The 144179-nt window shown below is 42.9% G+C and overlaps 3 protein-coding genes across 3 annotated transcripts; all 3 read left to right on the top strand.

Annotated features, from left to right (window-relative positions):
• Window positions 1–37863: 37863 nt before the first annotated feature.
• LOC117365488 (pneumococcal serine-rich repeat protein-like) lies at window positions 37864–79948 on the top strand. Its single transcript, XM_033955964.1, has 5 exons — window positions 37864–37972; window positions 48760–66940; window positions 66987–68047; window positions 69170–77689; window positions 79875–79948. The coding sequence occupies exons 1-5, from the start codon at window positions 37864–37866 to the stop codon at window positions 79946–79948; spliced, it is 27945 nt and encodes a 9314-aa protein (XP_033811855.1).
• A 1649-nt stretch (window positions 79949–81597) lies between these two features.
• Window positions 81598–108398, top strand: LOC117365487 (uncharacterized threonine-rich GPI-anchored glycoprotein PJ4664.02-like). Its single transcript, XM_033955962.1, has 3 exons — window positions 81598–81697; window positions 85944–108142; window positions 108360–108398. The coding sequence occupies exons 1-3, from the start codon at window positions 81598–81600 to the stop codon at window positions 108396–108398; spliced, it is 22338 nt and encodes a 7445-aa protein (XP_033811853.1).
• Window positions 108399–108439: 41 nt separating this feature from the next.
• LOC117365486 (uncharacterized threonine-rich GPI-anchored glycoprotein PJ4664.02-like) lies at window positions 108440–143520 on the top strand. Its single transcript, XM_033955961.1, has 18 exons — window positions 108440–110723; window positions 114294–114422; window positions 114708–117164; window positions 118388–118516; window positions 118802–121258; window positions 122474–122602; window positions 122887–124847; window positions 125156–125345; window positions 126568–126696; window positions 126982–129438; window positions 130664–130792; window positions 131077–133533; window positions 134037–134165; window positions 134450–134692; window positions 136520–136648; window positions 139857–141293; window positions 141752–141880; window positions 142325–143520. Exons 1-18 carry the CDS (start codon window positions 108440–108442, stop codon window positions 143518–143520), a joined length of 18171 nt encoding a protein of 6056 aa, XP_033811852.1.
• The last annotated feature ends 659 nt before the right edge of the window (window positions 143521–144179 follow it).

Here is a 144179-nt window from a genome sequence, read left to right as displayed (position 1 = left end):
CTTTTATTATGCTTCTATGCTAAAATGATATCATAGTAACTCCCTCGATTACATGTCTAATGATTGGTGGATACAAAGGTACATGCTTTTACATCATGATCACCCTCCCTTTACCTCGTGATCACCCTCTAACTCAGCACTTAGGCAATACCTGTGTTTTTGCACGTTCTCAATGCCTGTCAACTGATATCCTTTCCAAATATGGACTGCTTAAATAAGATAAGGGTTAATATATGACAGGGGTCTTGTGACAAGACGGGAGGGGGAATGCCTCAGCATTCTGTCACAAGGTGCTAACATTTTCCCTTGCTTTAGAATGGCTACCTGGCAAGAGGGGAGAGGGAATGGTAATGATTCATAATTCTTTCACAGGGCCTCATAATATCAGTGTGCTGATATTATCCCTGTTTCAGAACATTACTAAGGGATGGGTGGGTGGGTGGGTGGGGGGGGGGGGGCGGAGGGTTGTTAGTTTTGGAAACCACCCTGCTGCCACTGGACTAAGGTTGGTATAATAAGTCCATAACAATCATATTCATAAGTATCGATCTGGTAAGGTGTGTTGGTGTCTGCAATTGCCAGAGGACAAGTTCTGGGTTTCCAACTAACAAAGACCCTGACCCAATGAGAAGCTAGGCATATCTTAATTATCTCATAAAAATAGATGATATCTGACATGACATGACATGAGGTCAGTAAAATAATATGGAGCATTAGCAGTGACCAGAATTTGTCATCTTAGTGAATAAGACTCTTTTCACTTTCTCCTATATTTGATCAATTGCGGCGTGACCCTGTGTTCACACGTGCAAAAAACTGGAAGTGCAAATGGCAAAACTCAATATTCTAAATAAAAAGGAGGAAGAGACCTCGGATGTCCTGAGCCATTTATCCCGATCTCAAGAGTTTCAAAATTTAAAGCTTTTGGGGCTAGAATTGATCATAGGTAAAAAAAATCTCCGAATGTTTTTATAGTAACTTTGCTTTTTCAATTCAAAAATAAATCCAACTTGTAGAAATACAGGGGTTTCACTTACCTTTAACAGGAAATTCTAATGGAAACCTGTTTCACTAGGGCTTCATCAAGGGAATCTTTGGTTTGCCTGAATTGATATAGAGGTGCTAACCCAATGTGCAGTCCATTTGCAATTCACCAAATGGTTGCACGTGTGACCACTTGATAGGTGAATTTTTCTGGGTTTTGACAATGTGTTGCCAGGATTGTCCTATATCGAAGATATAGCAGAATTAAGAATGGTACAGAGAATGTTTCTCAGACAATTTCTGAAAAAGAATTATTAGTGATCGAGGACAAAGCTGAATAGAAATTACGATTTTTTTTGCCTTTTTGTTTGAGGTGAGGAGGAGCAACGAAATGTTTCTTAATTAGCAGTATGTTTTGTTATTTTAAAGCAGTCCCAATAATGTTGGCTAGATTTAATACAATATTGTTTAGATTATTTGTTCTGTATATGATTTACTTTTTATTCCTGTAATTTTATTATGTTATGTAATAAATGAATAATTACAAAAAAAAAGAGTGGTGCAGAAAAGGACAACCATATTGAGAAAGGAGAAGGAATGACTTCCGGAAAGACTACAGAAGTTAGGGCTCTTCATCTCTGAGAAGAGATGGCTGAGGGCCAGATTCTCTAATATCGCTGGTAGATTCGACGGGTCGCTTGTAGCAGCCATAAATGTGATGATTCAAAAAAGACGAGTCATTTTTGAAGAACTGCGCATGCAAATGAGGTTAACAGAGATTCGTGGAAGGTCGCCAAATTTACTTTAGATCAGCCGCTGGTAATAGCAATCGGCACAAATGCAGAATAGTCCATGGAAAGAGGCATGGGTGAATAAGATGTGCAGAGAATTTCCAGCAACGCTACATCATTCTGTCAATCTTAGGAGGGGGGGGGGGGGGAAGCTTACAGGGCTTAAAATAGCCCCAAAAATTTAAATGTTTTTTTTTGTTGTTTTAAAATCACGAATAACCGAATCCGCGGATGCTGAAACCATGGATTCAGAGGGGGAAATTTGTTAGTCAGCATCTTTTATTGAATTGTGTTATTTCCTTTTATAAGACATTGTTATTTGGGTCTGTATTTTAATTACTTGATGTAATTACTATTGTGTAAACCACCAAGAACTGATGGTTTGGCTGTATATAAAAATAAACTATTATTATTATTATTATTATTTATAGCCAATTGTGAAAATCCACACCACTGTAGAACTTGAAAAAGAAAAGGCCACTCTATCTTGTCGAAAGCCTTTTTAGCATCCAGAGCCAATGCAATATAATCACCTGTATTTTCAGCATATTGTATTACTTCAAGAAAGAGCCTTGAATTGTCCATAGAGGTTCTCCAATTAAAAAAAACATTTTGATCGATAGAGATAATTTTTGGTAATAATTTTTGCAATTTTGAGGCTAATATTTTTGCGTAGATTTTTGTATCAGCATTTATCATGGAAAGAGGCCTGTAGTTCTGAACCAGAGTTGGATCTTTCTCACCCTTAGGTAACACAATAATTGTTGCTTCCGTGAATGTGCCTTCTATTTTCTGAGATCTTATGAAATGTTGAAACACAGATGTAAGTTTTGGTAATAAGTGACTTAAATGCCAAATAAAATTCCACAGTCAAACCATCAGGACCAGGTGTTTTGTTTTTGGCCATAATATGTAGCGCATTAAACACATCTGTTTCTTTAATATTTTTACAAAAAAAAAAAAATCATTATCCTGCTCCGTTATTGAATAATGGTCAATATCCTTAAGGAAGTCATAATTGTCATTTATGACAGAAGAAGTATATAATTCCTTATGGTAACTATGAAAACAATTCAAAATGTCCTCATCACTAGTCATTAGTGAGTTATTTGAGTCTTTAACTGCCGAAATATAGGATTTTTCTTTCTTACCCTTCAGATAATTAGCCAATAAACTGACAACTTTATTCTGATCAGAGAAATATTTAGCAGAGTTCATGAAAGTGGCCAGCCCAGCTCTATTACTCAATTTTGTATTATATTGAAATATGTGTTTCTTCAATGCCTCTAATACAACCATATCTCCAGTATCAGCTTGATGTTGACGTTTTCAATAAGTTTCTAGGGAGGAGTTCTCTTAAACAGAAAAATATATGTGGAGAGATAGTTACTCATAATAATACACATACAGGGAAACTGACACAGCACACATTTGATTTTTGTAAACAGGATGTGTATCCTCAATTGTCAAGGCTTCCACCTTAGTTAAGAACATAAGAGTTTCTATACTGGGACAGATCGAAGATCTATTGCTTCAAATAGTGGCCAACCAGGTCACATGTACTTGGCAAAATCCCAAGGAGTAAAACAGATTACAGGTTACAGGAGGTATATTCAATTTTCACTTTGCCTTAGTCTTTTAAAATGTACAGTTCATTTTACGGTTAGACTCTATACCTAATTTTCTCAGACTAATATTGGATTGGACACACGGAGCAGGGTTGCAATTGAATCACATATGCTTAAATTCCTCTTTTACTAAGCATGAGTGTTACAGTCTTTGTGATCTCTTCTTAGCTCAACTTTATGGGACTGATGTATAAAGGCTTTATTCCTCATAGACATCAGAAAGAGAATAAAACCTTATATAAATCAGGCCCAGTGTAGAACCTGCATTAGTGCAATATGACCAGCAGGGGGAAGTATGTCAACACAAATAGCAAGATTTTATTTTATATTTGTTATTTATGTAGGAACACTTATTTCACTGATTCTAAGAAATCTTGCTCTTAGTAGATCACAACAGATTTACAGGGTACATTTTCAAAACCTTAGTTGGAACTATGGGTAGAGTTACTCTCTCATACCAGTGTTAACATAAAGTTAATACAACCCTGATGTGGAACCATTCAACACATGGGTTTGTAGTTCTGGTTTTCCTGTTGAGTTCCTTAAGAAAATCAGAACTCCGTCTCCATGCTTGCAGTGGGGGCAAATCCAGGACTGGGTCAGCTTGCTCAAGTGATTTATTTAATTAAATTAGGTATTTAATTTACTTTATGTGCTTTTAATACAGATCTAACTGTAGGCGTCTTTGGGCACACCAAAACAAATCATCTTGATATCCATTTTGCACTTGGAAGTCCGTTTAAACACGCCCATGACACACCCACATCTCAGGAGTCTTTCACTGGGCATCCAGCACTCCTGGATGTCTTTTTAAAAATGTTTGATTATGCGATTTGGGTGTTCCCTGCTTGCCTGGACATCTAGATCGCTTTGTGCCAGTTTTTGGACGTCTTTGTGTTTTGAAAATGAGCCTCATTGCGTTCAGAATATTTTAGTGTGTTCCTGCTGTCTTTCCCCAATTGCAGCAATGTCATATCTATGGATGATGTATCTGTGAGCATATAAGGCACGCTAGTTCTAGGTTATAGTATTTATTTATTTATTCAATTTTTTATACCGTCCTCTCAGGGGATCTCAGAATGGTTTACATGCATTTATTCAGGTACTCAAGCAGTTTTCCCTGCCTGTTCCGGTGGGCTCACAATCTATCTAATGTACCTGGGGCAATGGGGGGATTAAGTGACTTGCCCAGGGTCACAAGGAGCAGCGTGGGTTTGAACCCATAAACTCAGGGTGTTGAGGCTGTAGCGTTAACCACTGCGCCACAGTCTTAGGGTTGCCAGATTTTCCAATTGGAAAATCTGGACCCCTAGACCCGCCCAGTTCTGCTCATCCGACCTGTAATTCCCTAATCCCCCCCTAGCCCCCCCCGCTGCCTGCTTTTGTCAGGCAGGGAGGAAGTCCGTGCTTGCCCGGACTTACTTGCTGTCTGCCGCGATTTTGAGGAAGCTTTTCAAAACCCAGTTAAAAGGAGGACATGTCCGGGGAGATCCGGACGTCTGATAAACCTAAGTAGTCTTTTATAATGGATTCTGGGTGACCAGGTGGCATTCTAGAACAGGCTCTACCGTGTGGCATTGGAATGCCTAAATGCAGGCAGCAGTTTATAGAATTGACCCCTGTGTGCCTAGTTTGGTGGAATGCACTTATGTGGATTTTTTGTCACCTAAAGCTATGCACATCAAATCATAGTGTGTATAACACTTGTATCTTTAGAGATTGGGCACATGTTAGTATACATATGAGGAGGCTGAAAGAGTACCACTTTGAAGCTGTTAAGCAGGGTGTGTAGTTCCAATGGCCAAGGTTTCAACCTTAGTTACTAGAGGTATCTTCAAGTATTCTGAAATAGATAAAGCTAGGTGCAGATATTGGAGGAGAGTGTGGTGCAGTGGTTAGAGCTACAGCCTCAGCACCCTGAGGTTGCAGATTCAAACCCTGCATTGCTCCTTGTGACCCTGGGCATGTCACTTAATCCCCCACTGCCCCAGGTACATTAGATAGATTGTGAGCCCCTGGGACGGCTAAGGAAAATGCTTGAAGTACCTGTCTATAAACTGCTTTGAGTGTGGTTGTATAACTACAAAAAAGGCAGTATATAAATCCCAGTCCCTTAATTTTCCTTAGTATTTCACTACATATAAGGGTGAAACAAAAATTAAAGACGATTGGTAAATTATATGATAACCAGAACAGAGCTAGCAAAATGGAACATATGCACTCATACATTGCCTGTTGGACCGTTTGTCCATGCACAGTGCAGCACTCGGCCTGTAGTCATGTGGCAGCCACAAGATTGCACCATCAGAGAACAATGTGCAGTAGTGCTCTTTCTTTGGGCAGAGGGCATGAAACCTGTGGAAATTCACCATCTGATAGTGACTCAGTATGGACGTAGCACCATGAATCAACGAAAGGTTTATGAGTGGGTAAAAAGGTTTAAAGTGGGGTACAAGTTACTAGGTGAATACTCAACTAAAAAACATAAGACAGGCCTGCGAGACAGTTGGAGCTTAGAGGCACAGTGTAATATCTCATTAAAACAATGACCCCAGCTTTGGAACTCCCGAGTGCACAATCTATCGGCTGCATCGATGAAACAAACTTTATATTTTTTTATTGTATAGAGTTTATTGGACGCCGGCGAGATCACGCAAAGTAAATAATGCAAATTCAAATAAATGCTGGCACTGTAATCTAGAGGTGGGAACTCTAGGTCACCTTTCGTTTCAATACCCTTTAATATTAATTTTTGGGGAAATCCATATGGAGCAAGATAAATCTTATTCTTGAAGTTCCCATTTCATTAACATATGGAATAATTATGTTTGGAACTTCTATAATAAATAAGAACCTTTTTCTAAAACATAAAGACAAACTCTTTTTGATAATGATGGGTGTGGCTCTACAAATGATAATTAGAAACTGGAAGCAATGTGATAGGTTAAATTTTCCATTTTGGTGGGAAACGCTAAGTACGTACTATAGATTTGAAAACATTCTAGCAGAACATAAGGGCGTTACCTGGAAATTTAAAGAAATCTGGGGTCCCTTAGATGATTTTGTAATACACGTTCGAGGTAACTGAAGTTGTCATAAATTAATCTATTTTATCAGATCTGATATTACAAGTTAAATACACTTCCAGTAAAGGGAGGGATTATAAAATAGAGGGTTTATTCTAATATATATTTGTTATATATAAGTGCTTTAATGAGATTAGTTTATTGTATTTGATTGCACTGTCTGTATGTTTTTCAAAATCAATCAATAAAATAAAAAAATAAAAAGTGGGAAGAAAAGGTATAACCAATGAAGGTCGTTCTTGTCGCCCATCAACATCGTGCACACACATGAGCACATTGACAGGGCAGATGCCTTGATTAGAGAAGACCAACAGATAACGGTGTCTCAAATTTGGATACCAGCTATGGATCTGCATTTGCTATAATGCATGATGACTTGGGATACAGGAAAGTCTGTGCATGATGGGCTCCCAAACAGCTTCTTGATCTGCACAAGCAACAGCGAGTGGAGGTTGCAAGTTGCAACCCAGTTCCTGAGACGGTATGTGGAAGATCCGAGTATTCTGGAGAGAATTGTCACCGGCGATGAGACACAGGCGCATCACTGTGACCCGGAGAGCAAAAGACAAAGCATGATGAAGTAAAGGACATGGTGCTCAAATGGCTTTGGGACAAGCCAAACAGCATCTTCACTGCTGGAATGGAGAGGCTAGTTGCATCATCGTGCATGGGGACTGTGTGGAAAAGTGATATGTTCAATTGCTCACAGTTACTTCTATTAAAGCTGTTAAATGTATTTTGTCTTTACTTTTTGATTTACCCTTGTAATAACCCATAAAGTACAGTGGTACCTCGGTTTACGAGTGCACCGGTTTGCGAGTGTTTTGCAAGACGAGCAAAACATTCGCAAAATTGGCGCATCGGAAACTGAGCAAGGCTCGATTTACGAGCGCCCCCCCCGCTATCCGGCACCACCCCGCCACGATTGGGCATCCCCCCGCCGCTGCTTACTGTCATCTGGACACCGGCACCGGCATGTCCTGTGCGTTGGTGCCGGTGCCCGAAGATCGACCTTCTCTTCTTGCTGGGCCTTGAGCATCTGCCGGTGCCCAGGTGACAGTAAGCAGCAGCGGGGGTGGGGTGGGGTGCCCAATCGTGGTGGGGGGTGCCCAATCATGGCGGGAGGGTGCCAGATTGCGGGGGGTGGAGGGTACCAGATCACAGGGGGGGGCCTTCGGGGGGAGCAACGCCGGTTCTCGTGGGGGAGGGATAGAGCAGCGCCGCTGGCCTCGGGGGGGGGGGGGAACATATCAAAGCGAGTTTCCATTATTTCCTATGGGGAAACTCGCTTTGATAAACGAGCATTTTGGATTATGAGCATGCTCCTGTATAAGGGTCAATATTTAAACTAGTTTTTCTTTTGAACACCAGCCATGGAGTTTAAACATATACCCGGAAGGCAGACAACATGAAGATTTGCAACAGAGTGGACACAGTAGTATAGTAACGGGGCGGCAGGGGGGCTGTCTGCCCGGGGTGCCATCTTGGTGAGGGCGCAGACACCCATCCTCCTCTCTGCTCCCTGCTCCTTCTCTACTCCCACTGCCTCACGTGTGCGCTGCTTCCCTTTCCCTTACCTCTGTAACGTTCCTGGTGTGAGCAGCAACCCCCAATCTGCTGTCAAGCCAGCGTCGGCTCTTCCTCTGATGTCACTTCCTGGACCCGCACCTAGGAAGTGGCACCAGAGGAAGAGAGGGGCGGAGAAGAAGCGTGTGGAGGTGGGGGACAGAGAAGAGGGCGGGGGAGGGGCACCACCGCCCTGGGCGCCTCTCACGCTCTAGAGGAAGTAGACAACACGAGAAGGGATCTGAAGAGATTAGAATGGTCTACTATTTATCAGTTAAAATTTAATGCAAGTACAGAGTGATGCACAAGGGGTATAGAAACCCCAAAGAGTTGCATTTGTTAGGGGGTGAGAGGCTGATAAGCAAAGACCAGGAGAATGACCTTGAGGTGATAGTGTCAGAGGATCTTAAGGCAGCAAAACAATTTGGCAAGGTGGTAGATATAGCTAGAAGGATGCTAGGCTGCATAGAGAGAGACATATCCAATAGAACAGTATCCTGCAAACTTTCTCAATCCGCGGCACACTAAACGTAGTGTGCGCAGCTCGAGACACCCGGAAGTGCGCATATGTCACCATGATGACGCCATGAGGATGTGTGACATCATCACGTCAACATCTGTGCATGCGCAAAGACCCTTCAGACGGGCCCTGCAGCAAGGAAAAGGGCCGGAGAGAAGTAGAGGCGCTGGCTGATTGCCTACAGGATGTGTCTCTCGCCATGAGATGCACATCCTGTAGGCAGTCAGCCAGCACTGGCACCTCTCCTCCCCCCCAGTGTATCGCGGCACAACTGAAATCTCAGGAGGCACACAATTTGCGATACACTGCAATAGAAAAAAGGAAGCGTTAATGCCCTGTTTAAGTCATTGGTGAGGCCCCATTTGGAATACCGTGTTAAATTTTGGAGGCCATATCTCACGAAAGACATCAAAAGTCTTGAGGTGGTTTTATGTCATCTGGGGATAATTATGCCTGTGTTTATGTTCCACCTTGGAATAAGGAGGTTTATAAATTTCTGTAAATAAAATGAAATTGATATGGGGCTTGTGGCAAAAGATGTATGAGAAGAGATTTGAAGACCTGAGCATGTATACCCTGAAGGGATAGGGGAATACAATACAGATGTTTAAATACTTGAAAGGTATTAATATGCAAGCTAATCTTTTTCAGAGATGAGGAAGTGGTAGAAATTAGAAGCTAGGAGTTGAGATTGCTGGGAGTTGAGATTGAAGAACATAAGAACATAAGAAGTTGCCTCCGCTGAGGCAGACCAGAGGTCCATCTCGCCCAGCGGTCCGCTCCCGCGGCGGCCCATCAGGCCCACTGCCTGAACAGTGGTCTCTGACTAATTTTATAAATTACCTCTAATCCTATCCCTATAACCTTACCTCTACTCCTATCTGTACCCCTCAATCCCTTTGTCCTCCAGGTACCTGTCCAGACCTTCTTTGAAGCCCTGTAGCTTGCTTCTGCTTATCACATCCTGTCCATGCTGCCTGAGCAGTAACTAAGTCGGCAGCATGATTCTGTCTCCAGTGCTGATACTCCTATGCATTCTCAGTCAGACAGCACGTGGGGACTTTGGCAGCATCCTTCTTCAGCTTATATCACTTGGGCATCCCCTCCAGCCATCAAACCAGTGCTGCAATTTCGGAGAAGGAGCCTAGGCCCCTGATACACTCCTCCACTGTGTTTTACGCCCCTGCCTGCATTCAACTGGGTAAACCAGGACTGGCTCAATTTATCCCTTCTGACCTGGAGCCATTTAGTAACCTTAAGATTTAAGTAGTGTCCACCTGGCTCCAGATCGTAAGTGTATGACAGATTTCTATCCGCCAAATCCAGCAGTAACTGAAGCATTCTTATGTGAAAAATTCTTCCAATTGGAATTGAAAAGTGAAGACTGGCCCCTGATGGTTTACCTAATTAACTTGTACTTTATACATTGTTAATATTGCCCTCTACGTGCTATAAAGATTTTCCCATAAACAAAACATATTTTACAGACAGAAAAAGCCTTTTATAAAATTGTCTAGTCGTATACACAAATATAAATCCATGCACTGAGAAATAGTGCATTCTTATCCTCGTGCTATGTTTTGGCATTCCAGGTCATAGTTTATGGAGACCTGGAGTAAAGTTGCAATGTACATGTGTATTTTATAAAACATTTGAGTACACATATAGAATACATGTACACATTTACATCTGTCTTGAAGCAGGTATATATGTGTGTGTATTGGCATTTGTACACCTTAGGGGTTCTTAGTGCCTACGAGGGGCTGCTCAAAAGTCCTCAGCCCGACCAAGAAGAGAATGATGTGGAGCCATGAAACTTACAAGTTATTCTACACTTTTCTTGACACTTTTCGTTTCATTTCATATCACTGAAATGAAAAATGTCAAGAAAAGTGTGGAATAACTTGTAAGGTTCATGGCTCCACATCATTCTTTTCTTGGTCGGGTTGAGAACTTTACTGCGGCCCCTCGTGTGTCTATAAAACAAACTTCAGTTTGGACTTCTCTCATAGTTGTCCTGTTATAAAATCAGAAAAGGCTGTACAGTCTTCTGCCTTTTATGATTGAATGAGTGCTGTGACTGAAATATTTTAAAAAACAAAATGAATTCCAGAAATATATAATAATGTGAGATTTGGTGCATTATCACCCCACTTCAGACTAAGTACAAGACAGTGAGAAGCAGATTAAACGATCGTGGAGGCTTCTTGTTTTTATTTTGTTCTGTAGCTATAACAAGGTAACTAAGTAAACTTGTCTATGAGTAAACGGACAATGGCTGTTAGTACAAGTAGCTTCTTCAGAGCGGGACGTTGTCATTGACATGTTTCAACAGAAAGAGCTCCCCATCCCCCCCTTCATTTCCTTAGGAAGATCATGTAACAGAGTTAAAAATATACCTTCTAGCAAAAGCAGTATTTCAACACCGTTTACCCAAGGGGTGGTTGAAGTGGAAATGCCTGCATGATGACTAGATACTTTCCAGTGCGTATGACAAAGCACTGCTTTACACCCACCATGAAGCTCTTTAGGACAGGCACCTGTTTGCTAGCATAGCTGTGTATTGTAGCACTATAGATTAGCAGCCCATCACTGGGGAAACAGAGTTTCGCTATAAACAAAGGGAATTGAGGAAGGAGAAGCCTAGTGTTTTAGGAAGAGGTTGGAATTGGGGTTCATGTCCTGCTTCCCTCACTGGCAAGGCTTGCGGAACTTGAGCAAATCACTTTATTTCCCCACTTATCCTCTATTTCTGTAACAGGACACTTAAATTTAAGCACTTGGGCCTGGATTCTCTAAACCGCACACCAGTAGGCGCCCAAACTTAGGGCTCCTTTTACTAAGGTGCGCTAGCGTTTTCAGCGCGCGCTGAAGACTAGCGCACGCAAACCACGCGCTAAGCCCAAAAAATACTAACGCAAGCGCTATGGAGGCGTTAGTGTTTAGTGCACGCGACATTGTAGCGCACGCTAAAACCGCTAGCGCACCTTAGTAAAAGAGCCCTTAGTTTTTGGAAAAAAAGTAATTTAAATGACGTTTTTAACTGAGTTTCAAGCCACCTAGCAGCACCTAAAAAAAAATGGTGCCGGAATCGCGCCCACATAGCTAACGTCACCAAAACCTGGTGTAAATCCTAGCATACAAGTTGAGCGCATAAGCCCGGTATTCTATAACCCTGACCTGCCTATGACCCTCCCATGGCCATGCCTCCATCTGAGTTCTGTGCAAGACAACTTAAGTGTGATATCTGTCCCTGATTCCGACCACAATGAAAAAAGCTAAGTACTAGCAATAATTTATTAAAATTTATGAAATTTACTAGTACGTTTAAATATACAAAAGTAACACTTAATGAAATATTGAATAAAAATAAATATATTATGATCCCATGACGACAGAACACATAAAGCTCTGTGTAGTGAAAATTTGTTGAACACAGAGTGGTGTTTCTGAGGTTCAAAGGATTCTGGAAAGGTGATACTGTTGGGGGGATATTTGAATTTAATGTCCTCTTTATGATATAACTGAAGAGTTTAACACCTTAAACGTTTATCGCGAAAGCGCAGTTGTACTGACGTTATAGAACAGTGCACAGCCATGCACAAATCCTAATTACTGCCAATTAACATCAATACTTGAGGGCTAAAGGCTAGTTGCCTAACTAGTTTGCATGCGGATCGGAGAACCGGGGCCAAAGTTGGGTGACCTTTAAAGAATCCAGGGGTAATTGTGCACATAAATTTAGAAAATACTGCCATCCATGCAGTAAGGGTTTGATTCTGGAAACGGTGCCTGCAAAACGGGCGCCTACTGCGTGTCAATCACCGGTAGGCATCACATCCTGAATTGCATCTAATTTCTTCTACAGATGTTTTTAACGTAGGCCAGCATTATACAGGCCTGTATTTAAGGCGTCTGATTCACGCCTACAAGAAGCGTCTAGGCACATCTACGGATGGATGCCTAAAGCCATTTCTTACATATATTATATTAAATTTACGAACGTGGAGATGATGCGGTATACAAACCTAAGGATTAGATTAGATTAGATTAGATTAAATTTGTCTGAAACGTCCAATGATCAATACCATTAAATTCAAAGCAACTTTAAATTGCTCCCACACTTCTGTTATGCATCATCACATCTAGAGTAGCTTCATGGATCCTCAGAATACCACTCGATGTGGTTTCCTTATCGATCCTGATACTTTTCTTATTAACATTCATTGTATTGTTTCTTCACTATTCATTGCTGTTCTTCTGTAATATATTAGTACATTTAAACAAAAGATAAGAATAATGTGAAATTTTGTAACTTAACTTTGTGTTCAATCGTCCCCTCACTGACACGTTTCCTTATTCTTCCTCAGGGTCGGGGAAATACACATTAACTTAGCTATTCTGACTTTTCAAAACTACCGCTGCAAACTTGAGTTGCCGAGTTGATTAGCAATTCTATTCTAACTACTTTACTCTCACCGTTGTTACAATTACCCATACATAGCTTAAAGAACGCTAAACAAATAACTCTCAAATTTAATTTTTTGTTGGCTTTGCAATTTTACAATTTCAGCTATAATATGCCTTGAAAAACATTTCCTCCGTTTAATGTACCGGAGCTAAAAAAAACTTGGAGAGACACTGATCTAAACCCAGGTAATGCAGTCATAATCATTGGCCAGCGACCACAGTCTGTGTCCTGAGCTGATATCATTGTGCATCCTGGGAGTGTAGATCAAAACCATTCCTCAGAGAGGTGAACAAAATGTAGGCAGGCAGGCCAGGGATCATTTGAAGTCTTAACACACTCTTACAAATGGTAATTATTTACCTGTGCCCATTGTTGGCTTGCATTGTATCTTTTTTTTCTTTCTTAAGTAATTTTTTATTAGCATTTTATTTGCATCATGTTAAATTCAATAAAAGATTTGAGCTTAAAAAGCAAAATGACCAAAAGAGGCAGTGGTATGAGCATTCCCAGACATGTTTAAAGTTTGGTTTGCCAGGGCTTTGGTCAGCTAGAGTTACCCAGTGAACTTTGGTTGGCCAAGTGGCAAACCTAATTTTATCCAGAAAGCTTTGGTTAGCTTGAGACCAGATGTTACTATTATTATTGTCATTTGTTTTTCTGTGGTATTAGGTGTGCACCGCACTTTACAGATGATCAGATTAGTCCCTTCTTTTTAAAGCTTTTAATCTAATCACGACAGATTGATTATTCTGCCTGATCTTATACTGGTTGAATATCTGAACAAAGTTCACCAGACACAAAAGGTCAGCTCCATACTGGCCATATAAGTGATTATTTTATCTACCAGTGCTCTAGTCACAGGTTCTGCGCTGCTACATCTTGATGTGGTGGGCATGGTCATCTGGGATGGTGTGATGGAAATTTAGTGGTGTAAGCTCTTCTGAGCAGGGACCGTCTATTAAATGTCAAATGTACTGTGCTGCATACGCCTTTCAGCACTACGGAAGTGATAAATAGTAGTAGTAGTAGTAATAGGTGCCAAATTACATAGGGCTCCTTTTACAAAGGTGCGTTAGGGCTTTAACGCATGGAATAGCGCGCACGCTTGACCTTAACACCAGCATTGAGCTGGCGTTACTTCTAGAAGCGTAGCACGGGTTTAGCGTGCGCTAAAATCCTGCGTGCGCTAAAAACTCTAGCGCACCTTAGTATAAGGAGCCCTTAGTTTAAGGAGGACATTTTTGGCCTGTCCTGGATTTGAACTTATAGCCCAAAGCAGTTTGGAATCTAGGTATTCACTGATGCTGACTATCCTGGTACAATGGGAGGTGCCAGGAGCTATAGTAATAGTGATAATGCAGTACTGTTATCTGGATTCTGGGGCTAAATGTCATCAATTTCTGGGTAACTCCCGGATCTACTCTGGACCATTCTGATGCCACCCAGGTAGCGCCAGGTGATCTGTAGAAATTTTTAGCAGCATTGATCACCTCCCCCCAATGGCTCAAAGTCTGACCTCCCCAGGTTCACAGTCCAACCCTCCAAAGGCAAAAACCCTACCCTACTCTCTCCCCCCCCACTCGAGTCCAAAACCCACTGAGTGGGGAAGTTATCACCATGGGCTACTCTCAAAACATGTTGCTTAACTGTTAAAACCTGTTATCAGTAATTAGGAGAGTGTGGCACAGTGGCTAAAGCTACAACCTCAGCCTCCTGGGGTTGTGGGTTCAAAACCACGCTGTTCCTTGTGACCTGGGCAAGTCACTTAATCCCCCCATTGCCCCAGGTACATTAGATAGATTGTGAGCCCTCTGGGACAGACAGGGAAAAATGCTTGACGTACCTGAATAAAATCCATGTAAACTGTTCTGAACTCCCCTGGGAGAACGGGATAGAAAATTGAATAAGTAACTTGCATAAAATAGACCCTGTGCTAAAAAAAAAAAAAAGCATAAGTTAATGGTAACATAACATGTCTTATCAGTATCCCACATTGATAACTAACTCTTGGGTAATGGCGGTATAGAAGAATAAATTTATTATTATTATTATTATTATTATCCCTTAATCTGGTAGGAACCATTTCTGCCCAGACAATTGCCACTGAGTATCGGGCCCTGTGTTTCTGTAGTTCCATGATCCAATTTCAAGGTAAACCAGCAAACTGAATAGGCCCAAACAGCCTAATATTAGTCTAAACAAGACTATGGTGTCAAGAATGTAAGGCCAAGGACCTTAAACACCGAACTACCTGAGTCTTTCTGGGTGGTCATGGATATTTCAAGGTAGCCACAGCCTGTCTTGTCCAGCCCCATCATCTTAATACTGTAGCGAAGCTGGTGTAAGCCCCTCCCTGTGGAGAGGACCCAATGGTCTCCAGCCATGTAACATTCCCATGCAGTAGTTACAGATCTCTATGGTTTCTGAAGAGGTGGTAAATAAACCTTTTTTCACAACCAGCACAAAAGTTCTTTTCAAATACGTCACTGCCTCATATTCTGGCCCCTATTCACCGGGCTAGTCCTTGTATTTGTTTCCTTATATTGAAGGCTTGGTTAGTCAATGCAGCAAAGTCACATTTTGGGCTGAGCCCTGCAGCTTGAGATTTCTGATGTACCGGGGAAAGCAGAAATACCTTGACATTTAAAATAGCAAGAAAAAAAACAAAAGAGGGAGCACTCCTTTGCTATAAGGCACGACAAAGGTGTGTCACATGTGAACTGAACAAAGTGTATGACTTGGGCAAGTTCTTCCACCTCAGCCACTTGTTAAGTTTGTCCCCAGAGTCACTGGTTCAAGAAAAGAGCACAGGGCTTCTGTAAGGAGGGTAAGAACTGCATCATCCAAAATGCATTGGAAGACTCACATAGTCCAGCTTGGCTTATGGAATTTCTTTGTATTTTTGACAGCTTGCTCAGTTTTAGGTAAGTACTGTTTATTGCTGCTATTCTTATTTTGGCATTTTGATGTAAGACATTAATTGCAAATCATTTGCTAAATGATTGTCCTGCCTTAACACAAATGCTTCAGGCAATTTGCAACTGAAATATCCATAATAAACCAATAAGCAGAAAACTATTGAGAGATGCTAACTGTTCATAGCGTAGATTCTGGCATAAAATATATCAGGGCAAAGGAAAATTACCAACAAGGTATACAAATGGAGTGTGAAAATATTCAGTGTATATGACAAAACACACTACCTGCAAAATATAATAGAAATCTATAAATAACAGCTTTACATATGATAGGATAGCTCAGACACATGGAAGGGCATCACAGAGAGAAAAAACCCTCCAACCACCTCACCACCCAATCATTGCTTGATCCTTCATACTTATAAGCCGGTTTTTAAGATATTTCAAAAATTATTTATGGTGAATCTCTCAAACTTAGCTAGAAACTTGTTTTTTTGGTTTCGAAATGGCACATTTCGTTACTCTGCATCAGGAAACCAAATAGCTCTGTAATCAACTGTTCTTGCTAAAGAAACAGCAATGGATGGTATATATCTCTCAAAAATGGGATTCACTCTTCAAAGACACTCTCAGGCTTAGTCGAAACCAAGAAACGTAGAACCAGTGGCGTACCTAGGGTATGTGGCACCCGGGGCCCATCATTTTTTGACACCCCCCCCCCCCCTCATGTAAAATTTTTATTTTTTTTTTTTTTGCAATAACCATGAAATGGAATAAATGGTCAGAATAGAAACAGGCAGTGAAAATTTTCTTTTTTTTTTTTTTTTTTTTTCCAAAGTATTTTTATTGAGAATGGCAAAAGGTCCAGACAAGCAACCATGGTCTGTACAGAAACTTATACATTATCAAAAAGAACACAGAATGAGAGTAACAGCAACAACAAGCATGAACAAGCCTCTCCCAAGAGAAAATTGCCAATGAGAGGCATAGCAATACACAACAAAAGGCCAAAACTTGGGGCAAGCAAACAAATCCCACCCCAGAACCCACAAGAATAATAAGCCGGACTAGACCCTCAGCCATATTTTATAATGAAAAAAACCCCCACAAGCAACAACACCCAGACCGCTCACCAGACACACCAATCCGCACAACAAGCACCCAAGAAACACCCAGCCACCACCCAGACAAAACTACCAGACACACCTACCCCACCAAGCCCAGACCCAACCCCCCCCCCCCCGAGAGTGCAAGCGCAAAGTGGACCGTGAAAAGGGCAGCTGCAGAAGTGGAAAGCCCCAGATAAGTAGGTTAGCTAAAGAAAGCCCACAGATAGAAGAAATCAGGATAACAGAAGTTCCAACAAATGCTCCCACAGAAAATTTTCTTTTATTGAACCTCATTTATGTAACCATTATTCCAAACATAACATAACATAAATTATGTCTGAATTGTCATGACATCAGAAGTACATATGGAGTAGTTGCAGGTGATGCTTGGGACAGTTCTGATTATGTTAGTTTGGTTTTATGTGTTTTTTTAATAGAAGGGTTTTTATTTCTTTTTTTAAGGTTTTGTAGTTTGTGGTCGAGGTCAATAGGTTGTAGAGTTGGGGGTCAAGTGTTGCAGCTCGAATGGCTAGGAGGTTGTCGAACAGTTTTTTTCTTTTGACGTTTTTGGTTGGAGGGTGTGTGAATGGTGCGTGAGTTCTCCTATGTCTGTTTGAAGTGGATTGAATTATTTAGCTGAAGAAATTAGTTACCCCCCCCATTCCACACACATTAATTCTCTTCCATTTTTGTTCCCATTATAAAAAAAACACTGATAAGTTCCCAGGAAAAAAATACATTAAAATAAGAAGTGAAAACAAAGGCCCCTACAGATGAGAACATAACATAAGAATAGCCTAACTGGGTCACACCAATGGTCCATCATGCCCAGTAGCCCATTCTCATGGTAGCCAATAGTGCTGCCCGATTCAGAGAAAAATATTTCATTCGATCCGATTCACCCTGTTGAATCGATTTTTCGATTAGATTCACTGTTAATGACACCGCTTTTTAAGTTTAAACAAAGTATAACAATAAATTTCACAACAACAATAAATTTCACAAAGTACTTAAAAAAAAAAAAAATCACATTTTTCCATTAAAGCAGTTCTGGAGACATTTGCTTGAACAGTCTTTTTTCCCAGTCCATAAGCAAGCAATATGAAAAAGATTTCCTTAATTATCTACTCAAACATTTTTGCTATTTACTTTCATTGTACCTATACTATTATTCAGTAGAAAAAATGGACTTAACTGTGCAGGAAATGAATCTCCTCATACACCCACCATATAGTGCAAAAATGTGCAAAGGTCTGTTTTTTTCTTTCGATCACTACATAGCCTAATGCCACACAAGCAGCGCTGTTACAAACATATTCTGAAGGTCAATGCTAAGGTTGACAAAGTTTCCTTCCTTGGACCAGAAGGAGATACTGACAAACCACTGGAAGAGATTCTAAAACAACTACCCAGAAATAACACCCAAAGACCCACTCAGTGTGTGAACCAGTTGAGTGGAGTGGACTAACTGGGGGTGGAAATGGGCCCAGAGTTTGCTCAGCAGAATTTCCCAGACTACCTCTTCCTCTCAACACACTGACATGCTACCACCACCACCAACACTAGGAACACCTCACCGAGTATGCCAGCAATGCTTATAAACTTTATAAAACACATTATTATATTTTCTTATAAAGCATATATTTTAACTGAACTCAGCCTTGCCATTCACAAAAATAGAAAAGTTCCCATTTCAAGCTGTCTCATGTACACTTTTCAAATCTAACATATTGTAATCACAAAACAGAAAATAAAATTATTTTTTCTACCTTTTGTTCTCTGATCAATATTCAAATCTTGTTGGTCCCAGGCTCTTGTTGTCTTGCTTGCCAGGGTCTCCTTTCTCCGTGCTAACCATCCGTCTGCCATCTCTGTTCTCCCCTTCCGTTTCCCTTCCCTCTCCCGGAGATCTGGCATCTTTCCTTTTTTTTGTCTCCATCCACAGATTCACCTTTTCTCAACTCCCCACCACCCCAGGATCCACCATCTCTCCCTTTCTGTTCCCAACTATCCTCCTATCCAGTATCTCTCTCCCCCCTCCACACCATCCCCTGTTTCCAAGTTCTCTCCCTTTCTGTTCCTTCCCTCCCTAAATCCCATTATGCACCATCTCTCTCCCACTCCTCTGTTTTTAGACCCATTATTTCTAACCCCCAAAGTCTGGCATATGCATGTATCTTTGAACCCCCCCTTCCCTCTCTCCCTCTGTGTACTTTTACACCAGGACCCCCCCCCCCCCGAAGGTCTGTCCCCCCTCCGAAGGGCTACACCCCACCCCTGAAGACCTGCACCCCCCGAAGGACTTTACCTCCCACCCGAAGGTCTGTCCCCCTCTGAAGGCCTAAACCCCACCCCTGAAGGACTGCACCCCCCCCGAAGGCCTGCACTCCCTTGAAGGTCTGCACCCCCCCGAAGGCCTGTCCCCCCCTTGAAGGCCTGTCCCACCCCCTTGTAGGCCTGTCCCCCCTTTAAGGCCTGCCTGCCTGCCTTTCCCCCCCTTGAAGGCCTGTCCCCCCCTTGAAGGCCTGCACCCCCCTTGAAGGCCTGCCCCCCCCCTTGAAGGCCTGTCCCCCCCCTTGTAGGCCTGTCCCCCCCCTTGTAGGCCTGTCCCCCCCCTTGTAGGCCTGTCCCCCCCTTGAAGGCCTGCCTGCCTTTCCCCCCTTGAAGGTCTGCACCCCCCCGAAGGCCTGTCCCCCCCTTGAAGGCCTGTCCCACCCCCTTGTAGGCCTGTCCCCCCTTTAAGGCCTGCCTGCCTGCCTTTCCCCCCCTTGAAGGCCTGTCTCCCCCTTGAAGGCCTGCACCCCCCTTGAAGGCCTGCACCCCCCCTTGAAGGCCTGCACCCCCCCCTTGTAGGCCTGTCCCCCCCCTTGTAGGCCTGTCCCCCCCCTTGTAGGCCTGTCCCCCCCTTGAAGGCCTGCCTGCCTTTCCCCCCTTGAAGGCCTGCACCCCCTTGAAGGTCTGCACCCCCCCAAAGGCCTACACCCCCCCCCCCGAAGGTCTGCACCCCCCTGAAGGCCTGCCTGCCCCCCTTGAAGGCCTGCACCCCTTGAATGTCTGCACCCCCCCCCCGAAGGCCTGTCCCCCCTTGAAGGCCTGCCTGCCTGCCTGTCACCCCCTCCCCCTTGAAAGCCTGCTTGCCTGCCCGCCCGCCCCACCCTGAAGGCCTGATGCCCCGACCCACCCCGAAGGACCGCTCGCCCCCCTGGCCTCCCCGCACCACCTATGAACAGCCGCAGCAGGATCGCGAAGTCAGCGTCGGGTACCAGCCCTAAGGGGGTGTTCCCGGCCTTGCCGTTCAGTCCCCCGCCACCCCCGAAGGACCGCTCGCCCCCCTGGCCTCCCCGCACCACCTATGAACAGCCGCAACAGAATCGCGAAGTCAGCGTCAGCGATCCCTGCTGCTTCCTGCGCCACGGTCCCGCCCCTCCTCTGACGTCAGAGGAGGGGCGGGATCGCGTCGTAGGAAGCAGCGCAGGGATGCTGACGCTGACTTCGCGATCCTGCTGCGGCTGTTCATAGGTGGTGCGGGGAGGCCAGGGGGGCGAGCGGTCCTTCGGGGGTGGCGGGGGACTGAACGGCAAGGCCGGGAACACCCCCTTAGGGCTGGTACCCGGGGCGGCCCGCCCCCCCCGCCCCCCCCTAGGTACGCCACTGCGTAGAACGAAATCTTTTCCAGAGAAAGGAAAATGGTAAAACCTGAGGACATAATTTGAGGTTGAGGGGTGGTAGACTCAAGAGCAATGTAAGGAAATTCTTTACGGAGAGGGTGGTGGATGCCTGGAATGTGCTCCCGAGAGAGGTGGTGGAGATGAAAACGATGACGGAGTTCAAAGAAGCATGGGATGAACACAGAGGATCTAGAATCAGAAAATAGTAAATATTAAAGAACTAAGGCCAGTACTGGGCAGGCTTGCATGGTCTGTGTCTGTCTGTATATGGCCATGTGGGGGAGGATGGGCTGGGGAGGGCTTCAATGGCTGGAAGGGTGTGGATGGATTGGAGTCAGTTTTGACGGAGATTTTGGCAGTTGGAACCCAAGCACAGTACTGGATAGAGCTTTGGATTCTTGCCCAGAAATAGCTAAGAAGGAAAAATTTTAAAAATTTAAATTGAATCAAGTTGGGCAGACAGGATGGACCATTTGGGTCTTTATCTGCCGTTATCTACTATGTTACTATGTTTCTAGCAAAATTATCTTTTTGCACATATTTGAAAAGTTTGAGAGATTCACCATAAATAATTTTTGAAATACTGTATCTTAAAAACCGGCTTAAAAGTATGAAGGATCAAGTAATGATTGGGTGATGAGGTGGTTGGAGAGTTTTTTCTCTCAGCAATGCCCCTCCATGTCTCTTAGATTTTGGCATAACATATACTATTTTATTTATTTATGTAAAGAATATATTATCCTCTTATATTCTAAGCAGCTTACAAGTAAACATACACAGTAGAGATCAAATTTTTACCATACATTAAAAAACAATCGGCTTTGTTTACATTGTTCAGCAAAAAATTGTAGTCATTCTCAAACATTTTTTTGTTTTAATACATATATGAGGAATTTTAAAAAGTTACAATGACCATGTTTGTACAGTAGAGTTCTGCTAATTCACTATTTAAAAGGAGCAGGGGATTTTCTGATGGATTTTTATTTAAAATGTGGGAACAAAGTCTAAGGCAATGCTTCTCAATCTTTTTTTTGTGTCTAACTCCTTGATTGTGGACAAATAAAGGAGTCTTTTTATTAAGGTGCACTAACCGTTACATTCCTATGGGCCTCTTAGGATTTATACGTGCTAAATCAGTTAGCGCACCTTAATAAAAGGTCCCCAAAACTGTGACCCCCCTAGAGGCGCAGAATAATGGGTGTCAGGTCAAAAGCGCGCCGGGACAAAGGCGCACGCAGACAATTGAGCGCAGCGTGGAGGCGTTAATTACTGTTTTTATGGCTCCGACAGGGGGGAACACCCCCACTTTACTTAATAGAGATCGCGCCGCGTTGTGGGGGCGTTGTGGGGTGTGTGGGGGGTTGTAACACCCCACATTTTACTGAAAACTTCACTTTTTCCCTGTTTTTAGGGAAAAAGTTAAGTTTACAGTAAAATGTGGAGGGTTACAACCCCCCAAACCCCCACAACGCCGGCACGATCTCTATTAAGTAAACTGGGGGAGCTCCCCAACAAAACCCCCTGTCGGAGCCCCTAAAAACTGTAATTTTCTTTGGCGTGCGCCTCCGTCTTGCGCTCAGTTGTTGGCGTGCGCCTTTGTCTTTCGCTGACTTGTCTATGAACCGAATAATGATGTACCTATGAAGATGCCACCTAGGTTATGACCCCAAAGGCAGTGTTTGTAACCTCATTTGGGGTTCCAAACCACAGTTTTGAAAGCTGTATCCTAAGGAGACGCTTTGCAACAATGTTTCAGAGTGCATGTACGCCAGTACTGAAGAGTTTGCATTGGTTACCAATTCAATTGAGGGTTGAATACAAAATTTTGACAATTGTTCATCGGGTAATTTATGGGGAGACTCCTTTATACCCAAGGCAGCTTTTGAAACATTATATATTTTGTAGAAATTTGAGATCACAATCTGCAATAAAGCTATCGATTGATGCACTAGGCCAGGGGTAGGCAATTCCAGTCCTCGAGAGCCGGAGCCAGACCAGGTTTTTAGGATATCCACAATAAATATGCATGAGATAGATTTGCATCTCAAGGAGGCAGTGCATGCAAATCCATCTCGTACATATTCATTGTGAATATCCTGAAAATCGGACCTGACCTGCCTCTGGCTCTTTAATCACCTCACTCGTCGTACCAATGTCCAGATCATTTATAAAGATTTTGAAGAGCACAGGTCCAAGCACTGAGTCCTGCAACACCCCACTGGTTCTTAGAAGATGAACATTTCTATTAGCATTATGCTAGTTTTAGCGATTATATTTGGAAGAATAGGATAAGATGCATATATTATAATATGTTTGAGTATGTCCTGAATATGCATGCTCTCTACTGTAACCCACTTAGATAAGTGGGGAAGAAATTTTTTAAATAAATAAATAGATAAATACATATGATTAAAAATAATATATATGTGAGTGGTTTGAAAAGATTAGTAAAAAAAAGCAAGTTAAACAGTCTCCATTGAGGGCTATACACTTAGGGGTCCTTTCATCAAGCTGCGGTAGGAGTTTAACACGCGTAATACCGCCTGCCGCGCTGAGCATTGAGCAGGCGTTAGTTTTTTAGCCGGCCGTGGGGGTTAGTGTGTGATGAAATGTCTGACGTGCTAACCCCGCTAGTACGGCTTGATAAAAGGACCCCCTAGGCTCAGATTCTATAAACGGTGCCTTAAGTTAGGCACCAGTAGGCAAAGTTGTTTAAAAAGGATTTGTGGATCATCCCGTACGTTATGAAGTCAACTCAAGACCGAAGAAAATGATTTCTAGATATGAGGGAAGAACTAAAAAAAAAAAAAAAAAGGGAGCTACATTCCTGTTAAGTTATCCATACAAATGCCTTATTAGATACACCGGGACCAAATATGTATTTTTTGCACCCAAGCAACTTCATAGCTTTTTGGACACAAAGAAAATTATACACTTCCCCCTCCGCATTCACGGTGATAGTGGAAAAGCATAGCAGCGAATACTGAAAAATTGTGAATAACTAAAAAGATTAAAAACCGCGAATAACCTAACCTGATTTGCTCCGGGAGCAGCGATTTTCCTCCGTACAACGCTGGGAGAAGCAATTTCCTCTGTTCAATGCCAGGAGCAGTGATTTCCTGTGATGCAAATTTGGGGGCGGAGCCAAAGAATGAAAAACCGCAAATAATCATAACCGCAGTTAATGAAACCGCGAATACCGAGGGGGAAGTGTATAGCTTGTCTAAGGCTGCTTTAAAGAAAATGAGCCAGAATTATTATCATGTTAAGCATTTCTTATTAGTTTAATAATATTTAATCATTTAGAGCTCCTTATCTTTTTCTTCTTTGATTCTCAAATCTTTTGAGGTCTAATAAGAGTTTAAAAATGTTAATTTAATTATCTAACTCAAGATGTATACTGATTTAATTTTGGCATTTTTGAGTGATTTTTGTTAGACATCATCTTTGAGTTAGGGATCTTCAATCTATAAGTAGATATTAATACTCTGATTTTCTGTAACAAGAGGATTTCTTGTGTATTTGTTTAGAAAAATGAATAAATTAAAAAAAAAAAAAAAAAGATTTCAAAATAGTTTAAAAAAATGTTGGGGCCAAAAGGTACCTACATAACCAGGGCCTAGATCAGGGGTGTCCAACCTTTTGGCTTCCCTGGGCCGTATTGGTCGAAAGGCCACACAAACGTGCAAATGCTGCAGCAAGACAGAGGAGGAAGCCGGCAAGACGGTAAACACCTGGGGGCAGCAGCGGTAAACACTGCATCGCCCTCGACCGGGGCCGCACAAAATACTTCACTGGGCCGCAGGTTGGACACCCCTTGCCTAGATCATGTTTATGGGGGTGCCTTAGAATGCCTAAGATCAAAGTAGGCATGGCTAATGCCAGAAATGACCCTGGGCGTCCTTAGGCGCCTCTGTAGATGTGATTCACGTCAAACATAAGGCGCCCAAAATGTAGGCCTCGAAAACTCTGGCCTACATTTCTGATATCTATATTTGAGGTAGCCACGATTTTACACACGGTGCTGTTATGCAATTGACACTCGATCGGGGGCCATTGTTTAGGTGGCTGCCGAAACTGGCGCCGAATGTAGAATCTGGCCCTTAGTCCAGCGAGTGTCTAGTTTTTTCATATCGTAGGAAGAATAGTTTACTAAAAAACCGGAAACTCGCAGGACTAAGGGCTCCTTTTACTAAGGTGCACTGGCAATTTTAGCGCATGCAGAATATTACCACGCGCTACCATGCGCGGCTAGAGCTAATGCCAGCTCAATGTTGGCATTAAGGTATAGCGTGCGCAGCAATTCAGCGTGTTAATGCCCTAACGCACCTTAGTAAAAAGGAGCCCTAAGTGTTTAGTCTTTGATATTGACACTAGACTTCCCCCTCTGTATTCGTGGTTTTGATGTTCGCGGCCTCGGTTATTTGCGGTTTTTCATGCGCAAGTTCCACCCCCAAATTTACATCACAAGAAGTCACTGCTCCCAGCGATGGACAGAGAGAATTGATCCTCTCAACGTTGTACTGAGAAAATCACGGCACTTTCTTCACAGGAACAGGTAAGGTTATTCGCGTTTTTGTATCTTTTTTCGGGCTTTTTACAGAAAACCCGTGAATAACATACTTAAAGTTATTCACATTTTTTCTATATTCATGGCCATGCTGATCCCCTATCTCCGCGAATAGTGTACGTTGTTTAACTTACTTTTTTACTAAACCTTTCAAACCACCCTCGTATAGCATAACAGACATTGGTGTCCCTTCAATCTTCCATGTTGCGTTTTATAAAAATAAGTGCTAAATGGTTGTGGCTGGGTGGTTGCATTCCATATACAGGTTTGATTCAGTTTGCATTGATCTAGTTACCAGACCTTAACTCAAAAGCTGATCTTAAATGAACTAATCAACCTCCCCCCCCTTTTTACTAAACCACAATAGCAGTTATTAATACAGGAAGCCACGCAGAATGCTCCGTGCTGATTCCGAGGCTGTCCTGCCCGACAAGAGCGGGGCTGGGGCGGGGTTGGAGGCAGGGCTGGAGCAGGACCAGGGTGGGATTAGAGGTGAGACCAGGGTGGGGATGGGTGGGACTGGGCGGTGCCTGGGGGCAGGTCTAGGGGTCCGGATTTTCCAGATGGAAAATCTGGTAACCCTAACTTGTGGGACCCAATATTCAGACTGGCTACCTCCCATGGTCCATAATGATCCCATATATTCAATGCCAAGGCCATATCTGACTACCAGTATTGAATATCTGGGTCAGAATTCACTGCTTTAGATTTAACTGGCCAAACCGATATTCAGCAGCTGGTTGGCTAAGGCAAAGTGGTGAGTGATAGACCTGCTTTTTAGGTGGGTCTGTCTAGTCGCTAACTTTAGCTGGCTAGCAGTTGAATATCGGCAGTGACCAGCTATTCTGAGAGACATGGCCAGTCATGGGCATCGAAATGGTGGAGGCCACAGGGGCTATGGCCTCCCCAAAGATTGGTGGTCACTGGTCGGTACCTTCCTACCCATCCCCCTCCCGGTGTTGTACTTTTAAATCTTCGGGCAGCTACTGCACAGCTTAAATAAGTAGGCCCACCCTAAAACCTTTCATTCTACTTCTGAGGCAGGCCTGCGCGTAGATGCTGCACGGCTCCTGCCCAAAGTTTTAAAAATACAGGGCCGCATGCTGCAAATGATGGGGATTCTCCCTCCCAGTGCATCTTGGGATGCAGTGGAAGGGGCCAAAGGCCCTGATTGGCTCAAAATCGCTCATTTTCAAAAAATAAAAGATAAGATGTCTGGCAGTTTTGAAAATGGACATTTTTTCTACTGGGTTTGTGGACGTCTTGCACAAAACGTCCAACTTCAGACTTAGACACACTTTCGATTATACTCCTCCATGTCTTTACTTTAGCTGGTTTCATTCTATGCAAATCAGCTTGATAGAAACTTGGTTTTCAAAGTTAATGTGCGTATGTTGACTTTGGTTTCCTGCAGTCAAATTTATCTTTCGACCACTGTAAACTAACCTGAATTAGTCAGATCTGGCTTTTATACTTTGCCTATTGAATAAGTGTCAAAAGATTTATCTGCATGAATACCTGTTGCTGTCAAAAAAATTCAGTTGTAATCACTCTGTATGCTTCCTGCAGTACTGGCGTGCCCAAACTTGCCTGGCAGTTACTTTGTAGTGCATAGCTCAGTATGCATTTTCATATAATGTAGTTTCTAATCAGTACAGTATATATAAAAACAACAGAATATTGCCAAACAGAAAGGCTTTACAAAAGGAATCGGGAAAAAAGAATGTTCAAGAGCCTCAGATTGATTTTGAAAATGTGTCTTTACTTTTTGAACAAATTTTAACAGCTGACAAGGAGAGAGCTACTCTTTTGGTGTCTTTCGTTTTTGAACAGGACACTAATATGATCTTGAAATTATATTTCAAAAATTCCCAGAAACTATTTGGAGGCCTGAAAATATGGTTATATCCCGATGTTTCTAAAACTACTCAGGAACGAAGAAAGGATTTTCTTTCCTTACGTCAAGAGTCAATTAAGTTAGGAGCTACATTTCTTCTTGCGTATCTCTGTAAGTGCCTTGTTAGGTACTTGGGTGTCAAATACACATTTTATTCTCCAGAACACTTGAAGCAGTTTCTAGATATTAAGAAAATCGTTAAGGAATGATTGGAAAGGGGGACTGTTTAGAATAATTTAGTCGTTGATTCAAGCTAAGCCTTTTCCGTAAATGATTATGTGTTTTATTTCTACTTGTTATATACGTTGACTACCCTTATCATTATTGTGGTCTAAGAAAGGGGATAAGATTTGGATATATTATAAGAATTTTCTTTTTGAATAATTTTCCTTCCCTGTTTCATGCAGCAAGATGTATTCTTGTGAATTTTATTTGAAAGTTATAAATAAATAATAATAATTAAAATAAACAAAACAGAATATATATTTTGTTGTCCAAATTACTTAAGAGGGTGAGGTGTAATTAGGGTTAACGGACGTCCGAGAAAACCCGTACATGTCCTCTTTTTATAGGACTGTCCAGGCTTCTGAATGGACTTTCCAAAACCCGGCATTTTGGAAAGTCCCGATGAGCTCTGGCCGCATCTGGAGGGCTTCTGAGCATGTGCGGATGACATCATACACATCCACGCATGCTCATGGCCCTCCATGTTGGGGAAGAGAGTAGGCTGGGTGGGGGCAGAGCTGGGGCAGAATGAGGTGGGGCTGGAGGATGAGCTAGGCTGGGCTGGGCTGGAGGTGGGCCTAGGTTGGGCTAGGGTAGAACAGGGCGGGGCTGGAGGCAGAATGGAGTGGGGGTCATGTGTCTGAGGTTTTGCGGAAGAAAATCTGATAAACCTAGGTGTAATCAGTAGCAGATTTAGAAGCAAATGCACTAAAATGTGCAGAATCTACTTGGACTTAGAAGCTCGGTTGCAAAATATCATGCGCTTTTTAGCTACCAACTTTTACAGAAAAATTTTACTGATGAAATTGTAATTTCCTCCTCCTTCCTTAGTTCTGAAGTCATATTCTTCTTTCATCTCTCCGCTACTATTTTAGATTGTGTGACACTCAGACATTTACTTGATGGGAAGGATAGAATGTTCTAAACAGAAACTATAGTTACTTAGGCCCTGGTTCTATAAATGATGCCTAACACGGTAGGTGCCTAGCAAAATGGCATCTGCCGCGCGTCATTCAAAACTAGACACATATACACCCGGATCCAATGCGTATACAGAAGTGGTACTGGAAGCAGTACACCAATGTAATTATAGAAAAAACAGCAATGCTTAAATAATTACTGAATTTGTAAATCTTCGAAAGATGCTCAGAGGTGTAAACTTGAAACCATAAATGGAGTTACACATCACTTCATTTGCCTTGGCGTCTCTCAATCATAGCCCAAATCAAACAGCTCTTCATTACATTCAAACTGTGAACTCTCAAAACGAATGCACTCGATGCATGGAGATGGATAGCTTGAAATATCAGGTAAGACTACTGGAAGGAACAGTGATGGAACTCGAAGACAGAATCCGAGCACAGGAGAAGATTCTAGTGGAGTACAGCCCAAACGACGATGTCAAGGAACTAGAAATGTTCATAGAGGAAGCTCATCAGCACCATGTAGAGAGTACTCAGGAAACTCAGGAAACCGATGTGAGGAGAGAAGACACCCATGCAAACACAGAAGAAACCGAAGACGAGGTAGGAGACAACCGCACACCAGGAGGAATAGTGAGACCACAGGAAGACATCGCCCCACCCAAAGAACAGGAAACAATTTCAAGAGTATCATTGGAGAAGGAAGACTGGCCCTACTCCAAGGACGTGGACCAACGCCCCCCAAGGAACTCCCGAATAAAGAAGATGGGGATCATCGTAGGCGACTCCATCATACGACATGTGGACAGCTACACCGCAGGAGGAAGAGAGGACAGAGTTGTCACCTGTCTGCCTGGCGCAAGAGTGAAGGATGTGACCAACAGGATCTCCAGGATCATAGATGGAGCAGGGGGAGAGGACACCGCTGTACTTATCCACGTGGGGACAAATGATGTGAGCGGGCGGAAGTATGACAGGGAAGAGCTGAAGGGCCAGCTCCGCTTTCTCGGAAGACAACTGAAGATCAGGGAGGTGAAGGTGGCCTTCTCCGAGATCCTCCCAGTACCAAGAGCGGATGGAAAGAGACAAGGGGAATTGCAAGTAATCAACGCCTGGATGAGACGATGGTGCGAAGAAGAAGGCTTCGACTTCGTGCGCAACTGGACGGCGTTCTGGGGAAAAAGCAAGTACTACAGAAAGGACGGACTACACCTCAACAAGGAAGGAGCAAGAGTTTTGGCAGGCAACATGAAGAAGGCAATCGAGAAGGCTTTAAACTGAAAGATAGGGGAAAGCCGACAGTCGACCACCGGTCGATGGTACGGATAGCAGGATGCCCCGACGAAGAAGCCAAGGACAACTACACCTACACAAGAGAAGACGACCTCACAGCCAATAAGGGAGAAAAAGCAGGAAGGGACAACTCAGACATAGGAGGGGACGACCACACAGCAAAAAAGGGTGATAACACAGGAGCAGTAAAGGATACCAAAATTGAAGCTACAGGGACGGCCAAGAGTAGAAGGTCCAAAAAGGTAACACGAAGAGAACTTAGATGTATGTATACAAATGCTAGAAGTCTGGGTAACAAAATGGGGGAACTAGAGACAATAGCAAGACGTGACATATTGGATATCATTGGCATAACAGAAACATGGTGGAATGAAGAAAACAAATGGGACACAGTACTACAGGGATACAAACTGTATAGAAGAGATCGAATAGGGCAGAAAGGTGGAGGTATTGCTCTATATGTTAAGGAGGGGATAGATTCTGTTGAAATGGTTAAAACAGAAAGGAAAGAGAAGCTGGAGTCACTCTGGATCAAAATTCCTGGTCAATATGGCGCAGATACGAAAATTGGCCTTTACTATCGTCCACCAGGACAGGCGGAGGAAACTGACGCAGAAATGATGGAGGAAATCAAACAAGAATGCAAGACAGGCAATGTAATTATATTGGGAGACTTCAATTTCCCAGGGATAGACTGGAAACTAGCAACCTCCAACTGCGGCAAGGAAGCCAAGTTCCTGGAGGTGCTAGGGGATTGCTTCCTGGAACAAATGGTAAAAGAGCCGACAAGAGGCAACGCCACCTTGGACTTGGTCCTAAATGGCCTCACGGGACCGATAACAGAAGTGGAAGTCATAGTTCCACTGGGAACGAGTGATCATAATGTAATCAACTTTAAACTACACATCAGGAAAGGGAAACATGCCAAAACCTTAACCACCACCTTGAACTTTAAAAAGGGTAAATACGATAGCATGAGAGCCATGGTAGAAAAACGACTCGAGAAGATGATGGACAAACTTGAAACGGTTGATCAGGCATGGACACTACTGAAAAATACTATCACAGAAGCACAAGATCTCTACATTCCGAAGATTTCCAAAGATCGGAGAACAAAGAGCAAAAGAGAACCGGCATGGCTTACCATACAGGTGAAGGAAGCCATAAAAGAAAAGAAGGACTCTTTCAAAAAATGGAAATGCATAAAGACAACCGAAGCCTGGAACAAACATAAAGATGATCAGAAGAAATGTCACAAGGCGGTGAGGAATGCAAAACAGGAATATGAGGAAAAAATAGCCCAGGAGGCCAAAAACTTCAAGCCCTTCTTTAGATACGTGAAAGGGAAAAAACCTGCAAAAGAGGCAGTGGGACCCCTGGACGACCAGGGAAGAAAAGGGTACGTCAAGGAAGATAAACAAATCGCAGACAAACTAAATTCCTTCTTTGCGTCCGTCTTTACGAAGGAGGACACCTCAACAATACCTGAAGCGGAGAAAGTGTTTGCAGGAGAAATAGAAGACAGCCTCACCACAGTTGAAGTGGACTTAGACCAGATATACTATCAGATCGACAAACTTAAAAGCGACAAATCCCCTGGACCGGATGGGATTCATCCGAGAGTCTTAAAGGAATTGAAGGTTGAAATCGGAGAGTTATTGCAAAAACTTGCAAACCTGACAATCAGAACTGGACAGATACCGGACGACTGGAGGATAGCGAACGTCACCCCAATTTTCAAAAAAGGATCGAGAGGGGAACCGGGCAACTATAGACCTGTGAGTCTTACGTCTGTCCCTGGCAAGATGGTTGAAGCACTGATCAAGGATAGCATAGTCCGGCACTTGGACGCATATGACTTAATGAAACCCAGTCAACATGGATTCAGGAAAGGGAAATCATGTTTGACTAATTTACTCCAATTTTTTGAGACCGTGAACGAGCAAATCGATAGTGGGAAGCCGGTGGACATAATATATTTGGACTTCCAGAAAGCGTTTGACAAAGTTCCACACGAAAGACTTCTCAGGAAACTACATAGCCATGGCATAGAGGGGGATATACAAAGATGGATAGGCAAATGGCTGGAAAACCGAAAGCAGAGAGTGGGCATAAATGGGAAGTTCTCCGACTGGGAGAAAGTGACTAGTGGTGTGCCCCAGGGCTCGGTACTTGGGCCGATCCTTTTTAATATTTATATCAATGACCTAGAGGAAGGAACATCCAGTGAGATCATCAAGTTTGCAGACGATACAAAACTATGCCGGGCAATCAGATCGCAGGATGATAGCGAGAAACTCCAGAGCGACTTGTGTCAGTTAGAAACATGGGCGGAGAAATGGCAGATGAAATTCAATGTGGAGAAATGCAAGGTAATGCATTTAGGCAATAAAAATAAGGAATACGAGTATACAATGTCAGGTGCAACTCTGGGGAAGAGTGAACAAGAAAAGGACCTGGGTGTGCTGATAGACAGAACCCTGAAGCCGTCGGCACAATGCGCGGCAGCGGCAAAGAAGGCAAATAGAATGTTGGGCATGATAAAGAAAGGAATCTCGAGTAGATCGGAGAAAGTTATAATGCCGCTTTATAGGGCAATGGTCAGACCACACTTGGAATACTGCGTCCAACATTGGTCTCCCTACCTAAAGAAGGATATAAAACTGCTGGAGAGGGTGCAGAGACGAGCAACAAAACTGGTGAAGGGTATGGAGAAACTGGAATACGAGGACAGACTTATAACACTAGGATTGTTCTCCCTTGAGAAAAGGAGACTGCGTGGGGATATGATCGAGACCTTCAAAATACTGAAAGGAATCGACAAAATAGAGCAGAGAAGATTATTTACATTGTCCAATTTGACACGGACTAGAGGACATGTAATGAAGCTAAGGGGGGACAGGTTCAGGACTAATGTCAGGAAGTTCTGCTTCACTCAGAGAGTGGTTGACACCTGGAATGCTCTCCCAGAGGAGATTATTGCGGAATCTACCGTCCTAGGCTTCAAGAGCAAACTAGATGCATATCTCCTTAAGAGAGGCATATAAGGATATGGTGGAATATAAATTACGCCAGGTGTACACCTGGCAGGGCCTCCGCGTGTGCGGATCGCCGGACTTGATGGACCGAAGGTCTGATCCGGAGAAGGCAGTTCTTATGTTCTTATGTTCTTATGCTTCATCTCTGCTGGATCTTAACTGTCTTGGGTCCTCAGAAAATGCAGCGTCAAACTCCTTTGATAATTTCTTTATTTCCAAAAAAATGAACAGTCTGAAAAAAAACCCAAACAAATAGCATTTGTGTTCAATAATTTTTATTGGTATTTAAAGAAAAGTCATACATATGTAATCACAATACAATTCAACATAGGTCATTTGTATGAAAAAAAAAGAAATAGAAAACAACAACCAAAAACCCAATCCCTTCACCCCAAACCCCCCTACACTAAACAAACAACATTAACATCAAATTAGTGATTAAAATTATAAATGATAATTGATACTTTCATAAATACATCAGAAAAGACACTAAGGGGCTCATAATAAGAATAAAAAAGTCTAAAAAGTGGCCTAAATGGGTACTTGGACGATCAAAAAGCCTGATCGTCCAAATACCCATAACCATAGCTGGTTTTAGATGTATCTAAAACCAGCTTAGGCCTTTCCCCTGCCTCTAAACGCATAGAACGAAAAGAGGTGTTTTTAGAGAAGGGGAAAGGGCGGGAAGTGGGCAGGAGGTGGGCCAACCTAGCCAATCTCTCCTGCCGCGATCCATCACCCCCCCCCCCCCCGACAAGATTGGGCAGGAAAGAGCTCAACCCCTTCTGCCCCAACGCAACCCCGCAATCGGCTGGGGCAGGAGGGAGCCCAAGCCCTCCGCCCCGGAGATCCCCCCAACTCAATAGGGGCAAGAGGAAGCCCAAGCCCTTCTGCCCCAGCAATTCCTCTGACTCAGTTGGGGCAGGAGGGAGCCCAAGTCCTCCTGCCCCGGAGACCTCCCCAACTCGATCGGGGCAGGAAGGAGCCCAAGCCCTCCTGCCCCGGAGACCCCCCTACTTCCCACCCCCACTAAGATATGGGCAGGAGGGAACCCAGGCCTGCCCCGATGCAGCCCCCCATGACCCTCCCCAAACTGGGCCAATTTCGGTTGGCCCAGGCGCCTAAGGCCCCTCCTGTGGGCAGGTCTTAAGGCGCTTGGCCCAATCAGGCCCTATGGCTCGCCATTCTGAGGATGGTGGGCCTGCTGGATGGATGGGCTTGGGACCCGTCCGTCTGTCTAACTTTTTTTTTAAGGTAAAGGGGTGTTTCGGGTGTGGTGGGTGGTGTTGCGGGGTCGGTGGGTGGGAGGGGTGTTCAGCTGGCCGATCGGGAGATCTGGGGGCGGTCGTGGGGAGGGTTGCATCAGGGCTTGAGGGCCTGGGATCTCTCCTGCCCATATCCTAGTGGGGGTGGGGGGTAAGGGGGGTCTTTGGGGCAGGAGGGCTTCAGCTCCCTCCTGCCCCGATCTAGTCGGGGAGGTCTCCGGGGCAGGAGGGCTTGGGCTCCCTACTGCCCCGATCGAGTTGGGTGGGGGGGGTGATGGATCGCAGCAGGAGAGATTGGCTATCTCTCTTGCTGTGATAGCGATCTGAAGTGCCGCGGTTGGCGGCACTTTGGGATCATATTTGCAGCAGGGGAGATGAGCCATCTCTCCTTCCGCCATCGTTGCTGGGGTGGGGGTGTGGGTGGATTTTGTAACTGGTGTTCTTTTTGACAGACACTAGTTACAGAATTCAGCTTTTAGGCGAAGAACTGGCTCTTCCTTCGCCTAAAAGCTCTTGTGTTTGGCATTTGGGACTTAGGCTTTTTTTGGGGTTCATTATATGTGGTAAGTGTAGACATAGTGGTGGTCTGGGCGTTTAAACAGCTGAACATAGAGGCAGGCCATTATTAAAAAAAAACAACAAAAAAACACAAATCCTTTTGGACGTTTGTTTTCTTTTTTTGAGAATGGACATTTTCCCTGCTTCTACTTTTAATGTTTAGGGCCTTAGGCCAAAGGGGACTTAGACTTTTTTTTTATTATGCCCCTCTACGGATGTACACCATTATCAGACCAATCATTAACAGGCGCGTGGCTATAATATTCCAATGGCTCCCATACTTTAGTAAATTTTTTTAGAGGTTTGAATCTCTCTGCAGCAACATGCTCATACTTGGCAGTTTTATAAACAGTGTTCCACCAAGTTATGTATTCCACCCTAGAAGCATCCTTCCAGTGTTGCAAGATTATTTTGAAGGCCAAATTACGGTAATCGAAATTCTTAGTAATTTTGATTGATTATCAGATACTGACTGCTGAAGCCCAAAACGATATATTTGTTTGAGCGATTTTTTGTTTCAAGCTTTGAGAATGCTTGATTTCCTTTGGTTTTATATTCTGTTTGTATTGCTGATTTGTGTTTCTTTCTGGCCTATTTTGTTCCTCACCTAGATTTGTGGATAGGCGGGTTATAAATCATTTTAAACAAATCAATAAAAATATCAACAGTTCTTCAAATAACAAAACTAATATTTTTCAGCAAACCACGTCAAGTCCCAGGAGAGTAAGATCCAGCAGATAAGTGCATTAGTTTTGAGAGTTCACAGTTTAAATGTAATGAAGCGCTGTTTGATTTGGGCGTTTATAAACGCGCTATGATTGAGAGAAGTCGAGGCAAATGAAGTGGGGTGTAACTCCATTTAGGGTCTCAAGTTTATACCTCTGAGCACTTTTCGAAGATTACAAATTCAGTAATTATTTAAGCATTGCTGGTTTTTCTATAATTGCATTCAAAACTAGGCACCATTTGTAGAATCACACCTAGCAGTGCCTACATCAAGTTAGGCACCAGTTGCTGTGTCTTAACTTAGGTGCTGGTATATTAGGCCAGGGTTTTATTGGCCTAATATACTGGTGCCTAACTCAATCCATGCCGAAACTCTGCCCCTAACCAGGGTTGGTTTTGGGGGTGGGTGTTGGGGGGAAAAACAGGGCATCTGTCCATGGCCCTACAGTTCCAGGGAGCCCTGTGTCCCGACACCTTTCCCTCAGCACACCCAATGCAGATGTCCTGCAAGTTTCCTTCTGTTCACTAGCCTACGTCAATCGTTGCCAGCAGAGACACTGCAGCGATTGAAAAGAGCTGCCCCAGTGCCTCTGTCTTCCCCATGATACATCCTGCCTCCTCAGATGCAACTTCCTATTCTGCTCGGGAAGGATGCATCACATGGAAGACAGGGGCCCCGGGGCAGCTCTTTTCAATTGCTGCAGTGTCTCTGCTGGCAGCGATTGAGGTAGGTTAGAGCAGTGGTTCCCAATGTGTGGATCCTATCCTGGATCACTGTGAATAGCAACAGCCCACTGATTCCTAAGGGCAGACTTGTGACCTTTGGCTAGGCCGTGCCCCACCTTCGAGAAAATAGGAAGTTGCATTGAGGAGGTGGGCATGGCCTAGCCAAAAGTTGTGAGTTTCCCTGTAGGAATCGTTGGGCTGTTGCTACCAGCGGTGATCCAGGCCAGTGAGAGGACTGAATGGGAGAGGTGGTAATGGCTCAGGGGCAGAAGTCAGGAGGGCTGCTTGGCAAAGATCGGTTGAGGAATAAGGGTTGGCTGCTAGACCCGGGGGGCAGGGGATGAGAGAGAAGTGTGTTGCTGGATTGGAAGAGGGGGAGGTATTGCACTGCTGGCCCTAAGGAGAGGGAAGGGGTACTGATGACCCTGGGAACTGGGTACTGCTGAGCAGCATGCCGGAACTTCTCTCGCATGCTCAAAGCATGTGTAAGAAGTCCCACCATGCTACTCAGAGCCAGAAACAAGAAGTAGGGGGCGGTGGCAGTCCATTTATTTGACTGGTGAGGCTTAGCATCCCCAGTAGCAAAGTAAAAGGGAGTTCAGGAGAGGGCCTAAGCCCAAATCTTAGGAAACAGTTGTTAAAGTATAAACAACAAAAAAAAAAAAGTGGGGAAGGGACACAGTCAATCAACTTCAGGGACAATCAATTTATTTGAACAATATAAATTAATGATACATATATAACATATACATAGAACAAAGCAGGCATAACAAGGAATCTTTCAATCCTTTTTTACTGGACTCCAACACGGTCTGTGTTTCGGCTAAGGTAGCCTTCTTCAGGGGTGTATTAATGAAGCCCAGTAGATGGCGCCAGAATACAAATAATGAAACCAAAAGGAATACTTTCGATGTCTAGTTAGGAGCCTGCTGAATGATATTCAGCAGCAACAACTTTCAGTTCACAGTGTTCTTCAAAATTGCATTTTTAAGACACCATGTCAGGCAGCAGTTCTGTGTATGGATTATAGAATGCTATCAGTTACATGCCTGGCAGCAGTTTGGCATGAACGTTTCCACCAGCCTTTAAGCTAGCATAAGTGCCTGCACCAAAAGTTAGATGCACAATTGTGGACTTATACTCTAGAATTTGCACTTAGTATGCATCATCCCAGCACCTTAGATACACTATAGCAGTATTCTTCAATGAAAGGCCCGGGGGTCAATGGTGACCCCTGGTGACCTCTGGGATGTCCCCCCCCCCACCATTGACTATGGGATTTTTGTTCTACTCTGTCTCTATACGGGCTCAGGACAGAAAGGGAAAGTGTATGGGGGAACGGCCCATGCTTGAAGGACAAGGCATTCTCGATATACAAAAGAGAATGCATTTGGAACAGTGGCATAGTGAGGGTGTGTGGTGTCTGGGGTGGTGGTGGCGCCCCTCCCCCCACCCTCTTCTCTGCCCTCCCTGCTCCATCCTGAACCTCCTGCTGCACGCGCGCACCCTTCCCTTCCCCAATACCTCTTTAATTTTCCCAGTGCGAGCAACATTATGAACTTGCTGCCTGCGTCATGTCAGCTCTCCCTCTGATGTCACTTCTTAGTCGTGGGACTCAAAAGTGGCATCAGAGACAACTGATGCCAACGCATGCAGCAAGTTTGTAATGCTGCTCGTGCTGAGAGAATTAAAGAGGTAAGAGGGAAGGGAAGGAGTGCACATATGTGGTGGGATGGGGGGGAGTGTAGGAAGGAGCGGGGGTGAGAAAGGAGGACAGGTTCCGGTACCCTAACCAATGTGGCGCCCGGGGCAGACCACCCCTTCATACTACACCACTGATTTGGAAATTTTCACAACCTTGAGACTATCCCCCAAGAAAGTTTGAAGGTGGGGTGATGAGGATGGATTTCACTGCCACACACGTGTCAGCAGTGTCGTGGTGCTGCATTGGGAAGATGTTTGGTGGCTCTCCTTCAGCTCAGCTGAATATTCCAACAAAAGATCACATCAGTAAGCTCACTTTTATATCCACGTTATTAACACCTTCATAAAAACCTAATAGACTTTCCTTTTGCTAAATCCATGTTGGTTTTACCCCATTAAACAATATCTATCCATAAGGATACTTGGACAGTAACTTCTGTTTTTTAAGAATTGTTTCTGCCATTTTGCCTGCTACCAACTTTAGGCTCACTAGTTTGTTGTTTGCTGGATCCTCCCTGGAGCTCTTATATTTAGCCAGGTATTGCAGAGAATTTTAATTATAGGTTACAGATTACTAGTCATTTTTAGTTCTTTTAGAACTCTGGGGTGAATATCCTCCGGTACTGGTGATTTATTACTCTTTAGTTTGCCATTCTGCTCTATTACATCTTTCTGGTTTACCATGATTTGCTTGAACTCCTCTGAAATCATTATCAAAGAATGATTTGGGTGTAGATATCTTCCCAGCATCCTCCTCAGTAAAGACTGCATTTTGCAAAATTGTTAGGTATTTTTTTTATTATGCATTCAATGAGTTGCTTTGCATAATTTTGCATCATAGTCCCATTAACTAAGGGCTTAATGCTGAAACCTATTTTCTGATTCAATCTTCAATGAAATATGAGAACTGTCATGCTGGTTAAAAATAGTTTGATCTTTATTGGAGGTCCATCGTTATTCCCCATTTCTTCATTTCAATTGAAAATTGCTTCCATTATTATGAGTGCATAAAAACTAATGTGCTTAACCCCACAAAAGGGGTAATTTTATAAGTGCCTTGAGTATGTAAACCAACAATTTACATATTCAGGCAGATTCTTGTATATTTGCCTAGAGCAAATGTACTTAAAAATAGGCACTCCCATAAAAATGTGTGGCAAAGTGGTTAGAGCTACAGCCTCAGTACCCAGAGGTTGTGTGTAGGAATGACACGGTGGCTGTTACCCGTGGCTAGCTGCCGAAATGGGGGTGGGGGGGGTGAGTGGTTGCAGGTATGAGGACAAGGCCCCGTGGAGCAGTGAATAGCCTTGTCCCTGCAGTTAAGGGAGGGAACAATCACCGATAACGTGCGGCCCCTCCCTCCCTCCTTCCTACCTACCGGCTGCATCTATCTATCTATCTATCTCCCTCCCCCTTACCTTCAGGCGTGTTTTAACTTTACAGAGTAACTTGTTCAAGCCACCGGAGCCTGCCTAAAGTCACATGCATCTGTGGGCGGAAGTTGTGTCAGAGGCAAAGCTTCCACCCACAGACGCTCGCGACTTCAGGCAGGCTCTGGAAGCTTGAACAAATTACTCTGTAAAGTTAAAATGCGCCAAGAAGGTAAGGAGGGAGATGCTTGGACCGTGTGAGGGGTGCTGAAGGGTGGTGGAAAGGAACAGACACTGAAGGGGAGTGGCGAGAGGGAAAGATGGTGATGGAAAGGAAAGGAACAGACGCTGAAAGGAAATGGGGAAGAGAGAGAGGGGAGAAGACACTGAAGGGAAATTTGAAAGACAGAGTGAGGAGAAGACGCTGGAGGGAAATGTGAAAGACAGAGATGCCAGACTATGGGGGGAGTGGAGGGAAGAAGATGAGTGCCAGACCAATTGGGGGGGGGGGGTGGTCATGGGGACAGGGCGAGGGCAGTCGCAGGGACAGGGCAGTGATGGGGACAAATTTTTTCCCCGTGTCATTCTCTTGTTGTGTATTCAAACCCCACACTGCTCCTTGTGACCCTGGGCAAGTCACTTAATCCTCCATTACCTCAGGTCATTCCTTCTCTTAAAATTATTAACACTCGAAGGCAATTCATTTTTACTGTAACAGCACCACAGACTTGGAATTCACTCCCACTTTATTTAAGAGAAGAGAAAAATTTGGAAAAATTTAAAAGCCAACTTAAGAGCTTTCTTTTTAAAGATGCGTTCAATACCTAATCGAAACGTTAATTGCTCTTTTATCATTTGCTCTTTTATCATTTTTGGATCTTCAATTATTTATTTGTCCTCCCATTCCTTTTGTGTTTTACCTTAACTGTTGATTCTTTCCTATCAAACATTGTATTTCCTCCCCTTGTGTCCTATTGTTTGCTTGTTCTTATATTATTTACCTTGTTTTAATTAGTTTATTTTTGATGATTTTATACCCTTGTTAACGTTACCCTTTATTTTATGTACATTTTAGAATATTATGTGTACATCGCTTATTATGTGTACATCGCTTAGTAATTGTAATAGGCGATTAATCAAATAACAAATAAACTTGAAACTTGATAAATTGTGAGCAGTGGCATAGCAAGGATGAGGGATGGTGGCACCCCTCCTCTGCCCTCCCACTCCCATCTGCTCCTTCCCTGCCCTCTGCTGCCGCATGCCCCTTCCCTTCCACTGTACCTCTTTAACATTTCCGGTGCGAGCAGCAACCCCATCCTGCACCAACGTTGGCTCTTCCTCTGACTTCACTTCCTAGGCACTGATCCAGGAAATGACATCAGAGGAAGAGCTGATGCTGGTGCGAGCAGCAGGTTGGGTTTACTGCTCTTGCTGGGAATGTTAAAGAGGTACGGGGAAGGGGCATGTGTGTGTGGTAGTGGGGGGGGGGGAAGAAGCAGGGAGGAAGAGAGGAAGACAGGTGCCTGTACCCTCACCAAGATGGCGTCTGGTGTGGACAGCCCCTCTACCCCCATCTTATTATGCCACTGATTGTGAGCCCACCAGGACAGATAGGAAAAATGCTTGAAGTACCTGTGTGTAAACCACTTTGAGTGTGGTTGTAAAAATACAAAAAGGCAGTATACAATAGTGCTGCCCGATTCAGGAAAAAAAATTTCGATTCGATTCAATTCAGCCTATTGAATCGATTTTTCGATTTGATTCAATTTTCCTAGCCAATTGAGTGGTTTTGTCCAAACATCCTGGTGGGTTTATTTTATAGCCTCTTCACCCCCTTTGCCCTCTCCTACCCACACTGGTCCTGTGGTGTAAACAAAATAAACAAACAAAAATACTTTTCCTCTCTACTAAATCCTAGCTCACGTTTGCGGTCCAACACCAGCTCTGGAAGGATACACATTTCAAATCTGACATACTGTAATCACAAAACAGAAAATAAAATTATTTTTCCTACCTTTTGTTGTCTGGTCATTTTTCAAATCTTGTTGTTCCCATGTTGGTCTGGTTGTCTTCTAATCAGGATCTCCTTCTTTCTCTGTACTAACCATCCATCTTCCATCTCTGTCCTCCCCTTCTGTTTCCCTTTCCTCCCCTGGAGGTCTGGCATCTTTCCTTTTTTTAATTTCCACTGCAGCGATGGGCCCCACCATCAACAGATTCACCATCTCTCCTTTTCTCATCTACCCTTTCATCCAGCAGCTCTCTTCTGTGTCCCTATTCTCCCCTCCAGTACTGTCCCCCTTGTGTCCCTGTTCCTATGCTCCCTCCATGCTCAGCATCTTATCTCTCCCCATATCCAGCTTCTTCTTTCTCTCTTCCTTACCTCCTATATCCCCTTCCTCAGGTATAGGCTTTCTCCTACTATCTCTCCTGCCATCCTTCACCCTGCCCTCCTACTTTGGAGCAGTATCTATCCCTCTTGAATCCTTCCCCTTGTGGTCTTGCATTTCTCTCTCTCTCTCCCTCTCTCCATTAGTCCAGCACTTCTCCTCTGCTTTCCTCATCCTCTTTTTGGTTTGGTCTCTCTCTTCCCTTCACTTCACCCCAGGTCTGGCATCTCCCTTCCCTTCTCTTACTCCTTCCTGCTCCTCCCTCTGCACAGGCCTACTTCCCCACCGCCAAAGGAACTCTTCCGCCTCCTCCCTTTGCACAGGCCTGCCTCCCTGCCCTGAAGGCCTGCTCCCCGCCATGAAGACCTGTTCCCCCCACGAAGGCCTGCTCCCCCCAGAAGGTTTGCTCCCTCCCCTGCCGCGAAGGCACTTTCTCTCTTCCTCCCTGCTGCGAAGGCCTGCTCCCCCCCACCGCGAAGGCCTGTTCCCCTCCGCCGCGAAGGCCTGCTTCCCCCTGCTGCGAAGGCACTCTTTCTACGCTGCAAACGAACGCCTGCTCCCCCCGCAAGCCTGCACCTTCTCCACTCTTACCTACTTAAGGCTAATAGGGTAGCCTGCAGTCTCGCTGGTGTTATAGCGATCCCTGCAGCTGCCCGTGGTCCTCAGCGGCACATTCTCTCTGCCGCAATCCTGCCCCTGAAGTCAGAGCAGGGTTAGGACGTAGCAGAGAGAAAAGTGTGGAATAACTTGTATTTTTCATGGCTCCACATTATTCTCCTCTTGTTTGGGCTGAGAACCTTTCAGCAGCCCCTCATGTGCAATGCTGGATAACACATGGATAGTTAACTCAATATTCAGAAGTTATCTGATTGTGTGTTGCCACATAAAGATAGGACTGTATTTTATGCAGTTCCAATTTTGTGGTTATCCTGGTCGGTTAAATGCTGAACCAGCCAAGTGCGAATTCCACCCCAGAATGTCTCCAAAATAACCAGTTTTCATGTAGACACTACCCTCTAATCTTTGGCAGCGATAACCAGTTAAATACTACTGAACATAAGAACATAAGAAACGCCTTCGCTGGATCAGACCTAGGTCCATCTAGTCCGGCGATCCGCACATGCGGAGGCCCAGTTAGGTGCTCCTTATTGGAGACCCAGATTTCCCGTATCCCCCAATGTGATTTGCAAGAAGGTGTGAATCCAACTTGCGCTTGAAACCCAGAACAGTAGTCTCTGCCACAACCTCCTCTGGGAGAGCATTCCAAGCACCCACCACTCGTTGTGTGAAACAGAACTTCCCGACATTTGTCCTGAACCTGCTGCCGCTCAGTTTCAGGCTATGACCTCTTGTCCATGTCACATCTGAAAATGTAAGTAATGCTGTTTCCTGGTCAATTTTATCAAATCCTTTTAATATTTTAAAAGTCTCTATCAAATCTCCTCGCAGTCTTCTCTTTTTGAGGGTGAACAGTCCCAGTTTTCTGAGGCGTTCTTTGTAGCTCAAATTCTCCATACCTCTGACAAGTTTCGTAGCAGATAGCCCCAAAGAAGAAATGTAACCATTCAGCAGCTGTTTCTAGCTGGTTAAATCATTTAGAATATTGACCAGATTAACACAAATGTACATGTTGTCTTTATAATCCATTATGTAGGTCAAAACAATTCTTTCATTATGGGGGGATCAACGCATACGATATACTAGATTTCAAAATGCGAAACTGATAGTTGATGCCCTGTTTATTTCAAAGATAAGCTTTCCATTTCATACACTAGTATAAAAAATAATTGGAAGACACACTTCTTAGAATATAAAAAATGAAAAAGGACAGCTGATGATTCATGGTAAAAAGTTTATCTTTGGTGTTACAGTAGTTCACTGGGATAGTCACCTCTATGGAACTAATTGTTTCAGAAAACTGAGCCCTGAGTAGGTAGATAGAGAAGAAAAGCCTGAGGCTGTTTCACGGTGTGTTCTGCTCTCAGGAATTTTCAGAGAGACACCCTGAGAGTTCTGCTGAAAAAGCTTCAGAAACTCACCAGGACACATTTCTGAACTGATAACAGATCACGGACAGAGGACAATAACTTATCAAAGCTATTCAAATAAGACAAATTATTTTTGATCTCAGTCATAAACCTGCTTTCCTATTTTTAATTACTTGATTCCCTTTTAGAAATACCTGGTGTGGATGATAAAACATACCCCGCTCTCTGTTCTAATGCAGCAGAGCACGCTAAAGACTAAAGACTGCTAAGCAGTTCCTGTGAGTTTTAGGGTTGTTTTTTTTTTTAGCATCAGCAAACAATTTAATGGTTAAAAAAATACATTAAATTATACACAACTTGTCCTTCAAAAAAGTATCTATCATAATAAAATGCTAAGCGCGCATGCGCACTCCTACCTGCGGGATCCGTAGGTCCCTGGCCAGCAGGAGTGCGCATGCGCGCTTAGCTGTGCCAGTGGCCGGCAGAGAAATTGTAAAGCGCGGGCCTCCCTGCTCTCCAGCAATCGGTGGGTCCGTGATCCGTATCTCCGTGCAGTACACCGAGCATGTGGCATTTTCCGTGCGGCGGTTTCCCCAGCGATAACTGTGTTTTCCATGTGGCGGTTTCCCATGATAAAAAAGGAGACTGTGGCAGTGGAGGTTTTCACGCCTCATTTTCCCCAGCTGACAAAAGGAGCCTACAGCGAGCCCTGCCCCAACTGCCTCCGAAAGCAAGGGACACTTCGCAGATAGGGAGGAAGCCGAAGAAGTCAGCTGTTTGCCTGGCGTCGAAGGCACCAACATTGAAGAAAAAGTATTCGCAGCCCTAGCAACCGCCATGTGAGGAGCACACGAGGGAAGCAAAAATAACTGCCGGCTTCCACACACGAACCCCTGACAATTACTGATTTAGAAGGGTTTTTTTTTTTTTTTTTTTTTTTAAAGCAGTTTGCTGGGCAGGAAAAAATACTTGCGGTTTGTTTTGGGTGAAGGGTGTGTGCTGGGGAAGCTGTAAACTATCATGCATTGATTTAGGTAAAGGGCCCAGGGAGCAATCTTGCTTTCCTTTGGGGGGGGGGGAGAAGGGCTACTGCTGGACAGGGAAGGGGTGTTGCTGGATAAAGAGGAGGTAAAAGGAAGGGAGAAGGCTACTGCTGGACAGGGAGAGCAGGGAAGGGGTGCTGCTGGACATTGGTGAGAGACAGAAAGAAAGAAAGACAGACAGATGGGGCCAGGGAGAAAGAAAGAAAGAAAGGCCTAAGTCTACACATCTATTCTAGCACCCGTTAATGTAACGGGCTAAAAAACTAGTAATAAATAAGTTTTTAAAACCAATTCTAACTACACAGCTGCAATCAACAATGGTGCAATTCATTTACAGTAAGCATGCTAGGGAAAACATTTAATGATGTAATTAAGACCCCTTCCCTTAAAAGAAACTTCTGCTCTTTGCTCTGTTACAAATGAAGGTAGTGTCAGATTGAAATTCTGCTGCCCTATGTGAGATGTTGCGATAAACAGCATTGAGGTGATCAAAAGGAAAACATTCAGCACAGAAAAGGTGATCACCAATGATGTTTTTCCTCTACGCTCTGAAGAGTTAGATTTTACTTCTTAGCTTGAATCTCTGAGAAACAGGCAGTTGTGCTTTCTCTAAAGAGGAAAATAAAACACACTAATTTCTCTATAAAGCCACTACAGACTATCTCCCTGAATATTATTAAAACAGAAAAAGCGTGAGGTATTTAAAATTAACAAACCAAAGTGGAACGGATTCATGTTTTGTCCTCTGTGTAGAAACGCCAAAAATGAGAACTGACTGTACTGACAACTAGTGCACAGAGAGTGGAAAGGATTTATAAAGAGTATGCTCAGAAAAGTGAAACTCTGAAGAGAGAGTGACAACCCTCTCTTGGGGTAAGAGTTTACCGTCCAGTCATTGCATAATTGATTCAAAAAATCACTCTCTGAGAACTAGTAAAGGTAATAAAAACTAATTTTAAATCTTGTAATTTCTAAACACAGTCCAGGTTCAAAAAAATTTTTGAGATATAAAATATAATAAATCTCATTGGATTTTTGATGATGCACTTATCTTATAAAGATAAACTTGTTATAGGGGTCTCGGGTCTCAACAAGTTTATCTTTATAAGATAAGTGCATCATCAAAAATCCAATGAGATTTATTATATTTTATATCTCAAAAATTTTTTTGAACCTGGACTGTGTTTAGAAATTACAAGATTTAAAATTAGTTTTTATTACCTTTACTAGTTCTCAGAGAGTGATTTTTTGAATCAATTATGCAATGACTGGACGGTAAACTCTTACCCCAAGAGAGGGTTGTCACTCTCTCTTCAGAGTTTCACTTTTCTGAGCATACTCTTTATAAATCCTTTCCACTCTCTGTGCACTAGTTGTCAGTACAGTCAGTTCTCATTTTTGGCTATTATACACACTTTGGCTGACTTTTTGCATAATCTTTCCCTGTGTATACTGTGAACTCTGTGTAGAAACGGCAGTAAGCTGCAATCTTCATCGGAGAATTCAATGTGACCCAAATAGCCTCCAGCCCCCCCATTTGTATGATATGTATATGTATATGTGTGTATATATATATATATAAAAGAAAAGTGCTGATCAGACATTGCCGACAATCAAAATGCTGCAGAACTCTGCTGCCACAATGCAAAAAAACCACAAACATTTAAAATGCTGAGTATTACCAAAATCTAAGGTGTAACACTTCCAGGTCAACAAAATACAGGCCAGATTGCAGAATCCACAGGACATTTGAAACACGTAATATAACTCTGGGATAGTAGATTTTATCATATGCCTTTTGGCCTTCTTGCCAATTACTAAAACGCAAAAGGACTGAGAAACATTTACTGGTTTCTGTTGGTATCAGACACCTTCAGTAAGAACCCAAACCAGGCCCCTGACTAAACCAGGCTGGAGAAAAGGTTCCGATTATAGTAAAGAGTTCTGCCAACATTAAATTATTTAAGAAGCATTAGAGAGGGTGGGGAAAGCTTACTTTTATTTCTTTATAACCAAGTGGAAAAGTTAGCTCTTAAAAAAACTCTAAAAAACTACATAGTTCAACCAAACGTTTTGCAAACCCTTCTCCCTAAGTACCTTAACTTTTAATGCAGATCAATTAATTTAACAATTTAATTATCTTTATCGCATTTACATTTCTGGATAAATACATAGCAAAGAAACTGTTACAGTTTTCAAAAGGAAGGCACATATTTAAGATCCCATCTTGGATACTCTGGATTCCTAGGAATCGGCATAATGAAACTCAAGTGTATCGTTGCCATATGGCTCCAGAAAAAGGAGGATGTATTGAGACATCTGTGTTTTACATCCATTAAAAGCAATCTGTCCTCCTTTTTCTGAAGCCATATGGTAACCCTACTCAAGTGGCACATCTCCATATGCCTTTTTGTGGAGGGGAGGGGGATGACATGCTTGGCTGCTATCCCTGTGAACTCTACACAGCTAGGGCTACCAGACGTCTGGATTTTCCCGGACATGTCATCTTTTTGAGGACATATCTGGGGGTCTGGACAGCTTTTCAAAACCCTAGACTATATCTGGGTTTTGAAAAGCCTCCTGAAATTGCGTTGGGCAGTAGGGAAGTCGGGGGGGGGGGGGGGGGGGGATTAGGTCCATTACAGGGCACAGATGGGCGGAACAGGGCAGGCCCTGGGGGCGGGTCTAGGGGGTCCAGATTTTCTGAATGGAAAATCTGGCAACTTTATACACAGCCATATTATGTGTAATAGAGAACTTTCTTCTTGCTTCCATGAGATAGTTCATTTACTAAATGAGATGTGAACCAGAGAATGTTTATTGTTTCCTGGTCAGGTACAATCCCAGCATCATGTAACCTAGCCTCGCCCCCCCCCCAAAAAAAAAACAAACAAACCCAAACAAACAAACCCAACAACCAAAAAATGAATTAGTTCTATAATGTTTGATGTGACAGCATGCTATCATAGTAGGGTTGGAGTGGATCTTGAATGTATTGTTTGCAATGGGACTGCTTTGCTGCTGCTATGGGTGTGAGAGCAATGTGCCTGTGAACCCCTTTTTTGATCCTTTCTCAGTCTTCACAATACTTCTGAGGCTTCACAGAATCTTTTATAACATTCTTTTTTACTTGATTGTAAATGCTGAATAGTTGTTATGACCACAGACGAAAGCTTTTCTCTTTTGGTTTTCTGTTTGCCCTTTTCCCTATTGTGTCTTATAAAACTGGGATGCATAAGTATTTTTGGGAGCAAATTTAAATAAGATTCTATGGACAATAAAGCATGAGAAAGTGTTTTTAGTTGCTTGTGGTTGGGTTGAGCTGATGTCAACATGTTTGTGAGCATGTAATTGGTGTTTTTTATGTAATGATGTCTTGATTTGTTTTATTGTGCATTTTCTGTTTAAAATACACAATTTTCATATTTATTTGTGTTTCAGTAGGGATAGGATATGAGTAAGTTGGGTACTCTGGGGTGGGTCTATTTATTAAATGGTGGTAAGGTCTTCCAGTTAAAGAAGTTAATTACCAGATTTAAAGTGTGGTGACTACCAAACTTTTGCTTTAACTGTTAGAGCATTCCTAGCATTTTACCATTTAGTTAAAGCAGAATAGGGGCGGGTTTGAGAATAGAGGTTAGTCGAAGTTTGGAAAAGCATTATTGGGTCAATGAACTGCTGGTTTCTTTTCTGATGGTCCCATTTATATAAAAATAGTTATGCTACCATTTATGTTTCAGGATGGGTATTTTAGAACTTTTATAAAATGGCCATGAAATAAGCATCTGCCATTCCATATAGATGCCCTGTTATGAAAACTGGCCTTATCTGGTTCTCAGCCACAAACTAACCAAGAAGACTGTGTTTGAAGTCCAGTTCAACAAGTATAATATAAATAGCTGTGGCACAGATTTTCTCAAAAATATATCTCCCACCTTCCATGAATGTTTATAAGTGCTTAATTGTTATGGATATGACATGTATGTTATAATGCACTTTTTGTAAGATTTGAAAATTTAATAAAGATTTAATAAGGAAAATCAAAGAAGATGCAAAAAAAAAAAAAAAATGTGAGAGTAATTTGTGAAGCATGACTAGGGTTACTGTTTCCATATTAAACATACATAACATAACATAAACTCAACATTAAAAAAAGCTGAGTCCGAGAATTATTATGTGCATATATCAAAATGGAAAAAAATAGCTGGACTGAATAAATAGATTATGTATTCATTATCACTCATAATTTTATATCTTAATGTAATTTTTTTTTCAAGTAATTCTACTTTTTCTTTTTAGCAAATACAACAACCTCAATAACAACTCCATTTTATACACCAAAATCAAGTACATTAGTAAGCACCACCACATCTGCTGAGAATACCTCAGCAAATGCTATTGGAACAGCCACACCACAGACTACCAGTACTGCAGCAACTAAAATTGTACCTACTAGCACAACAGAAGCCCTATCTACATCAACTTCTACAGCTGCTACCAGTACACCAAGACCTATAACCACAGCAAGTAGTGGATCAACAGCTCCCTCAAGTACCTCAATTAACACTGCAGCAACAACCAGAGCCTCAATAACAACTCCATTTTCTACATCAAAATCAAGTACTGTAGCTAATCCAACCACAACTACTGATGAGAATACCTCAACTACAACATTGGGAACAACCACACCACATAAATCCAGTATAGCAACAGCTACAACTACACCTACAAACACAAAAATAGAAGTCCTAGCTACATCAATCTCTATAGCTCCAACTAGTACACCAATAGCTAGAACATCAGAAAGCAGTACATCAGTAGCTCCCACAAGTATTAAAGTTACCACTGCAGTTGCAACCACGGAAATATCAAGAACGATAACAAGCACTACAACAACTGCTGCTCAGAATACCTCAGCCACAACTATAGGAACAACCACAACACAGACTACAAGTACTATAGCACCTACAAGTACAACAGAGGTTCTATCCTTATCACCCTCCACTGCTATAATCAGTATACAAAGACCTAAAACCATAGCAAGTAGTACAACACCTGCTACAAGTACCCTAGTTACCGCTGCAGCAACAACTACAGCCTCAACAACAGCTCCATCTCTTACACCAAAATCAAGTACATTAGTAAGCATGACCACATCTGCTGAGAGTACCTCAGCTACTGCTATTAGAACAACCACACCACAAACAACCAGCACTGTAGAAAGTACAACTGCATATGCAATCACAATAGAAGTCCTATCTGCATCAACCTCTAAAACTTCAAACAGTACATTCATAGATACAACCAGAGCAAGTAGTACATCAATAGGTCCTGCAAGTACCCAAGTTACCACTGCAGCAACAACTACAAGCTTCACAACAGCTCTAACTTCTTCAATGATACCAAGTACCATAGCAAGCACTACCACAATTGCAGCTCAGAATACCTCAGCCACAACTATGGGAACAACCATACCACAGACTACCAGCACTATTGCAACAACTACACCTACAAGTACAACAGAAGATCTATCCTTATCACCCTCTACTGCTACAATCAGTATAGCAAGACCTACAACCATAGCAAGTAGTACAACAGCTCCCACAAGTACCCAAGATACCACTGCAGCAACAACTACAGCCTCAATAACAGCTCCATCTCCTACACCAAAATCAAGTACATTAGTAAGCACCACCACAACATCTGCTGAGAATACCTCAGCAACTGCTATTGGAACAGCCACACCACAAACTACCAGCACTGCAGCAATTACAATTGTACCTACTAGCACAATAGAAGCCCTATCTACATCAACTTCTACAGCTGCTACCAGTACACCAAGACCTATAACCACAGCAAGTAGTGGATCAACAGCTCCCTCAAGCACCTCAATTAACACTGCAGCAACAACCACAGCCTCAATAACAACTTCATTTTCTACACCAATATCAAGTACTGTAGCTAATCCAACCACAACTACTGCTGAGAATACCTCAGCTACAACATTGGGAACAACCACACCACATAAATCCAGTATAGCAACAGCTACAACTACACCTACAAACACAAAAATAGAAGTCCTAACCACATCAATCTCTATAGCTCCAAGCAGTACACCAATAGCTAGAACATCAGAAATCAGTACATCAGTAGCTCCCACAAGTATTAAAGTTACCACTGCAGTTGCAACCACAGAAATATCAAGAACGATAGCAAGCACTACAACAACTGCTGCTCAGAATACCTCAGCCACAACTATGGGAACAACTACACCACAGACTACCAGTACTATAGCACCTACAAGTACAACAGAAGTTCTATCCTTATCACCCTCTACTGCTACAATCAGTATAGTAAGACCTACAACCATAGCAAGTAGTACAACAGCTCCCACAAGTATCCTAGTTACCAATGCAGCAACAACTACAGCCTCAATAACAGCTCCATCTCCTACACCAAAATCAAGTACATTAGTAAGCACCACCATAACATCTGCTGAGAATACCTCAGCAACTGCTATTGGAACAACCACACCACAGACTACCAGCACTGCAGCAACTACAAATGTATCTACTAGCACAATAGAAGCCCTATCTATATCAACTTCTACAGCTGCTATCAGTACACCAAGACCTATAACCACAGCAAGTAGTGGATCAACAGCTCCCTCAAGTACCTCAATTAACACTGCAGCAACAACCACAGCCTCAATAACAACTTCATTTTCTACACCAATATCAAGTACTGTAGCTAATCCAACCACAACTACTGCTGAGAATACCTCAGCTACAACATTGGGAACAACCACACCACATAAATCCAGTATAGCAACAGCTACAACTACACCTACAAACACAAAAGTAGAAGTCCTAACCACATCAATCTCTATAGCTCCAAGCAGTACACCAATAGCTAGAACATCAGAAATCAGTACATCAGTAGCTCCCACAAGTATTAAAGTTACCACTGCAGTTGCAACCACAGAAATATCAAGAACGATAGCAAGCACTACAACAACTGCTGCTCAGAATACCTCAGACACAACTATGGGAACAACAACACCACAGACTACAAGTACTATAGCACCTACAAGTACAACAGAAGTTCTATCCTTATCACCCTCTACTGCTACAATCAGTATACCAAGACCTACAACCATAGCAATTAGTACAAAAGCTCCCACAAGTACCCAAGATACCACTGCAGCAACAACTACAGCCTCAATAACAGCTCCATCTCCTACACCAAAATCAAGTACATTAGTAAGCACCACCATAACATCTGCTGAGAATACCTCAGCAACTGCTATTGGAACAACTACACCACAGACTACCAGCACTGCAGCAACTACAAATGTATCTACTAGCATAATAGAAGCCCTATCTATATCAACTTCTACAGCTGCTATCAGTACACCAAGACCTATAACCACAGCAAGTAGTGGATCAACAGCTCCCTCAAGTACCTCAATTAACACTGCAGCAACAACCACAGCCTCAATAACAACTTCATTTTCTACACCAATATCAAGTACTGTAGCTAATCCAACCACAACTACTGCTGAGAATACCTCAGCTACAACATTGGGAACAACCACACCACATAAATCCAGTATAGCAACAGCTACAACTACACCTACAAACACAAAAATAGAAGTCCTAACCACATCAATCTCTATTGCTCCAAGCAGTACACCAATAGCTAGAACATCAGAAATCAGTACATCAGTAGCTCCCACAATTATTAAAGTTACCACTGCAGTTGCAACCACAGAAATATCAAGAACGATAGCAAGCACTACAACAACTGCTGCTCAGAATACCTCAGCCACAACTATGGGAACAACAACACCACAGACTACCAGTACTATAGCACCTACAAGTACAACAGAAGTTCTATCCTTGTCACCCTCTACTGCTACAATCAGTATACCAAGACCTACAATCATAGCAAGTAGTACAACAGCTCCCACAAGTACCCTAGTTAGCACTGCAGCAACAACTACAGCTCCATCTCCTACACCAAAATCAAGTACATTAGTAAGCACCACCACAGCATCTACTGAGAATACCTCAGCAACTGCTATTGGAACAACCACACCACAGACTACCAGCACTGCAGCAACTACAATTGTACCTACTAGCACAATAGAAGCCCTATCTACATCAACTTCTACAGCTGCTATCAGTACACCAAGACGTATAACCACAGCAAGTAGTGGATCAACAGCTCCCTCAAGTACCTCAATTAACACTGCAGCAACAACCAGAGCCTCAATAACAACTCCATTTTCTACACCAAAATCAAGTACTGTAGCTAATCCAACCACAACTACTGCTGAGAATACCTCAGCTACAACATTGGGAACAACCACACCACATAAATCCAGTATAGCAACAGCTACAACTACACCTACAAACACAAAAATAGAAGTCCTAACCACATCAATCTCTATAGCTCCAAGCAGTACACCAATAGCTAGAACATCAGAAATCAGTACATCAGTAGCTCCCACAAGTATTAAAGTTACCACTGCAGTTGCAACCACAGAAATATCAAGAACGATAGCAAGCACTACAACAACTGCTGCTCAGAATACCTCAGACACAACTATGGGAACAACCACACCACAGACTACAAGTACTATAGCACCTACAAGTACAACAGAAGTTCTATCCTTATCACCCTCTACTGCTACAATCAGTATACCAAGACCTACAACCATAGCAATTAGTACAAAAGCTCCCACAAGTACCCAAGATACCACTGTAGCAACAACTACAGCCTCAATAACAGCTCCATCTCCTACACCAAAATCAAGTACATTAGTAAGCACCACCATAACATCTGCTGAGAATACATCAGCAACTGCTATTGGAACAACCACACCACAGATTACCAGCACTGCAGCAACTACAAATGTATCTACTAGCACAATAGAAGCCCTATCTATATCAACTTCTACAGCTGCTATCAGTACACCAAGACCTATAACCACAGCAAGTAGTGGATCAACAGCTCCCTCAAGTACCTCAATTAACACTGCAGCAACAACCACAGCCTCAATAACAACTTCATTTTCTACACCAATATCAAGTACTGTAGCTAATCCAACCACAACTACTGCTGAGAATACCTCAGCTACAACATTGGGAACAACCACACCACATAAATCCAGTATAGCAACAGCTACAACTACACCTACAAACACAAAAATAGAAGTCCTAACCACATCAATCTCTATTGCTCCAAGCAGTACACCAATAGCTAGAACATCAGAAATCAGTACATCAGTAGCTCCCACAAGTATTAAAGTTACCACTGCAGTTGCAACCACAGAAATATCAAGAACGATAGCAAGCACTACAACAACTGCTGCTCAGAATACCTCAGCCACAACTATGGGAACAACCACACCACAGACTACCAGTACTATAGCACCTACAGGTACAACAGAGGTTCTATCCTTATCACCCTCCACTGCTATAATCAGTATACCAAGACCTAAAACCACAGCAAGTAGTACAATACCTCCTACAAGTACCCTAGTTACCGCTGCAGCAACAACTACAGCCTCAACAACAGCTCCATCTTTTACAGCAAAATCAAGTACATTAGTAAGCATGATCACATATGCTGAGAGTACCTCAGCTACTGCTATTAGAACAACCACACCACAAACAACCAGCACTGTAGAAAGTACAACTGCATATGCAATCACAACAGAAGTCCTATCTGCATCAACCTCTAAAACTTCAAACAGTACATTCATAGATACAACCAGAGCAAGTAGTACATCAATAGGTCCTGCAAGTACCCAAGTTACCACTGCAGCAACAACTACAAGCTTCACAACAGCTCTAACTTCTTCAATGATACCAAGTACCATAGCAAGCACTACCACAATTGCAGCTCAGAATACCTCAGCCACGACTATGGGAACAACCATACCACAGACTACCAGCACTATTGCAACAACTACACCTACAAGTACAACAGAAGATCTATCCTTATCACCCTCTACAGCTACAATCAGTATAGCAAGACCTACAACCATAGCAAGTAGTACAACATCTCCCTCAAGTACCCTAGTTACCACTGCAGCAACAACTACAGCTCCATCTCCTACACCAAAATCAAGTACATTAGTAAGCACCACCACAGCATCTACTGAGAATACCTCAGCAACTGCTATTGGAACAACCACACCACAGACTAACAGCACTGCAGCAACTACAATTGTACCTACTAGCACAATAGAAGCCCTATCTACATCAACTTCTACAGCTGCTACCAGTACACCAAGACCTATAACCACAGCAAGTAGTGGATCAACAGCTCCCTCAAGTACCTCAATTAACACTGCAGCAACAACCAGAGCCTCAATAACAACTACATTTTCTACACCAAAATCAAGTACTGTAGCTAATCCAACCACCACTACTGCTGAGAATACCTCAGCTACAACATTGGGAACATCCACACCACATAAATCCAGTATATCAACAGCTACAACTACACCTACAAACACTAAAATAGAAGTCCTAGCCACTTCAATCTCTATAGCTCCAACCAATACACTAATAGCTAGAACATCAGAAAGAAGTACATCAGTAGCTCCCACAAGTATTAAAGTTACCACTGCAGTTGCAACCACAGAAATATCAAGAACGATAGCAAGCACTACAACAACTGCTGCTCAGAATACCTCAGCCACAACTATGGGAACAACTACACCACAGACTACCAGTACTATAGCACCTACAAGTACAACAGAAGTTCTATCCTTATCACCCTCTACTGCTACAATCAGTATACCAAGACCTACAACCATAGCAAGTAGTACAAAAGCTCCCACAAGTACCCAAGATACCACTGCAGCAACAACTACAGCCTCAATAACAGCTCCATCTCCTACACCAAAATCAAGTACATTAGTAAGCACCACCATAACATCTGCTGAGAATACCTCAGCAACTGCTATTGGAACAACTACACCACAGACTACCAGCACTGCAGCAACTACAAATGTATCTACTAGCATAATAGAAGCCCTATCTATATCAACTTCTACAGCTGCTATCAGTACACCAAGACCTATAACCACAGCAAGTAGTGGATCAACAGCTCCCTCAAGTACCTCAATTAACACTGCAGCAACAACCACAGCCTCAATAACAACTTCATTTTCTACACCAATATCAAGTACTGTAGCTAATCCAACCACAACTACTGCTGAGAATACCTCAGCTACAACATTGGGAACAACCACACCACATAAATCCAGTATAGCAACAGCTACAACTACACCTACAAACACAAAAATAGAAGTCCTAACCACATCAATCTCTATTGCTCCAAGCAGTACACCAATAGCTAGAACATCAGAAATCAGTACATCAGTAGCTCCCACAAGTATTAAAGTTACCACTGCAGTTGCAACCACAGAAATATCAAGAACGATAGCAAGCACTACAACAACTGCTGCTCAGAATACCTCAGCCACAACTATGGGAACAACAACACCACAGACTACCAGTACTATAGCACCTACAAGTACAACAGAAGTTCTATCCTTGTCACCCTCTACTGCTACAATCAGTATACCAAGACCTACAATCATAGCAAGTAGTACAACAGCTCCCACAAGTACCCTAGTTAGCACTGCAGCAACAACTACAGCTCCATCTCCTACACCAAAATCAAGTACATTAGTAAGCACCACCACAACATCTACTGAGAATACCTCAGCAACTGCTATTGGAACAACCACACCACAGACTACCAGCACTGCAGCAACTACAATTGTACCTACTAGCACAATAGAAGCCCTATCTACATCAACTTCTACAGCTGCTATAAGTACACCAAGACGTATAACCACAGCAAGTAGTGGATCAACAGCTCCCTCAAGTACCTCAATTAACACTGCAGCAACAACCAGAGCCTCAATAACAACTCCATTTTCTACACCAAAATCAAGTACTGTAGCTAATCCAACCACAACTACTGCTGAGAATACCTCAGCTACAACATTGGGAACAACCACACCACATAAATCCAGTATAGCAACAGCTACAACTACACCTACAAACACAAAAATAGAAGTCCTAACCACTGCAGTTGCAACCACAAAAATATCAAGAACGATAGCAAGCACTACAACAACTGCTGCTCAGAATACCTCAGACACAACTATGGGAACAACCACACCACAGACTACAAGTACTATAGCACCTACAAGTACAACAGAAGTTCTATCCTTATCACCCTCTACTGCTACAATCAGTATACCAAGACCTACAACCATAGCAATTAGTACAAAAGCTCCCACAAGTACCCAAGATACCACTGTAGCAACAACTACAGCCTCAATAACAGCTCCATCTCCTACACCAAAATCAAGTACATTAGAAAGCACCACCATAACATCTGCTGAGAATACATCAGCAACTGCTATTGGAACAACCACACCACAGATTACCAGCACTGCAGCAACTACAAATGTATCTACTAGCACAATAGAAGCCCTATCTATATCAACTTCTACAGCTGCTATCAGTACACCAAGACCTATAACCAAAGCAAGTAGTGGATCAACAGCTCCCTCAAGTACCTCAATTAACACTGCAGCAACAACCACAGCCTCAATAACAACTTCATTTTCTACACCAATATCAAGTACTGTAGCTAATCCAACCACAACTACTGCTGAGAATACCTCAGCTACAACATTGGGAACAACCACACCACATAAATCCAGTATAGCAACAGCTACAACTACACCTACAAACACAAAAATAGAAGTCCTAACCACATCAATCTCTATTGCTCCAAGCAGTACACCAATAGCTAGAACATCAGAAATCAGTACATCAGTAGCTCCCACAAGTATTAAAGTTACCACTGCAGTTGCAACCACAGAAATATCAAGAACGATAGCAAGCACTACAACAACTGCTGCTCAGAATACCTCAGCCACAACTATGGGAACAACCACACCACAGACTACCAGTACTATAGCACCTACAGCTACAACAGAGGTTCTATCCTTATCACCCTCCACTGCTATAATCAGTATACCAAGACCTAAAACCACAGCAAGTAGTACAATACCTCCTACAAGTACCCTAGTTACCGCTGCAGCAACAACTACAGCCTCAACAACAGCTCCATCTTTTACAGCAAAATCAAGTACATTAGTAAGCATGATCACATATGCTGAGAGTACCTCAGCTACTGCTATTAGAACAACCACACCACAAACAACCAGCACTGTAGAAAGTACAACTGCATATGCAATCACAACAGAAGTCCTATCTGCATCAACCTCTAAAACTTCAAACAGTACATTCATAGATACAACCAGAGCAAGTAGTACATCAATAGGTCCTGCAAGTACCCAAGTTACCACTGCAGCAACAACTACAAGCTTCACAACAGCTCTAACTTCTTCAATGATACCAAGTACCATAGCAAGCACTACCACAATTGCAGCTCAGAATACCTCAGCCACGACTATGGGAACAACCATACCACAGACTACCAGCACTATTGCAACAACTACACCTACAAGTACAACAGAAGATCTATCCTTATCACCCTCTACAGCTACAATCAGTATAGCAAGACCTACAACCATAGCAAGTAGTACAACATCTCCCTCAAGTACCCTAGTTACCACTGCAGCAACAACTACAGCTCCATCTCCTACACCAAAATCAAGTACATTAGTAAGCACCACCACAGCATCTACTGAGAATACCTCAGCAACTGCTATTGGAACAACCACACCACAGACTAACAGCACTGCAGCAACTACAATTGTACCTACTAGCACAATAGAAGCCCTATCTACATCAACTTCTACAGCTGCTACCAGTACACCAAGACCTATAACCACAGCAAGTAGTGGATCAACAGCTCCCTCAAGTACCTCAATTAACACTGCAGCAACAACCAGAGCCTCAATAACAACTACATTTTCTACACCAAAATCAAGTACTGTAGCTAATCCAACCACCACTACTGCTGAGAATACCTCAGCTACAACATTGGGAACATCCACACCACATAAATCCAGTATATCAACAGCTACAACTACACCTACAAACACTAAAATAGAAGTCCTAGCCACTTCAATCTCTATAGCTCCAACCAATACACTAATAGCTAGAACATCAGAAAGAAGTACATCAGTAGCTCCCACAAGTATTAAAGTTACCACTGCAGTTGCAACCACAGAAATATCAAGAACGATAGCAAGCACTACAACAACTGCTGCTCAGAATACCTCAGCCACAACTATGGGAACAACTACACCACAGACTACCAGTACTATAGCACCTACAAGTACAACAGAAGTTCTATCCTTATCACCCTCTACTGCTACAATCAGTATACCAAGACCTACAACCATAGCAAGTAGTACAAAAGCTCCCACAAGTACCCAAGATACCACTGCAGCAACAACTACAGCCTCAATAACAGCTCCATCTCCTACACCAAAATCAAGTACATTAGTAAGCACCACCATAACATCTGCTGAGAATACCTCAGCAACTGCTATTGGAACAACCACACCACAGACTACCAGCACTGCAGCAACTACAAATGTATCTACTAGCATAATAGAAGCCCTATCTATATCAACTTCTACAGCTGCTATCAGTACACCAAGACCTATAACCACAGCAAGTAGTGGATCAACAGCTCCCTCAAGTACCTCAATTAACACTGCAGCAACAACCACAGCCTCAATAACAACTTCATTTTCTACACCAATATCAAGTACTGTAGCTAATCCAACCACAACTACTGCTGAGAATACCTCAGCTACAACATTGGGAACAACCACACCACATAAATCCAGTATAGCAACAGCTACAACTACACCTACAAACACAAAAATAGAAGTCCTAACCACATCAATCTCTATTGCTCCAAGCAGTACACCAATAGCTAGAACATCAGAAATCAGTACATCAGTAGCTCCCACAAGTATTAAAGTTACCACTGCAGTTGCAACCACAGAAATATCAAGAACGATAGCAAGCACTACAACAACTGCTGCTCAGAATACCTCAGCCACAACTATGGGAACAACAACACCACAGACTACCAGTACTATAGCACCTACAAGTACAACAGAAGTTCTATCCTTGTCACCCTCTACTGCTACAATCAGTATACCAAGACCTACAATCATAGCAAGTAGTACAACAGCTCCCACAAGTACCCTAGTTAGCACTGCAGCAACAACTACAGCTCCATCTCCTACACCAAAATCAAGTACATTAGTAAGCACCACCACAGCATCTACTGAGAATACCTCAGCAACTGCTATTGGAACAACCACACCACAGACTACCAGCACTGCAGCAACTACAATTGTACCTACTAGCACAATAGAAGCCCTATCTACATCAACTTCTACAGCTGCTATCAGTACACCAAGACGTATAACCACAGCAAGTAGTGGATCAACAGCTCCCTCAAGTACCTCAATTAACACTGCAGCAACAACCAGAGCCTCAATAACAACTCCATTTTCTACACCAAAATCAAGTACTGTAGCTAATCCAACCACAACTACTGCTGAGAATACCTCAGCTACAACATTGGGAACAACCACACCACATAAATCCAGTATAGCAACAGCTACAACTACACCTACAAACACAAAAATAGAAGTCCTAACCACATCAATCTCTATAGCTCCAAGCAGTACACCAATAGCTAGAACATCAGAAATCAGTACATCAGTAGCTCCCACAAGTATTAAAGTTACCACTGCAGTTGCAACCACAGAAATATCAAGAACGATAGCAAGCACTACAACAACTGCTGCTCAGAATACCTCAGACACAACTATGGGAACAACCACACCACAGACTACAAGTACTATAGCACCTACAAGTACAACAGAAGTTCTATCCTTATCACCCTCTACTGCTACAATCAGTATACCAAGACCTACAACCATAGCAATTAGTACAAAAGCTCCCACAAGTACCCAAGATACCACTGTAGCAACAACTACAGCCAAAATAACAGCTCCATCTCCTACACCAAAATCAAGTACATTAGTAAGCACCACCATAACATCTGCTGAGAATACATCAGCAACTGCTATTGGAACAACCACACCACAGATTACCAGCACTGCAGCAACTACAAATGTATCTACTAGCACAATAGAAGCCCTATCTATATCAACTTCTACAGCTGCTATCAGTACACCAAGACCTATAACCACAGCAAGTAGTGGATCAACAGCTCCCTCAAGTACCTCAATTAACACTGCAGCAACAACCACAGCCTCAATAACAACTTCATTTTCTACACCAATATCAAGTACTGTAGCTAATCCAACCACAACTACTGCTGAGAATACCTCAGCTACAACATTGGGAACAACCACACCACATAAATCCAGTATAGCAACAGCTACAACTACACCTACAAACACAAAAATAGAAGTCCTAACCACATCAATCTCTATTGCTCCAAGCAGTACACCAATAGCTAGAACATCAGAAATCAGTACATCAGTAGCTCCCACAAGTATTAAAGTTACCACTGCAGTTGCAACCACAGAAATATCAAGAACGATAGCAAGCACTACAACAACTGCTGCTCAGAATACCTCAGCCACAACTATGGGAACAACCACACCACAGACTACCAGTACTATAGCACCTACAGGTACAACAGAGGTTCTATCCTTATCACCCTCCACTGCTATAATCAGTATACCAAGACCTAAAACCACAGCAAGTAGTACAATACCTCCTACAAGTACCCTAGTTACCGCTGCAGCAACAACTACAGCCTCAACAACAGCTCCATCTTTTACAGCAAAATCAAGTACATTAGTAAGCATGATCACATATGCTGAGAGTACCTCAGCTACTGCTATTAGAACAACCACACCACAAACAACCAGCACTGTAGAAAGTACAACTGCATATGCAATCACAACAGAAGTCCTATCTGCATCAACCTCTAAAACTTCAAACAGTACATTCATAGATACAACCAGAGCAAGTAGTACATCAATAGGTCCTGCAAGTACCCAAGTTACCACTGCAGCAACAACTACAAGCTTCACAACAGCTCTAACTTCTTCAATGATACCAAGTACCATAGCAAGCACTACCACAATTGCAGCTCAGAATACCTCAGCCACGACTATGGGAACAACCATACCACAGACTACCAGCACTATTGCAACAACTACACCTACAAGTACAACAGAAGATCTATCCTTATCACCCTCTACTGCTACAATCAGTATAGCAAGACCTACAACCATAGCAAGTAGTACAACATCTCCCTCAAGTACCCTAGTTACCACTGCAGCAACAACTACAGCTCCATCTCCTACACCAAAATCAAGTACATTAGTAAGCACCACCACAGCATCTACTGAGAATACCTCAGCAACTGCTATTGGAACAACCACACCACAGACTAACAGCACTGCAGCAACTACAATTGTACCTACTAGCACAATAGAAGCCCTATCTACATCAACTTCTACAGCTGCTACCAGTACACCAAGACCTATAACCACAGCAAGTAGTGGATCAACAGCTCCCTCAAGTACCTCAATTAACACTGCAGCAACAACCAGAGCCTCAATAACAACTACATTTTCTACACCAAAATCAAGTACTGTAGCTAATCCAACCACCACTACTGCTGAGAATACCTCAGCTACAACATTGGGAACATCCACACCACATAAATCCAGTATATCAACAGCTACAACTACACCTACAAACACTAAAATAGAAGTCCTAGCCACTTCAATCTCTATAGCTCCAACCAATACACTAATAGCTAGAACATCAGAAAGAAGTACATCAGTAGCTCCCACAAGTATTAAAGTTACCACTGCAGTTGCAACCACAGAAATATCAAGAACGATAGCAAGCACTACAACAACTGCTGCTCAGAATACCTCAGCCACAACTATGGGAACAACTACACCACAGACTACCAGTACTATAGCACCTACAAGTACAACAGAAGTTCTATCCTTATCACCCTCTACTGCTACAATCAGTATACCAAGACCTACAACCATAGCAAGTAGTACAAAAGCTCCCACAAGTACCCAAGATACCACTGCAGCAACAACTACAGCCTCAATAACAGCTCCATCTCCTACACCAAAATCAAGTACATTAGTAAGCACCACCATAACATCTGCTGAGAATACCTCAGCAACTGCTATTGGAACAACCACACCACAGACTACCAGCACTGCAGCAACTACTAGCATAATAGAAGCCCTATCTATATCAACTTCTACAGCTGCTATCAGTACACCAAGACCTATAACCACAGCAAGTAGTGGATCAACAGCTCCCTCAAGTACCTCAATTAACACTGCAGCAACAACCACAGCCTCAATAACAACTTCATTTTCTACACCAATATCAAGTACTGTAGCTAATCCAACCACAACTACTGCTGAGAATACCTCAGCTACAACATTGGGAACAACCACACCACATAAATCCAGTATAGCAACAGCTACAAGTACACCTACAAACACAAAAATAGAAGTCCTAACCACATCAATCTCTATTGCTCCAAGCAGTACACCAATAGCTAGAACATCAGAAATCAGTACATCAGTAGCTCCCACAAGTATTAAAGTTACCACTGCAGTTGCAACCACAGAAATATCAAGAACGATAGCAAGCACTACAACAACTGCTGCTCAGAATACCTCAGCCACAACTATGGGAACAACAACACCACAGACTACCAGTACTATAGCACCTACAAGTACAACAGAAGTTCTATCCTTGTCACCCTCTACTGCTACAATCAGTATACCAAGACCTACAATCATAGCAAGTAGTACAACAGCTCCCACAAGTACCCTAGTTAGCACTGCAGGAACAACTACAGCTCCATCTCCTACACCAAAATCAAGTACATTAGTAAGCACCACCACAGCATCTACTGAGAATACCTCAGCAACTGCTATTGGAACAACCACACCACAGACTACCAGCACTGCAGCAACTACAATTGTACCTACTAGCACAATAGAAGCCCTATCTACATCAACTTCTACAGCTGCTATCAGTACACCAAGACGTATAACCACAGCAAGTAGTGGATCAACAGCTCCCTCAAGTACCTCAATTAACACTGCAGCAACAACCAGAGCCTCAATAACAACTCCATTTTCTACACCAAAATCAAGTACTGTAGCTAATCCAACCACAACTACTGCTGAGAATACCTTAGCTACAACATTGGGAACAACCACACCACATAAATCCAGTATAGCAACAGCTACAACTACACCTACAAACACAAAAATAGAAGTCCTAACCACATCAATCTCTATAGCTCCAAGCAGTACACCAATAGCTAGAACATCAGAAATCAGTACATCAGTAGCTCCCACAAGTATTAAAGTTACCACTGCAGTTGCAACCACAGAAATATCAAGAACGATAGCAAGCACTACAACAACTGCTGCTCAGAATACCTCAGACACAACTATGGGAACAACCACACCACAGACTACAAGTACTATAGCACCTACAAGTACAACAGAAGTTCTATCCTTATCACCCTCTACTGCTACAATCAGTATACCAAGACCTACAACCATAGCAATTAGTACAAAAGCTCCCACAAGTACCCAAGATACCACTGTAGCAACAACTACAGCCTCAATAACAGCTCCATCTCCTACACCAAAATCAAGTACATTAGTAAGCACCACCATAACATCTGCTGAGAATACATCAGCAACTGCTATTGGAACAACCACACCACAGATTACCAGCACTGCAGCAACTACAAATGTATCTACTAGCACAATAGAAGCCCTATCTATATCAATTTCTACAGCTGCTATCAGTACACCAAGACCTATAACCACAGCAAGTAGTGGATCAACAGCTCCCTCAAGTACCTCAATTAACACTGCAGCAACAACCACAGCCTCAATAACAACTTCATTTTCTACACCAATATCAAGTACTGTAGCTAATCCAACCACAACTACTGCTGAGAATACCTCAGCTACAACATTGGGAACAACCACACCACATAAATCCAGTATAGCAACAGCTACAACTACACCTACAAACACAAAAGTAGAAGTCCTAACCACATCAATCTCTATTGCTCCAAGCAGTACACCAATAGCTAGAACATCAGAAATCAGTACATCAGTAGCTCCCACAAGTATTAAAGTTACCACTGCAGTTGCAACCACAGAAATATCAAGAACGATAGCAAGCACTACAACAACTGCTGCTCAGAATACCTCAGCCACAACTATGGGAACAACCACACCACAGACTACCAGTACTATAGCACCTACAGGTACAACAGAGGTTCTATCCTTATCACCCTCCACTGCTTTAATCAGTATACCAAGACCTAAAACCACAGCAAGTAGTACAATACCTCCTACAAGTACCCTAGTTACCGCTGCAGCAACAACTACAGCCTCAACAACAGCTCCATCTTTTACAGCAAAATCAAGTACATTAGTAAGCATGATCACATATGCTGAGAGTACCTCAGCTACTGCTATTAGAACAACCACACCACAAACAACCAGCACTGTAGAAAGTACAACTGCATATGCAATCACAACAGAAGTCCTATCTGCATCAACCTCTAAAACTTCAAACAGTACATTCATAGATACAACCAGAGCAAGTAGTACATCAATAGGTCCTGCAAGTACCCAAGTTACCACTGCAGCAACAACTACAAGCTTCACAACAGCTCTAACTTCTTCAATGATACCAAGTACCATAGCAAGCACTACCACAATTGCAGCTCAGAATACCTCAGCCACGACTATGGGAACAACCATACCACAGACTACCAGCACTATTGCAACAACTACACCTACAAGTACAACAGAAGATCTATCCTTATCACCCTCTACTGCTACAATCAGTATAGCAAGACCTACAACCATAGCAAGTAGTACAACATCTCCCTCAAGTACCCTAGTTACCACTGCAGCAACAACTACAGCTCCATCTCCTACACCAAAATCAAGTACATTAGTAAGCACCACCACAGCATCTACTGAGAATACCTCAGCAACTGCTATTGGAACAACCACACCACAGACTAACAGCACTGCAGCAACTACAATTGTACCTACTAGCACAATAGAAGCCCTATCTACATCAACTTCTACAGCTGCTACCAGTACACCAAGACCTATAACCACAGCAAGTAGTGGATCAACAGCTCCCTCAAGTACCTCAATTAACACTGCAGCAACAACCAGAGCCTCAATAACAACTACATTTTCTACACCAAAATCAAGTACTGTAGCTAATCCAACCACCACTACTGCTGAGAATACCTCAGCTACAACATTGGGAACATCCACACCACATAAATCCAGTATATCAACAGCTACAACTACACCTACAAACACTAAAATAGAAGTCCTAGCCACTTCAATCTCTATAGCTCCAACCAATACACTAATAGCTAGAACATCAGAAAGAAGTACATCAGTAGCTCCCACAAGTATTAAAGTTACCACTGCAGTTGCAACCACAGAAATATCAAGAACGATAGCAAGCACTACAACAACTGCTGCTCAGAATACCTCAGCCACAACTATGGGAACAACTACACCACAGACTACCAGTACTATAGCACCTACAAGTACAACAGAAGTTCTATCCTTATCACCCTCTACTGCTACAATCAGTATAGCAAGACCTACAACCATAGCAAGTAGTACAACAGCTCCCACAAGTACCCTGGTTACCACTGCAGCAACAACTACAGCCTCAATAACAGCTCCATCTCCTACACCAAAATCAAGTACATTAGTAAGCACCACCATAACATCTGCTGAGAATACCTCAGCAACTGCTATTGGAACAACCACACCACAGACTACCAGCACTGCAGCAACTACAAATGTATCTACTAGCACAATAGAAGTCCTATCTACATCAACTTCTACAGCTGCTATCAGTACACCAAGACCTATAACCACAGCAAGTAGTGGATCAACAGCTCCCTCAAGTACCTCAATTAACACTGCAGCAACAACCACAGCCTCAATAACAACTTCATTTTCTACACTAATATCAAGTAATGTAGCTAATCCAACCACAACTACTGCTGAGAATACCTCAGCTACAACATTGGGAACAACCACACCACATAAATCCAGTATAGCAACATCTACAACTACACCTACAAACACAAAAATAGAAGTCTTAACCACATCAATCTCTATAGCTCCAAGCAGTACACCAATAGCTAGAACATCAGAAATCAGTACATCAGTAGCTCCCACAAGTATTAAAGTTACCACTGCAGTTGCAACCACAGAAATATCAAGAACGATAGCAAGCACTACAACAACATGCTGCTCAGAATACCTCAGACACAACTATGGGAACAACCACACCACAGACTACAAGTACTATAGCACCTACAAGTACAACAGAAGTTCTATCCTTATCACCCTCTACTGCTACAATCAGTATACCAAGACCTACAACCATAGCAATTAGTACAAAAGCTCCCACAAGTACCCAAGATACCACTGCAGCAACAACTACAGCCTCAATAACAGCTCCATCTCCTACACCAAAATCAAGTACATTAGTAAGCACCACCATAACATCTGCTGAGAATACCTCAGCAACTGCTATTGGAACAACCACACCACAGACTACCAGCACTGCAGCAACTACAAATGTATCTACTAGCACAATAGAAGCCCTATCTATATCAACTTCTACAGCTGCTATCAGTACACCAAGACCTATAACCACAGCAAGTAGTGGATCAACAGCTCCCTCAAGTACCTCAATTAACACTGCAGCAACAACCACAGCCTCAATAACAACTTCATTTTCTACACCAATATCAAGTACTGTAGCTAATCCAACCACACCTACTGCTGAGAATACCTCAGCTACAACATTGGGAACAACCACACCACATAAATCCAGTATAGCAACAGCTACAACTACACCTACAAACACAAAAATAGAAGTCCTAACCACATCAATCTCTATAGCTCCAAGCAGTACACCAATAGCTAGAACATCAGAAATCAGTACATCAGTAGCTCCCACAAGTATTAAAGTTACCACTGCAGTTGCAACCACAGAAATATCAAGAACGATAGCAAGCACTACAACAACTGCTGCTCAGAATACCTCAGACACAACTATGGGAACAACCACACCACAGACTACAAGTACTATAGCACCTACAAGTACAACAGAAGTTGTATCCTTATCACCCTCTACTGCTACAATCAGTATACCAAGACCTACAACCATAGCAAGTAGTACAAAAGGTCCCACAAGTACCCAAGATACCACTGCAGCAACAACTACAGCCTCAATAACAGCTCCATCTCCTACACCAAAATCAAGTACATTAGTAAGCACCACCATAACATCTGCTGAGAATACCTCAGCAACTGCTATTGGAACAGCCACACCACAAACTACCAGCACTGCAGCAACTACAGTTGTACCTACTAGCACAATAGAAGCCCTATCTACATCAACTTCTACAGCTGCTACCAGTACACAAAGACCTATAACCACAGCAAGTAGTGGATCAACAGCTCCCTCAAGCACCTCAATTAACACTGCAGCAACAACCACAGCCTCAATAACAACCTCATTTTCTACACCAAAATCAAGTAATGTAGCTAATCCAACCACAACTACTGATGAGAATACCTCAGCTACAACATTGGGAACAACCACACCACATAAATCCAGTATAGCAACAGCTACAACTACACCTACAAACACAAAAATAGAAGTCCTTGCCACATTAATCTCTATAGCTCCAACCAGTACACCAATAACTAGAACATCAGAAAGCAGTACATCAGTAGCTCCCACAAGTATTAAAGTTACCACTGCAGTTGCAACCACAGAAATATCAAGAACGATAGCAAGCACTACAACTGCTGCTCAGAATACCTCAGCCACAACTATGGGAACAACCACACCACAGACTACCAGTACTATAGCACCTACAAGTACAACAGAAGTTCTATCCTTGTCACCCTCTACTGCTACAATCAGTATACCAAGACCTACAATCATAGCAAGTAGTACAACAGCTCCCACAAGTACCCTAGTTAGCACTGCAGCAACAACTACAGCTCCATCTCCTACACCAAAATCAAGTACATTAGTAAGCACCACCACAGCATCTACTGAGAATACCTCAGCAACTGCATATGCAATCACAACAGAAGTCCTATCTGCATCAACATCTAAAACTTCAAACAGTACATTCATAGATACAACCAGAGCAAGTAGTACATCAATAGGTCCTGCAAGTACCCAAGTTACCACTGCAGCAACAACTACAAGCTTCACAACAGCTCTAACTTCTTCAATGATACCAAGTACCATAGCAAGCACTACCTCAATTGCAGCTCAGAATTCCTCTGCCACAACTATGGGAACAACCATACCACAGACTACCAGCACTATTGCAACAACTACACCTACAAGTACAACAGAAGATCTATCCTTATCACCATCTACTGCTACAATCAGTATAGCAAGACCTACAACCATAGCAAGTAGTACAACAGCTCCCACAAGTACCCTAGTTACCACTGTAGCAACAACTACAGCCTCAATAACAGCTCCATCTCCTACACCAAAATCAAGTACATTAGTAAGCACCACCACAGCATCTGCTGAGAATACCTCAGCAACTGCTATTGGAACAACCACACCACAGACTACCAGCACTGCAGCAACTACAATTGTACCTACTAGCACAATAGAAGCCCTATCTACGTCAACTTCTACAGCTGCTATCAGTACACCAAGTCCTATAACCACAGCAAGTAGTGGATCAACAGCTCCCTCAAGTAACTCAATTAACACTGCAGCAACAACCACAGCCTCAATAACAACTTCATTTTCTACACCAATATCAAGTACTGTAGCTAATCCAACCACAACTACTGCTGAGAATACCTCAGCTACAACATTGGGAACAACCACACCACATAAATCCAGTATAGCAACAGCTACAACTACACCTACAAACACAAAAATAGAAATCTTAACCACATCAATCTCTATAGCTCCAAGCAGTACACCAATAGCTAGAACATCAGAAATCAGTACATCAGTAGCTCCCACAAGTATTAAAGTTACCACTGCAGTTGCAACCACAGAAATATCAAGAACGATAGCAAGCACTGCAACTGCTGCTCAGAATACCTCAGCCACAACTATGGGAACAACCACACCACAGACTACCAGTACTATAGCACCTACAAGTACAACAGAAGTTCTATCCTTATCACCCTCTACTGCTACAATCAGTATAGCAAGACCTACAACCATAGCAAGTAGTACAACAGCTCCCACAAGTACCCTAGTTACCACTGTAGCAACAACTACAGCCTCAATAACAGCTCCATCTCCTACACCAAAATCAAGTACATTAGTAAGCACCACCATAACATCTGCTGAGAATACCTCAGCAACTGCTATTGGAACAACCACACCACAGACTACCAGCACTGCAGCAACTACAAATGTATCTACTAGCACAATAGAAGCCCTATCTATATCAACTTCTACAGCTGCTATCAGTACACCAAGACCTATAACCACAGCAAGTAGTGGATCAACAGCTCCCTCAAGTACCTCAATTAACACTGCAGCAACAACCACAGCCTCAATAACAACTTCATTTTCTACACTAATATCAAGTAATGTAGCTAATCCAACCACAACTACTGCTGAGAATACCTCAGCTACAACATTGGGAACAACCACACCACATAAATCCAGTATAGCAACATCTACAACTACACCTACAAACACAAAAATAGAAGTCTTAACCACATCAATCTCTATAGCTCCAAGCAGTACACCAATAGCTAGAACATCAGAAATCAGTACATCAGTAGCTCCCACAAGTATTAAAGTTACCACTGCAGTTGCAACCACAGAAATATCAAGAACGATAGCAAGCACTACAACAACTGCTGCTCAGAATACCTCAGACACAACTATGGGAACAACCACACCACAGACTACAAGTACTATAGCACCTACAAGTACAACAGAAGTTCTATCCTTATCACCCTCTACTGCTACAATCAGTATACCAAGACCTACAACCATAGCAATTAGTACAAAAGCTCCCACAAGTACCCAAGATACCACTGCAGCAACAACTACAGCCTCAATAACAGCTCCATCTCCTACACCAAAATCAAGTACATTAGTAAGCACCACCATAACATCTGCTGAGAATACCTCAGCAACTGCTATTGGAACAACCACACCACAGACTACCAGCACTGCAGCAACTACAATTGTACCTACTAGCACAATAGAAGCCCTATCTACGTCAACCTCTACAGCTGCTATCAGTACACCAAGTCCTATAACCACAGCAAGTAGTGGATCAACAGCTCCCTCAAGTAACTCAATTAACACTGCAGCAACAACCACAGCCTCAATAACAACTTCATTTTCTACACCAATATCAAGTACTGTAGCTAATCCAACCACAACTACTGCTGAGAATACCTCAGCTACAACATTGGGAACAACCACACCACATAAATCCAGTATAGCAACAGCTACAACTACACCTACAAACACAAAAATAGAAGTCCTAGCCACTTCAATCTCTATAGCTCCAACCAATACACTAATAGCTAGAACATCAGAAAGAAGTACATCAGTAGCTCCCACAAGTATTAAAGTTACCACTGCAGTTGCAACCACAGAAATATCAAGAACGATAGCAAGCACTACAACTGCTGCTCAGAATACCTCAGCCACAACTATGGGAACAACCACACCACAGACTACCAGTACTATAGCACCTACAAGTACAACAGAAGTTCTATCCTTATCACCCTCTACTGCTACAATCAGTATAGCAAGACCTACAACTATAGCAAGTAGTACAACAGCTCCCACAAGTACCCTAGTTACCACTGCAGCAACAACTACAGCCTCAATTACAGCTCCATCTCCTACACCAAAATCAAGTACATTAGTAAGCACCACCACAGCATCTGCTGAGAATACCTCAGCAACTGCTATTGGAACAACCACACCACAGACTACCAGCACTGTAGCAACTACAATTGTACCTACTAGCACAATAGAAGCCCTATCTACATCAACTTCTACAGCTGCTATCAGTACACCAAGACCTATAACCACAGCAAGTAGTGGATCAACAGCTCCCTCAATTACCTCAATTAACACTGCAGCAACAACCAGAGCCTCAATAACAACTCCATTTTCTACACCAAAATCAATTACTGTAGCTAATCCAACCACAACTACTGCTGAGAATACCTCAGCTACAACATTGGGAACAACCACACCACATAAATCCAGTATATCAACAGCTACAACTACACCTACAAACTCAAAAATAGAAGTCCTAGCCACATCATTCTCTATAGCTCGAAGCAGTACACCAATAGCTAGAACATCAGAAAGCAGTACATCAGTAGCTCCCACAAGTATTAAAGTTACCACTGCAGTTGCAACCACAGAAATATCAAGAACGATAGCAAGCACTACAACAACTGCTGCTCAGAATACCTCAGCCTATGGAACAACCACACCACAGACTACCAGTACTATAGCACCTACAAGTACAACAGAGGTTCTATCCTTATCACCCTCCACTGCTATAATCAGTATACAAAGACCTAAAACCATAGCAAGTAGTACAACACCTGCTACAAGTACCCTAGTTACCGCTGCAGCAACAACTACAGCCTCAACAACAGCTCCATCTCTTACACCAAAATCAAGTACATTAGTAAGCATGATCACATCTGCTGAGAGTACCTCAGCTACTGCTATTAGAACAACCACACCACAAACAACCAGCACTGTAGAAAGTACAACTGCATTTGCAATCACAACAGAAGTCCTATCTGCATCAACCTCTAAAACTTCAAACAGTACATTCATAGATACAACCAGAGCAAGTAGTACATCAATAGGTCCTGCAAGTACCCAAATTACCACTGCAGCAACAACTACAAGCTTCACAACAGCTCTAACTTCTTCAATGATACCAAGTACCATAGCAAGCACTACCACAATTGCAGCTCAGAATACCTCAGCCACGACTATGGGAACAACCATACCACAGACTACCAGCACTATTGCAACAACTACACCTACAAGTACAACAGAAGATCTATCCTTATCACCCTCTACTGCTACAATCAGTATAGCAAGACCTACAACCATAGCAAGTAGTACAACAGCTCCCTCAAGTACCCTAGTTACCACTGCAGCAACAACTACAGCTCCATCTCCTACACCAAAATCAAGTACATTAGTAAGCTCCACCACAGCATCTACTGAGAATACCTCAGCAACTGCTATTGGAACAACCACACCACAGACTAACAGCACTGCAGCAACTACAATTGTACCTACTAGCACAATAGAAGCCCTATCTACATCAACTTCTACAGCTGCTACCAGTACACCAAGACCTATAACCACAGCAAGTAGTGGATCAACAGCTCCCTCAAGTACCTCAATTAACACTGCAGCAACAACCAGAGCCTCAATAACAACTACATTTTCTACACCAAAATCAAGTACTGTAGCTAATCCAACCACCACTACTGCTGAGAATACCTCAGCTACAACATTGGGAACATCCACACCACATAAATCCAGTATATCAACAGCTACAACTACACCTACAAACACTAAAATAGAAGTCCTAGCCACTTCAATCTCTATAGCTCCAACCAGTACACCAATAGCTAGAACATCAGAAAGCAGTACATCAGTAGCTCCCACAAGTATTAAAGTTACCACTGCAGTTGCAACCACAGAAATATCAAGAACGATAGCAAGCACTACAACAACTGCTGCTCAGAATACCTCAGCCACAACTATGGGAACAACTACACCACAGACTACCAGTACTATAGCACCTACAAGTACAACAGAAGTTCTATCCTTATCACCCTCTACTGCTACAATCAGTATAGCAAGACCTACAACCATAGCAAGTAGTACAACAGCTCCCACAAGTACCCTAGTTACCACTGCAGCAACAACTACAGCCTCAATAACAGCTCCATCTCCTACACCAAAATCAAGTACATTAGTAAGCACCACCATAACATCTGCTGAGAATACCTCAGCAACTGCTATTGGAACAACCACACCACAGACTACTAGCACTGCAGCAACTACAAATGTATCTACTAGCACAATAGAAGTCCTATCTACATCAACTTCTGCAGCTGCTACCAGTACACCAAGACCTATAACCACAGCAAGTAGTGGATCAACAGCTCCCTCAAGTACCTCAATTAACACTGCAGCAACAACCACAGCCTCAATAACAACTTCATTTTCTACACCAAAATCAAGTAATGTAGCTAATCCAACCACAACTACTGATGAGAATACCTCAGCTACAACATTGGGAACAACCACACCACATAAATCCAGTATAGCAACAGCTACAACTACACCTACAAACTCAAAAATAGAAGTCCTAGCCACATCATTCTCTATAGCTCGAAGCAGTACACCAATAGCTAGAACATCAGAAAGCAGTACATCAGTAGCTCCCACAAGTATTAAAGTTACCACTGCAGTTGCAACCACAGAAATATCAAGAACGATAGCAAGCACTACAACAACTGCTGCTCAGAATACCTCAGCCACAACTATGGGAACAACCACACCACAGACTACCAGTACTATAGCACCTACAAGTACAACAGAGGTTCTATCCTTATCACCCTCCACTGCTACAATCAGTATACCAAGACCTAAAACCACAGCAAGTAGTACAACACCTCCTACAAGTACCCTAGTTACCGCTGCAGCAACAACTACAGCCTCAACAACAGCTCCATCTCTTACACCAAAATCAAGTACATTAGTAAGCATGATCACATCTGCTGAGAGTACCTCAGCTACTGCTATTAGAACAACCACACCACAAACAACCAGCACTGTAGAAAGTACAACTGCATATGCAATCACAACAGAAGTCCTATCTGCATCAACCTCTAAAACTTCAAACAGTACATTCATAGATACAACCAGAGCAAGTAGTACATCAATAGATCCTGCAAGTACCCAAGTTACCACTGCAGCAACAACTACAAGCTTCGCAACAGCTCTAACTTCTTCAATGATACCAAGTACCATAGCAAGCACTACCACAATTGCAGCTCAGAATACCTCAGCCACGACTATGGGAACAACCATACCACATACTACCAGCACTATTGCAACAACTACACCTACAAGTACAACAGAAGATCTATCCTTATCACCCTCTACTGCTACAATCAGTATAGCAAGACCTACAACCATAGCAAGTAGTACAACAGCTCCCTCAAGTACCCTAGTTACCACTGCAGCAACAACTACAGCTCCATCTCCTACACCAAAATCAAGTACATTAGTAAGCTCCACCACAGCATCTACTGAGAATACCTCAGCAACTGCTATTGGAACAACCACCCCACAGACTAACAGCACTGCAGCAACTACAATTGTACCTACTAGCACAATAGAAGCCCTATCTACATCAACTTCTACAGCTGCTACCAGTACACCAAGACCTATAACCACAGCAAGTAGTGGATCAACAGCTCCCTCAAGTACCTCAATTAACACTGCAGCAACAACCAGAGCCTCAATAACAACTACATTTTCTACACCAAAATCAAGTACTGTAGCTAATCCAACCACAACTACTGCTGAGAATACCTCAGCTACAACATTGGGAACATCCACACCACATAAATCCAGTATATCAACAGCTACAACTACACCTACAAACACAAAAATAGAAGTCCTAGCCACATCAATCTCTATAGCTCCAACCAGTACACCAATAGCTAGAACATCAGAAAGCAGTACATCAGTATCTCCCACAAGTATTAAAGTTACCACTGCAGTTGCAACCACAGAAATATCAAGAACGATGGCAAGCACTACAACAACTGCTGCTCAGAATACCTCAGCCACAACTATGGGAACAACCACACCACAGCCTACCAGTACTATAGCACCTACAAGTACAACAGAGGTTCTATCCTTATCACCCTCCACTGCTACAATCAGTATACCAAGACCTAAAACCACAGCAAGTAGTACAACACCTCCTACAAGTACCCTAGTTACCGCTGCAGCAACAACTACAGCCTCAACAACAGCTCCATCTCTTACACCAAAATCAAGTACATTAGTAAGCATGACCACATCTGCTGAGAGTACCTCAGCTACTGCTATTAGAACAACCATACCACAAACAACCAGCACTGTAGAAAGTACAACTGCATATGCAATCACAACAGAAGTCCTATCTGCATCAACCTCTAAAACTTCAAACAGTACATTCATAGATACAACCAGAGCAAGTAGTAGATCAATAGTTCCTGCAAGTACCCAAGTTACCACTGCAACAACAACTACAAGCTTCACAACAGCTCTAACTTCTTCAATGATACCAAGTTCCATAGCAAGCACTACCACAATTACAGCTCAGAATTCCTCAGCCACAACTATGGGAACAACCATACCACAGACTACCAGCACTATTGCAACAAGTACACCTACAAGTACAACAGAAGATCTATCCTTATCACCATCTACTGCTACAATCAGTATAGCAAGACCTACAACCATAGCAAGTAGTACAACAGCTCCCACAAGTACCCTAGTTACCACTGCAGCAACAACTACAGCCTCAATAACACCTCCATCTCCTACACCAAAATCAAGTACATTAGTAAGCACCACCACAGCATCTACTGAGAATACCTCAGCAACTGCTATTGGAACAACCACACCACAGACTAACAGCACTGCAGCAACTACAATTGTACCTACTAGCACAATAGAAGCCCTATCTACATCAACTTCTACAGCTGCTACCAGTACACCAAGACCTATAACCACAGCAAGTAGTGGATCAACAGCTCCTTCAAGTACCTTAATTAACACTGCAGCAACAACCACAGCATCAACAACCACAGCATCAATAACAACTTCATTTTCTACACCAAATTCAAGTACTGTAGCTAATTCAATCACAACTACTGCTGAGAATACCTCAGCTACAACATTGGGAATAACCACACCACATAAATCCAAAACCAAAACCAGCACAGTAGCAATAACTACACCTACAAGTACAACATTAGTTCTTTCCATATCACCCTCTACTATTACAATCAGTACACCAAGAGCTACAACCACAGCAAGAAGTACATCAACAGCTCCAAGTGCTTTATCCACATCAACCTCTACAGTTTCAATTAGTACACCCATATCTATGACTACAGGAAATAGTAAATCAACAGCTTCCACAAGTACCCTGTTTAACACTGTAACAACATTCAGAGCCTCCACATCTGTTGCAAATAGTATATCATCAACTATCATAGGAAGAACCACTTCAACTGCTACTCAGAATACCTTAGCCACAACTTTGGGAACAACTACAGCACAGACAACTAGCACTAAATCAACTACAGCATCTGAACCCACAAGTATAGTAAGAGAAGTGCCATCCATATCAACATCTACATCTACAATTACCCCAGTAGCTACAATCACAGGAATTAGTGCATCAACAGCTCTCACAAATACGCTTGTTACCACTCCAGCAACAATCATAGCCTCCACAACTGCTCCAAATACTACACCAATATCAAGTACCATAGCAAGGATGAACATAAGTGCTGTTCAGAGTACATCTGCCACAGCTATGAAAACAAGCACAGTAGAGATAACCAGCACTGCAGCAACTACAACTGCACCTTCAAGCACAACAGAAGTGATATCTACATCATCTTCTAGAACTCCAATAAGAACACTATTAGCAACAACTACAGGAAGTAGTACATTGAGAGGTCCAACTAGTGTCCACTTTACCAATGTAGCAACCTCCAGAGACTCCACAACTGCTACAACCTTTATACCAATATCAAATACCACAGTAACTACAGTTACCAAGGAAGCAACATCCAAATCATCCAGAACTGGTCTCAGCACTACACAAATGTCTGCAACCATAGCAAGCAGTGCATCAACTAGTACTGAGAGTACCTCAGCCACAACTGGAAGATCAACCATCGTGCGGAGAATCAGCACTACTGTATCTACCACTTCTGTGCCTGCATCTACTAGAAGTAAGATCTACCTGTTTTGTGCATATGTTCTAGAATTGTGTCATAGCATCTCTTTAACAATGTTAAAAATTTATCATGAGGTAAATGCAGTTTCTGGAAATTGCTCTTGGAATCACCTTTCTTGTTGGCTTTGAAAGAATAGTATAAATTATTCATTATGAAAAAAGTGAGCCAATTGAACAGGTAATCTGCTCAATATTCAATGCTATTTATTCAGGTGAGAAATGGCTCCTGGCCGGTTAAATAGTTTTTGGCTGGCTAATATTCAGCCGGAGATGACTGATTATCTCTGCTGAATACTAGCTGTTATGTGGTGAATACTTAGCTAGCTATATCACACTACAGCTGCTAATTTTAAGCGCTGGCTGCCTACGTTAATGGCCAAATTGGGTTGCAGAAATAGCTGGTCTATCTATGGTGGCTATAACTTAGCTGGCTAGCGCTTAAAATTGACTTAGCCGGCTAAGTTTGAACTGACCAAAAATATACCAGATATTCAGTTCCAGTCAATAGATACGGCCCAACATCGAATATCCTGGCTCAGCGCATACTATGGGAGTTCACTGGCTTCCCTCCCATGGTCTTAATATCTGCCCCAATATGTTTTAGGATAGTACATCCTTCCAGATTTGAGAAGGGAAATTGGAATGTGAAAGTGGTAGCAGTAGCTTAAACAAGTAAGCAATGGCATTCAGCTACCGGAAACCTGATTTTATAACAGAAATCCTCATGCAAAGTCTAAAAAAACAGCTAAAACACATCTTTTCTTTAGCAGGCACCAAAAATCAGTTGCAACAGTGTAGAGATGCCGTTGCTTGCATTTACAACTGCTCTGAAGCTGGTGTAAATTTGTGCACGTGCTCTCATATTTCATGAAAAACAAATGCACGTCATGATTCTACCTCTGTTCCACTTCCAGGAATCCGTACTCATATTTAAGATAAAGTAGACAAAGTTTCCATGTACCTAGATTTTGCATGTGTTTGTGGTGATACTATTTTAGAAAAACTCTTTTCTGTATGGAAGAGATGTTATGTGTTATATAACCTTTCTTAAATTTTCCTCAAATATATTGGTGAGACAGTCAGATAAGCCACATAAATAACAAATATAACTTGAAAAGTGTAGCTTGGGTGATTCAAGTAATATGTATATTCTTTTGCACGACATACAGTAGATAATACAGCCAAATTTAAATATAATTTGATAATGTCTAGGCTAGTCATTTCAAATTATACATAGACCTTGCAGCTGAATATGATCTTGTGTTTAAATAACTGCTTGTGTTAGTGCTTCCCAGAATATTGAAATAGGCCAAGACATTTCCTTTAGAATGAATCTAATAATAATAATAACTTTATTCTTCTAAACCGCCATAGTCAGATGATTTCTAAGCGGTTCACATCGAAGAGGGCTGGACAATCAGGGAATTACAAAATGCAAAAAGTGAGGGTACAACATATTACACAAGAAATAGACAGTAGGAAAGTATATATTTAGTGTGGCTTTTGATAGAAAAGGCCCATTTATACTTGAGGGATAGCTTCAAAAACCATTCCCTAACAGAGTCCAATGCCAAATTAACTAATAATGTTTCTGGGAAATTTGTTAAATCCATACTATCCATAGAAAGTCCTTGTTTATTAGGAACAGATTTTTTTTCCCCCAACAGGGAGACACTAAACTTTTTAACCAGAGGATATGAAGTTTCTGGAATCTTTAACACTTCAGCCAAATATCTCTTAATCATATCCTGAGCTGAAACAGAATACTGGTATACTTTGGGGAAAATTAATTACCGTAATCTAAGATTTTGATGTCTGACAGCATTTTCCAGGATTTCAACCTTATTAAAAATAGTCACACTGTCTTTCATCCAAGTAATACCTTTCATTCCAAAGACTTAAGCTTTGTATCAAATATTTCAGCTTTCTTTTCCAATGTAGCTATTTTAGTTTTCAAAGCCAGCGTCTCATTAACTATAAGTTCACAGTGCGCAGGCAGACTCTGTATCTGAACCCCCATTGTGACCTGAAGGGAAGAAATTGTCTCTTAAATTGATTCTAAATTAAAGACCCCCAGGCCCTGTAAAGGGGCTACTTCTGTCCTGGGTACTTCAACAAGATTAAAGTATCTGCTGCTCAGGGGTAATAACCTCCTGCAAAAGTACTTTTTTGAATTGCAGAAACTCCTGCTTTGTCAGCAGCACAATCCTTGACTTCCCCTGTCACAGGCGCCACAGGTTCTTCTTCCACATGAATCTGCTGCGGATTGCCCCCATCATTGTACATGCCAGAATCATAACCCAACAGTGCCAGCAGCTGCGGCTGTGTCAGTGGGCTCCGATTTTCTGGAGACAAGCTGACTGGCTCGAAGGAAGAAAGGCTGACCTCTGCTTTGTCGCCTCCTCCAGCAAGGGTCTACTTCAGAGTCCTACTGCTTCAGTCATGTACCACAAATGTGTCCATTGGTTCATGTAATGAAGCTGTAGATCTGGGTACCAAACCGGGTAAACCTGGAACTTCAATTTCCTTTCATTATTATAGACAGCAGTCATCTTAATTAAGATCCTCCTCCTGTTCCACAAGTAGTCCTTTTGCAGTGAGATTCTCTGCCAGAATAGCACACTTGAGGTAAAATAACCTGTTTTAATGGTAGCTCACTTTGATAATTTTCCCACTTAGTGACCTATTTACTAAAGCACTGTAAAGTTTTGCATTTAACGTACATTAATGATAATTCTATATGCAAGTTCATTTAAGAGCAAAACCTCATCAGTAACATTTAGGGGAATGGCCATCTTTTGGTGTGTTGTTGATATGTGGCACAGCTTCTTCATGCCCTCCATCAGGAATGCTTGAACTTAACTGATTAGCCCATAACAAGTCAAAAAAACTCTTTTTAACTCCGAGATCCATTAAACAATAGTGACTGGTATCTAGAACCCCTTGCTTAAAGAAAAATAAATGTTGCTATCCTTAACCCCTCTCACTGATCCCATTTCCCGTTAAAAAGTGCCAAGATACTGAGCAACTTCCCACCAATCTCCTTTCCTAAAAAAAAAAAAAAAGTGCCATGATCTCCAACTCTCTCTGATACTCTTCCACGTTGTTAAAAAGTACATAAATTTAAAAAATTCATCCTCTTGATGTCTTTTCATATTAAAAAAGTGACATTTTCCAAAGTTGGAATCAATATGGTTTCTTTAGTTGATATATTTCTTCTTCACTAAACCCCCCTCCCCCTTTTACAAAACAGTGAAAGCGTTTTTTAGCCCTGGCTGATGCACTGAATGCTCTGTGCTGCTCCCAACACTCATTAGAGCTCCTATGAGTATCAGGAGCAGCACTGAGCATTAAATGCGCTGGCCTGCGCTAAAAAAAACATTTCTGGGGTTTTGTAAAAGGGAGGGAAGGGGGTTGTAAGTGATGGAATTATAATAATGGCGGTAATTATTCTCCCATTACCCATTTTCAATGCTTTCACCCAGCCACTAATGCCACAGATTTGCACTCTGGATGCCCATGGGTCCCTTTTACAAAGCCGCGATAGCGTTCTTGCTGCGCCGGTAAATACACTAAAGCCCATAGGAATAAAAATGGGTTTTGGTGCATTTACCACTGTAGTATTGTTACTGCAGCTTTGTAAAAGGAGCCCTATAAGCAGAAGAAGCCATATGTGTGTGTTCTGAATTACTGAATTATAATTTTCTCCTTTGTTAATGATTCTCGGCCTGTAAACCAGACATTTTGCTTGCAGAATTCAATGGTATTAACACCTCAAAAATAACCAGATAGTGGAGAATATCCCAGAAATAAAGGATAGCTCATTTGGTTTTCTCTTTGTGATATCATTCTTCTACGTTCTCTTGCATTTCACGCTAATAGAAGTATTTATTTCTGCCAGGTATGGTAACTGAAGAATCGATTGCACCGATTGAAGGAAAGTCGAATACCACAACCCTGCAGACCACAACCCCAACCTTGAGTACCAGGACCACTACTGCAAGTAAGTGATACATCTGTATGGCAAAGCTGCCTATTGCTGTTGTCACAATGTATAGTCAATGTCTACTTGGCAAGAGCAGAATTGGTTTCAAAGACTAGGGGTGCAGAGAGCCTGAAGGAAAAGTTTCAACTTAGTCCCCCTATGCTCCCAAAAATCCAATTTATTTATTTATTTTGTTCACACCTTTTTCATTAGTAGTTCAAGGTGAACTACCTTTACATTACATTACATTAGTGATTTCTATTCCGCTTGTGCCTTGCGGTTCTAAGCGGATTACAAATTAGAAGATATCTGGACATTACCGAGAGAATTGTATAACAAAGATTCATGTACATTACATGATACAGTTGATAGTTACAAAATAGAGGATATCTGTATTTATCCGATGTAATTACATAGTAAAGATTCAAGTACTTACAGGAAACAGTGGAGAATAACAATATATTCGGGTAGCTGAGGAGGATAACCTAACATTGAAGGGAGAATGTGATAGGCCAGAACTCTGTACAGGGGTTCAAGGAGGGTTTGGATAGGTTCCTGGAGGATAAGGGGATAGAGGGGTACAGATATAACTTGAGGTAGGTTATAGAAGTAGGCAGAAACCACTTCACAGGTCGCGGACCTGATGGGCCGCCGCGGGAGCGGACCGCTGGGCGAGATGGACCTCGGTCTGACCCAGTGGAGGCAACTTCTTATGTTCTTATAAGTTTATTGGATACATGTGGTAGATGCTTATTTAGCGGTCTGGATATTTTTTGGTTGGTATGATTTGAGGAATTGACTAGTGTGTTATTCACAGGGGAGAAAGCATGTACGAGTGGGAGGAGATTAGTAAGTAAGGACGTGTTTTTTGAATAGAACTGTTTTGATTTCTTTTCGAAACACTTTGATGTTTTGATCATCAGTTTGGTGATGGTGGGGTCAATTTTCGCTGCCTGTGTTGTCAGGAGGCTGTCGTAAAGTTTCTTACATCGGGTACCATTATGAGGGGGGAAGGTGAATAGGTTCTGAGTTCTCCTTGATCTTGATCTAGGTGAGTGGTAGCGGTGTAGGTGGTTGTTTAGGTAGCTGGGGGCAGTGACATGGGTTACTTTAAATAGTAGACAATAGAATTTGAACTGAATTCTTGCTTTTATCGGAAGCCAGTGCGCGTCTACATAGGCGGGAGTGATGTGGTCAAATTTGCTAAGTGAGTAGATGAGTCTGATGGCAGTATTTTGTATGGTCTGTAGTTGTTTTATCATGTTGTTTGGGCAAGGTAGATAGAGGCTGTTGCAGTAATCTAAGGTACTAAGTATGAGGGATTGTACAATGAGCTTGTAGTGTTCTTTGGTAAGGAATTTTCTTATTTTTCTTAGGTTTCGCATGGTGAAGAATGCTTTTTGTACGATTTTGTGGATTTGTGTTTGCATTGTGCAGCATCTGTCTAATTGTATTCCTAGAATTTTGAGAGTGCTCTGTATTGGATATTTGGTTGCGTTTACTTCCAGTTCTGTTAGGGATGGTTTTTGTTCCTTTTCTAGTAGTAGGAATTTGGTTTTCTCTGCATTCAGTTTCAGCTTATGGTTCTTCATCTATTTTTCTACAGTTTCCAGTGTTGTTTTCAGTCGTCTGTTGGAGATGGGTCTTGGATGTCGAAGGGGAGGAGCATGGTTATGTCATCCGCGTAGCTGAAAGATGTTATATTTAGGGCGTCTAGGGCAGTGCCTAAGGAAGCTATAAAGAGGTTGAAAAGTATGGGCGAAAGAGGGGATTCTTGTGGTACTCCACATGGGTTTGTCCAGGGGTCGGATAGAAGATCTTTTGATTTAACTCTGTATGATCTAGTTTTAAGGAATCCTTGGAACCAGTTGTGGACTTTACCTGATATTCCTATGGCATCTAATATCTGGAGTAGTATTGGATGGTCAACTAAGTCGAATGCTGCTGAAAGATCGAGTTGGATGACTAGTAACTTGTTTCCTTTGCTGAGGTGCTGTCTGGCTATATCTAGTAAAGATATCAGTAGTGTTTCTGTGCTGTGGTTAGCTCTGAAACCAGATTGAGTTGGATGCAGAATGTGGTGGTCTTCTAGGTAATTGGTGAGATATTGTGCTACTATACCCTCTATGAGTTTGACATATAGTGGAATAGAAGCGATTGGTCTATAGTTTGTTGGGTTGTCTATTGGGCCTTTGGGATCTTTTAGTATGGGAGTGATTATGATTTCGCCAAGATCCGGAGGGAACTGACCTTCCCTGAGGGTGGTTTGCAGCCATAGCGTGAGACATGCTATGAATTTAGTGGACGCTGTGGCTAGTAGATAGGGAGGACAGTTGTTCAGATCACAAGAAGATTTGCTGTATTTTTTGTACAGCCGGTCAAGGTCTGACCATTGTGTCGTTGGGAAGTTGTTCCAGATCCTATCTGCTGAGATGGCTTCGTCTATTGTGGGATTTATCAGTATCTCTTCTATGATGTTTTGAGAGTTGTTGAATGTGAATCTGATTGTGGTGATTTTATTTTTGAAGTGGTCCACTAGTTGAGAAGCTGTTGGTGTCTGGGTGCCTTGGGTGGCGAGGAAGGGTTTGGTATCAGTGAGGTTTTTTACAATGCTGAAAAGTTTTTTGGTGTCCAGTTTTTCGGTGCCAATGAGTTTGGAGTAGTAGTCTTTGCGTTTATCCTTCAGTTTGATTTTGTATTGTTTGATTTGGGATCTCCATTCTGTTTTATTGTGGTCTTGTTTCTGTTTTTTCCATGTCCTTTCTAATTGTCTGCATTGCCTTTTTAGGTGTAGGAGTTCGGCGTCAAACCATTTGTCTGATGGTCTGCATACTTTGTTTTTTGTTTTTAGTGGCGCTAGTTTGTTCAAAGTGGATTCACTTGTGGAACGCCAGGTGTTTATGAATTATTTGGGGTTGTTTAAGTCTATTGCTGGATCTACTGTGTCCCAGAATGTATTAGGTTCGATTTTCTGTCTGGACTTGAAGCTTGATTTGCGTGGGGTAGGTTTGATGCTATTATGCTCCCAGTTGATGGTGAAGGTGTACTTGTAGTGTATGACATCATTGCATCTGCGCATGCACAGATGCCCTCCAGAAATGGCCCTGAGCTCAACGGTTTTCAAAACTCGGGCAAACTGCCAAGTTTTGAAAACTCAACCAAATGCCTGGACAGTCTTCTAAAAAGAGGACATGTCTAGGTAAGCCTATGCATGAATGCTTGGGCCCCCTCAATATGGGTTTGGAGCTTTTCCTAAATTTAGTTGCAACTTGCTACTTTGGCTGGCGGGGTTCCCATGCCCCACCAGCTGAAGCCCACCTCCTGCAAAGCCAGCAATTTTACTTGACTGCCACTGCCATACTGGCCAACACTCACTTGCCCCACAAATGCGTAGTATCTGTGAAACTGAGCATTATCTAGGGAGGCTCTCCATCTTCACATGTTCTGTATTTGGGCATGCATGGTGAGAGGGCTTCCTTTGTGCATGTTATTTGACTAAAGTCAAGCATTTGCAGTGGAGGGGAATGTTTGGCCGGTGCAAAGGCGGCAGTCCAGGAAGAGTGTTGCAAGAGTGCTGCTGTCTGCGAGGGCTTCAGCTGGTGAGGCTTTGGGTCTCCTGCCAGGTCAGGCATGTGGATGTGGGTATGGGTGGGGCAAAATTTGTGCCCCCCTCCACCTTGGGCTCAGGACCCCCCAAATTTGAGGTCTGGTAATGCGCCTGGATTTCTACAGTTATTAGGTGCTTAGTTAACGATGAAAATTAACTTCTATGAGCATAATGAGGAAACAGAACAATAAATACAAGGATAGAAGACCAAGGGATGAAAGAGAGAAGCTTACTTTGCCCAAACAATGGGCGCTATTATAGGATGTAGTTCCAGCGAAAACATTTCAATCGCTTTAAGGACCATAGCAAATCATTTGTATGAAGCTTCTCTGTTAAGCTCGACAAAACAGATAGCATTAGTCTTGATAGTTAGAAAGTCAGTATTTCCGACGGTGGTATTACAGAATTTGACCATGCTGCTTGGGTGTTACTGTTATATCACTTGAAGAAATTCAAATATCTAAGAACACTAAACCGTAAGTTGAATATTAATAAAGAACACATTTGTTGGTTATTATATGACAGCTTTTTACTGCTCAGCCTAGAAAATATTATCATAGTTTTTTTTTTTAATGGACATCTAAAATATATTCTACTCTGTTACTGAAATTGACCAAATCTCAAAAGCCAAAACTACATAATTTTCTGCATCTACAGACACTACAGCAACTGTTACTACAGTCATATTGCCCAGTACTACTTCATCATCATTGAGCACAACAGCAACAACCGAGACTAACAATGGAAAAACTGCAGGAACATCCTCAGCACAAGGAACAATCCCTACAGCAGTTACTACCACAGCTCCTAAAATCATAACCCCAGAAGTGTCAAACATACCAGCCATTACTAAAACAACTACCACACCAACAGTCTCAACAGTAATAAGCACTAAATCAAGAACTGCCATGAGTGCATCAGGCACAACTGAAGAAACACCCACAGCCCAGAAAACGAGCACTGCAGAAAGTTCTGCCATAACATCTAAAAGGACAACCATAGAAATTATAGCTGCCACATCCAGTGCTGCTCCAGTGACTACACCCATAGCTACAACCACAGCAAGTAGTACATCGGCAACTCTCACAAGTACACTATCTACCACTGCAGAAACAATTACAGCCTCCATTACTACTCCAACTATTATACCAAAATCAATGACCACAGCAAGTACCACATCAACAGCTGCTCACAATACTTCAACCAAAATTGTGGGAACAACCACAGCACAGACAACCATCACTTCAGCAACTAAAACTATTGAATCAAAAAGCACAATAGAAGAAGTCCTATTCACATCAGTCTCTACAGCTCTGACAATACCAGAAGCTACAACTATAGAAAATATTAAATCAACAGCTCCCACAAGAACCCTAGTTTCTACTGCAGCAAAATCCACAACCTCCACTGCTTCCCCACCTACTACATCAGTAGCAAGTGCAATAACAAATACCACCACAATTGCTACTCAGAATACCTCAGGCACAACTGTAAGAACAACCATAGCACAGATAACAAGCAGTGCAGCAACTACAACTTCACTTAGAAGCACAACAGAAGTCCTATCTACCTCATTTTCTATAGCCCCAACTAGTACACCAAAAGCAACAACCATACTAAGTATAACATCAACAGCTCCCACAAGTACCCACGTTAGTACTACAGCAACAACCACTGCCTTTACAACTGCTCCAACTACTACACCAATATCAAGTACAACCACAACTGTTACTCAGAGTACCGGTACCTTAACCACAAAAGTGAGAACAACCACAGCACAGTCAAACAGCAATGCAGCAACTACAGAAACACCTACAAAAACACCAACAGAAGCACTAACCACATCAGCATCTACAGCTCCATTAATTACACAAATAGCTATAAACAGAGCAAGTAGTACATCAACTGCTCCAAAAAGTACCCCAGTTAAAACTGAAGCAACATCCATAGTTTCCACAACTGCTCCAACTCCTACACCACTATCAATTATAACATCAAACAACACATCAAATGCTGCTCAGAGTATCTCACCCACAACTGTGGAAACAATTACATCACAGACAACCAGTACTACAGCAACTACAACTGCACCTACAAGCAAAACAACAGAAGTCCTATCCACATTAACCTCTACAGCTCTAACAACTACACCAATAGCTACAACCAGAGCAAGTAGTATATCAACTGCTTCAAAAAGTAACCAAGTTATGACTGCAGCAACAACAGCATCCACAACTACATCAACTACTACACCAATATCAAATACCTTGGCAAATAGCAGTAGAGGTACTTCTCAGAGTACCTCAAACACAGCACAGAGAACCAATACTAAAGCAACTATAATATCTGCAACTACAAGCACAACAGAAATCCTATCTACATCAACCTCTACAGCTTCAATGACCACACCGATAGCTACAATCACAGTAAATAGTACATCAATAGTTCCCACAAGTACCCTGGTTACTACTGTGGAATCATCCACAGCCTCTACAAATGCTTCAAATACTACAACAATATCAAATACTAAAGCAAGCACCACCAAGACTGCTGCCCAGAGTACCTCAGCTATAACTGTGTGGACAACTATAGCAAAGACAACCAACACTTCAGCAACTACATCAACTGCACCTACAAGCAAAACAACAGAAGTGCTATCCACATCAACATTTACAGCTCCATTGGCTACACCAGTAGGTACAACCAGAGAAAGTAGTATATCCACTGCTCCTACAAATAGCCAAGTTACCACTATAGTAATAACCAGAGCATCCACAACTGCTGCAACCACTGCAGTAAAAGAAAGTACAACATCAAAAGCCAAAACAACTGCTACTCAGACAACTGTGGGAAAAAAGATAGCACAGACAACTAACACTGCAGCAACTACATCAGCACCAACAAATACAACAGAAGTCCTATCCATATCAACCTCTATAGCTCCAGCTACACAAATAACTACAACTACAGCAAATACTACATCAACAATTCCCACAGGTATCCTTTTTAGCACTAAAGCAGCATTCACAGCCTCCACAACATCTCAAATTACTACACCACGATCAATTACCTCAGCACGATCCATTTCAACTGCTGCTCAGAGTACCTCAGTCACAACTGTAGGAATAACCACAGCACAGAAAATCAGCACTTCACAATCTACCACAACTGCATCTGCAAACACAACAGAAGTCCTGTCCACATTAAATTTTAGAGCTCCAAGTATTATACCAATAGCTTCAACTACAGCACCAAAAACTCTTCTCATTACTGCAGCAACATCCAAAGTCTCCACAACTGCTCCAAATACTATATCACTATCAACTACAATAGCAAACAGCACATCAACTGCGTCACAGAGTGCCTCAACCACAACTGTGGTAACAACCAAAGCAGAGACAACCAGCAATGCAAAAACTATGACAACTGCAACTACAAGGACAACTGAAGTCCTATCTACATCAATCTCTTCAGCTTCAATGACACCAAAAATAGCTACAACAATAGTGCATACTGGCACATCAACAACTCCCCCAAATTCCCCAATTATTACTGCAACAACATCCATAGCTTCCACAACTGCTCCAACTGCTATACCACTATCAGTTAGCGTAGCAAGCACCACATTAACTGCTACTAAAAGAACCTCATCCACGAATATGGGATCATCCATAGCACAGACAAGCAGCATTGTAGCAACTAATACATCTGTATCTAGAACAACAGAAGTTCTATCCACATCAATTTCTACTGCTCTAATTAAACCAATAGCTACAACCAAAGCAAGTAGTATATCAAATGCTCGCACAAGTACCCAAGTTACTACTGTAGAAACATCCACAGATTCAACAAATGCTCCAACTAATACACCACTATCAACTAACTTAGCAAGTATTACATCAACTGTAGCTCAAAGTAAAGTCCTATTTACATCAATCTCTTCAGCTTCGATGACACCAAAAATAGCCACAACAGTAGTGCATAGTGGCACATCAACAGCTCCCAAAAGTACCCCAATTACTACTGCAGCAACATCCACAGACTTCACAATTGCTCCATCTACTATACAACTATCAACTAGCATAGCAAGCACCACATTTACTGCTACTCAGAGTACTTCAACCACAAATGTGAGAACAACAACAGCACAGACAAACAGCACTGCAGCAGCTAAAACAATTGTTTCTACAAGCACAGCAGAAGTCCTATCCACATCATCTTCTACAACTAAACCAATTGGTAGAATGACAGAAAGTAGTAGTGCATCAAGAACTCCCACAAGTACCCTAGTTACTACTGCAGAAACATCCACTACCTCCACAATTGCTCCAACTACTATACCACCATCAACTACAATAGGAAGCAACACATCAACTGCTGCTACGGATACCTTAGCAAAGACAACCAGCACTGCAGCAACTACAGCAAAGACATCAACAACCACAACAGAAGTCCTATCTACATTAACCTCTCTATCTCCAAAGACTACACCAGTAGCTACAACCACAGTAATATCTCCTACAAGTATCCATGTTACCACTGCAGCAACAATCTCAGCCTCCAAAACTGCTACAACTACTAGACCAATATCAACTACTATAGCAAACACCATATCAACTGTTGCTCAGGGTACCTCAGCAACAACTGTCGGAACAATCACAGCACAAGCTCGTCGCAGTACAGCAGCTTTAATAACTAGACCTATGAGTATAACAGAAGTCCCATCCACATCAGATTCTACTGCTCCAAGCACTATAACAATAGGTACAACCATAGGAAGCAGTATTTCAATAGTTCCCACAAGTATCTTAGTTAACGTTGCAGCAACATCTAAAGCCTCCACAAGTGCTCTTACTACTATACCACTATCAAATTCAAAAGCAAGCACCACATCAAATGCTGCACAGAGTACCTCAGCTACAACTGTGGGAATAACCACAGCACAGTCAAATAGCACTACACCAACTACAAACACTACACCTACAAGGACAACAACAGAAGCCTTATACACATCAACCTCTAAACCTCTGAGTACACCAATAGGTACAACTACAGCAACTAGTAGTACAGAAGTCCTGTCAACATTAACCTTAGTTCCTATGACTACACCAATAGCTACAACCATAGCAAGTAATATTTCACCATCTCTCACAAGTACCCTTGTTACCACTGCAGCAACATTCAAAGCCTCCACAACTGCTCCAAATACTACATCACCATCTACTACAATAGCAATCAGCACATCTACTTCTGCTCATGGTACCTCAACCACAACTGCCAGCATTGCAGAAACAGCTAGCATTGCAAAAACTATGAGAACTGCAACTACAAGGATGACTGAAGTTCTATCTACTTCAACCTCTTCAGCTCCAATGACAACAAAAATAGCTACAACAATAGCACATAGTAGTACATCAACAGCTCCCAAAAGTACCCCAATTACTACTGCAGCAACATCCACAGACTTCACAATTGCTCTGACAGCTATACCACTATCAACTAGCATAACAAGCAACAACTTAATTGCTGCTCAGAGTACTTCAACCACAAATGTGGGAGCAACTACAGCACAGACAAACAGCACTGCAGCAGCTTTAACAATTGTTCCTACAAACACAACAGAAGACCTATCCACATTACCTTCTACAACTTCTACAATTAAACCAATTGGCAGAACCACAGAAAGTAGTAGTACATCGAGAACTCCCACAAGTACCCTAATTACCACTGCAGAAACATCCACTACCTCCACAACTGCTTCAATTACTATACCATCATCAACTACCATAGGAAGCACCATATCAACTGCTGCTAAGAATACGTTAGTCACAACTATGGGAACAACCAAAGCACAGACAACCAACAGTGCAACAACTACAGCAAAGGCACTGACAACCACAATAGAAGTCCTATCTACATTAATCCCTATATCTCCAATGACTATACCAGTAGCTACAACCACATCAACAGTTCCCACAAGTATCCATGTTACTACTACAGGAACAACAGCCTCCACAACTGTTCCAACTAATACACCACTATCAACTAGCATAGCAAGTACTACATCAACTTTAGTTCAGAGTACCTCAGCCATAAATGTGGGAACGACCACACTACAGACAACAAGCAGTGGAGCAACTAAAAGAACTGCACCTTCAAGCACAGAAATAGAAGTCCTATCCACCTCAACCTCAACACCTCCAATAACAACACCAATAGCTAGAACCACAAGTAGTACATCAAGAGGTGAAACAAGTACCCATGTTACCACTGCAGCAACATCCAAAGCCTCCAAAACTGCTCTAACTACTAGACCAATATTAACTAGTATTGCAAGCACCTCAGCAACAACTGTCGGAACAATCACAGCACAGGCTCGTGGCAGTACAGCAGCTTTAACAACTAGACCTATGAGTACAACGGAAGTCCTATCCACATCAGATTCTACTGCTCCAAGCACTATAACAACCAAAGGAAGCAGTATTTCAATAGTTCCCACAAGTATCTTAGTTAACGTTGCAGCAACATTTAAAGCCTCCACAACTGCTTTGACTACTATACCACTATCAAATTCAAAAGCAAGCACCACATCAAATGCTGCACAGAGTACCTCAGCTACAACTGTGGGAATAACCACAGCACAGTCAAACAGCACTACACCAACTACAAACACTACACCTACAAGGACAACAGAAGTCTTATACACATTGACCTCTAAAGCTCTGAGTACACCAATAGATACAACTACAACAACTGGTAGAATATCAACAGCTATAGTGACCACTGTAGAAACATCCACTACTTCCACAACTGCAACAACTATTATACTACCATCAACTTCCATAGAAAGCACATCAACTGCTGCTAAGAACTCCTTAGCCACACCTATGGGAACAACCAAAGCACAGACAACCAGCACTGCAGCAACTACAACAAAGGCACCAGTAACCACAGCTGAAGTCCTATCTACATTAACCTCTATAGCTCAAAAGCCTACACCAATAGCTACAATCACAGCAAGTAGTACAACAGCACCCACAAGTATCCATTTTACCACTGCAGGAACAAGAACAGCCTCCACAACTGCTCCAATTACTGCAACATTATCAACTACAATAGCAAACATTACCACAACTGCTGCTCAGAGTATCTCAGCCACAACTGTGGGAAGAACCATGACAGAGATAACCAGCACAAAAGCAACCTCAACAACTATACTTACTAGCACACCAATGTCAACCTCAACAGCTGGAATGGCTACACCAATTGCTACAACCACAGCAAATAGTAGTAAATCAGCATCTCTCATAAGTACCCTTGTTATCACTGCAGAAACACCCACAGCGTCCACAACAGCTCCAACTAATACACCACTATCATCTAGCATAGTAAGCAACACATCAACTGTAGTTCAGAGTACATTACCCAAAACCATGGAAATGACCACAGCACAGACAATCAGCACTGCAGCCACTATGGCAATGGCACCTACAAGCAAAACAACAGAAGACCTATTTACATCATCCTCTTCAGCTCCAGTGACTAAACCGATATCTATAACAACAGCAAGTAGTAATACATCGGAAGATTCCACAAGTACCCTAGTTGCCACTGCAGCAAAATCCACAGTCTACACAACAGCTCCAATTACTTCAACATTATCTACTACTTTAGCAAGCACCACCACAACTGCTTCTCAGAAACCCTTAGCCATAACTGAGGAAACAATCAAAGCAGAAACAAACAGCACCGTAGCAATGACTACAACTGTATTAGCAAGCACACCAATGGAAGTCCTATCCAAGTCAACCTCAGCAGCTGGAATGACTACACCAATAGCTATAACCACAGCAAATAGTAGTAGATCTGCATCTCTCACAAGTACCCTTGTTATCACAGCAGAAACATCCACAGCCTCTATAACTGTTCCAACTAATACCCCAATTTCAACTAGCATAGCAAGCAACACATCAACTATAATTCAGAGTACATCACTCAAAACCATGGAAACAACCACAACACAGACAATCAGCACTGCAGCAACTAAGGCAATGTCACCTACAAGCAAAATAACAGAGGACCTACCTACATCAACCTCCACAGCTGCAATGACTAAACCAATAGCTATAACAGCAGCAAATAGTAATACATCAGATTCCACAAGTACCCTAGTTGCCACGGCAGCAATATCCACAGTCTACACAACAGTCCCAAATACTACAACATTATCAACTACCTTAGCAAGCACCACCACAACTGCTTTTCAGAGAACATCAGCCATAACTGTGGGAACAACCAAAGCAGAAACAAACAGCTCTGAAGCAACTACAACTGTACTAGCAAGCAAACTAACAGAAGTCCTGTCAACATCAGCTTTAGTTCCTACAACTAAACCAATAACTACATCCATAGCAAGTAGTACATCAACCTCTCTCACAAGTACCCTTGTTACCATTGCAGCAACATCCAAAGCCTCAACTGCTCCAAATACTACATCACCATCTACTACAATAGCAAGTAGCACATCAATTTCTGCTCATAGTTCCTTAACCAAAACTGTGGAAGCAACCAGAGCAGAAACAACCAGCAAAGCAAAAACGATGACAACTGCAACTACAAGGATGACTGAAGTTCTATCTACTTCAACCTCTTCAGCTCCAATGACAACAAAAATAGCTACAACAATAGCACATAGTAGCACATCAACAGCTCCCAAAAGTACCCCATTTACTACTGCAGCAACATCCACAGACTCCACAATTGCTCCATCAGCTATACCACTATCAACTAGCATAGCAAGCACCAACTTAATTGCTGCTCAGAGTACTTCAACCACAAATGTGGGACCCACTACAGCACAGACAAACAGCACTACACTAACTACAAACACTACACCGACAAGGACAACAAGAGAAGCCTTATACACATCAACCTATAAACCTCTGACTACACCAATAGGTACAACTACAGCAACTAGTAGTACAGAAGTCCTGTCAACATTAACCTTAGTTCCTGCGACTACACCAATAGCTACAACCATAGCAAGTAATACATCACCATCTCTCACAAGTACACTTGTTACCACTGCAGCAACATTCAAAGCCTCCAGAACTGCTCCAAATACCACATCACCATCTACTACAATAGCAAGCAGCACATCAACATCTGCTCATAGTACCTCAACCACAACTGTGGAAACAACCACAGTAGAAACAGCAAGCAATGAAAAAACTATGACAACTGCAACTACGAGGATGACTGAAGTCATATCTACTTCAACCTCTTCAGCTCCAATGACAACAAAAGAAGCTACAACAATAGCACATAGTAGCACATCAACAGCTCCCAAAAGTACTCCAATTACTACTGCAGCAACATCCACAGACTCCACAATTGCTCCATCAGCTATACCACTATCAACTAGCATAGCAAGCACCAACTTAATTGCTGCTCAGAGTACTTCAACCACAAATGTGGGAGCAAATACAGCACAGACAAACAGCACTGCAGCAGCTTTAACAATTGTTCCTCCAAGCACAACAGAAGACCTATCCACATTACCTTCTACAGCTTCTACAATTAAACCAATTGGCAGAACCACAGAAAGTAGTAGTACATCGAGAACTCCCACAAGTACCCTAGTTACCACTGCAGAAACAGCCACTACCTCCACAACTGCTTCAAGTACTATACCACCATCAACTACCATAGGAAGCACCATATCAATTGCTGCTACAAATACCTTAGCTACAACTATGGGAACAACCAAAGCACAGACAATCAGCACTGCAGCAATTACAACAAAGGGACCGACAACCACAACTGAAGTCCTATCTCCATTAACTTCTATAACTCCAAAGACTACAGCAGCATCTACAACCACAGCAAGTAGTACAACAGCTCCCACAAGTATCCATGTTACCACTGCAGGAACAAGAACAGCCTCCACAACTGCTCCAATTACTGCAACATTATCAACTACAATAGCAAACATTACCACAACTGCTGCTCAGAGTATCTCAGCCACAACTGTGGGAAGAACCATGACAGAGATAACCAGCACAAAAGCAACCTCAACAACTATACTTACTAGCACACCAATGTCAACCTCAACAGCTGGAATGGCTACACCAATTGCTACAACCACAGCAAATAGTAGTAAATCAGCATCTCTCATAAGTACCCTTGTTATCACTGCAGAAACACCCACAGCGTCCACAACAGCTCCAACTAATACACCACTATCATCTAGCATAGTAAGCAACACATCAACTGTAGTTCAGAGTACATTACCCAAAACCATGGAAATGACCACAGCACAGACAATCAGCACTGCAGCCACTATGGCAATGGCACCTACAAGCAAAACAACAGAAGACCTATTTACATCATCCTCTTCAGCTCCAGTGACTAAACCGATATCTATAACAACAGCAAGTAGTAATACATCGGAAGATTCCACAAGTACCCTAGTTGCCACTGCAGCAAAATCCACAGTCTACACAACAGCTCCAATTACTTCAACATTATCTACTACTTTAGCAAGCACCACCACAACTGCTTCTCAGAAACCCTTAGCCATAACTGAGGAAACAATCAAAGCAGAAACAAACAGCACCGTAGCAATGACTACAACTGTATTAGCAAGCACACCAATGGAAGTCCTATCCAAGTCAACCTCAGCAGCTGGAATGACTACACCAATAGCTATAACCACAGCAAATAGTAGTAGATCTGCATCTCTCACAAGTACCCTTGTTATCACAGCAGAAACATCCACAGCCTCTATAACTGTTCCAACTAATACCCCAATTTCAACTAGCATAGCAAGCAACACATCAACTATAATTCAGAGTACATCACTCAAAACCATGGAAACAACCACAACACAGACAATCAGCACTGCAGCAACTAAGGCAATGTCACCTACAAGCAAAATAACAGAGGACCTACCTACATCAACCTCCACAGCTGCAATGACTAAACCAATAGCTATAACAGCAGCAAATAGTAATACATCAGATTCCACAAGTACCCTAGTTGCCACGGCAGCAATATCCACAGTCTACACAACAGTCCCAAATACTACAACATTATCAACTACCTTAGCAAGCACCACCACAACTGCTTTTCAGAGAACATCAGCCATAACTGTGGGAACAACCAAAGCAGAAACAAACAGCTCTGAAGCAACTACAACTGTACTAGCAAGCAAACTAACAGAAGTCCTGTCAACATCAGCTTTAGTTCCTACAACTAAACCAATAACTACATCCATAGCAAGTAGTACATCAACCTCTCTCACAAGTACCCTTGTTACCATTGCAGCAACATCCAAAGCCTCAACTGCTCCAAATACTACATCACCATCTACTACAATAGCAAGTAGCACATCAATTTCTGCTCATAGTTCCTTAACCAAAACTGTGGAAGCAACCAGAGCAGAAACAACCAGCAAAGCAAAAACGATGACAACTGCAACTACAAGGATGACTGAAGTTCTATCTACTTCAACCTCTTCAGCTCCAATGACAACAAAAATAGCTACAACAATAGCACATAGTAGCACATCAACAGCTCCCAAAAGTACCCCATTTACTACTGCAGCAACATCCACAGACTCCACAATTGCTCCATCAGCTATACCACTATCAACTAGCATAGCAAGCACCAACTTAATTGCTGCTCAGAGTACTTCAACCACAAATGTGGGACCCACTACAGCACAGACAAACAGCACTACACTAACTACAAACACTACACCGACAAGGACAACAAGAGAAGCCTTATACACATCAACCTATAAACCTCTGACTACACCAATAGGTACAACTACAGCAACTAGTAGTACAGAAGTCCTGTCAACATTAACCTTAGTTCCTGCGACTACACCAATAGCTACAACCATAGCAAGTAATACATCACCATCTCTCACAAGTACACTTGTTACCACTGCAGCAACATTCAAAGCCTCCAGAACTGCTCCAAATACCACATCACCATCTACTACAATAGCAAGCAGCACATCAACATCTGCTCATAGTACCTCAACCACAACTGTGGAAACAACCACAGTAGAAACAGCAAGCAATGAAAAAACTATGACAACTGCAACTACGAGGATGACTGAAGTCATATCTACTTCAACCTCTTCAGCTCCAATGACAACAAAAGAAGCTACAACAATAGCACATAGTAGCACATCAACAGCTCCCAAAAGTACTCCAATTACTACTGCAGCAACATCCACAGACTCCACAATTGCTCCATCAGCTATACCACTATCAACTAGCATAGCAAGCACCAACTTAATTGCTGCTCAGAGTACTTCAACCACAAATGTGGGAGCAAATACAGCACAGACAAACAGCACTGCAGCAGCTTTAACAATTGTTCCTCCAAGCACAACAGAAGACCTATCCACATTACCTTCTACAGCTTCTACAATTAAACCAATTGGCAGAACCACAGAAAGTAGTAGTACATCGAGAACTCCCACAAGTACCCTAGTTACCACTGCAGAAACAGCCACTACCTCCACAACTGCTTCAAGTACTATACCACCATCAACTACCATAGGAAGCACCATATCAATTGCTGCTACAAATACCTTAGCTACAACTATGGGAACAACCAAAGCACAGACAATCAGCACTGCAGCAATTACAACAAAGGGACCGACAACCACAACTGAAGTCCTATCTCCATTAACTTCTATAACTCCAAAGACTACAGCAGCATCTACAACCACAGCAAGTAGTACAACAGCTCCCACAAGTATCCATGTTACCACTGCAGGAACAAGAACAGCCTCCACAACTGCTCCAATTACTGCAACATTATCAACTACAATAGCAAACATTACCACAACTGCTGCTCAGAGTATCTCAGCCACAACTGTGGGAAGAACCATGACAGAGATAACCAGCACAAAAGCAACCTCAACAACTATACTTACTAGCACACCAATGTCAACCTCAACAGCTGGAATGGCTACACCAATTGCTACAACCACAGCAAATAGTAGTAAATCAGCATCTCTCATAAGTACCCTTGTTATCACTGCAGAAACACCCACAGCGTCCACAACAGCTCCAACTAATACACCACTATCATCTAGCATAGTAAGCAACACATCAACTGTAGTTCAGAGTACATTACCCAAAACCATGGAAATGACCACAGCACAGACAATCAGCACTGCAGCCACTATGGCAATGGCACCTACAAGCAAAACAACAGAAGACCTATTTACATCATCCTCTTCAGCTCCAGTGACTAAACCGATATCTATAACAACAGCAAGTAGTAATACATCGGAAGATTCCACAAGTACCCTAGTTGCCACTGCAGCAAAATCCACAGTCTACACAACAGCTCCAATTACTTCAACATTATCTACTACTTTAGCAAGCACCACCACAACTGCTTCTCAGAAACCCTTAGCCATAACTGAGGAAACAATCAAAGCAGAAACAAACAGCACCGTAGCAATGACTACAACTGTATTAGCAAGCACACCAATGGAAGTCCTATCCAAGTCAACCTCAGCAGCTGGAATGACTACACCAATAGCTATAACCACAGCAAATAGTAGTAGATCTGCATCTCTCACAAGTACCCTTGTTATCACAGCAGAAACATCCACAGCCTCTATAACTGTTCCAACTAATACCCCAATTTCAACTAGCATAGCAAGCAACACATCAACTATAATTCAGAGTACATCACTCAAAACCATGGAAACAACCACAACACAGACAATCAGCACTGCAGCAACTAAGGCAATGTCACCTACAAGCAAAATAACAGAGGACCTACCTACATCAACCTCCACAGCTGCAATGACTAAACCAATAGCTATAACAGCAGCAAATAGTAATACATCAGATTCCACAAGTACCCTAGTTGCCACGGCAGCAATATCCACAGTCTACACAACAGTCCCAAATACTACAACATTATCAACTACCTTAGCAAGCACCACCACAACTGCTTTTCAGAGAACATCAGCCATAACTGTGGGAACAACCAAAGCAGAAACAAACAGCTCTGAAGCAACTACAACTGTACTAGCAAGCAAACTAACAGAAGTCCTGTCAACATCAGCTTTAGTTCCTACAACTAAACCAATAACTACATCCATAGCAAGTAGTACATCAACCTCTCTCACAAGTACCCTTGTTACCATTGCAGCAACATCCAAAGCCTCAACTGCTCCAAATACTACATCACCATCTACTACAATAGCAAGTAGCACATCAATTTCTGCTCATAGTTCCTTAACCAAAACTGTGGAAGCAACCAGAGCAGAAACAACCAGCAAAGCAAAAACGATGACAACTGCAACTACAAGGATGACTGAAGTTCTATCTACTTCAACCTCTTCAGCTCCAATGACAACAAAAATAGCTACAACAATAGCACATAGTAGCACATCAACAGCTCCCAAAAGTACCCCATTTACTACTGCAGCAACATCCACAGACTCCACAATTGCTCCATCAGCTATACCACTATCAACTAGCATAGCAAGCACCAACTTAATTGCTGCTCAGAGTACTTCAACCACAAATGTGGGACCCACTACAGCACAGACAAACAGCACTACACTAACTACAAACACTACACCGACAAGGACAACAAGAGAAGCCTTATACACATCAACCTATAAACCTCTGACTACACCAATAGGTACAACTACAGCAACTAGTAGTACAGAAGTCCTGTCAACATTAACCTTAGTTCCTGCGACTACACCAATAGCTACAACCATAGCAAGTAATACATCACCATCTCTCACAAGTACACTTGTTACCACTGCAGCAACATTCAAAGCCTCCAGAACTGCTCCAAATACCACATCACCATCTACTACAATAGCAAGCAGCACATCAACATCTGCTCATAGTACCTCAACCACAACTGTGGAAACAACCACAGTAGAAACAGCAAGCAATGAAAAAACTATGACAACTGCAACTACGAGGATGACTGAAGTCATATCTACTTCAACCTCTTCAGCTCCAATGACAACAAAAGAAGCTACAACAATAGCACATAGTAGCACATCAACAGCTCCCAAAAGTACTCCAATTACTACTGCAGCAACATCCACAGACTCCACAATTGCTCCATCAGCTATACCACTATCAACTAGCATAGCAAGCACCAACTTAATTGCTGCTCAGAGTACTTCAACCACAAATGTGGGAGCAAATACAGCACAGACAAACAGCACTGCAGCAGCTTTAACAATTGTTCCTCCAAGCACAACAGAAGACCTATCCACATTACCTTCTACAGCTTCTACAATTAAACCAATTGGCAGAACCACAGAAAGTAGTAGTACATCGAGAACTCCCACAAGTACCCTAGTTACCACTGCAGAAACAGCCACTACCTCCACAACTGCTTCAAGTACTATACCACCATCAACTACCATAGGAAGCACCATATCAATTGCTGCTACAAATACCTTAGCTACAACTATGGGAACAACCAAAGCACAGACAATCAGCACTGCAGCAATTACAACAAAGGGACCGACAACCACAACTGAAGTCCTATCTCCATTAACTTCTATAACTCCAAAGACTACAGCAGCATCTACAACCACAGCAAGTAGTACAACAGCTCCCACAAGTATCCATGTTACCACTGCAGGAACAAGAACAGCCTCCACAACTGCTCCAATTACTGCAACATTATCAACTACAATAGCAAACATTACCACAACTGCTGCTCAGAGTATCTCAGCCACAACTGTGGGAAGAACCATGACAGAGATAACCAGCACAAAAGCAACCTCAACAACTATACTTACTAGCACACCAATGTCAACCTCAACAGCTGGAATGGCTACACCAATTGCTACAACCACAGCAAATAGTAGTAAATCAGCATCTCTCATAAGTACCCTTGTTATCACTGCAGAAACACCCACAGCGTCCACAACAGCTCCAACTAATACACCACTATCATCTAGCATAGTAAGCAACACATCAACTGTAGTTCAGAGTACATTACCCAAAACCATGGAAATGACCACAGCACAGACAATCAGCACTGCAGCCACTATGGCAATGGCACCTACAAGCAAAACAACAGAAGACCTATTTACATCATCCTCTTCAGCTCCAGTGACTAAACCGATATCTATAACAACAGCAAGTAGTAATACATCGGAAGATTCCACAAGTACCCTAGTTGCCACTGCAGCAAAATCCACAGTCTACACAACAGCTCCAATTACTTCAACATTATCTACTACTTTAGCAAGCACCACCACAACTGCTTCTCAGAAACCCTTAGCCATAACTGAGGAAACAATCAAAGCAGAAACAAACAGCACCGTAGCAATGACTACAACTGTATTAGCAAGCACACCAATGGAAGTCCTATCCAAGTCAACCTCAGCAGCTGGAATGACTACACCAATAGCTATAACCACAGCAAATAGTAGTAGATCTGCATCTCTCACAAGTACCCTTGTTATCACAGCAGAAACATCCACAGCCTCTATAACTGTTCCAACTAATACCCCAATTTCAACTAGCATAGCAAGCAACACATCAACTATAATTCAGAGTACATCACTCAAAACCATGGAAACAACCACAACACAGACAATCAGCACTGCAGCAACTAAGGCAATGTCACCTACAAGCAAAATAACAGAGGACCTACCTACATCAACCTCCACAGCTGCAATGACTAAACCAATAGCTATAACAGCAGCAAATAGTAATACATCAGATTCCACAAGTACCCTAGTTGCCACGGCAGCAATATCCACAGTCTACACAACAGTCCCAAATACTACAACATTATCAACTACCTTAGCAAGCACCACCACAACTGCTTTTCAGAGAACATCAGCCATAACTGTGGGAACAACCAAAGCAGAAACAAACAGCTCTGAAGCAACTACAACTGTACTAGCAAGCAAACTAACAGAAGTCCTGTCAACATCAGCTTTAGTTCCTACAACTAAACCAATAACTACATCCATAGCAAGTAGTACATCAACCTCTCTCACAAGTACCCTTGTTACCATTGCAGCAACATCCAAAGCCTCAACTGCTCCAAATACTACATCACCATCTACTACAATAGCAAGTAGCACATCAATTTCTGCTCATAGTTCCTTAACCAAAACTGTGGAAGCAACCAGAGCAGAAACAACCAGCAAAGCAAAAACGATGACAACTGCAACTACAAGGATGACTGAAGTTCTATCTACTTCAACCTCTTCAGCTCCAATGACAACAAAAATAGCTACAACAATAGCACATAGTAGCACATCAACAGCTCCCAAAAGTACCCCATTTACTACTGCAGCAACATCCACAGACTCCACAATTGCTCCATCAGCTATACCACTATCAACTAGCATAGCAAGCACCAACTTAATTGCTGCTCAGAGTACTTCAACCACAAATGTGGGACCCACTACAGCACAGACAAACAGCACTACACTAACTACAAACACTACACCGACAAGGACAACAAGAGAAGCCTTATACACATCAACCTATAAACCTCTGACTACACCAATAGGTACAACTACAGCAACTAGTAGTACAGAAGTCCTGTCAACATTAACCTTAGTTCCTGCGACTACACCAATAGCTACAACCATAGCAAGTAATACATCACCATCTCTCACAAGTACACTTGTTACCACTGCAGCAACATTCAAAGCCTCCAGAACTGCTCCAAATACCACATCACCATCTACTACAATAGCAAGCAGCACATCAACATCTGCTCATAGTACCTCAACCACAACTGTGGAAACAACCACAGTAGAAACAGCAAGCAATGAAAAAACTATGACAACTGCAACTACGAGGATGACTGAAGTCATATCTACTTCAACCTCTTCAGCTCCAATGACAACAAAAGAAGCTACAACAATAGCACATAGTAGCACATCAACAGCTCCCAAAAGTACTCCAATTACTACTGCAGCAACATCCACAGACTCCACAATTGCTCCATCAGCTATACCACTATCAACTAGCATAGCAAGCACCAACTTAATTGCTGCTCAGAGTACTTCAACCACAAATGTGGGAGCAAATACAGCACAGACAAACAGCACTGCAGCAGCTTTAACAATTGTTCCTCCAAGCACAACAGAAGACCTATCCACATTACCTTCTACAGCTTCTACAATTAAACCAATTGGCAGAACCACAGAAAGTAGTAGTACATCGAGAACTCCCACAAGTACCCTAGTTACCACTGCAGAAACAGCCACTACCTCCACAACTGCTTCAAGTACTATACCACCATCAACTACCATAGGAAGCACCATATCAATTGCTGCTACAAATACCTTAGCTACAACTATGGGAACAACCAAAGCACAGACAATCAGCACTGCAGCAATTACAACAAAGGGACCGACAACCACAACTGAAGTCCTATCTCCATTAACTTCTATAACTCCAAAGACTACAGCAGCATCTACAACCACAGCAAGTAGTACAACAGCTCCCACAAGTATCCATGTTACCACTGCAGGAACAAGAACAGCCTCCACAACTGCTCCAATTACTGCAACATTATCAACTACAATAGCAAACATTACCACAACTGCTGCTCAGAGTATCTCAGCCACAACTGTGGGAAGAACCATGACAGAGATAACCAGCACAAAAGCAACCTCAACAACTATACTTACTAGCACACCAATGTCAACCTCAACAGCTGGAATGGCTACACCAATTGCTACAACCACAGCAAATAGTAGTAAATCAGCATCTCTCATAAGTACCCTTGTTATCACTGCAGAAACACCCACAGCGTCCACAACAGCTCCAACTAATACACCACTATCATCTAGCATAGTAAGCAACACATCAACTGTAGTTCAGAGTACATTACCCAAAACCATGGAAATGACCACAGCACAGACAATCAGCACTGCAGCCACTATGGCAATGGCACCTACAAGCAAAACAACAGAAGACCTATTTACATCATCCTCTTCAGCTCCAGTGACTAAACCGATATCTATAACAACAGCAAGTAGTAATACATCGGAAGATTCCACAAGTACCCTAGTTGCCACTGCAGCAAAATCCACAGTCTACACAACAGCTCCAATTACTTCAACATTATCTACTACTTTAGCAAGCACCACCACAACTGCTTCTCAGAAACCCTTAGCCATAACTGAGGAAACAATCAAAGCAGAAACAAACAGCACCGTAGCAATGACTACAACTGTATTAGCAAGCACACCAATGGAAGTCCTATCCAAGTCAACCTCAGCAGCTGGAATGACTACACCAATAGCTATAACCACAGCAAATAGTAGTAGATCTGCATCTCTCACAAGTACCCTTGTTATCACAGCAGAAACATCCACAGCCTCTATAACTGTTCCAACTAATACCCCAATTTCAACTAGCATAGCAAGCAACACATCAACTATAATTCAGAGTACATCACTCAAAACCATGGAAACAACCACAACACAGACAATCAGCACTGCAGCAACTAAGGCAATGTCACCTACAAGCAAAATAACAGAGGACCTACCTACATCAACCTCCACAGCTGCAATGACTAAACCAATAGCTATAACAGCAGCAAATAGTAATACATCAGATTCCACAAGTACCCTAGTTGCCACGGCAGCAATATCCACAGTCTACACAACAGTCCCAAATACTACAACATTATCAACTACCTTAGCAAGCACCACCACAACTGCTTTTCAGAGAACATCAGCCATAACTGTGGGAACAACCAAAGCAGAAACAAACAGCTCTGAAGCAACTACAACTGTACTAGCAAGCAAACTAACAGAAGTCCTGTCAACATCAGCTTTAGTTCCTACAACTAAACCAATAACTACATCCATAGCAAGTAGTACATCAACCTCTCTCACAAGTACCCTTGTTACCATTGCAGCAACATCCAAAGCCTCAACTGCTCCAAATACTACATCACCATCTACTACAATAGCAAGTAGCACATCAATTTCTGCTCATAGTTCCTTAACCAAAACTGTGGAAGCAACCAGAGCAGAAACAACCAGCAAAGCAAAAACGATGACAACTGCAACTACAAGGATGACTGAAGTTCTATCTACTTCAACCTCTTCAGCTCCAATGACAACAAAAATAGCTACAACAATAGCACATAGTAGCACATCAACAGCTCCCAAAAGTACCCCATTTACTACTGCAGCAACATCCACAGACTCCACAATTGCTCCATCAGCTATACCACTATCAACTAGCATAGCAAGCACCAACTTAATTGCTGCTCAGAGTACTTCAACCACAAATGTGGGACCCACTACAGCACAGACAAACAGCACTACACTAACTACAAACACTACACCGACAAGGACAACAAGAGAAGCCTTATACACATCAACCTATAAACCTCTGACTACACCAATAGGTACAACTACAGCAACTAGTAGTACAGAAGTCCTGTCAACATTAACCTTAGTTCCTGCGACTACACCAATAGCTACAACCATAGCAAGTAATACATCACCATCTCTCACAAGTACACTTGTTACCACTGCAGCAACATTCAAAGCCTCCAGAACTGCTCCAAATACCACATCACCATCTACTACAATAGCAAGCAGCACATCAACATCTGCTCATAGTACCTCAACCACAACTGTGGAAACAACCACAGTAGAAACAGCAAGCAATGAAAAAACTATGACAACTGCAACTACGAGGATGACTGAAGTCATATCTACTTCAACCTCTTCAGCTCCAATGACAACAAAAGAAGCTACAACAATAGCACATAGTAGCACATCAACAGCTCCCAAAAGTACTCCAATTACTACTGCAGCAACATCCACAGACTCCACAATTGCTCCATCAGCTATACCACTATCAACTAGCATAGCAAGCACCAACTTAATTGCTGCTCAGAGTACTTCAACCACAAATGTGGGAGCAAATACAGCACAGACAAACAGCACTGCAGCAGCTTTAACAATTGTTCCTCCAAGCACAACAGAAGACCTATCCACATTACCTTCTACAGCTTCTACAATTAAACCAATTGGCAGAACCACAGAAAGTAGTAGTACATCGAGAACTCCCACAAGTACCCTAGTTACCACTGCAGAAACAGCCACTACCTCCACAACTGCTTCAAGTACTATACCACCATCAACTACCATAGGAAGCACCATATCAATTGCTGCTACAAATACCTTAGCTACAACTATGGGAACAACCAAAGCACAGACAATCAGCACTGCAGCAATTACAACAAAGGGACCGACAACCACAACTGAAGTCCTATCTCCATTAACTTCTATAACTCCAAAGACTACAGCAGCATCTACAACCACAGCAAGTAGTACAACAGCTCCCACAAGTATCCATGTTACCACTGCAGGAACATTAGCCTCCACAACTGCTCCAAATACTGCAACATTATCAACTAGCATAGCAAACATTACCACAGCTGCTCAGAGTATCTCAGCCACAACTGTGGGAAATACCATGGGACAGATAGCCAGCACACCAGCAACCACAACTGTACTTATAAGCACACCAATGGAAGTCCTATCCAAATCAAGCTCAACTGCTCCAATGACTACACTAACAGCTGCAACCAAATCAAGTAGTGCATCAATAGGTCTCTCAAGTAGCCAAGTTCCCACTGCAGCAATAACCACAGCATCCACATCTGCTCCAGCTTCTAGAACAATATTAAGTAGTATAGCAAACACCATATCAACTGCTGCTCAGCATACTTCATCCATAACTATGGGAATAATCAAAGCACAGGCAACCAAAACTACTGCAACAGAAATCCAATCTATAACAAATTATACAGCTTCAAGCTCTATACCAATAGTTACAACAGTAGCTCCCTATACTGCACCATTATCTACTACTACAGAAAGCACCACAACTCCTGCTCAGAGTATCTCAGCCATCACTGTGGGATCAACCACAGCAGATACAAACAGAACTGCAGAAGTCCTGTCCACATCAGCTTCGAGAGCTCCAATGACTACACCAATAGCTGCAACACCAGCAAGTAGTACATCAAGAGCTCCAACAAACACCTATGTTACCACTTTAGCAACAACTATGGGAACCATCACAGCAAAGGCAAGTAGCACTACAGCAACTATGATCACAGCAGAAGTTTTATCTACAGCTCCAAGCACTATACCAATAGGTTCAACCACATCAATAGCTCCTACAAGTACCCTAGTTACTACTGCAGCAACATCCAAAGCCTCCAAAACTGTTCAAACAACTACACCAGTATCAATTATCATAGCAAACTTCACATCAAGTGCTGCTCAGAGTATCTCAGCCACAACTATGGGAGCAACCAGACCACAGACAACCATCAATGAAGCAACTAGAACTCCACCTATAAGCACTATAACAGAAGTCCTTGCCACATCAACCTCTAGAGCTCCAACAAGTAGAACAATATCTAGAACCACAGCAAGTAGTAAGTCAACAGTTTTCATAAATACCCTAGTTACCACTGCAGCCTCTACAGCCTCCACAACTGCTCCAGATATTGCAACATTATCAACTACTACAGATAGCAGCACCACAACTGTTGCTCAGAGTACCTCAGCTACAACTGTGGAACCAACAACAGCACAAGTAACCAACAATGCAGCAACTACAAAAACTGCTCCTACAATCCCAACAAAAAATGTCCTATCCACATCAACCTCTACAGCTCCAATTGCACCAATAGCTACAACCAGAGCAAATAGTATATTGACTGCTCTTACAAATACCCAAGTTACCACTGCAGCAACAACCACAGTCTCCACAACTGCTTTAACTACAACACCAATGTCAAATACCATAGTAAATACCAGTAGAACTGCTGTTCAGAGTACCTCAACCACAACTATAGGAATAAACACATCACATACAACCAGGAGTGCAGTAACTACACCTATTAATATAAGAACAGAAGTTCTATCCACAACAGACTCCTCAGCTCCAACGTCTACACCAATAGCTACAACCACAGGAAGTAGTATATCAATAACTCACACAAGAACTCATGTTCTCACTGCAGGAGCAACCACAAGAACTCATGTTCCCACTGCAGGAGTAACTAAAAAAACTGTATCACTTTCAGATACCATAGCAAGCATCATGACAACTGCTGCTCATAGTGCCTCAGCCACAAATGTGGAAACAACCACAGCACAGACAACCAGAAGTATAGGAACTAGAACAACTGCACCTAAAAGCAGAACAGAAATCCAATCCAGCTCAGTTTCTACTCCAATAGCTACAACTACAGCAAATAATACATTAGCAGCTTTGATAAGTACCATAGTTACCACTGCAGAAACATCAATAACTTCCACATCTGCTCCAACTACTATACCACTATCAACTACAGTAATAAGCACCATATCAAATGTTGCTCAGAGTACCTCAGCCACAAATGTGGGAACAACCACAGCACAGAGAAGCAGTGCTGTGGGTACTGGAATAACTGGATCAACAAGCAGAAGAAAAGAAGTCCTATCCATATCAACTTCTACAGCTCCAACTACACCAATAGGTACAACCACAGAAAGTAGTATATCAACCACTCCCAGAAGTAACCAAATTACCATTGCAGCAAGAACCACAACCGTCACAACTGTTTCAACTACTACACCAATATCACATACCACAGCAAGCACCAGCACAACTGTTGCTGAGAGTACCTCAGCCACAACTGTGGGAACAATCACACCACAGACAACCAGCACTACAGCAACTACTACTGCTCCTACAAGTATAACAACACACTTCTTACCCACAGCAACCTCTGCATCTGTAGTGACTTTACCAGTAGCTATAACTATAGCAAATAGTATATCAACAGGTTCCAATAGTACCCTAGTTACCACTGCAGCAACATCCATGGTTGCCAGAACTGCTGCAACTACTGTACCAATGTTAAGTACCATAGTAAATAACACCACAACTGCTAGTCAGGGTACCTCATCCACAAATGTGGGAACAACTTCAATTCAAACAACTACATCTGTACCTACAAGCACAACAGAAGTCTTATCCACGTCATCTTCTACAGCTCTAACCACTCCTATAGCTATAACCACTGCAAGTAGTATATCAACTGCTCCCACAAGTACCCTATTTACCACTGCAGCATCATCCACAAACTCCACAAGTGTTCCTACTACTACGCCAGTATCAAATACCATAGCTACCTCAACTTTAATTGTTACTCAGAATACCTCAGCCAGAACTGTGGGAACACCCACAGCACAGACAACCAGTACTGGAACAAATACAACTGCACCTACAAATGCAACAAAAGTCATATCGACATCAAGTTTTACAGCTCCAATGTCTAAACCAATAGCTACAACCATAGCAAGTAGTACATCAACTACTCCCATAAGTACTCTAGCTAACACTTCAAGATCAAGCACAACCTCCACAACTGTTTCAACTACTACACCAATAGCTTCCAATATAGCAAGTAAAACAACAACTGCTGCAGATAATATCTCAGGCGCAACTGTGGTAACATCCACAACAGAGACAATTAACCCTTCAACAATGAAAAGACCTGTACCAACAAGCACAACTATAGAATCCCTGTTTACAGCATCCTCTACTCCTCCAATGACAACATCCAAAGCAACAACTACACTAAATAGTACATTGACAGCTGCCATAAGTACCATAGTTACCACTGGAGCATCAACTACAGCCTCCAGAACAGCCCTAACTAATACACCAAAATTAACTACCATAGCAAGCACTACATCTACTGCTGCTACAGGTTCCTCAGCCACAACTGTAAGAAATACCATAGGACAGAGAAGCAGTACTGCAACAATTACTACAACTGTACCAATAAGCACAACAGAAGTCCTATCTACATCTTCCTCTACACCTATTGCTTCATCCACAGTAAGTAGTAATTCAAGAGCTCCCATAAGTGCCATAGTTTCCACTGCAGCAATAACCACAGCTTTCACACTTATTCGAAATACAACACCACTATCAACTACTGCAGCAAGACCCACTTCAACTGCTCCTCAAAGTATGCCAGACAGAATTGTCAGAACAACCACAGCACAGACAACCAGCACTGCAGCAACTACAACAATTGAACCGATAAGCATGACTAAAATCCTTTCCACACTGACCTCTACTGCTCTAACAACTACACTGATAGCTACAAGCACAGCAAGCAGTATATCAACAGGTACTACAAATACTCTAACTACTACTGCAGCAATAACTACAGCCTCCATAACTGGTCCAACTTCTACACCAATATCTAGAACCATTACAAGCACTATATCAATAACTGGTGAGAGTACCTCATTCAGAACCATAGGAACAATCACAGGACAGACAACCAACACTGCAGTCACTACCTCAACTGATACTGCAAAAACAAGTAAGATCTACATTTCTTGTGGATTTTATTTACAACTGTTTCCTAAAATATTTTTGTTTATGATGAAAGCTTATGATCTTGAGTCAAATGCAGTTTGTGGGATTCACTTCTGGAATTACCTTCTATGTTTGCAGTGAGATAGCAGTATGAAAGATTCATTTAGAAAATAAAATTAGAGCCGATTGAACAGATAATGTTTTTGGGACATTATTGACCTTTCAAATTTGAGAAGGGGAATTGGGATATGATGGTGTTGGCAGTGATTAGACATCTAATATCTGAGCGGTGATATTCAGTTCCCAGAAATCTGATTGTATAACAGAATTCCCTGATGCAATGTCTAAAATACACCTATTTGAATCGTTTCTAAAATACTCGCCTACAATCAACTGCAATGGTGCAGAGATGCTTCTCCTTAGATTTACTGGTACACCTGCTCTGAAACTAGTGTAGATTTGTGCATGTGGTCTCATATTTTATGAAAAACAAATGCACACCAGAGTTCTAAGCTGTGCCCACTCATCGGAATCCCTATACATAGTTCATATCAAGTAGGCGCAGTTTCCATGAATGTAGATTTTACATATGTTTGTGATTATACTATTTTATAAAATCTTTTTTTTTCCAAAACTGTTTATTAGAACAGACAATATACAACCAAACCAGCCAATACAGAATTTGTAATATACAGCAAACAAAGAACACCTATCAAGAGAAACAGGATAAAACAGAGTCCAGGCTGGGTTCTTAAACCCGGACTTGGCTCATCCCCCCCTGTCTGTTAGCTGTCACAGGCTCAGTATTTTTAACCGCTTAGGCCAAACAAGACAATAAAACTTTATTTACATCTTACAGAGTCTATAAAGTCAATCACAATAAACGACAGCAATATTATACAGCTCAAAAAAGAAAGTCACACAGTAATAAATACTGGATGGATGGAGGTTGCTTCATAAGTCATGCACCAACACTGGAAAAGAAGAGGCCTGAGGCGATTAGCAGAGGGCTGGCACAAGATGGGGTTGGGGGGTTTGCAGGGGACCAGAAGGCAGGTCGGGAGATAGGGAGGGCAAGTAGGGGGTAGGTCGAGGGGAGGAGCAGCGGGGATTTTAAAACTACGTGGCCTCTCCCAGCGCAGCCATTTTCAAGTGGTACGCCGGGATCGGAACACCCGCCTTCCCTCCCTCCCCAGTTTTAGCAGAATAGCAAGATTAGTCACAGATGGGCAGGTGTAGTGCTCAAGAAAAGGGGGAGGGGGAACCCATGCCAAGTGGGGGAGAGGGAGCATTTGGTAGGGTAATAGGATTGTGTCCCTCTAAAGTGAGGGCATCCTAATCCTCGATGACTGAGAGATCCCTCTTAGACCAGGGATCTCAAAGTCCCACCTTGAGGGCCGTAATCCAGTCGGGTTTTAAGGATTTCCCCAACGAATGTGCATGAGATCTATGTGCATGCGCTGCTTTCAATGCATATTCATTGGGGAAATCCTGAAAACCCGACTGGATTGCGGCCCTCAAGGAGGGACTTTGAGATCCCTGCTCTTAGACGGAGGGGCAACCAGAGGTGGACCATCGCTACCCCCAATTGCTTGAACGTTGATCGGGGGGGGAGGGGGGGGATACAGCCAATGGGGCCCGGGATGCTTGGACAGCAGCTCGGGCCAAGTGGGAGTAGAGCATTCGCTTGAACAGTGGTGCCTACTTGTTTACAGTGGTGAATGGACCCCAACTTGGCCTCCGCTTGATAGGATGGTGCCCCTACCCTAGAGGGTTGATAGAAAGTTTAGGATAAGTGGTTAATTGGCAGGTTATTACTAGCTGAACATTGTTATTCAGTCAGAATTATGAAATATGGTTGTTAATAATTTGTATTGTGATGCAACCATGCTGCAGCCATAAATAAACTTCCTTAGCGGAATTCAAACCTGGTCTCGGACTCTAATTGATGGAGTGGGGTGGGGAGGAAGGATAGGTAGCAGGCACACCAGTGAGGCTTCTATGTTCTTGTGTAATATATACATTTGAAAGTTTGTGATATGTACGGTACTTCTTAATGTTGCCACCAGATGAGAGATGAGTGCAGAAGTCTCTGGTAGGGGAGAAGTAAAAACCATGACATATGAAATCATCATTTTATTATGGCATACGGTGTACAACATGAACAACAAAGTTCAAATGGCACACATTAGCGAATCAAATGCAGTGGATTGCATTCACTGCCTTCCCCGCCAATGACAACGAACTGTGGACAACCTGGGAGACTTCTTTAAAGGATGTTAACAGATGGTACACTGTATGCCATAATAAAACAATGATTTCAAATGTCGTGTTTGTGCTTCTCCCTTACCAGAGACTCCTGTATTTATCTTTCATCTGGTGCCATGACTTATGAATCAACCCTTGTATAACTTGGATACAAAACAAACTGTGTTGTCCATTTCTCTTCCCTTTTCAATGTGACTCCCTTAAATTATTTCATATTTCACACTAACAGAAGCATTTATTTATACCAGATATACTAACCAAAGGAATTATCATTCCAGCTATGAATGTTCAGATGTGTCTACTTCTGTTGTGTACAAATTATTAGTTTGAAGTTCAAATTAGAGAGCCTATAATAAAGTTCGATAAGACCACCAAGAATAAACCATATCCATATTTACGTAAGGAGGATTGGATGATGATGAGGAGATAATGTTGAAAAAGGTGCAATGTCATTTTGTAGGACAGTGTCTCACAAATGTTTTCAAGCAGTGGCACACTAAATTCGGGGCAGCGTCTGGAGGGTGCAGATGTCGACACAGTGATGCAATGCATGTGTGACATCATCATGTCGATGTCCACACTTTCACGGAGGCCCTCCAGACGGAGCCCCGAGCTTGCTAATACTATGCCAGTAAGGGGGGTACGAGGGGAGAATAGGTGCGGAGAGGAGGAGAGGGACCGTCTGACTTGCCGCGAGAGGCATGTCCTGTAAGCAGTCAACTGGTGCTGGTGCCTCTCCTCCTCACTGGTTCCTCGCAGCACACCAAGAATCTCGCCGTGGCACAAAATTTGCGATACACTGTTGTAGGAGAAATAAGAATTCAATTTCCCTCTTCCCCTGCACTCCCAGAATCTACTCGTTTCCATTTAAATTCAAAAGCTATATCTTGGTAAATGAAGCTAACCTTAACACAGTTCATATCTTCCCTGACCACATCTAAAACCCTCTCCTACAAGTCCACCAGTCATCTAATCTAATCTAATCCAGAATTTCTAAGTCGCACTATGTCCAACCAAATTCAAGGCGACTTCCAATTTGAAATTATGGGTATACAGAATAAGATAAGATAACAGTTCTCTACAAAGATAAGGATTGTTCAGTTATTGAGTATGCACTAGCAATAGAGAATGGCAGGTCTGGATGCTCAGAAGAGGGTATCTACGAGGTCAATCACCTGGTGTAACTAACAGTTTGAAGATGTCACGCAGGTCTTTATCTGCCGTCATTCTCTATGTTACTGTGTTGGAGATAATGCAACCATTTCTGTTTATCTGTGCTTATAACTGTTTTTATCTTTTGATTCAGGTATCGTTACTGAAGAAGTTATTAACCCTATTACAAATAATCCTAATGAAGGAAAACCGAATGCCACAACTCCAAAGACCACTGCTCCAACTACAGCATCACCCATGAGTACAAGGACCACTCCAGCAAGTATGTGCCACAGTTGTTCTATAAGTGAAATCTATCCTGGCTTCCTAACATAGTAATAAATTCTTTATTGTTTTAGAATTGTTGGTTCATTTTTTATGTTAGATCATTCTGAAATAACTCACTAACAGCCAGATAACCCCCAAAATAGGAGAAGTCTCACTTTGAGATATTCTGTGGCTTCATTGCAAGAATTAAGAGTTACCTATGTACACACTGTCTTTAAGTGTCCCTTGTATTTTCCAGTTCAAATAATGTATTTTTTTTTTTGTATGGTTTTGTTTTTAGAAAGTAGCATCATCCCTACCACACTGGTGTCAAAGAGCCAAGGCACACCAGCCATGACCAAGGCAGTAATCACAACAGGTGCATCTGCCTCACCAGGTATCACCAGAACAATGACCACAATACAATCCTTGGGAGGTATGGCTACAGTCTCTGTTAAAACCCCAGCTGAAGGTACCATAACAAGTACAGCAGTTACCTCTACTGCTACAGGTGCCAGTACCACAACTACAGTGATACCAAGCACAACAACCCCAACAGAAGTTACCACAGCAAAGGAAAAAGGCACAGCAGGCATCACTACAGCTCCTACTATATCAGCAGTGAATACCACAACAAATGTACCGGGTACCAGTACTACAGCTGCTGCTGCCACTATTCCATCTACCACATTATTGCTAAAGAGTACCACAGTAGATTTATCAGTTACCAATACTACAACTACCCTTTCCACCATTTTGGCTTCTGCCACACCCATGAAAACCACAGCAATTGTACAGGTTAGCAATACAACTGCTTCTATTACACCAACTTTGAGCAACATGGCAAGCACAGGGAGCATCAACCCAACTACCATCTTGTCACCTGGGAGCACCACAGTAACAACACCAGTTGTCAACACAGCCACCCTCTCACCTTCAGGAAATAGCACATCACAGTTAATGAGTACCAACCCAGCAGCTGCCCTTCCTAGCACTTCAGCTGCCATCACATCTACAACTACAGTCAAAGCAAACACATCAGCATCAACTGAAACTACCATAACACAGGAAAAGAGTACCATAGGAAGTGCAGCAGGCATCACTATGGCTCCTACTCTACCAACAGGGAGCACCACAGCAAGTGTATCGGGTACCAGGACCATAGTTGCTGTAGCCACTATTCCTTCTACCACCATACTGGTAAAAAGTACCACAGTAAATGTTTCAGATACACATACTGTAGCTGCCATTTCCAGCTCTCCAGCTTCCAGCACACCTGCGAAGAATAGCACAGCAATAATACCTGATAGTAGCACAACTGATGCCACAGTTCCAACTAAGAGCTCTCTAGCAAACACTGGGACAGTCAGCACAACTGGCGTCTTATCACCTGAGAGCACCACAGCAACAGCACCAGCTCTAGCTGTCAGCACAACCACCATGACACCAACAGGGAACACCACGGGAGCCATCAGTACAACTGTCAGCCTGCCATCTGGGACTAACACAGCACCTTTCTCAGCTACAAGCACTCATACTTCCAACACACCAGAAAAGAGCACCACAATACCTGTACATGGTAGCAGCACAATAGCTAAGAGCACAACAGCCAGTAGTGGGGGAATCAGCCCAAGTGCATTTCTGCCACTTGGGAATGATACTACAACAACACCAGTTGTCAACAAAGTCACCATCTCACCTTCAGAGAACATCACAGCCCACTCGTTGGGTACCAGTACAGCAACTACGCTTTCCAACACGCCAGTTGCCATCACATCTGTAGCTATAGACCAAGCAAACACAACAGCCTCAACTGAAGCTACTATAACACAGGAAAAGAGCATCACAGCAAGTACACAAGAAATCACTACGGCTCCTGTTTTTCCAGGTGGGAGCACCATAACAAGTGTACCAGGTACCAACACCACAGCTGTCCGTGCCACTACTCTTGCTGCCAGCACACTGCAAAAAAGCAGCACATCAAACCCACCAGCCTTCAGTACAGCTGCCACCCTGCCATCTTGGACTAACACAGCACCCATCTCAGGCAGCAGTGTAGCTACTGCCTTTACTAGCACTCCAATATCTAACACACCAGAAAAGAGCACTACAGCTACTGTACATGATAGCACCACAAAAGACACCACTACAACAGCTAAGAACACCATAGAAAGCACAGGGGGTAGCAACACAACTATGAACCTGTCACCTGGGACCACAATAGCAATGACACCGGTTATTAATACAACCAGCATCAAACCAGTAGGCAACACCACATCACTCTTATTGAGTCCGAACACTGTTGCTACCTTTTCTGGCACTCCGGCAGCAACCACCCCTACAGTTACAATGAAATCGAACACAACTGCCTCAATAGAACCTACCACTACACAGGAAAAGATCTCAAGAGCAAGCACAACAGGCATCACTACAGCTCATAGTATATCAGCAGGGTACACTACAGCAAGCGTACCTGGTATAAGCACCACAGCTAGTATTACCAGTAGTCCATCTACCACCATACAGCAAAAGAGTACCACAATAAATATATCGGACACCCATACTTCAGCTTCCATTTCAAGCACTTCAACTTCCACCATACCGGCAATTATACCTAGTACCAGCAAAACAGTTGCCACCACACCAGCTAATAGCACCAAAGGAAGCACTGGAGGCACCAGCTCATCTGCCTTCCTGCCACCTGGAAGCACCACTGTCACTGTACCAAGTGCCAACACCACTGCTGCTACTACACGAGGTACTGTGTGCAAATAATAGATTGAATTTCAAATTAGAGTGCCTGCAATAATGTTCGATTAAGCCATCACAAATAAACTATATTCAGAGCTAAATAATTAAAAGGACTAGATTGTGATGGGGAGGTAATGTTGAATAAAAAGTTCAAGGTTGTGTTGTAGGAGACATGTAAGAATTCAGTTGTCCTTCCACTTCTACTCTCTCAGAATCTAGTTGTGTCCATTTAAATTCAAATACCTCACTTGGTATGGAGCTGATTGTAAAACAGTTCCCATTTTTCCTGGCCCATATCTTCAGCCCTCCTCCAAACCCCCACCAGTGATATGCATTTGAGGTAGAGAAAGGAAGGACTGGATGCTCAGGAGATGGCATGGATAGGGTCAATCACCTGGTATAACTAAGACTTTGAAGATGTGTCTACAGCACACAGGTCTTAACCCAGAAGTAATTAGAAACATAGAAACATAGAAAGATGATGGCAGAAAAGGGCTATAGCCCATCAAGTCTGCCCACTCTACTGTCCCACCCCATTAAGTCAGAGTGCTGCTCGACCCACGTAGAGATCCCACGTGGATGTCCCATTTATTCTTAAAGTCGAGCACGCTAGTGGCCTTGATCACCTGCACCGGTAGTTTGTTCCAGTGATCCACCACCATTTCTGTAAAGAAATACTTCCTGGTATCACCACCAAATCTCCCTCCTCTGAGTTTAAGCGGGTGCCCCCTTGTGACTGAAGGTCCCTTAGGAAAGAATATGTCGTTTACCACCTCGACACGACCCGTGACGTACTTAAATGTCTCAATCATGCCACCCCTCTCCCTGCGCTCCTCTAGAGAGTAGAGCTGCAACTTGCCCAGTCTTTCCTCGTATGAGAGACCCTTGAGTCCGGAGACCATCCTAGTGGCCATTCTCTGGACCGACTCAACTCGAAGTACATCTTTACGGTAATGTGGCCTCTAGAATTGCACACAGTACTCCAGATGAGGTCTCACCATGGTTCTGTACAGTGGCATTATGACTTCAGGTTTATGGCTGACGAAGCTTCTATTGATACATCCCATCATCCGCCTTACCTTGGATGAGGCCTTCTCTACTTGTTTGGCAGCCTTCATGTCTGCACTGATGATTACTCCCAAGTCCCGTTCTTCTGAGGTCGTAGCTAGTGTTTCTCAACTACCACTCTCTTCTCTGCACTTATATAACTGTTTTTATCTTTTGATTCAGGTATCGTTACTGAAGAAGTTATTAACCCTATTACAAATAATCCTAATGAAGGAAAACCGAATGCTACAACTCCAAACACTACTGCTCCAAATATAGCATCACCCATGAGTACAAGGACCACTCCAGCAAGTATGTGCCACAGTTGTTCTATAAGTGAAATCTATCCTGGCTTCCTAACATAGTAATAAATTCTTTATTGTTTTAGAATTGTTGGTTCATTTTTTATATTAGATCATTCTGAAATAACTCTCTAACAGCCAGATAACCCCCAAAATAGGAGAAGTCTCACTGAGAGATATTCTGTGGCTTCATTGCAAGAATTAAGAGTTACCTATGTACACACTGTCTTTAAGTGTCCCTTGTATTTCCCAGTTCAAATAATGTATTTTTTTTTTTGTATGGTTTTGTTTTTAGAAAGTAGCATCATCCCTACCACACTGGTGTCAAAGAGCCAAGGCACACCAGCCATGACCAAGGCAGTAATCACAACAGGTGCATCTGCCTCACCAGGTATCACCAGAACAATGACCACAATACAATCCTTGGGAGGTATGGCTACAGTCTCTGTTAAAACCCCAGCTGAAGGTACCATAACAAGTACAGCAGTTACCTCTACTTCTACAGGTGCCAGTACCACAATTTCAGTGATACCAAGCAGAACAACCCCAACAGAAGTTACCACAACTCAGGAAAAAGACACAGCAGGCATCACTACAGCTCCTACTATATCAGCAGTGAATACCACAACAAATGTACCGGGTACCAGTACTACAGCTGCTGCTGCCACTATTCCATCTACCACATTATTGCTAAAGAGTACCACAGTAGATTTATCAGTTACCAGTACTACAACTACCCTTTCCACCATTTTGGCTTCTGCCACACCCATGAAAACCACAGCAATTGTACAGGTTAGCAATACAACTGCTTCTATTACACCAACTTTGAGCAACATGGCAAGCACAGGGAGCATCAACCCAACTACCATCTTGTCACCTGGGAGCAACACAGTAACAGCACCAGTTGTCAACACAGCCACCGTCTCACCTTCAGGGAACACCACATCACAGTTAATGAGTACCAACCCAGCAGCTGCCCTTCCTAGCACTTCAGCTGCCATCACATCTACACCTACAGTCAAAGCAAACACATCAGCATCAACTGAAACTACCATAACACAGGAAAAGAGTACCATAGGAAGTGCAGCAGGCATCACTATGGCTCCTACTCTACCAACAGGGAGCACCACAGCAAGTGTATCGGGTACCAGGACCATAGTTGCTGTAGCCACTATTCCTTCTACCACCATACTGGTAAAAAGTACCACAGTAAATGTTTCAGATACACATACTGTAGCTGCCATTTCCAGCTCTCCAGCTTCCAGCACACCTGCGAAGAATAGCACAGCAATAATACCTGATAGTAGCACAACTGATGCCACAGTTCCAACTAAGAGCTCTCTAGCAAACACTGGGACAGTCAGCACAACTGGCGTCTTATCACCTGAGAGCACCACAGCAACAGCACCAGCTCTAGCTGTCAGCACAACCACCATGACACCAACAGGGAACACCACGGGAGCCATCAGTACAACTGTCAGCCTGCCATCTGGGACTAACACAGCACCTTTCTCAGCTACAAGCACTCATACTTCCAACACACCAGAAAAGAGCACCACAATACCTGTACATGGTAGCAGCACAATAGCTAAGAGCACAACAGCCAGTAGTGGGGGAATCAGCCCAAGTGCATTTCTGCCACTTGGGAATGATACTACAACAACACCAGTTGTCAACAAAGTCACCATCTCACCTTCAGAGAACATCACAGCCCACTCGTTGGGTACCAGTACAGCAACTACGCTTTCCAACACGCCAGTTGCCATCACATCTGTAGCTATAGACCAAGCAAACACAACAGCCTCAACTGAAGCTACTATAACACAGGAAAAGAGCATCACAGCAAGTACACAAGAAATCACTACGGCTCCTGTTTTTCCAGGTGGGAGCACCATAACAAGTGTACCAGGTACCAACACCACAGCTGTCCGTGCCACTACTCTTGCTGCCAGCACACTGCAAAAAAGCAGCACATCAAACCCACCAGCCTTCAGTACAGCTGCCACCCTGCCATCTTGGACTAACACAGCACCCATCTCAGGCAGCAGTGTAGCTACTGCCTTTACTAGCACTCCAATATCTAACACACCAGAAAAGAGCACTACAGCTACTGTACATGATAGCACCACAAAAGACACCACTACAACAGCTAAGAACACCATAGAAAGCACAGGGGGTAGCAACACAACTATGAACCTGTCACCTGGGACCACAATAGCAATGACACCGGTTATTAATACAACCAGCATCAAACCAGTAGGCAACACCACATCACTCTTATTGAGTCCGAACACTGTTGCTACCTTTTCTGGCACTCCGGCAGCAACCACCCATACAGTTACAATGAAATCAAACACAACTGCCTCAATAGAACCTACCACTACACAGGAAAAGATCTCAAGACCAAGCACAACAGGCATCACTACAGCTCCTAGTATATCAGCAGGGTACACTACAGCAAGCGTACCTGGTACAAGCACCACAGCTAGTATTACCAGTAGTCCATCTACCACCATACAGCAAAAGAGTACCACAATAAATATATCGGACACCCATACTTCAGCTTCCATTTCAAGCACTTCAACTTCCACCATACCGGCAATTATACCTAGTACCAGCAAAACAGTTGCCACCACACCAGCTAATAGCACCACAGGGAGCACTGGAGGTATCAGCTCAACTGCCATCCTGCCACCTGGAAGCACCACTGTCACTGTACCAAGTGCCAACACCACTGCTGCTACTACACGAGGTACTGTGTGCAAATATTAGATTGAAGTTCAAATTAGAGTGCCTGCAATAATGTTTGATTAAGCCATCACAAATAAACCATATTCAGAGCTAAATAATTAAAAGGATTAGATGGTGATTGGGAGGTAATGTTGAATAAAAAGTTCAAGGTTGTGTTGTAGGAGACATGTAAGAATTCAGTTGTCCTTCCACTTCTACTCTCTCAGAATCTAGTTGTGTCCATTTAAATTCAAATACCTCACTTGGTATGGAACTGATTGTAAAACAGTTCCCATTTTTCCTGGCCCATATCTTCAGCCCTCCTCCAAACCCCCACCAGTGATATGCATTCGAGGTAGAGAAAGGAAGGACTGGATGCTCAGGAGATGGCATGGATAGGGTCAATCACCTGGTATAACTAAGACTTTGAAGATGTGTCTACAGCACACAGGTCTTAACCCAGAAGTAATTAGAAACATAGAAAGATGATGGCAGAAAAGGGCTATAGCCCATCAAGTCTGCCCACTCTACTGTCCCACCCCATTAAGTCAGAGTGCTGCTCGACCCACGTAGAGATCCCACGTGGATGTCCCATTTATTCTTAAAGTCGAGCACGCTAGTGGCCTTGATCACCTGCACCGGTAGTTTGTTCCAGTGATCCACCACCCTTTCTGTAAAGAAATACTTCCTGGTATCACCACCAAATCTCCCTCCTCTGAGTTTAAGCGGGTGCCCCCTTGTGACTGAAGGTCCCTTAGGAAAGAATATGTCGTTTTCCACCTCGACACGACCCGTGACGTACTTAAATGTCTCAATCATGCCACCCCTCTCCCTGCGCTCCTCTAGAGAGTAGAGCTGCAACTTGCCCAGTCTTTCCTCGTATGAGAGACCCTTGAGTCCGGAGACCATCCTAGTGGCCATTCTCTGGACCGACTCAACTCGAAGTACATCTTTACGGTAATGTGGCCTCTAGAATTGCACACAGTACTCCAGATGAGGTCTCACCATGGTTCTGTACAGTGGCATTATGACTTCAGGTTTATGGCTGACGAAGCTTCTATTGATACATCCCATCATCCGCCTTGCCTTGGATGAGGCCTTCTCTACTTGTTTGGCAGCCTTCATGTCTGCACTGATGATTACTCCCAAGTCCCGTTCTTCTGAGGTCGTAGCTAGTGTTTCTCAACTACCACTCTCTTCTCTGCACTTATATAACTGTTTTTATCTTTTGATTCAGGTATCGTTACTGAAGAAGTTATTAACCCTATTACAAATAATCCTAATGAAGGAAAACCGAATGCTACAACTCCAAACACTACTGCTCCAAATATAGCATCACCCATGAGTACAAGGACCACTCCAGCAAGTATGTGCCACAGTTGTTCTATAAGTGAAATCTATCCTGGCTTCCTAACATAGTAATAAATTCTTTATTGTTTTAGAATTGTTGGTTCATTTTTTATATTAGATCATTCTGAAATAACTCTCTAACAGCCAGATAACCCCCAAAATAGGAGAAGTCTCACTGAGAGATATTCTGTGGCTTCATTGCAAGAATTAAGAGTTACCTATGTACACACTGTCTTTAAGTGTCCCTTGTATTTCCCAGTTCAAATAATGTATTTTTTTTTTGTATGGTTTTGTTTTTAGAAAGTAGCATCATCCCTACCACACTGGTGTCAAAGAGCCAAGGCACACCAGCCATGACCAAGGCAGTAATCACAACAGGTGCATCTGCCTCACCAGGTATCACCAGAACAATGACCACAATACAATCCTTGGGAGGTATGGCTACAGTCTCTGTTAAAACCCCAGCTGAAGGTACCATAACAAGTACAGCAGTTACCTCTACTTCTACAGGTGCCAGTACCACAATTTCAGTGATACCAAGCAGAACAACCCCAACAGAAGTTACCACAACTCAGGAAAAAGACACAGCAGGCATCACTACAGCTCCTACTATATCAGCAGTGAATACCACAACAAATGTACCGGGTACCAGTACCACAGCTGCTGCTGCCACTATTCCATCTACCACATTATTGCTAAAGAGTACCACAGTAGATTTATCAGTTACCAGTACGACAACTACGCTTTCCACCATTTTGGCTTCTGCCACACCCATGAAAACCACAGCAATTGTACAGGTTAGCAATACAACTGCTGCTATTATACCAACTTTGAGCAACATGGCAAGCACAGGGAGCATCAACCCAACTACCATCTTGTCACCTGGGAGCAACACAGTAACAGCACCAGTTGTCAACACAGCCACCGTCTCACCTTCAGGGAACACCACATCACAGTTAATGAGTACCAACCCAGCAGCTGCCCTTCCTAGCACTTCAGCTGCCATCACATCTACAACTACAGTCAAAGCAAACACATCAGCATCAACTGAAACTACCATAACACAGGAAAAGAGTACCATAGGAAGTGCAGCAGGCATCACTATGGCTCCTACTCTACCAACAGGGAGCACCACAGCAAGTGTATCGGGTACCAGGACCATAGTTGCTGTAGCCACTATTCCTTCTACCACCATACTGGTAAAAAGTACCACAGTAAATGTTTCAGATACACATACTGTAGCTGCCATTTCCAGCTCTCCAGCTTCCAGCACACCTGCGAAGAATAGCACAGCAATAATACCTGATAGTAGCACAACTGATGCCACAGTTCTAACTAAGAGAACTCTAGCAAACACTGGGACAGTCAGCACAACTGGCGTCTTATCACCTGAGAGCACCACAGCAACAGCACCAGCTCTAGCTGTCAGCACAACCACCATGACACCAACAGGGAACACCACGGGAGCCATCAGTACAACTGTCAGCCTGCCATCTGGGACTAACACAGCACCTTTCTCAGCTACAAGCACTCATACTTCCAACACACCAGAAAAGAGCACCACAATACCTGTACATGGTAGCAGCACAATAGCTAAGAGCACAACAGCCATTAGTGGGGGAATCAGCCCAAGTGCATTTCTGCCACTTGGGAATGATACTACAACAACACCAGTTGTCAACAAAGTCACCATCTCACCTTCAGAGAACATCACAGCCCACTCGTTGGGTACCAGTACAGCAACTACGCTTTCCAACACGCCAGTTGCCATCACATCTGTAGCTATAGACCAAGCAAACACAACAGCCTCAACTGAAGCTACTATAACACAGGAAAAGAGCATCACAGCAAGTACACAAGAAATCACTACGGCTCCTGTTTTTCCAGGTGGGAGCACCATAACAAGTGTACCAGGTACCAACACCACAGCTGTCCGTGCCACTACTCTTGCTGCCAGCACACTGCAAAAAAGCAGCACATCAAACCCACCAGCCTTCAGTACAGCTGCCACCCTGCCATCTTGGACTAACACAGCACCCATCTCAGGCAGCAGTGTAGCTACTGCCTTTACTAGCACTCCAATATCTAACACACCAGAAAAGAGCACTACAGCTACTGTACATGATAGCACCACAAAAGACACCACTACAACAGCTAAGAACACCATAGAAAGCACAGGGGGTAGCAACACAACTATGAACCTGTCACCTGGGACCACAATAGCAATGACACCGGTTATTAATACAACCAGCATCAAACCAGTAGGCAACACCACATCACTCTTATTGAGTCCGAACACTGTTGCTACCTTTTCTGGCACTCCGGCAGCAACCACCCATACAGTTACAATGAAATCGAAACACAACTGCCTCAATAGAACCTACCACTACACAGGAAAAGATCTCAAGAGCAAGCACAACAGGCATCACTACAGCTCATAGTATATCAGCAGGGTACACTACAGCAAGCGTACCTGGTACAAGCACCACAGCAAGTATTACCAGTAGTCCATCTACCACCATACAGCAAAAGAGTACCACAATAAATATATCGGACACCCATACTTCAGCTTCCATTTCAAGCACTTCAACTTCCACCATACCGGCAATTATACCTAGTACCAGCAAAACAGTTGCCACCACACCAGCTAATAGCACCACAGGGAAGCACTGGAGGCATCAGCTCAACTGCCATCCTGCCACCTGGAAGCACCACTGTCACTGTACTAAGTGCCAACACCACTGCTGCTACTACACGAGGTACTGTGTGCAAATATTAGATTGAAGTTCAAATTAGAGTGCCTGCAATAATGTTCGATTAAGCCATCACAAATAAACCATATTCAGAGCTAAATAATTAAAAGGATTAGATGGTGATTGGGAGGTAATGTTGAATAAAAAGTTCAAGGTTGTGTTGTAGGAGACATGTAAGAATTCAGTTGTCCTTCCACTTCTACTCTCTCAGAATCTAGTTGTGTCCATTTAAATTCAAATACCTCACTTGGTATGGAGCTGATTGTAAAACAGTTCCCATTTTTCCTGGCCCATATATTCAGCCCTCCTACAAACCCCCACCAGTGATATGCATTTGAGGTAGAGAAAGGAAGGACTGGATGCTCAGGAGATGGCATGGATAGGGTCAATCACCTGGTATAACTAAGACTTTGAAGATGTGTCTACAGCACACAGGTCTTAACCCAGAAGTAATTAGAAACATAGAAACATAGAAAGATGATGGCAGAAAAGGGCTATAGCCCATCAAGTCTGCCCACTCTACTGTCCCACCCCATTAAGTCAGAGTGCTGCTCGACCCACGTAGAGATCCCACGTGGATGTCCCATTTATTCTTAAAGTCGAGCACGCTAGTGGCCTTGATCACCTGCACCGGTAGTTTGTTCCAGTGATCCCCACCCTTTCTGTAAAGAAATACTTCCTGGTGTCACCACCAAATCTCCCTCCTCTGAGTTTAAGCGGGTGCCCCCTTGTGACTGAAGGTCCCTTAGGAAAGAATATGTCGTTTTCCACCTCGACACGACCCGTGACGTACTTAAATGTCTCAATCATGTCACCCCTCTCCCTGCGCTCCTCTAGAGAGTAGAGCTGCAACTTGCCCAGTCTTTCCTCGTATGAGAGACCCTTGACTTCGGAGACCATCCTAGTGGCCATTCGCTGGACCGACTCAACTCGAAGTACATCTTTACGGTAATGTGGCCTCAAGAATTGCACACAGTACTCCAGATGAGGTCTCACCATGGTTCTGTACAGTGGCATTATGACTTCAGGTTTACGGCTGACGAAGCTTCTATTGATACATCCCATCATCCGCCTTGCCTTGGATGAGGCCTTCTCTACTTGTTTGGCAGCCTTCATGTCTGCACTGATGATTACTCCCAAGTCCCGTTCTTCTGAGGTCGTAGCTAGTGTTTCTCAACTACCACTCTCTTCTCTGCACTTATATAACTGTTTTTATCTTTTGATTCAGGTATCGTTACTGAAGAAGTTATTAACCCTATTACAAATAATCCTAATGAAGGAAAACCGAATGCTACAACTCCAAACACTACTGCTCCAAATATAGCATCACCCATGAGTACAAGGACCACTCCAGCAAGTATGTGCCACAGTTGTTCTATAAGTGAAATCTATCCTGGCTTCCTAACATAGTAATAAATTCTTTATTGTTTTAGAATTGTTGGTTCATTTTTTATGTTAGATCATTCTGAAATAACTCTCTAACAGCCAGATAACCCCCAAAATAGGAGAAGTCTCACTGAGAGATATTCTGTGGCTTCATTGCAAGAATTAAGAGTTACCTATGTACACACTGTCTTTAAGTGTCCCTTGTATTTCCCAGTTCAAATAATGCATTTTTTTTTTTGTATGGTTTTGTTTTTAGAAAGTAGCATCATCCCTACCACACTGGTGTCAAAGAGCCAAGGCACACCAGCCATGACCAAGGCAGTAATCACAACAGGTGCATCTGCCTCACCAGGTATCACCAGAACAATGACCACAATACAATCCTTGGGAGGTATGGCTACAGTCTCTGTTAAAACCCCAGCTGAAGGTACCATAACAAGTACAGCAGTTACCTCTACTTCTACAGGTGCCAGTACCACAATTTCAGTGATACCAAGCAGAACAACCCCAACAGAAGTTACCACAACTCAGGAAAAAGACACAGCAGGCATCACTACAGCTCCTACTATATCAGCAGTGAATACCACAACAAATGTACCGGGTACCAGTACTACAGCTGCTGCTGCCACTATTCCATCTACCACATTATTGCTAAAGAGTACCACAGTAGATTTATCAGTTACCAGTACTACAACTACCCTTTCCACCATTTTGGCTTCTGCCACACCCATGAAAACCACAGCAATTGTACAGGTTAGCAATACAACTGCTTCTATTACACCAACTTTGAGCAACATGGCAAGCACAGGGAGCATCAACCCAACTACCATCTTGTCACCTGGGAGCAACACAGTAACAGCACCAGTTGTCAACACAGCAACCGTCTCACCTTCAGGGAACACCACCTCACAGTTAATGAGTACCAACCCAGCAGCTGCCCTTCCTAGCACTTCAGCTGCCATCACATCTACACCTACAGTCAAAGCAAACACATCAGCATCAACTGAAACTACCATAACACAGGAAAAGAGTACCATAGGAAGTGCAGCAGGCATCACTATGGCTCCTACTCTACCAACAGGGAGCACCACAGCAAGTGTATCGGGTACCAGGACCATAGTTGCTGTAGCCACTATTCCTTCTACCACCATACTGGTAAAAAGTACCACAGTAAATGTTTCAGATACACATACTGTAGCTGCCATTTCCAGCTCTCCAGCTTCCAGCACACCTGCGAAGAATAGCACAGCAATAATACCTGATAGTAGCACAACTGATGCCACAGTTCCAACTAAGAGCTCTCTAGCAAACACTGGGACAGTCAGCACAACTGGCGTCTTATCACCTGAGAGCACCACAGCAACAGCACCAGCTCTAGCTGTCAGCACAACCACCATGACACCAACAGGGAACACCACGGGAGCCATCAGTACAACTGTCAGCCTGCCATCTGGGACTAACACAGCACCTTTCTCAGCTACAAGCACTCATACTTCCAACACACCAGAAAAGAGCACCACAATACCTGTACATGGTAGCAGCACAATAGCTAAGAGCACAACAGCCAGTAGTGGGGGAATCAGCCCAAGTGCATTTCTGCCACTTGGGAATGATACTACAACAACACCAGTTGTCAACAAAGTCACCATCTCACCTTCAGAGAACATCACAGCCCACTCGTTGGGTACCAGTACAGCAACTACGCTTTCCAACACGCCAGTTGCCATCACATCTGTAGCTATAGACCAAGCAAACACAACAGCCTCAACTGAAGCTACTATAACACAGGAAAAGAGCATCACAGCAAGTACACAAGAAATCACTACGGCTCCTGTTTTTCCAGGTGGGAGCACCATAACAAGTGTACCAGGTACCAACACCACAGCTGTCCGTGCCACTACTCTTGCTGCCAGCACACTGCAAAAAAGCAGCACATCAAACCCACCAGCCTTCAGTACAGCTGCCACCCTGCCATCTTGGACTAACACAGCACCCATCTCAGGCAGCAGTGTAGCTACTGCCTTTACTAGCACTCCAATATCTAACACACCAGAAAAGAGCACTACAGCTACTGTACATGAGAGCACCACAAAAGACACCACTACAACAGCTAAGAACACCATAGAAAGCACAGGGGGTAGCAACACAACTATGAACCTGTCACCTGGGACCACAATAGCAATGACACCGGTTATTAATACAACCAGCATCAAACCAGTAGGCAACACCACATCACTCTTATTGAGTCCGAACACTGTTGCTACCTTTTCTGGCACTCCGGCAGCAACCACCCCTACAGTTACAATGAAATCGAACACAACTGCCTCAATAGAACCTACCACTACACAGGAAAAGATCTCAAGAGCAAGCACAACAGGCATCACTACAGCTCATAGTATATCAGCAGGGTACACTACAGCAAGCGTACCTGGTATAAGCACCACAGCTAGTATTACCAGTAGTCCATCTACCACCATACAGCAAAAGAGTACCACAATAAATATATCGGACACCCATACTTCAGCTTCCATTTCAAGCACTTCAACTTCCACTATACCGGCAATTATACCTAGTACCAGCAAAACAGTTGCCACCACACCAGCTAATAGCACCAAAGGAAGCACTGGAGGCACCAGCTCATCTGCCTTCCTGCCACCTGGAAGCACCACTGTCACTGTACCAAGTGCCAACACCACTGCTGCTACTACACGAGGTACTGTGTGCAAATAATAGATTGAATTTCAAATTAGAGTGCCTGCAATAATGTTCGATTAAGCCATCACAAATAAACCTATATTCAGAGCTAAATAATTAAAAGGACTAGATGGTGATGGGGAGGTAATGTTGAATAAAAAGTTCAAGGTTGTGTTGTAGGAGACATGTAAGAATTCAGTTGTCCTTCCACTTCTACTCTCTCAGAATCTAGTTGTGTCCATTTAAATTCAAATACCTCACTTGGTATGGAGCTGATTGTAAAACAGTTCCCATTTTTCCTGGCCCATATCTTCAGCCCTCCTGCAAACCCCCACCAGTGATATGCATTCGAGGTAGAGAAAGGAAGGACTGGATGCTCAGGAGATGGCATGGATAGGGTCAATCACCTGGTATAACTAAGACTTTGAAGATGTGTCTACAGCACACAGGTCTTAACCCAGAAGTAATTAGAAACATAGAAACATAGAAAGATGATGGCAGAAAAGGGCTATAGCCCATCAAGTCTGCCCACTCTACTGTCCCACCCCATTAAGTCAGAGTGCTGCTCGACCCACGTAGAGATCCCACGTGGATGTCCCATTTATTCTTAAAGTCGAGCACGCTAGTGGCCTTGATCACCTGCACCGGTAGTTTGTTCCAGTGATCCACCACCATTTCTGTAAAGAAATACTTCCTGGTATCACCACCAAATCTCCCTCCTCTGAGTTTAAGCGGGTGCCCCCTTGTGACTGAAGGTCCCTTAGGAAAGAATATGTCGTTTTCCACCTCGACACGACCCGTGACGTACTTAAATGTCTCAATCATGTCACCCCTCTCCCTGCGCTCCTCTAGAGAGTAGAGCTGCAACTTGCCCTAGTCTTTCCTCGTATGAGAGACCCTTGAGTCCGGAGACCATCCTAGTGGCCATTCGCTGGACCGACTCAACTCGAAGTACATCTTTACGGTAATGTGGCCTCTAGAATTGCACACAGTACTCCAGATGAGGTCTCACCATGGTTCTGTACAGTGGCATTATGACTTCAGGTTTATGGCTGACGAAGCTTCTATTGATACATCCCATCATCCGCCTTGCCTTGGATGAGGCCTTCTCTACTTGTTTGGCAGCCTTCATGTCTGCACTGATGATTACTCCCAAGTCCCGTTCTTCTGAGGTCGTAGCTAGTGTTTCTCAACTACCACTCTCTTCTCTGCACTTATATAACTGTTTTTATCTTTTGATTCAGGTATCGTTACTGAAGAAGTTATTAACCCTATTACAAATAATCCTAATGAAGGAAAACCGAATGCTACAACTCCAAACACTACTGCTCCAAATATAGCATCACCCATGAGTACAAGGACCACTCCAGCAAGTATGTGCCACAGTTGTTCTATAAGTGAAATCTATCCTGGCTTCCTAACATAGTAATAAATTCTTTATTGTTTTAGAATTGTTGGTTCATTTTTTATATTAGATCATTCTGAAATAACTCTCTAACAGCCAGATAACCCCCAAAATAGGAGAAGTCTCACTGAGAGATATTCTGTGGCTTCATTGCAAGAATTAAGAGTTACCTATGTACACACTGTCTTTAAGTGTCCCTTGTATTTCCCAGTTCAAATAATGTATTTTTTTTTTGTATGGTTTTGTTTTTAGAAAGTAGCATCATCCCTACCACACTGGTGTCAAAGAGCCAAGGCACACCAGCCATGACCAAGGCAGTAATCACAACAGGTGCATCTGCCTCACCAGGTATCACCAGAACAATGACCACAATACAATCCTTGGGAGGTATGGCTACAGTCTCTGTTAAAACCCCAGCTGAAGGTACCATAACAAGTACAGCAGTTACCTCTACTTCTACAGGTGCCAGTACCACAATTTCAGTGATACCAAGCAGAACAACCCCAACAGAAGTTACCACAACTCAGGAAAAAGACACAGCAGGCATCACTACAGCTCCTACTATATCAGCAGTGAATACCACAACAAATGTACCGGGTACCAGTACTACAGCTGCTGCTGCCACTATTCCATCTACCACATTATTGCTAAAGAGTACCACAGTAGATTTATCAGTTACCAGTACTACAACTACCCTTTCCACCATTTTGGCTTCTGCCACACCCATGAAAACCACAGCAATTGTACAGGTTAGCAATACAACTGCTTCTATTACACCAACTTTGAGCAACATGGCAAGCACAGGGAGCATCAACCCAACTACCATCTTGTCACCTGGGAGCAACACAGTAACAGCACCAGTTGTCAACACAGCCACCGTCTCACCTTCAGGGAACACCACCTCACAGTTAATGAGTACCAACCCAGCAGCTGCCCTTCCTAGCACTTCAGCTGCCATCACATCTACACCTACAGTCAAAGCAAACACATCAGCATCAACTGAAACTACCATAACACAGGAAAAGAGTACCATAGGAAGTGCAGCAGGCATCACTATGGCTCCTACTCTACCAACAGGGAGCACCACAGCAAGTGTATCGGGTACCAGGACCATAGTTGCTGTAGCCACTATTCCTTCTACCACCATACTGGTAAAAAGTACCACAGTAAATGTTTCAGATACACATACTGTAGCTGCCATTTCCAGCTCTCCAGCTTCCAGCACACCTGCGAAGAATAGCACAGCAATAATACCTGATAGTAGCACAACTGATGCCACAGTTCCAACTAAGAGCTCTCTAGCAAACACTGGGACAGTCAGCACAACTGGCGTCTTATCACCTGAGAGCACCACAGCAACAGCACCAGCTCTAGCTGTCAGCACAACCACCATGACACCAACAGGGAACACCACGGGAGCCATCAGTACAACTGTCAGCCTGCCATCTGGGACTAACACAGCACCTTTCTCAGCTACAAGCACTCATACTTCCAACACACCAGAAAAGAGCACCACAATACCTGTACATGGTAGCAGCACAATAGCTAAGAGCACAACAGCCAGTAGTGGGGGAATCAGCCCAAGTGCATTTCTGCCACTTGGGAATGATACTACAACAACACCAGTTGTCAACAAAGTCACCATCTCACCTTCAGAGAACATCACAGCCCACTCGTTGGGTACCAGTACAGCAACTACGCTTTCCAACACGCCAGTTGCCATCACATCTGTAGCTATAGACCAAGCAAACACAACAGCCTCAACTGAAGCTACTATAACACAGGAAAAGAGCATCACAGCAAGTACACAAGAAATCACTACGGCTCCTGTTTTTCCAGGTGGGAGCACCATAACAAGTGTACCAGGTACCAACACCACAGCTGTCCGTGCCACTACTCTTGCTGCCAGCACACTGCAAAAAAGCAGCACATCAAACCCACCAGCCTTCAGTACAGCTGCCACCCTGCCATCTTGGACTAACACAGCACCCATCTCAGGCAGCAGTGTAGCTACTGCCTTTACTAGCACTCCAATATCTAACACACCAGAAAAGAGCACTACAGCTACTGTACATGATAGCACCACAAAAGACACCACTACAACAGCTAAGAACACCATAGAAAGCACAGGGGGTAGCAACACAACTATGAACCTGTCACCTGGGACCACAATAGCAATGACACCGGTTATTAATACAACCAGCATCAAACCAGTAGGCAACACCACATCACTCTTATTGAGTCCGAACACTGTTGCTACCTTTTCTGGCACTCCGGCAGCAACCACCCATACAGTTACAATGAAATCAAACACAACTGCCTCAATAGAACCTACCACTACACAGGAAAAGATCTCAAGACCAAGCACAACAGGCATCACTACAGCTCCTAGTATATCAGCAGGGTACACTACAGCAAGCGTACCTGGTACAAGCACCACAGCTAGTATTACCAGTAGTCCATCTACCACCATACAGCAAAAGAGTACCACAATAAATATATCGGACACCCATACTTCAGCTTCCATTTCAAGCACTTCAACTTCCACCATACCGGCAATTATACCTAGTACCAGCAAAACAGTTGCCACCACACCAGCTAATAGCACCACAGGGAGCACTGGAGGTATCAGCTCAACTGCCATCCTGCCACCTGGAAGCACCACTGTCACTGTACCAAGTGCCAACACCACTGCTGCTACTACACGAGGTACTGTGTGCAAATATTAGATTGAAGTTCAAATTAGAGTGCCTGCAATAATGTTTGATTAAGCCATCACAAATAAACCATATTCAGAGCTAAATAATTAAAAGGATTAGATGGTGATTGGGAGGTAATGTTGAATAAAAAGTTCAAGGTTGTGTTGTAGGAGACATGTAAGAATTCAGTTGTTCTTCCACTTCTACTCTCTCAGAATCTAGTTGTGTCCATTTAAATTCAAATACCTCACTTGGTATGGAACTGATTGTAAAACAGTTCCCATTTTTCCTGGCCCATATATTCAGCCCTCCTCCAAACCCCCACCAGTGATATGCATTTGAGGTAGAGAAAGGAAGGACTGGATGCTCAGGAGATGGCATGGATAGGGTCAATCACCTGGTATAACTAAGACTTTGAAAATGTGTCTACAGCACACAGGTCTTAACCCAGAAGTAATTCAACTACCACTCTCTTCTCTGCACTTATATAACTGTTTTTATCTTTTGATTCAGGTATCGTTACTGAAGAAGTTATTAACCCTATTACAAATAATCCTAATGAAGGAAAACCGAATGCTACAACTCCAAACACTACTGCTCCAAATATAGCATCACCCATGAGTACAAGGACCACTCCAGCAAGTATGTACCACAGTTGTTCTATAAGTGAAATCTATCTTGGCTTCCTAACATAGTAATAAATTCTTTATTGTTTTAGAATTGTTGGTTCATTTTTTATATTACATCATTCTGAAATAACTCACTAACAGCCAGATAACCCCCAAAATAGGAGAAGTCTCATTGTGAGATATTCTGTGGCTTCATTGCAAGAATTAAGAGTTACCACTGTACACACTGTCTTTAAGTGTCCCTTGTATTTCCCAGTTCAAATAATGTATTTTTTTTTTGTATGGTTTTGTTTTTAGAAAGTAGCATCATCCCTACTACACTGGTGTCAAAGAGCCATAGTGCAGCTGCCATTTCCAGCAGTCCATCTTCCACCACACCTGAGAAGAACACTACAGCAAATGGCAGCACAACAATTGCCAGCACATCAGCTAAGAGCACCACAGGAAGCACAGCAGATATCAGCACAACTGTTATCTTGCCACCTGGAAGCACCGCAGTCATTGTGCAAAATGCCAACACTACTGCTACCACTGCACGAGGTACTGTGCGCAAGTATGTTTGTAGTTCAAATTTGATGTCCTGCGTTAAGGTTTGACAAGATCACCAAGAATAAATGATATTCAGATTTAAGTACGGATGAGGATTGGATGGTGATGGGGAGTTAATGTTGAAAAAATCTACTACAATGTTGAGTTCTAGGAGAATTCAGAATTCAACTCTCTCCTGTTCTCCTAAAATCTAGTTGTGTCCATTTTAAATTCATATGCAACTACTATTACTATTTATCATTTTAATAGTGCTGAAAGGCTTATGCAGTGCTGTACATTTAACATTCAATAGATGGTAGCTGCTCTAACGAACTTGCAATCTAATTTGGACAGACAGACAGGACATCTCAGAGTTGTGGAGATTCTGGTAGAAGAAATGATACAATGGATATAAGTATTTGACAGTGAGTGGGATTGAAGAGCTGAAAGCAGTTTTTAAAAAGTGGGCTTTTAGCTTGGATTTGAGATGGAGCATTACATTACATTACATTACATTAGTGATTTCTATTCCACCATTACCTTGCGGTTCAAGGCGGATTGCATAAGAATTGTCATGAAGTTACAAGATATATAAGCAGATTACATAAGAATTGTCGAGAAATTAAAGTAATACATGTTGGGTAACTTGAACATTTTAGATTTGATAGGAGTAGATAGTATGGTAGGTGGAGCTTGGGAAGGAACTGGTCGTGTTAAATAGGTTTTATGTATTTTTTGAAGAGTAGAGTTTTAGTTTCTTTTTTGAAGGTTTTGTAGTCTGTGGTCGAAGACAGCAGATTGGTGATTTGTCTGTCTAGTTTTGCTGCTTTGGTGGCCATTAGGTTGTCATATAGTTTTCTTCGTTTGACATTTTGGTTGGCGGGTGTATGAATAGTGAGTGGGTTGTCCTGTGTCTGGTTGAGGTGGCTTGAATTAGTCGGTTGTTCCATTAGGTTGGGCTGTCTCCGTTAATAGCTTTGAATAGTAGGCAATAGAATTTGAAGTGTACTCTTGCTTGTATTGGGAGCCCATGTGAGTCGTGGCATGACATATTGACTATGTCAACCTGTTCCAGGCATATGGCGTGGCAAGAAAGAAGGAACGGACTCTGGTGTTGGTGGTAGAGGACAAGGGTACTCACCCAACGATTGGAATTCACAGTGGGAGAGGGGAAATAAGTGAGAAGAGATTGAGGGGCTACAGAGTGAATGTACTTATAGGTCAGTAAGAGGAGTTTGAACTGTGTTTGAAAATGGATGGGGAGCCAATGAAGTGACTTGAGGAGAGGGGTAATGAGAGAATGACGACTCTCACTGAATATGAATCATAGAGCAGCATTTTGAATGGACTGAAGGGGTGAGAGACGGATGCACGGGCGGCCTGGGAGAAGTATGTTTCAGTAGCCTGTGTGAGGTGATGAGAGTGTGGATAAGGGTTTTGGTAGTGTGTTCAGAGAGTAGAGGTCAGATGTTGATAATATTATAGAGGAGGAAGCAACAGATTTTAGCGGTTTGTTGGATTTGAGCAGAAAAGGAAAGAGAGGAATCAAAGATCACCCTGCTGCTCCCTGGTAAATGAAATTCACCTTAACACATCTTCCCTGATCATTAACACATCTTCCCTGATCATACATTCTGCCCTCCCCTAAACCCTCACCAGTGACGGGCACTTAAGGTATAGAAAGGAAAGACCAAAGGCTAATTAGAGGGTACTGACAGGGTCAATTAACTGGTCTAAGACTTTGAAGATGTGTCACTACAGCACACAGGTCTTAATTCGGAGGTAATTCAACTATCCTGTTCTATGCACTTATGTAACTGGTTATATTTTTTGATTCAGGTATCATTACTGAAGAAGTTATTAATCCTGTTACAAATAATCCTAATGAAGGAAAACCAAATGCCACGACTCCAAAGACCACTGCTCCAGCTACAGCATCACCCATGAGTGCAAGAAACACTCCTGCAAGTATGTGCTACGGTTGTTCTATAACTGAAATTTGTCCTGGATTTCTTAACATAGGGGTTCTTTTACTAAGGTGCGCTAACCGATTTAGCACATGTTAAAGATTAGCACACGCTAAATGCTAAGGTGCCCATAGAATAAAATGGGTGCCTTAGCATTTATCGTGCGCTAAATTGATTAGCACGTGCTAAATCAGTTAGCGTGCCTTAGTGAAAGGACCCCTGTGTTAAGAAATCGGTTAGCGTGCACTAAATTGGTTAGTGTGCCTTGGTACAAGGACCCCACAGTATTAGACTATTTACTAGAATGTAATATCCTATTATAGATTAAAAACTGGTTGAAAGATAAAATATAGAGAGTAGGCTTAAATGGTCAATTTTCTCAATGGTGAAGTGTAAATAGTGGAGTTCCCCAGGGGACCGCTACTTTTTAACATATTTATCAATGATCTAGAGAAGGGAATTAGAGAATGACACGGGGAAAAAAATCTGTCCCCGTCACTGCACCGTCACCGGCCCACCATCCTCTGCACCACCCCGTCACCACCGTTCCCTTCACCGCCCCGTCACTGTCACCGCCATCCCTTTCACCGCCCCGTCACCGTCCCCACAGCATCCATATAAGCCTTAGTACTGCAGTATTTAGCTTATTCCTTTCTTATAAATCAAAGTTCTGGCTGCTGAACTAGAGAAAAAGATGTTCAGCTGGCAGGGCTTTGTTTATAAATTTTTATCAACACAACTAATATTCGACTTTATCCTAAAGCAAAAAATAAATAAATAAATATAATTTTTTTTCTACCTTTGTTGTCTGGTTTCTGCTTTCCACATCTTCTCATTCAATTCCTTCCATCCACTGTGTGTCTTCTCTCTGCGTCTTCCATTTGCTGTTACTGTGCCTCTCCCTTCACCCCCTTCCACAATTGATCTAGCACCCATCTTCTTCCCTCCGCTCCCCCATAGTCTGGCATCTGTCTTCTTCCCTTCCAGCGTCTTCTCCCCACTCTGCCTTCCACATTTCCCTTCAGGATCTGTTCCTCTCTACCCTCTTTCAATGTCTGTTCTATTCCTTTCCACCACCACCCTTCCCTCCCTCCTTTACCATCTGTTCCTTTCTACCACCCTTCTTTCATATCTTCTATCAATCCCCCCACCATCACTAGCAGCCTCTCTTCTCCCTTACCATGAGCAAATAGAACTTCTGAAAATTGTTTTGCTGAGGCATTATTTCTTATGCCTCAGCATTAGACATCAATTTTATAATTCTTACTGTCTGCTCTGATTTCATTCACAATTTGGTTTGTGTTGTGGCTGAGGATTCAATGAGGCATTTAACCTTTTCCTGTCTCTTGAACTATGATTTCAAGTTGATTCCTTCAATAATGGAGTCTCACGGCAGTAGCAGTTTTCTCTTTTGGGCTCTTTTGACATTGTTTAAGGGATTTCTTGTACATTTGGTGCTGGTCTTCTTTGATGAGGTCAATTCAGAATCTATTTCCAAGGAAGAAAAACTTTTTCCCTTTCACTCCCTCCTTCCTTGTGTGAGCCGGGAACACGCGGACCCCGCAGCCCCTACCCGCACGCCGGCTCGATCGTTTAACCTGCTTCCTCTCTCCACCTCACCTTAGTTTGCCGGCTTTCTTTTTTGGCGACCGGCACGCTTTCAAAGAGCCACGCATGCGCGGCTGCTCAAAGTTCAATCTTCTGCTCTGCTGCAACTTCCTGTTTCCGGTTGGGTCAGAGCAGAAGATTGAATACTGAGCAGCCGCGCATGCGCGGCTCTTTGAAAGCGTGCCGGTCGCCGAAAAAGAAAGCCGGAAAACTAAGATGAGGTGGAGAGAGGAAGCTGGTTAAACGATCGAGCCGGTGTGCGGGTGGGCGGGTGGGGGCTGCGGGGACCGCACAATCTTTGATGCCTCACTGCGGTGACAAGACCATTCACCGCTCCACGGGGCGGTGAAAGGCCTTGTCCCCGTCCCCGCAGAGGCTGCTGTTTTTCATTCCCCGTTTTGGCGGGTTACCCGCAGCTAAACGCGGTAGCCGCGGGTAAACCGCCACCGTGTCATTCTCTAATGGGAATAACTAGTGAGATAATTAAATTTGTTCAAAGTTGTTAAGTCGCAAGAAGATTGTGAAAAATTGCAAGAGGACTTTGTGAGACTGGGCGTCAAAATGGTAAATGACGTTTAATGCAAGCAAGTGCAAAGTGATGCATGTGGGGAAAGGGGAACCCGAACTATAGCTACATGATGCAGGGTTCTACTTTAGGAAAAGGATCTAGGTGTCATCATTGAGGATATGTTGAAACCCTCAGCTCGGTGTGCAGTGGCGGCTCAGAAAGCAAATAGAATGTTATGAATAATCAGGAAAAGAATGGAAAACAAAGATGTAAATATTATAATGTCTTTGTATCATTCTATGATACAGCTGCAACTCAAATACTATGTGCAATTCTGGTCACCGTATCTCGAAAAAGATATAGCAGAATTTGAAAAGTTATAGAGAAAGGTGACAAAAATGATAAAAGGGATGGAATGACTTCTCTATGAGGAAATACTAAAGTGGCTAGTGCTCTTCAGCATGGAAAAAAGACAATGATAGAGGTCTATAAAATAATGAGTGGCGTGGAAAGGATAGATGTGAATCGCTTGTGTACTCTTTCCATAAATACTAGGGCTAGTGGGCATGCAATGAAACTACTAAGTATCAGATTTAAAACAAATCGGAGCAAATATTTCTTCATTTACCAAGTAATTAAATTCTGGAATTTGTTGCCAGAGAATGTGGTGAAAGCAGTTAGCTTGGCAGGGTTCAAAAAAGTTTTGGCTAATTTCCTAAAAGAAAAGTCCATAAAACCATGGGGAAATCCACTACTTATTCCTAGGATAAGCAGCAAAAAATTTGTTTTACTGTTTGGGATCTGTTGGCTGCTGTTGGAAATGGGATATTGGGCTTGACGGACCTTCAGTCTGTCCTAGTATAGTAACTCCGATGTTCTTATGTACCATTTAGAATTGTTGCTTTTTTTCTTCAATCAGTATGAAATAACTCATTAACAGCCAGATAACACCCAAAATAGGAAGAGTCTCTCATTGAAATTTTCTGCAACTTTAGTGCCAGAATTTAGAGTTAGCTTTCCCCTTCCACCACTGCATTTTTCTAGGTCTAATATTGTATCCCTAACAAGTGGGTTTTGTTTTATATGTTTTTAGAAAGTAGCACTATTCCTACCACACTGCTGTCAAAGAGCACAGGCACACCAGCCATGACACAGGCAGTAATCACAAAAGGTACGTCTGTCCTTCCTGTTATCACCAACACATTGACCATGATACAATCCACAACAGCTACAGCTACAGTCTCCATGAAAACCCCAACTGAAAGCATCATCAAAAGTACAGCAGTTGCCTCTCCTACTACCGTTTCCATGACTACAGCTACAGTGATACCGAGCAGAACAACCCCAACAGAAATAACCCCAACACAGGAAAAAAGTACAACAGGCATCGCTATAGCTCCAATTCTACCAGGTGTGAATACCACAGCAAGTATACCAGATACCAGGACCACAGCTGCTATTACCACTGTTCCATCTATCACCATAATGGAAAAGAGTAGCACAGTAAATGCATTGGGTACAAATACTGCAGCTACCATTTCCAGCTCTCCAGCATCCATCACACCCGAGAAGAGCACCACAGTAACTATACCTGGTACCAGCACAACAGTTGCCACCATAGCAGCTAAGAGCACCACAGGAAGTACAGGAGTCATCAGCACAACAACCATCCTGTCACCTGAGAGCATAACAGCAACAGCACGAGTTTTCAACACAGCCACCAGCACACTAGCAGGGACAACTACGGCAGCCACTGGTACAGCTGCCAGCCTGACACCTGGGACATACACAGCACCCTTCTCAGGTACCAGTGAAGTTACTGACTTTACAAATACTCGTACCTCCAACACACCAGAAAAGAGCACAAGAGCAACTGTACATGGTGACAGCACAACAGTTGCCACCACACCTGCTAAGACCACCGTAAGAAACACAGGAGGCACCAGCCCGTCTGCCTTCCTGCCAGCTGAAAGCGCCACATCAACAACACCAGTTGCCAACACAGTCACCATCTCAAATTCAGGAAACACCACTACACATTTATTGGGTACCAGCACAGCAGCTGCCCTTCTGACCACTCCAGCTGCTACAATGTCTATAGCTACAGTCAAAGAAAATACAACAGCCTCAACAGAAGCTCCCATAACACAGGAAAAGAGCACCATAGAAAGCACAGCAGGCATCACTATGGCTCCCAATCTACCAGCAATGAACACCACAACAAATGTACCAGGTACCAGGACCATAGCTGCTATTACCACTATTCCACCTACCACCATGCTGGTAAAGAGTACCACAGAAAATGTATCAGGCACACATACTCCAGCTATAATTTCCAGCTTTTCAGCTTCCACCACACCAGCGAAGAGTAGCTCAGCAACGATACCTGGCACCAGCACAATTGCTGCTACCACACCAGCTAAGATTACCACAGGGAACACTGGAGGCATCACCACAACTGCTATCCTGCCTCCTGGAAGCATCACAGTCACTGAACCAAGTGCGAACACGACTGCTGCCACTACACGAGGTACTGTGTGCAAATATTAGCTTGACGTTCAAGTTAGAATGCCTATAATAAAGTTCTATAAGACCACCAAAAATAAATGATATTCCAGATTAGGTGAGGAGGAGGATCGGATGGTGATGGGGAGGTAATGTTGAAAAAAAGTTCAATGTCTCGTAGTAGGACATTGGATAATTTAGTTATTCCTGTTCCCCTGCTCTCCCAGAATTTAGTTGTGTATATTTAAACTCAAATGCTGCACCTCGATAAATGAAGCTGACCTAAATGCAGTTCACATCTTCCCTGGCCATATCTTCTGCCCTCCCCTAACCTAAGGATGTAGAGAAAAGACAGGACTGAAAACTCAGGAGAGGCCATGGACATTGAAGATCTCTTCATGTCATAAAAGTCTTAAATGGGAGATAATGCAACTATCTCTCTCTTCTCTGCATGTATATAACTGTTTTTATCTTTTGCATCAGGTGTCATAACTGAAGAAGTTATTAACCCTATTACAAATAACCCTATTGAAGGAAAACCAAATGCCACAACGTCGCATTCCACTCCTCCAACTACAGAACCACCAACGAGTGCAAGGACCACTCTTGCAAGTAAGTGCTATAGTTGTTTTATAATTGCAATTTATGCTGGCTTCTTAACATATTAATAGGCTATTTACTATTTTAAAATTGCTCTTTTTTTTCTTCACTTAAGGCTTCTATTACTAAGGTGAGCTAGCGTTTTTAACGCACGCACAAGATTAGCGCGTGCTAGCTGAAAAATTACCACCTGCTTAAAAGGAGGCAGTAGCGGCTAGTACGCTATTCCGCGCATTAATGCCCTAACACACCTTTGTGAAAGGAGCCCTTAGTCTTCCATAACTCAATAATGGCCAGATAACCCCCCAATCAAGAAAAGATTCACTGTGAGATATTCTGTGACTTCGGTACCAGAATCTAGAGTTACCTGTGCTGTCCCCCTTAAGGGTCATTGTACTTTTTCAGTTCTAATACTGTATCCCTAACAAGTGTTTTGTTTTTTTCATATGGTTTTAGAAAGTAGCACTGTCCCTACCACACTGGTGTCAAAGAGCACAGGCATACCAGCCATGACCAAGGCAGTAATCACAACAGGTACATCTATCTCCAGAACAATGACCACTATACAATCCATGGGAGCTACGGCTACAGTCTCTGTTAAAACCCCAGCTGAACGTACCATAACAAGTACAGCAGTTACCTCTGCTGCTACAGGTACCAGTACTACAACTACATTGATGTCAACCAGACCCACCTCAACAGAAGTTACCACAACACAGAAAAAAGACATAGCAGGCATCACTACTGCTCCTATTCTACCAGGTGTGAATACCACAGCAAGTGTACCAGATACCAGGACTACAGCTGCTGTTACCACTATTTCATCTATCACCATACTGGTAAAGAGTACCACAGTAAATGTATCAGGTACACATACTGCAGCTTCTAATTCCAGCACTCCAGCTTCCACCATACCCGAGAAAAGCACCACAGCGACTCTACCTGGTACTAGCACTAGAGCTGCTACCACACCAGCTAAGAGCACCCGAGCAAGCACAGGGACAGTCAGCAGAACCACTATCCTGTCACCTGAGACCACCACAGCAAAAGCACCAGTTGACATCACAGCCACAAGCGCACTAACAGGAAATACCACTGCACATTTATTGGGTACCAGCACAGTGGCTGCCCTTCTCACCACTCCAGTTGCTACCATGTCTACAGCTACAGTCAAAGCAAACACAACAGACTCAACTGAAGCTACCATAACACAGGAACAGAGCACTACAGCAAGTACAACAGGCATCACTATGGCTCCTGTCCTCCCAGGTGGGAGCACCATAACTGGGGTACCAGGTACCAACATCACAACCATACTTACCACTGCTCCTACCACTAGCAAACTGGAAAAAAGCAGCACGGCAAATGCACCAGCCTCCAGTACAGCTGCCACCCTGCCATCTTGGACCAGCCCAGCACCCATCTCAGGTACCCATGGAGCTACTGCTCATATAAGCACTCTAACATCTAACATATCAGAAACGAGCACCACAGCAACTCTCCCTGGTTTCAGCATGCCAGCTAAGATTTCTACAGGAAGCACAGGAGGCATCAGTACAACTGCCATCCTGCCAACTGGGAGCATCAGAGCCTCTACACCGCATGCCAACACTACTGCTGCCACTACACGAGGTACCGTGTGCAAATATTGATTTGTAGTGCCAATGTGTCGCAGTGTGTATAATAAAGTTTGACAAGACCTGCAAAATGAGCCATGTTCAGAGGGAAGAAAAGAGGAGGATTGGGTGGTGAAGGGGAAACAATGCTTAAACAAATAAATGCAGACAGAATATAGGAGGAATCAGACCTTCTTTCTCCTACTCGCCCAGAATCTAATTTAGTCCATTTAAATTCAAATGCTGCACTTTGGTAAATGATGCTGTCCTAAACACAGTTCTCATTTTCCCTGGCCATATCTTCTGCCTTTCCCTGAACCCCCCTACCAGTGATAGAAACATAGACACATGATGGCAGATAAAGGCCAAATGGCCCATCCAGTCTGCCCATTCACAGTAACCATTATCTCTTCCTCTCTGTAAGAGATCCAACGTGACTATCCCAGACTTTCTTGAAATCAGACACAGTCTCTGTCTCTACCACCTCTTCTGGGAGACTGTTTCACACATCTACCACCCTTTCTGTAAAAAAGTATCTCCATAGATTACTCCTGAGCCTATCACCTCTTAATGTCATCCTATGCCCTCTCATTTCAGAGTTTCCTTTCAAATAAGAGACTCGACTCGTGCGCATTTATGCCACGTAGGTATTTAAATGTCTCTATCATATCTCCCCTCTCCCACATTTCCTCCCT

This window comes from Geotrypetes seraphini, chromosome 8, assembly GCF_902459505.1.
Source record: "Geotrypetes seraphini chromosome 8, aGeoSer1.1, whole genome shotgun sequence".
Classification (NCBI taxonomy): Eukaryota; Metazoa; Chordata; class Amphibia; order Gymnophiona; family Dermophiidae; genus Geotrypetes; species Geotrypetes seraphini.
This window is presented reverse-complemented; position numbering and strand designations above follow the sequence as displayed.

Bases quoted from the DNA above. Each gene is read 5' to 3' on its own strand.
- LOC117365486 (XM_033955961.1), top strand. From the start codon at position 108,440: ATGACAACTGCTGCTCATAGTGCCTCAGCCACAAATGTGGAAACAACC. The intron at 121,259-122,473 runs GTACTGTGTGCA...CTTTTGATTCAG, and splicing joins CACTGCTGCTACTACACGAG to GTATCGTTACTGAAGAAGTT. The intron at 141,881-142,324 runs GTAAGTGCTATA...ATATGGTTTTAG, and splicing joins TGCAAGGACCACTCTTGCAA to AAAGTAGCACTGTCCCTACC.
- LOC117365487 (XM_033955962.1), top strand. From the start codon at position 81,598: ATGGTAACTGAAGAATCGATTGCACCGATTGAAGGAAAGTCGAATACC. The intron at 81,698-85,943 runs GTAAGTGATACA...CTGCATCTACAG, and splicing joins TACCAGGACCACTACTGCAA to ACACTACAGCAACTGTTACT. The intron at 108,143-108,359 runs GTAAATACCAGT...TTCTCACTGCAG, and splicing joins CACCAATGTCAAATACCATA to GAGCAACCACAAGAACTCAT.
- LOC117365488 (XM_033955964.1), top strand. From the start codon at position 37,864: ATGGATTTCACTGCCACACACGTGTCAGCAGTGTCGTGGTGCTGCATT. The intron at 68,048-69,169 runs GTACACAAAGAC...CAAGTACATTAG, and splicing joins AACTTCTACAGCTGCTACCA to TAAGCACCACCACAGCATCT. The intron at 77,690-79,874 runs GTAAGATCTACC...TTTGAATTGCAG, and splicing joins TGTGCCTGCATCTACTAGAA to AAACTCCTGCTTTGTCAGCA.